The 138719-nt window shown below is 41.3% G+C and overlaps 3 protein-coding genes, 2 non-coding genes and 1 pseudogene across 12 annotated transcripts; 2 read left to right on the plus strand and 4 right to left on the minus strand.

The window, feature by feature from the left end:
* The first annotated feature begins 11275 nt into the window (after positions 1–11275).
* KLRG2 (killer cell lectin like receptor G2) lies at positions 11276–24528 on the plus strand. The gene is made up of 5 exons (XM_054726434.1): positions 11276–12135; positions 14752–14853; positions 15073–15218; positions 20782–20885; positions 21368–24528. Exons 1-5 carry the CDS (start codon positions 11340–11342, stop codon positions 21486–21488), a joined length of 1269 nt encoding a protein of 422 aa, XP_054582409.1. The 5' UTR covers positions 11276–11339; the 3' UTR covers positions 21489–24528.
* Positions 24529–26449: 1921 nt separating this feature from the next.
* On the minus strand, positions 26450–90812 carry LUC7L2 (LUC7 like 2, pre-mRNA splicing factor). 8 transcript variants are annotated; one of them, XM_054726439.1, is made up of 10 exons: positions 75875–75956; positions 74189–74283; positions 55320–55418; positions 52288–52398; positions 46099–46242; positions 42342–42518; positions 40349–40440; positions 37827–37856; positions 32255–32446; positions 26452–28239 (listed from the first exon to the last, which is right to left on the minus strand). In XM_054726439.1, exons 1-10 carry the CDS (start codon positions 75930–75932, stop codon positions 28062–28064), a joined length of 1176 nt encoding a protein of 391 aa, XP_054582414.1. In that variant the 5' UTR covers positions 75933–75956; the 3' UTR covers positions 26452–28061. The 8 variants fall into 8 exon arrangements, with proteins under 8 accessions (XP_054582411.1, XP_054582412.1, XP_054582414.1 ...); XM_008150479.3 differs by lacking the exon at positions 75875–75956 and adding an exon at positions 90396–90808 and having other exon boundaries at positions 26559–28239; XM_054726435.1 differs by lacking the exon at positions 75875–75956 and adding an exon at positions 78445–78496 and having other exon boundaries at positions 26559–28239.
* Positions 53697–53790, plus strand: LOC114234805 (U6 spliceosomal RNA; annotated as a pseudogene).
* A 15146-nt stretch (positions 90813–105958) lies between the features above and the next one.
* FMC1 (formation of mitochondrial complex V assembly factor 1 homolog) lies at positions 105959–110023 on the minus strand. Its single transcript, XM_054726440.1, has 2 exons — positions 109753–110023; positions 105959–106269 (listed from the first exon to the last, which is right to left on the minus strand). Exons 1-2 carry the CDS (start codon positions 109888–109890, stop codon positions 106066–106068), a joined length of 342 nt encoding a protein of 113 aa, XP_054582415.1. The 5' UTR covers positions 109891–110023; the 3' UTR covers positions 105959–106065.
* A 432-nt stretch (positions 110024–110455) lies between these two features.
* Positions 110456–110528, minus strand: TRNAR-CCU (transfer RNA arginine (anticodon CCU)). The gene has a single exon. It is a non-coding gene; the product is annotated as a tRNA-Arg (tRNA).
* A 4113-nt stretch (positions 110529–114641) lies between these two features.
* On the minus strand, positions 114642–114745 carry LOC114234812 (U6 spliceosomal RNA). The gene has a single exon (XR_003620993.2). It is a non-coding gene; the product is annotated as a U6 spliceosomal RNA (small nuclear RNA).
* Positions 114746–138719: the final 23974 nt, after the last annotated feature.

Consider the following 138719-nt stretch of genomic DNA (forward strand, 5'->3'; position numbering starts at 1 on the left):
GTTCTGACCTGAAGGCGTCTAACGGGCAACTTGGGGAAGGCTCTGGTTTGGGGAAACTAGAGAGGGGGAGCCAATTCCAGACCCTGTTGGGGAGGAGGGTTGGTGGCCCCCTCCACAGAGGAAGGGCGTTCTGGTCCAAACATCGCCACGGACCTCCTGTTGGCAATACCCTCGTTCTTTCAAAGCGGGAAGCCTGTGACCCCCCTGACCTTGGTTCCGGGAGCCCCCACTAGGCATAAGACCTGTCTGTAAGGCTGCTGCTTAGGAAACCCCTCTTTTTGTTGGGGGGTCAGTAAGGAGTTCTGGGAGACCGTGCACCTGTTATGGACCCTGGAGACAGGGAGGGGAGGACAGGCTCCTAGGTCTCCCCAAGAGCCACCCCCCATCCCAATTGCTCCAGGCCCGACCCAAGGAGCAGGTATATCCCGCAGCTCAGCAGACATTCAGGCCAGGTGAGACGCCTCTCGCCCTTTAGACACCCCGCATCTTTACTCCCTGAAGCCCCCACAGTGGCCTCACGGAGGGAAAGTCACCCCTTCTAAGGGGATCACGTCTGTCCACAAGCACTGGGCTCCGGGGGAGATGGCCTCCTCCCTCCTGTGTCTGACGGGGTGAGGGGAGAGGGAAAGAAGGTTCTCAGTAGGCACCGTCAATACGCCCTGCGGTGAGCTTGGCCTTCGTGCGGGGGTTCCGTGCACCGAGAATGCGGGGCACTTAGCACCTTACCCACCTCTCTGGGCTTTTGCTGCATTCATGGGCGACTGGACAAATCCCCCACCCATTGGAACAAGAGTGTGGATAGAGGCAGAAGCAGATGCGATCTGAGGAGAGAGCGAGCAATCAGCGCTGCCCTGTATGTTTATGTACGTCACACAGAGCCTGCCCTGGGGCGCCATTGGGGGGGGGGGGGGGAATAAGTGCAACCCTTATCTGATCACAAAGCCGCCACCTGGCAAGGGGCTGTGTGCTGGAGAAAGGGGTGCACTTTTCTTTCTTTTTTTACAGAGAGGAAGGGAGAGGAAGAGAGAGTTAGAAACATCGATCAGAGAGAAACATCAATCAGCTGCCTTCTGCACACCCCCTACTGGGGATGTGCCCGCAACCAAGGTACATGCCCTTGACCGGAATCGAACCTGGGACCCTTGAGTCCGCAGGCCGACACTCTATCCACTGAGCCAAACCGGTTAGGGCAGGGGTGCACTTTTCAAATTCACCTGCTCTCTATGAGCAGGGCCCTGAGTCCTTCAGGCTGTGCCTCGCTGGTGTTGCTAATTTTCACAAAGGCCTGCGGGGAGCTCCCAGACCCTCCTTGGAGAAAAGGCTCCTGCATGGAGCCCCAGCCCAGGTCTCCTCGGCTCCCCCTCGGCTCCCATGGGCCCTGGCTCATTTCTGTATTCATTTGCTGGGGTGGCTGTAACAAAGTACCACAAACTAGGTGGCTTAAACAACAGAGTGTATGGTCTCACAGTTCCGGAGTCTGAAGTCCAAGATCAAGGTCTTGGCAGAATTGGTTCCTTCCAAGGGCTGTGAGGGAGAATCCGTTCCATGCCTCTCCCGGAGCTTCTGCTGGTTTGGGGGCTATTCTTTGGCTTGTAGACACATCACCCCATTCTGCCTTCCTTCACAGGATGCTTCCTGTGTGTGTGTCCAAATTTCCCCTTTTCCTAAGGACCCAGTATATTGGGTTAGAGCCCACCCTAATGACCTCACCTTAACTAATCACATCTGCAGTGATCCTTTCTCCAAATAAGGTCGCATTAGGGGGAGTCAGGGGTTAGGACTCCAACATATGTATGGAGAGAGGGGTACACAAATCAACCTATACAGGAAGATCACCAAAGAAGAGAGCACTACAACCCTCATCTTCTACCCATTGCCATGGTGACAGGAGGAGATGTTGGAGGGACGGGGGAAGTTCAGCTCATAAATGCTATTAGAAAGCTTTTTTTTTTTTTCTGTGCATGTTTGTCTCAAGATTGTGTCTGATCCCGAGGTAACCATTAAAATCTCTAAGAGACAAACAAGCCAGACAGTCTCTAATTTATGTGTCGTCCCAGACCACAAAGGAGGGGGAGGTTTCAAACAGGCCCTGCGATGTCTCAGTGGCCAGAGAAGCACGGGTCTGTGGAAGGCCTGGCCGACCCCGGCAGTGTGACTGTCATAGGCCTCGCAGGAGGTTGCCCCTTCAGGTTTGAACGTATAAGCTCTCTTAATCATCACGATGAAGGTCTCCCTGAAGTTAACAATAGCGTAAATGCCTGTTTTAGTTTACATATTCTGCTTGCAGCACTGTTACAGTTCTGGCTGGAACTCAGTGTTTAATTCTTGAGCAACGCAGCCAAATTGGCTCCCAGGCCATCTGAGCCATGGTTTTCAAGTCTGTTGCATGTAAAAGTCACCCAGAATCCCAGTTTCAAACCCGATGAGACAGGTGAAACTGCTCCCGAATGGCCTATGAAAGCTTCACGGGCAAAAACACAATGCAATCAATGAGCCAGCTGGTTAGAGCTTCACCCTGCAGACCAGGAGTTCTTCCATCGCTGCTCATGGGTGGGCTTCAGGGGATCTGTGACCCCTGAAAATGGAGAACTGCAAAATGTGTATATTTTACCAGGGAGAGGGCTCCCAGCTCTCGTTAGAGTCACAAAGGGATCTATACAAAAACTCCCATTCACTAACAGGTCTTTATGGTAAAACAGTAAATTCAATTTTCTTCCAAGTGTAGAAGTTCATCAAGAAATTTAGAATTGTTAGCAATGGGAGCAAGACCTTTCAACTTGATAACGGTTACTCTCCCAATCTGGACCTGACACTCCTGTCCAGGTTATGTATGGAGATTTATAATGGAGAATGTGCAGGCTAGGTTCTTATGGGCACAAAACGGCATATGATGTGGTCCCTGGCGGCCTGGGGTCTCTGGTGGGCCCCCAGGAATAGAAGTGTCTATTTCTTTATGGAGAAGGGTGGACCTTGATGGAGTCCATGAACTTGGTCCAAGATTGTTAGAGATGTAAGATTCTTCCTCCAGAAGTTTGCCTTTATAGAAGGCTTTTGTTTATGTCAGCCAGAGCTGAATGGCAGACAACTTCTACAATGTGTATAATTAGGAAAAAACTGGTCCAACTCACTTCTCTCAATATCTCTCTCTCTCTCTCTCTCTCTCTCTCTCTCTCTCTCTCTCTCTTTCTCCCATTGGTTTGATCCTCATCCACCAGGGCCCAGCAGAGAGGCTCTTGACCAGGGTATCAGGGTATGCGTTCAAATGCAGGCTGTGAACTCCTAAGCCCAAGGAGTGCCACGCACCTAGCCTCTGAGGGAGCATCCCTGAGTGGAGCACTCACCGTCCCTGCTCCGACAGCAGTAAAGTAACAAAGATGATGTGTAGGATTAGTCTTATTTAAAGTCAGCCATCTTTCTGACAGAGAACCCTAAAGATTGCACCAAAAACTACTAGAACGGATCAATGAGTTCAGTCAAGTACCAGGATACAAAATTAATATTCACAAACTGGTTTCATTTTATACACCAATAATGAACTATCAGAAAGAGGAGTTAAGAAAGCAATCCCATTAAAAATTACATCAAAAAAATGAAATACTTAGGAATAAATTTAACCAAGGAGGTAAAAGACCTATACTCAGAAATTATAAAATGTTGAAAAAAGAAATTGAAGAAGTTACAAATGAACAGAAGCATATACTGTGTTCATGGATAGGAAGAACTGACCTCGTTAAAATGTCCATACTACCCAAAGCAATCCATAGATTCCATGCAATCCCTATCACGATACCAATGTCATTTATCACAGAACTAGAACAAATAATTCTAAAATTAATATGGAACCACAAAAGACCCCAAGTAGCCACTGCAATATTGAGAAAGAAGAACAAAGATGGAGGGATCACAATACATGCTATCACTATAGTACAAGGCTGTAATAGTTAAAACAGCATGATACTGGCATAAAAACTGACATATAGATCAATGAAACAGAAGAGAAAGCCCAGAAATAAACATAAACTTACATGGTCAATTAACCTATGACAAAGGAAGCAAGACTATTCAATCGGGTAAAGACAGTCTATTCAATAAATGGCATTGGGAAAACTGGATACATGCAAAAATAATTAAACTAAACCACCTTCTTACATCATACACAATAAATGTAAATGTATTAAAGACTTAAATGTAGGCCTGAAACCATAAAACTCCTGGAAGAAAACATAGACAGTAAACTCTGACATTCCTTTTAATAAAAATTTTTCTGATATACAGCTAAGTGAAATAAGCCAGTCAATGAAAGAAAAATACCACATGATCTCACTCATTTATGGATAGTAAAGAACATTATAAAGTGATGAACAAAAAGATCGATACAGAGACAGTAAAGCATCAAACAGACTTTCAAATTACAGGGGGAAAGTTAGGGAGAGGTGGGGGAGATATGAAATCAAACGAAGGACTTGTATGCATGCATATAAGCATAAACAATGGATGCAAAACTCTGGGGGGTGAGGGCATGTATGGGTGTGGGGTGTGTTGGGGGGGTAATGGTAAGATATGTACACATATAATACCTCAATAAAAAAATGTAAAAAAAAAAATTTCTGATATACAGGTATATCCACAGGTTAGGAAAACAAAAGGAAAAAAAATGGAACTACATCAAATTAAAAAGTTTTTGCACAGCAAAGGAAACCATCAACAAAATGAAAAGACAGCCTATGGAATGGGAGAAGATATTCACTAATAATAAAGGGTTAATATCCAAAACTTTTAAAGAACTTTTAAAGGAATCAATACCAAAAACTCCCACAACAATCCAATTAAAAAATGAAAAGATGTTCAACATCACTAATCATCAGAGAAATGCGAATTAAAACTCCAATGAGGTACCACCTCACACCTGTCAGAATGGCTATCATCAATAAATCAACAAACAGCAAGTGCTGGAGAGGACGTAGAGAAATGGGAACCCTTGTGCACTGTTGGTGGGGTTGCAAATTGGTGCAACGACTATGGAAAACAGTATGGAGGTTCCTCAAAAAATTAAAGATTAAATTCCCTTATGACTCAGCAATTCCACTTCTGGGTATATATCTTAAAAAATCCAGAACACTAATTGAAAAGTATATATGCACCTCTATGTTCATTGCAGTGATATTTACAATAGCCAAGATATGGAAGCAATCAATTGACCAGACAAGCCATCAATCGACAATTGGATAAAAAAGATGTGGTTCATATATACAATGGAATATTACTCAGCCATAAAAAGAATGAAATCTTACCACTTGTGACAACATGGATAGACTTAAAGGGTATTACGTTAAGTAAAATAAGTCACACAGAGAAAGACAAATACTATATGATTTCACTTATATGTAGAATCTAAAAAACAAAATAAACAAACAAAACAGAAACAGAATCATAGATACAGAGAACAAATTAAGGGAGGGAGGTTAGGGGACTTAGTGAAAAACACAAAGGGATTAAGTACGAATTGGTAGTTAAAAAATAGTATTCAGTGAAGTCTCTGAAATGAATAAAAATATATTTTAAAAAAATAGTACAGCATAGGAAATATAATCAATAATCCTATATAATAAAAGCCTAATATGCTAAGTGTCCAACTGTTAGTTCAACTGTTCAACCAGTCGCTATGATGCACACTGACCACCAGGGGGCAGATGCTCCAACCAGTAGGTTAGCTTGTTGCTGGGGTCTGGCCAATCCGGACTGGGCGAGACAGGCCGGACACGCCCTGGAGCCCACCCGTGGTCCCTCCCCGGTCCCAATCGTGCACTGGTGGGGTCCCTTGGCCTGGCCTGCGCCCTCTTGCAATCCGGGATCCCTTGGGGGATGTTGGAGAGCTGGTTTTGACCCCATCACCACAGGCCAGGCCGAGGGACCCCACCAGTGCACGAATCCATGCACCGGGCCTCTAGTACTATAATAACTATGGTGCCAGCTGGGCACTAGACTTATCAGGGGATCACTTTGTAAATTATATTCAGGTGTACTATCAAGTTGTACTCCTGAAACTAATATAAAATAATATTGAATGTCAACTGTAATTGAAAAAGAAAAAAAACCACAAATAAATATAGAAACAAGTAAAAAAAAAAATAGGTAGCCATCTTTTTTTCCTATAAACTCATTACCAAAAAAAAAAAAAAAATAGTTATTTTCTGCTTCTTCCTCTTTAGAGGACAGTTGGACCTTTCGTCCTGAAAATTGAAGTGTTCCTAGACCCAGGGAAGAGTTTAGTGTTTCGTTTTTAAAAGCCTAGTCTCATAAAATAATCATACACAGGAAGTTGAGGGTCGCCATGCGTTACTGCGTGGGTCAGGCTGTCTGCTCACACACGTTAGTTATACTCACAATCCTAGCGCACTGCAGTTTACAGGAATGAATTCTAGGGGTGGAGCTCCCAGCAAGGGAGGGTCTGCGTTTTGACTTGCAGAGAGAGAGCAAGCAGCTGATGACTTAGGGAGATGTTTTCCTGCCCTGTTAGGGCTCTTCCTTAAGTCTCCTTGGGTGAGCACGCACATATCCAGGTGGAATGCTTTCTCAATCCCTGTTGCAGCGGGGGTGTGGCTGGAGGGACTTGAAAGTGAAGCCCAGTTGGCTAGGTAACGGGGTTGGCACCTCCACCTTGGCCCCAGCCCATGACTTGCATGGACCAGACAAGCCAGAATCTGGAAATGAAACCTCTAGGAAACCAAGATGTAGGGGAGCGAGATGTAGGAAAGAGGGAGAGGAGACATGTTTTGGAGTCAGAGACACATGAAGGCATCTTTACTTTCCCATCTGAGAGTCACGTGATCTGGCAGGTTACTCCACCTCCCTGACTCTCACTTTCCTCACCTGTAAAGTAGGCATTTTCATGCCTTCCTCACAGTTATGAGGAAGAGGAAATAGACATAACAGCCAAATGCAATGTATGAGACTTGATTAGATCCTGGTTTGAAAAAATTGGGGAAATTTAAATATGACTTCTATATATCATCCAGCATGGACTAATTGCTCATTCCTTGGTGTGAGAATGACACTGCACTTAGGTAGATACGTGTATTCATAGAACATACATGCTGAGTATTTAAGGGTGAAATTTCTCCAGGTCTGTAGTCCATGCAAATGTTTCATGGAAATAACCACAAAGTATGTTTGTTTGCATGAAGATAAAGACAAAGCAAATACAGTAAAATGCTAACTGCTGAGTCTAGGTGGAGGGTATTCAAGTGTTTTTGTTCTTTTAATTTTTCTTTCTTCCATTGATTTTTACAGAGAGTGGAAGGGAAGGGGAGAGACAGAGAGAGAGAAACACTGATGTGAGAGAGACACATCGATTGGTTGCCTTCCTCATGCACCCAGACCAGGGACAGGGATCAAGCCTGCAATCGAGGTATGGCCCTTGACTGGAATCAAAGCCAGGACCCTTCAGTCCAAGGGCCAGTGCTCTATCCATTGAGCCAAACTGGCTAGGGCTCCTTTCATTTTTCTTAATGCTTAATATCTGTCAGATAAAAATTGAGGGGGAGAAATAATAAAGACAAGGTATGTCAAGCACCCCCACAGTGCCCTGTTCAGCAGTTTTTATTTCACAAATATTCACTGAGCCACGGGAGTGACCAGCCAAGAACCAGGGATGGGAATGCCAGATACCATTCTGTTCTGGAGCTACGGTAATGATTTCTAGAGGGCCAGAGACAAACATGAAATAACAAGACACATATGTGCACAGGTGGCTGAAAACAGTGCTGAGTGCTATGAAGTCCAGGTGAGGGCCAGAGAGCTGGGGGGTGATAGTGCCATCCTGGCTTGGGTGCCTCTGAGCAGGTGGAATGTGAGGATGGACTGACCATGCCAGGGAGCTGGCCATGCAGAAACCCCCCTCCTCCTCGTTATCTGTGTCCAGGGGCCCTAGAAGGTTCCAAATGCCAGGGGTGGGCATGTTTGTTTCCTCTTTGGAGCAACCAGCCATGGTTTAGTTTATGCTCTTAGAACGCTTTGGTCTGTTTAGACGCCAGATACCATCACCTCCCTGAACCAGTGAACCCTGGTTCCTACTGAACCACTTCCTGGAACCAGCTGGTGACCTGGAGGAGGCCCAGTGGCCCTGCACACAGCCCTGAGACTGGAAAAGACCCTTCTCATAACACAGTTAACAAATGAAAAGAACTTCAACCTCATTTATAATTAAAAAATGCAAGTTGAAATTTCATATTTTCACCCAGCAGATTGGTAAAGACTAAGAGATTGATCATTTCAAGTGCTGGTGAGGCTGTGGGGAGCAGTCCGCTCTCTTGTGAGTAATTGGGTCATTGTGGCATTGTCTGTCGGAGCGCCCTTCGGCTGAGCAGCTCCATTTTAATTAATCTATTCTGAAAATAGCATCAGAGATGTGGTTTCTTTAAAGAAATGTGCAAGGATGGTCACTGAATTATAACTGTGGCATTTGCAGCATTGCAGCAATTACGTCACCAATGGAAACAGCTCGAATGTGCACCAGAGGGAGACAGCTTAGATAAACTAGGTCTAGGTTACATGTCATCATGAGGGAAGTTTTGGAAATAAAAAACATATGCATATCCTAACAATATAGTTCAGGGTATGCATGGAAAAAGGGCCAGGAGAGTGTACACCGAAACATTAGTCAAGGAGAGCTCTTTTTGGCTAGCCAGGGTCTGAAGCCCCTTGACACGTCTGGGCAATTCACCTGCATGAGGGTTCACCACCATGGAAGCTGAAAATGGCCTTGGAAGCTGTGATGCCAGGGAAGGCACGACGGAGACTGCTCCAAAGCCTGGTGCTCATCCTGAGAGAGCCCCAGGGGGCCCAAGGCAGTGGTGGTTGGACTTGGGGTTTTCCCACTGGCAATCAGAGTGGTGAATGTTATGCTAGCTTAAAGCAGAAAAGCCCTGCCCGGGTAGCTCGGGTGGTTAGAGCATCATCCCAATATGCCAAGGCTGCAGGATAGATCTCCCGTCAGAACCCATACAAGAATGAACCAATGAATGCATAAATAAGTGAAAGAAGAAATCAGTGTCTCTGTCTCTCTCTCTTTCTTCCTCTCTCTCTCAACTCAATAAATAAAGAAGCCCTGGCCAGTGTTCTCAATGGTTAGAGCACCAGCCCACACATGGAGGGCTGAAGGCTTGATTCCCGGTCAATGGCTCATATCTGGGCTGCAGGTTTGATCCCCTGCATCATGTCATCATGTGGGAGTCAACCAATCAACGTTTCTCTCTCTCTCTCTCTCTCTCTCTCTCTCTCTCTCTCTCTCTCTCTCTCTCTGTCCCTCCCTTCCTTCCACTCTCTAAAAATCAATGGAAAAAATATCCTCCAGTGAGTATTAACCAGAAACAAACAAATTAAGGTAAAGAGGGTAGGGTCCTAGAAATCCAGAGTTGAACAAGCAATCTTTATTTTTTTTTTTAGACCGGGAGGAGAGGGAGAGAAAACAAAACAAAACATTGATGTGATCGGCTGCCTCCTGCAGGCCTTCTAACTCAGGCATGTGCCCTGACCAGGAATGGAACCCACGACTTCTTGATGCACCAGAGGACGCCCAACCAACCGAGCCACGCCGAAAAGGGCTAAACAAGCCATCTTTAGGAAGGGCTGAAACTAGAGAGACCAGGGACCTGGGGACCGTCTGTGGGCCTCCTCTACAGAGAGCGGTCCTACTGAGACTTGTGACAACTTCCACCTTTGGGTATCTCACTCAGAGCAAGTGCCACATTCTCATGAGGGAGATCTGCATGGCACAGCTGAGCCAGGATGGTGAAGGGTGGGGGTGCAGAGACCACATGAGTCGGGAGAGAAGTCCCCAGGGCAGGCAGCCATCTGGACCGGTGACTTGTATTGGTGTCCTAGGGCTCCCATAACAAATGAATGACTTAAAGGACAGAAATGTACTTTCTCACAGTTCTGGAGGCTGGAAGTCCAAGGTCAAGGTGTCAGCTGGATTGGTTCTTCCTGAGGGCTCCAAGGGGGAATCTGATTCATGCCTCTCCAGAGGTTCCTGGGGTAGGGTTGCCAGAGTTAGCCAATAAGAATATAGGAGGCAGCCCTGACCGGTTTGGCTCAGTGGATAGAGCACCGGCCTGTGGACTTAAGGGTCCCGGGTTCGATTCCGGTCAGGGGCATGTGCCTTGGTTGCAGGCACATCCCCAGTAGGGAGTGTGCAGGAGGCAGCTGGTCGATGTCTCTCTCTCATCAATGTTTCTGACTCTCTATCCCTCTCCCTTCCTCTCTGTAAAAAAAAAAAAAAAAAAGATATATATATATATATATATATATATATATATATATATGGCAGGTTAAATTCTAGATAACAATTTTAAAATATAAGTATATCCCACACAACACTTAGGACATACTTATAAACACAAACACACATACAAAACCTCTTGTTTATCTGAAATTCAGATTTAACAGATTGGCTTGCATTTTATCTGCCAATCCTACCCTGGGGCTCTTGATAAAAATACCACTGACCTCATCCCCTTGTGAGATTCAGTAAGACTGGGTGGAGCCCAGCCAGGAATTTGTTATGATTTTGTTAATGGCGTTCAGCTCAATGGCAGGGCTGGGAAACCTGTATTCCAGCACACCAGGCTGGCGGAGGCCCAGCGCCTGTCACCATGGAAAGACACATTTTCATTCCTCAGTCTAGGCTCGTAGGAGTCAGGCCTCCAGAGTAGCTGTCCCTGGACCTTGTGCGGGAAGGGGTCGGGGGGTCCTCTCAGGTGCGGCGCCCCTTCTCTCACTGCATTGTCGGGACAACCCGCTCGGCTACTTTCCCGCAGGCCGCCCCATTTCTTTCTTTTTCTTTATTCTTGTTCTTTCGCCCCATTTCTTTTGGAGCCCCTGGTTTTTCTGAGGTCTGAGGATCTCTACAAGACTTGACGAACCCCTCCCCGTCCAAGTTGTAACTTTCCAAATCCGCCGAAGGCTGAGGGCTGGGGTGGGAGAGGAAGTGGGTGGGACTCAGGACAAAGAAGAGGGAAGAGTCGGGCGGGGCTCTGGGTTCTCCCTTCAAGTCTGCTCGCAGACCTCTCCCCGGAAAACCTCCCGCCCGGGCCCTCCCGCCCCTCTCCTTCCCCGGTGCCTGGTGCAAGAAGGGCAGGTGGCCTGGGAGGGCGTGGCCAACCCCGAGTGCAGCCAATCCCCGAGGGGAGCTCGGTGGGAGGGCGGCACCACAGGGAGGGGCGTGGCTCGACAACTTGAGCCACTCAGCTGGGCCAATCCCGACCCGAGAGGCGACGCGGACACCCTACCTGCGCCCAGGTGAGCTCCGCCGCGAGTCTCTCGGTGGCTTCGCGCCCGGGATGAAGGGAGCCCAGGCGGCATCCAGAGGAGACCGAGCCGGGGCCGCGTTGCCCATGGAGCCCTTGGAGAACCAGGTGCCCGGGCTGGCGCAGCCGCAGGCCCCCGCGGAGGAGGGACCACTAGGAAGTCCCGAGAGCAGCCCGGCCGCGGCCGTGCAGGAGGCGACCGGCGCGGGCCCGGACCTCTCGGGCGGAAAGAAGCTGCCCTCGCCTCGCCCCGCGCGCCTGCGGGTGCTGCCCGCCAGCCTCGGCTACGGCGCCTTCCGCCGCCAGTTGTCCGCTGCCCCCGAGCCGCCGTCGCCGGGGCCCGCTGCGGCCGAGCAGCCCCGGGACGGCGAGGCGGCCGGAACCGAGCTGGTGCCCAGGGCCGCGCCGGAGGAGCCGGTGCCCGGCAGCTGGGCGCCCATGGAGCTGCAGGTGGACGTGCTCGTGAAGCCCGTGGGCGCGGCCGGCGGCAGCCGCGCGCCCTCGCCTGCGCCCTCCCGGCGCTTCATCACCGTCCCCGTGTCCGAGTCCCCCGCCTCCCCCCGCCACGCCGCCCCCGTGTTCCCGCTCCTGCCGCGGACCGCGTCCTCGGGCAGCACGTGGAGCCGCGGCTCGCCACTGGCTGCCGCCCGGGCGGCGCATGGCCTCGACGCGGAGGGCCAGACCGGCCCCACGGAAGGGGGCGCGGCGTCCCCGGGCTCCCCCACGTGCCGCTGCCGCTGCCAGGAGCTGGGGAGGGAGGACGCCGCGCTGCTGCAGCGCGCCGAGGCGGACGGCGACCTGAAGCTGCACCGGGCTATCAAGCTCATAGGTACGCGCGCCGCCGGGACGGCCACGCAGCCCGAGGTCCCCCGACATCCACCCAGCCCTGGGCTCTGCTCTGCAGGCACTGGGGGACCCAGGCGACCATCCCAGTGTCCGACCTGGCTTGGAACTAATAACATTCTGGTCTAGGCTCTACGTAGTTATAATTCAAATGGTTTTCGATAAAAAGTATAAAACCACTCTTCTTCGCTCTTACGCTCCCTCGACAACTTTCACATTCCCCTCTGTGCGCAGCATCTTGGATCAGCCCAGCGGGAGGGATCCCAGGGGAGGGAAAGCCTTCGGGTCACGTGACGGCGGCGGCAGCCCGGGCGGGAGCGCAGGTCCTCGGCCCCGGGCCGCCCTCCCGCGGGCTCAGGCTCTCTCTCCGCCCACCGTATCCTGAGGAACATTTGTCTCACCCCCTCCCGCGCCCCCACTCTTCCATTCAGCCACTGCTGCGTGAGACTGTTAGGGTGTGTGTGCGTTTCTTTGGGGGGTGGGGCAGGGGGACGATTGGGAGGGAATAAGAAAGAGCCTGGAAAAGATATAAGCAATCCTGGACAGGGAACCAGGAGGCAGTGGCTGATGAATTTGGGGCCTGGGGAAGCTTCTTGGAGCTAAGCTCTGAAAGATAAGTAGGAGGGTTTGTTTGTTTATTTTAAGGGGAAAGGGGTAGTTTCATCTATATTTTCTTTTTAATATATATATAAAAAAATTTAGAGAGAGAGAGGAAGGGAGAAGGATAGAGAGACAGAAACTTCGATGAAAGAGAAACATCATTGATTGGCTGCCTCCTGAACGCCCCCTCCTGGGATCGATCCGGGAAACCCAGGCATGTGCCCTGACTGGAATCAACCAGTGACCCTCTAGTTCACGGGTCAACGCTCAACCTCTGAGCCACACCAGCCAGGCTGTATTTTCATTTTTTTTTACAAGGAGAATGTGTTTGTTACTTGTGTGATTAGTAATTGCTTTCTAGCCCGGCCGGTGTAGCTCAGCGTTTGAGCATCGACCCAGAAACCAAGAGGTCACTGTCCATATTCCGGGTCAGGGCACATGCCTGGAGTGCGGGTTCTATCCCCACCCAGTAGGGGGCGTGCAGGAGGCAGCCGATGGATGATGTTTCTCATAGATGTTTCTATCTATATTCCTCTCTCTCTAAATATCGGTAGAAACATTTGGGGGAAAAAAAAAATAGAATTGCTTCCTAAAGGGAGTGTGTAGGACTTTTTCTTTGCCTGGAAGTTTGGGAGACAAATGGCTGTGGGGGAGGGGGGTGATTCCCAGGTCTGCATTGCAGCCCTGAGTGTTGGAAGGGGTGCCTGAGACTTTTGTAACTTACTGTATTTTTTTACTGCTCTGTTTTCTGAAAGATTGGAGCTGAATTTACTGTTCCGTCACAATGTTTATATTTAGTTCTGCTTTTGTTATTTTAAGACTGTCAATTTATGTATCTTTTACTCCAAGCATTTTCAAATCACTTATTTGGGGAACACCTTCCTGAGCTATGATTTACATAACACAGTTCACCCATTTAAAGCATACAATTCAATGGTTTTTAGTATATGCACAGAGTTGTGTGACCAACACCAGTCAATTTTATAATACTTTCATCACTCCGAAAAGAAGTGCTGTATCTTCTAGCTAACACCCCCAGCCCCAGGTGGCCACTAGTCTACTTCCTGTCTCCATGGGTTTGCCTATAATACATGTCCTTTTGTGTCTGGCTTCTTTCACTTAGCACAGTGTTTTTAAGGTCATCCATGATGTGGCTAGGTCCTGTCCTTCCCCCCTACCCCCCACCCCCACCCCCACCCCCGGTCTCCGGAGTTCCTTTCCTCTCTGCAACCTCATTCCAGCCATCTGGTCCCCCGGGGCCTTGAGCTGCTGACGACTCACACTTGCCTAGTGCTCTGCAGCCTGCGTCGTGCTCTCTGGACCCATGAGGCTTCCTTGGTGGCCTCCAGACCTGGACAGATAAAAGAGGCAGGTGTGATGTCAGTGTTAAAACCGGGAAACACCAAGAACCCTTGAGTCAGCATTTGAACCCAACTCTGTCAAACTCCAAATCTAGCCCTCGTTCCTCTCTCATTTGTAATTTTATCTCCTGGTACCTTTGCCCAGTCTATTAGCTGCTTGAGTGCAGGGGCCTTGCCCTGTTCTTGGTGAATTTATACCCTGTGTCTAGGGCACATTAGCTGCACAGTAAATGCTTGTTAGCCAGTTATTTGTCCTCTTTTTTAAAACGTTTGTTTATTGGTTTTAGAGAGCTAGGAAGGGAGAGAGCAAGAAACATCAGTTTGTTGTTCTACTTATTTATGCATTTATTGGTTGACTCCTGTACGTACCCTGACCAGGGATTGAACTTGGCCTTAGCCTATTAGGACAACGCTCTAACCAACGGAGCCAGCCTCGCCAGGGCTTGTTCTCTTTCTTGAATAGAATCTTATTTAAAAAGTAAACATCTAGCACTTTTCTCCCAGATAGGATGTTCTAACCTAAATCGAGTGGCTTATCCTGGTGTCTGGGCCGAGGGAGTGGGTACTCCTGTGGGTGTGATGCTGGGGAATACGTCGGTGGTTCTAACCTGTCTCTCCTGGTTGTCCCTCCCCCTGCCCAGGGCTGCCCATGTACATGAAGTCCCTGCGCTGGGCCCTGGTGGTCATGGCCATGCTCCTGGCGGTGTCCACGGTCGCCATTGTGGCCCTGGCCTCTAGAACAGGTATGGTGCCTCCTCCCAGCTATGCTTTGACAAGCAATTGGGGGTCAGCCCCTGCCTGGGGGGCTTTGTAACCTGCACAAACTGTACAGCCTTCTGTGGTCCCTGCCCACCCTGCTTGCCCCTCGGTCAAGGCGGTGACCAGGTTTTAATTTTTCTAAGGAGCACGCACTCGGCTCATTACAGTTTACCCTGCAGCTCACCTGTGGTCTCTGCTTTCAGGGGCCGGGTGCCGGCCGTGTCCCCATGGCTGGCTGTGGTCTGGGGAGCACTGTTACTACCTCTCTACCGAGGCTCAAGCCTGGGAGGCCAGCCAGGCTTTCTGCTCCGCCCACCGTGCTACCCTCCCCCTGCTGATCCACACCCAGGTAAGGAGGGAGGGAGGGTGGGCAGTGGTGTGTGCGTATCCTTACAGGGTACAGGTGGCTAGCCCTGGAAGGAATCGCAAGGATCTAGTCCAATTCCGCATTTCAGATAAAGCCACGAGGCTTGGAGAAAGTGACATGCAGGGCACTAGACTTCCGAGGTCTTCAGTGTCCTCTTCGTTCTAAGTGGTGGAGGTGGAGGTGGAGCTGGAGGACCAGAGCAGGGCTGCCCTCGTCCCGCGTGGTGGCCATGTAGCCAACACGGAGCTCAGGAACCAGCCTGCGCTGGCAGGTCTGAGGGGAGACACGTGCATACTCTTGGGAGGCTGTATGAAAAATTAATTACATTTAGTGGGTATGCCATGCAGGTCTTGCTATAACAATGCAGGGTGACACATCACCGCTAAAGTCGGCGACTTTAGACCACAAGCATTTCTTGATCTGAGGGAGGACTGTTGGTGGGCTGATCTTCTTTGTCAGACACCTCAGCTTCAGATGCAGATGGCTGGGCTGGCCTGGAGCCCAGCTGGGTTTACTCTGTGACTCTCTCTGGTCCTTCTACCCGAGGGAAAGTCTTCGTAAGAAAAACGGCAGAAGGACAAGGATCAAACGCCATTTAAGGCTTCTGCTGATGTTATATCGGCTAACATTCCATTAGCCAAAGCAAATAACAAGGCCAAGCCCAACATCAAGGGGACAGACAGCGTAGGATCTCCATCTCCTGGGGCGGGGGGAGAGGAGTGACTATTTGCTGAATAATAATCCAGCTAGTGGGTTTGAGAGTGGCTATAAAAGAGGACCTTGACTTCATTATATCTAATTTAGGTGCCAAGAATCTATGTTAGCTGTTCTGTTATCTGTGAAAATGCAGCATTCCCTCAGACAGTGCTTCAATAAATCTTTATTGAGCACTTTCTCTATATTGTTTTGGGGGGAGGGTGGAATTCAGGGATGAGCCTCAACAGCACAGCCTCCATCTTCGACGGCTCAGCGAGCAATGAGTGAAGCAGACATTAATCAAGAATTTTAGATCTTTGCATGCATAAAATTTTATCTTCTTAGATTGCTCCTGCTCAGTCCTGCAAGAAAGGATTTCTGCCCCATACCACAGGGAGCACAACTTCTGTCTTTTTCTTTTCTCTGGAAGAACTCCTGGAAGTAGACATAAAAATCTGCTGGAGAAAATGTTTTACAGTGGACATAGATTATTATATTAGTAGAAATAACATATTTCAAAAAAACATGAGGAAATGAAGAAGGTGCAGTGTAGACTGAAAAAATTTCCCAATATGGTAAATATAGATGTGAAGAATAAACATGCTAATACTTTAATGGTAGTTGGCATGTAGAGGAGGCAAGATTCCAAGTGATATTTGATTTTTTTCTAGCCCATGGAGGTAAGAGGTGGGTATAGAACAGTTTCTGCCCATGGCCTGGGCTGGACCTTGAGTCCTTTTTTTTTTTTTTTTTTTTTTTTTAATATATTTTGATTTTTTACAGAGAGGAAGGGAGAGGGATAGAGAGTTAGAAACATTGATGAGAGAGAAACATCGATCAGCTGCCTCCTGCACACCTCCTACTGGGGATATGCCCACAACCAAGGTACATGCCCTTGACCGGAATCAAACCTGGGACCTTTCAGTCCGCAGGCCGACGCTCTATCCACTGAGCCAAACCGGTTTCGGCTGGACTTTGAGTTCTTATCATTGTGAGATGAGACCAGGCTGGGCAGAGAAACCTATCCAGGCCCCTGCATCGAAGGACCCCGCCTGATCACACCTGCAAGTTAAAAACCAGTAGGAAAACGGGCAAGTCCCTAAAGAGTACTTGAGCCGAAACCGGTTTGGCTCAGTGGATAGAGCGTTGGTCTGCGGACTGGGGGGTCCCAAGTTCGATTCCAGTCAAGGGCATGTACATTGGTTGCGGGCACATCCCCGGTGGAGGGTGTGCAGGAGGCAGCTGGTCGATGTATCTCTCCCATCGATTTTTCTAGCTCTATATCCCTCTCCCTTTCTCTCTGTGAAAAATCAATAAAATATATTTAAAAAAAAAAAAAAAAGAGTGCTTGAAGCTGGGGAAGGGGCCTAGCAGGGCAGGGACTTGGCAGCCCTGCATAACTTTTCCATTTCCGGAGACAGAGCCACTGGTCACAGCAAGTGTCATCAGAAAGCCAGTGCCCTTCAGGCCTTCATCAGACATGGTCAATCCAGAATTGACCTTGGACCTCAGCTGAGCAATGGCCTCCTGGCTGGTGGGTTCTCAAAAGGGGAGCCGGGTTTAACAATCCAAATTGCAAAGGGAGCTTGAGATAAAGATTTTAAAAAAAAAGCACACAGGATCAGTCGATTGAAACATAAGTAAATATTCAGAAAATATATCACAGGGCCTGGATAAGCTCCTTTCAGAAAAAGAGCTTCTAAAAAGCCCCTTGCAAAAAGACCCACACTAAGATTTGGGTCCCAGGCAGTTAAAATCCGGCGTGTGATGACTGAGCTCTGGAATCCTCCCCAGGTTTGGACGAGGACCAGAAGCTCCGGGAGGTGCCGAGCCGGGGGTGGGGAGCACAGGCTGGCAAAGGCCAAGCTTCCTGAGCTGGGATGCACACGCCCCAGGGACATGCCACGGTACCAGGGCGTGCACACGGCTCATCCCCAGAGCTGGTTTTGCTCCCAGTTAGCAAAAAGGAGAAAGTTTCAGGCCACCTGTGTCATCTCGGAGCCACTCGCCATTGGCTCAATGACAGCTTCGTTTTGCAGGGGGAGGAAAGGAGAAGCTACCTTAAATGTACACATCGGCTGCGTCATTTACCACAATTTTAAAAAGTGTATGAAGATACAGAAAATAATTTGCCTGGCTTTTAAGGTGTAAAACATGAGATTTCAAGTCAATTCTGCCCAGGATCAGAATTTCCCTCCCCGCACTGATGGGAACGTTGGAGACGCACCAGCGGGAGGTGGTGAGGCCCCGGATGGCTGTGCCATCATTACAGAGCAGTCCTTTGAGCTGAAGTTTCTGGAATTTATTTATAATTCTTGACAATGCTTTTCCCACACCATTATTTTTGCTAACAGTGAGAACAGGTTAATGGAGTCTGAGCTGCAGGGGAGAGGCCGAATGGAGCGGGTATTGCTGCATGGGACAGGCCATGGCTCCTGTCACCAGGAGGTCCAGAGGGCTAGGACAGAAAGAAGGACAGGGTCCTCTTGGCATTGCTGTAAGCATCAGATGAGGTTGTGTGGGGGGCAGGGCGCAAAGCTTTGCACACCACCCGGCAGAGACGGGGCTCCCTCCGCAGAGGGGGTGTAATGTGTGTGTACCCTGTGCCCTGGGCTTTATACATGCTAGCTCAGGCCTCATTGCAAATGTCCCCGTTTCACAGAGGACCACGCTGAAGCTCTGAAAGGCTGGCTAACCTGCCTTAGGTCACAGCCCTTACAAGTCGGCAGAACCAGAATCTAATATGGGGCAGCCTGGCTCCAACGCTCTACGCTTCAGTGACAGCTCGCCTGAGCCCCGGTGTGCCTTCCCCCACCAGCAGCTGACCTCCCCCAGGAGGACAGGTCTGTGCAGCCATGCAGCGAGATGCTTGGGCTGCTCTGCCTTCTGACTCACACCTCAGGGCCAGCCTCATCCTCTCCAGAGCTCCCCACCCAGGCCTGCCCGTGGGCCCCAGCTCGGGGCATGGAGCCAGGAGGAGAAGGCCAGCTAAGGCAGGGCTGTGTGTGCCTTGCCTGTTCTCATCACTCTGTTTTCACATGCGGTCTGATCTTTGGGATCTCAGATGGGTAAGCTTAGCAAGGTTACCTGGAAATGGCTTCTGGCTCCTCTCAGCTGCTGAATGGCTGGTGCTCCCTTGGGAATAAGATGTGTTTACACCTCTGGGGCACACAGCTGCCATGATGGCCCCGTGTTCCCTGGGGCCCTTGGTGGTTATTGGCAGGATCACGGGGAGGCAGTTTTGCTGAGCTGGCCGACTGTGCTGGGCTCTGGCGGTCCATGGTAAGACTGAAGGATGAATAGGAGTGGCACGGTCATCACTCCGGTGCTCGCTTGCTAATTCCCAGGGTTAAATACAGAGGTTTTATCTCTGTCAACTTAAACCATTTTCTGGGGAAGACCTGAATATATCGTTAAATCCATTTATGCCATCTGCTTCACGAATGTGAATATATGCTTCCTGGCATTGTGAGCGAGGTGCGCTTGCTGGTGTGCTCTGCCTTTTCCACGGCGTGATTTCATATTTACATTTCCTTGCATAACTACATTTTCTATGTACTTGTCATCTCTAACAGCACTGCAATTTTCCATCTTGTTGATATCCCATAATTGGCCTGGTTATTTCCTGACTGCTGGGCATTGGGTGGCTTTCAATTGTTCTTTTTAAATGGTACTGTGTTACCTTCGGGTAAATTCATTTTCTCCCCTTTATGCTCTTGGGTTTACTCCCCAACGTGGAATCACCCATCCAAGCAACAAGAACCGTGTTCCTGATCTTGTTATGGACGTAGCCCCAAGTTATGTTCTAGAAAGACTGGGCCAGTGTCGATTGGCAGCATCGCACTAGGAATTTCAATACAGAAACACTTTTTTAAAAAATATATTGACTTTTTACAGAGAGGAATAGAGAGTTAGAAACATCGATCAGCTGCCTCCTGCACACTTCCCACTGGGTATGTGCCCGCAACCAAGGTACATGCCCCTGACCAGAATCGAACCTGGGATCCTTGAGTCTGCAGGTGGACGCTCTATCCACTGAGCCGAACCGGTTAGGGCTAGAAACACCTTTTAAGTACAATTGAATTGCAATTGAAAAACAAGTTGAAAGTTTTGAACTGAACATTAATACCATGTTTTGTTAAAAATCTGACAAGGTTAAAAGAAATAATCATCTCTAATAGCTAACACACTTGTTTTCATTCTTGCTGTTCCTGATGTGTGTCCATGTATGTACATACTTTTTCATTATTATAATCAAGCCACAACTATGATTCAGCTTTTTCCCTTTCTGTGACCCTTCACATACTACAGCCCCGTGCTACACCTTTCCCCTGTAGTGCTCCACGGAGTTCATTTTTTTTAATGGCCTTAATTATCTCACACTGAACTGATACAACGTAACTGGTGCTCTTGCTGGCAACTGTGTTGTTGACCATCTGCTCCCAGGAGGCCCCTGCAGCCTGATCCACCCCATCACTCACCTCCTCCCTAGTGAGGCTGCTTGTTACCTGGACGTGCTGTGCAGCCGCCCAGCTTTGCTCATGCCTTTCCCCGCCTCTTCTCGGAGCCTCTTTGTCCCTCTGTCCACTCCTTGTTGCTCAGTAGGGATTGACATTCACATCCCCTCGCCTTGAGGGCTGAGATGGGATCGCCCCCATTTCTGGGTCCCATCCTGAGTGCAGCACCTGGCAACCAGCAAGCAAACCATCCAACTTTCCGATTCCTGGTGTTTGGGCATGTTGGGTTGAGCTGAGTCGCTTCTCTGGCCTGGCAAGCTGGGAACTTACAAAAGCCCAGGTGAGACGAGCCAGCATCCAGAGAAGAGTGACCAGCTGCTTCTCTCCCTCAGGACTTCCTGGGCAGATACCCTGTCACCAAGTACTCCTGGGTGGGGGCCCGGCGAGGCCCCCAGGGCTGGCACTGGATCGACGGGGACCCCCTGCCACCCCAGCTGTGAGTGACTGTGGGCCTGGAGTGGGGGGGGGGGGGGGACTCTGACCCTATTGCACTAGCATGGGCTCCCCAATGTGACCAGAACAACATCACAGCAAGCGCCAAAGCGGGGCTGGAGGCCTTCCCGCCTCTGCAGACACCTCCCCCACTGCCGCTCTGGAGCCACCATCTCCCAACACTCAGTCCCCCTGCTCCACCCCAACCTGAGTGCCTGTCAGTTGACCCCATACCCATGCGCAGGGCCTGGTTTTGTTTAGTCCCCGCCACCCCATCTCTTGTCTGGACCCCCAGCACAGTGTCACCCAAGCAGGATTGTCACCCTGTTCTACAGATAAGGGATGTGCAACTCAGAGAGGTTTACTGCTTCACCCAGTGCCACATAGCTGAGGGAGGGGCATCCTCACAACTCCTGCCACAGGGCTCTTTCCAGACCCCAGGCCTGTGACACCCTGAGTGCCCTCCTTCCTCTCACCCTTCCCCAGACTCCCGGAGGAAGACAAGGACCAGCCGGGTCTGAAGTGCGCTGGCCTGGAGGGAGGCAAGCTCGTGGCTTTGGACTGCGCCTCTTCAAGACCCTGGGTCTGTGCCCAGGGGACCAAGTGACTGGGGTTCTGCCCATTCCGACCCTGTTGGGGGCATACAGTTGCCCCCAGAGGGGCCTATTTCCTGGACCCAGGCTCCTGCCGCTCCCTGCTTGGTGCCTGGGGGCCCCGCCTGAGCGAAGTGGGGAGCTGGGCCTCTGTTGCAGGAAGATCACTCAGGGAAGGCTTTCTGTGGCCCATCTTCCATCTTCGCCTCCAGCTGCTGAAGAGGATTTGTTCAGAGACTTTGAGATTATTTTCTTTTTTTGCATTTCTGAGCCTTGGTCTCTCCCTCATGAAAATGGCCATTACCTATTCTCTCCTTTACCTGCTTAATCACAATGCACCCTTCAGCCTAAGAACGGAAAGGATTAGTGATCACAGGTGAGCCCCACCTGAGTGGACACCGAGCCATGAAATGAGTGTTCCACTGGTTTGTGGCCAGAGGGCTTGTCAGCAGTGACATCCTTGCTATAAATGCCATTTCCAGGCGGAGGGGCACACAGCTGACGACTCGTGTCTGCGGGTGAGAAGTGGTGGCCCCCGGAGGAGGACGAGGGAGGTTGCACACTGATGGCCAAGGCTGGGGCGATGCAGAGGAGAGGCCACCATGGTAGGCGAAGTTCCTGCAAAGCATGGGGTCCAACCGGAGGCTGTACCTGCGTCTAATCTTGGTGCTGAGCATTCCACACAACTGTGATATAAACCAACTTTCCAAATTCTCCTGGGAGGAGCCTGTGCTGTCCATTTAAACCAGTAGCTTGTATAGAATGTATGGGCGCCTGGGAGCAAGAGATGGCGAGTCCTAAACAGCGCACTTGACAAGCAATGAAAGTCTTAGAAGCACTGTGGGCTCTCATTCCAACTGCAAATTAACCCCAGGGCTTGATAACATGTTCGATTTTTACTCACTTCAAAGCCCTTCTCAGCAGACATCCTGTGCCTGGTGCATCAGGCTGGTTCAACATCAGGAGCCCTGGGGTTCCCCCCAGGTTCAGGGCCGAGTACCAGGGCTTGGGAATCCCAGGACACAGGTGCCACTTAGAATCAGCTGCGGAGGTGCCCGGAGTGTGGTGTTGAGGGCTGGAAATCTGAAAGTTACTTAGCTTCACTTGGTGAAGAGGAGGAATAAGAGAATGAGCTTATTAGGACATTACTAGTTTCTGTCCAAAGTTGGCAAACCAAGAAATCAAAAGTTTAAGCTTATTAGAAATATGGAGACAAGCACTAGAAGAAACAGCAAAAATAACTGTAAATCATTGCCTTAAAATTAATTGATGACAGAAGTCAGAATCGTGGCTCATAACTGGGAAGAGGAGCCAGTTAACACCCTGGGTGCGGGCAAGATCTAGATCAGTGATGGGCAACCTTTTGAGCTTGGTGTGTCAAACTTCGCCAAAAAACTGAGCATGACTCAGGTAGTGTGTCACTGAGGAAAAAACATCATTTCGCAAATGTTTCATCCTCGGCATGCGGCCGCCTCAGCAGCCGCGTGTCATCAGAAATGGCTACGCGTGTCATAGGTTCGCCATCACTGGTCTAGATCTTGATCTGGGTGGGTTCACTACACCTGCATAGTAAGTCATCAAGCTGTTATGCTTAAGCTTAAAAAGTAATGTCTGTCTTCAAAGACCAGGAGTAATAGATTTTTTTTTTTAGGAAAATTGGTCACTGGGTACATAATTATTCAGGGGACTAAATAGATACCTAGAGACTGTGTTAGAAATGTAAAATAAATGCTGAAGTAAATGTTACATATTATCATCACCCGATCCATCTTCTTCAAAGATTCCTTGGCTCCCTGGCTGGTGTGGCTCAGTTGGTTGAGTGTCATCCAGTGCACCCAAAGTGCCAGTTCTATTCCTGGTCAGGGCACATGCCTGCGTTTTGGACTCAATCCCCATTCAGGGATGTGTAGGAGGCAGCTGATCAATGTTTTTCTCTCCCTCTCCCTTCCTCTCTAAAAAATCAATAAAAACATTTTTTTTTTTTTTAAAAAAAAAGGTTCCTTAGCATATTTCTCCACATCTTCCCTTATATATTTTGGAACAATTTCATGTCTTTTAGTTAATTTACCAACCCAGCTGAGCTCCAGTTCAGAAGTTTTGTCCTTAACTTCATCGTGTAGAACTGATTTTTTAAAAAACACATCCTAAACTTAGTACTAACTTAAAATCATATTCACATTTAAAAAAATACACAAAACTCATATTCATGTACTACTTTGATAAAGAGAAATTAGATTTTTAAAATATATATTTTATTGATTTTTTACAGAGAGGAAGGGAGAAGGATAGAGTTAGAAACATTGATGAGAGAGAAACATCAATCAGCTGCATCCTGCACACCTCCTACTGGGGATGTGCCCACAACCAAGGTACATGCCCTTGACCGGAATCGAACCTGGGACCTTTCAGTCCGCAGGCCAACGCTCTATCCACTGAGCCAAACCGGTTAGGGCGAGAAATTAGGTTTTTTAAAAAGGTCCACAAGATTCTGATATGCAGCCAGCTTGAGCACTACTAGCTTCAGAAAACAATTCCGCTGCTGCCTTTCCCTCCAGCCTGTAATAACCCATCACGGAGGCACATGCTCACAAGTAAGTTTCCGCATCACCTTCGGAGCAGGTCTTTCCCTTCCTATGAAACAGAAGCTGGAAAAGTCACACAGCAGGTTGGTCCACATGGAATTCCTCTGAGTAATGTTTCTAGTCTCTTTCCCATCAGGCTCTGCCAGGTGCTATTGTTTGACATTCACGTCTAGTAATGCTACCACCAGCACTGGCTCGTTCCACAGAGCTTTGGAGACCAGCCTCTAACACCAGCGGGCGCAGCAGCCCCCAAGGAGCAGCTCTGGACATCTAGTCTGTTGAGCACCTGTGTTAAGGACATGGAACTCACCATCCCCCAAGTACTGAGTTTTTGATTCAGTGGGTCAGGGCCCTCACGTGAGGTTTCTACCCAGCTTTCTTGGTGATTCTCATGCAGAGGGGCCAGAAGCCACATTTTGAGAAACACTGTCTAAAAGAGCCCGTATCTTGATACCAGAAAAAAATAAAGTATATATGTATATTTTTAAAGTAGACTTTGTGGTCTAATTTGTACCAAAGGAAATGCATTCATCTCAGGAGTACCTGTTGACAAATGTAGGCACTTGCATAACCACTGCCAATCAAGATATGGAATAGCACCAATACTCTAGGAAGTTCTCTCATGTCCCTTTGTGGTCAACAACCCTCCCTCCTGAACCTTTAGCCCCAAGCAAATCTGCCTTCAGTCTCTACAGATTAAGTTTAGCTTGTTCCAGAATTTCATATAAAAGAATCGTACTGTACGTACTACTTGGTATCTGCCGTTTCCGCTGAGTGTAAGGTTTTAAAGACTTATTCATGTTACTGCACTTATCAGGTCTTTGCTTTGTAGGAAGGTATCAGGATTTATTCATCTCCTCTCTAGTTGGTGATATCACAGTTACCTCCAGTTTGAGGCTGTTACAAATACAGCTGTGAACATTGGAATACAAGCCTTTGTGTGGACATAGATTTTCATTTCTCTTCGGTACCTGGGGTAAGATTACCTGGGGTTGTATGGTAAGGATATGTTTAATATATAAGAAACTGCCAAACTGTCTTCCAAAGCAGCTGTGCCATTTTACAATCCACCAGAACACAAGAGTTCCAGTTGCTCCACATCCTTGTCAACACTTGGTGTTGCCAGTCTTCTTACACTTAGCGATTCTGGTGTGTGTGTAGTGGAATCTCAATGTGGTTTTCATTTGCATTTTCCTGATGACTGAAAACATTGAGCTTTTTTTCATGAACTCATTGGCCGTTCATATATTTCTTTTGTGATTCGGATATCGATAGTCCAGAGACCGTCTTTAGAGAAACCCTACCTAAAACATCCATGCCCACAGGGCAATATTTTAAGTGATGATTTAAATCTAAAATCTAAAATATCTCCCAACTTTGTGAAATAGGGTGTTTCAATATACCGAATTTAAAGAGTGACATGAACACCCATATGCTCTCTACCTAACTCTAACAATTAACATTTTGCCATTTACCCTACTTATGTATATATAAAATTGAACTATATGAAAATGTTACAGACATCAACACACGTCACCCATAAATACTTCAGTTTGCTTCTCCTCAAAATAAGGATATTCTTCTATGTAACTGCAATTCCACCATTAACTTAATTTGGATCACCGAGATGTGAGAAAATGGTTGCCTGAGGCTTCTGAGGAAAGTCGCCTTGCTCTTTAGACACAAAGAAAAAGTTCCATCTGGATATAAGGCTCAGCATGGGGCTGTCACATGGAACTCAACCATGGGAGCCAAGGAACCCTTCATTGTTCAAGCCCATGTGAGTTGGATCTTCTGTTCCAGGCAGCCAACAGTATCCAGATATAGGAGTGTACTAGTTGGGACTTTGAGGGCCACTCTTTGACTTCTATATGGCTTCATCTCTTTGATGGATCCTTGACTGAGAGCCCAGTTCTGTGCGTTTGAATGCCTTGCTTTCAGCCAAAACCCTATTATGCTGGCCATTAGTTTGGTCTGATCCCAGACGTGCTTGTAGGCCCAGAACCTTCAACATCTTGGTTTCTGCTGGTACCTGGAAAAAATGCATGAAGGACCCGCTCACCTGTGATCCCAGCATCATTCTGCTGGTAAACCCCTACCTAGTCCCCTAATCGGCCTCTGTCATCAAAACCCTGTTCTCTGAGCCCTCCCCAGCATTTCCCAACTTCCCTGAAGCTGGGATTGCTTTTTCTAATTAGAGCAGGCAATGGAAAGAAAAATGAAAACAACTTTTATTGCCTTATTTATACCCTGGGAAAATCTAAATATCAAGTCAGGTTATAATAAAATCAGGATATAAACACCTTTTGTTATTTCAGATAGAAAAAAACAGAAAATACTTTTTTAAATATTTAAGTCAGTTACAGCATATGATGGTGGACTGAGGTTCTGAAGGGCCTCAGCTGTCAGCCAGCAACCTCGAGAGATGTGAGGATGGTCTCAGATTTACACTCTAAATTCAATGAAGCCTGCATTCCTCACACTTAGGGGAACAAATTAAAAATAGTTCTTGAAAGGTGGTCTTAGATAATTATATTCAGACACTAATTTCATTATTTAATGTATTTTTGTTCCTCAGACTTTCTTTTTTTTTAAATATATTTTATTGATTTTTTACAGAGAGGAAGAGAGAGGGATAGAGTTAGAAACATCGATGAGAGAGAAACATCGATCAGCTGCCTCTTGCACACCCCCCCACTGGGGATGTGCCCGCAACCAAGGTACATGCCCTTGACCGGAATCGAACCTGGGACCCTTGAGTCTGCAGGCCGACGCTCTATCTACTGAGCCAAACCGGTTTTGGCTCCTCAGACTTTCTAGAATCACAAGTGATACCTGTTTAAATCATAGTGGGTATATACAGCTTTTCAATGCAGAAATAGCCTCATTATGTTAGTTATTCCATATTTTTATTTCAGTTTGCTGAATGGGAAGAAATACAAAACAAAAACAAATGAAAACTCCAAGTTCTTCTGCAGGTCCAGTCTGTCTTGATAGCAGTTGTTACAGACAGCCCTGAAGCAGCTGGAATATAGTCGGCAAGGACCCAGGTGGAACAGTTCATCTTGAATCTTCGCAAGTATAATTTGATTTCCTTTGGTGCCTTGCACAGTAAGGCACTATTAATGATATAACAGAATAGAAGAAATGCCCACAGCATAGTTCTAGTGACTATTTACTAAGACAAGTTACAGTTTAATGATGATGGTGGTGATTGTTTCTTTCATTTTACTATTATTTGTTACAATAAGGGTGTAGCCTTTATATTCCACACACACAAAATAAAACAAGAAGTGCTTATGAAAAAGTCCCTGCCCCCACCCCCTTTTCAAAACACCCCGAATGTAGCAATTCAATACAACAGAAAAATCAAGACTTGTTTGATTTCAAATTGTCAATAAAAAAAGCAAAGTATGTAATGCAACAGCTGTTCAACTTTCAACTCTAAAACAAACAAACAAAACTCCCAATATTTAAATTTCTCCAGCACACATTCCAGTATAAATGCTTTGAACTGTAATCAGCTAGTAATTAATGGGAACAGAACCTTAGAAGTTATATTACTTCCCTAACCCCCTTTTCTCTTATAATCAGAGGGTCGGAGGTATTAGGGGATACAAAAAGTCAGAGGAAGAAGAATTAAAAAGGAAAATTCCAAAAGCTGCGGTTTGTACTAGAAAGGAAGACAGCATTTTACAAATGCTCAAAAAATCCCAAGGCAAGTTACACAATTCATTCACTATCACTCCTACTTGAAAGAATAAAGACCTCTGCGTCTTTTATAAAACTGTATTTTCAGAACTGTATTACAGGTTCACCAGAAACTCTAGATGTAGTTTAGGCTACATCAGGAAAACAAGTTCAGATCAAGTTAGATACTGTGTATCTAGCCTAGCTGGATAGGTGTCTGGAACTGCTCCCTGTGTCACCCCAAACAGCTGTAAACTAAACAATAGTATGTAACTCCATAGGAAGCTTAAGGATTGAGGATATGTACACAGCTAATTAGATCTCCCCTGCTTCGCGCTCTTCAGAGCTCCTCCTGTCTTCTGATCTGCCATTAGCGCTCTCATAGGACCGCTTCTTATCTTTTCGATCTCTGTCACGAGGTGATCTGTCTCTTGAATTCCTGTCTCTGTCACGTGATGCTAAGTCTTGGTCTCTGAATCTTTCTTTTGAGGATCTGAAAAATATTAATTTAAGGAGCAAAATGTGTTGGGGAACCCAAAATCCAAGAGAAAGAATCGGATAAATATTAAGGTATGACTGCTGAAGACATACAGAATATATCCAAGAAAGACAAGAGTCAGTGTTCTGACAGAAAAGAGCACTACCATATTTGATAAGGGTCTATCTAAAACAAAGACATGGGTGAAAATAGATAAGGGTGAAAAACCATATTCGAAAATAAGAATTTATAGGACATTCTCATTCTGAGAGGCAATCAAAAAACCTTCTCCAATTCATAGCAAATGCATTTAACATAAGAATTGTAGACAATAACTTAAAAAAGCAAACCGTATTATCTTATTTTAAAATATATAATAGAATGTAGATCCCACATAGGATGGAAATCAATGTCTTAAACAGGGGCTCTGCAAACTTTTTTTGCTGTCTGGTCAGAGTAAGTACTTGAGGTTTTGAGGTCACATACAGTCTCTGTGGTATATTCTTCTTCCTTTTCTTTTTATCAACCCTTTAACAATGTAAAAACCATCCATAGGTTACTGCCTATACAAAAACAGGCTAGGGGGCCAGATTTGGCCTTGCAGTCAACTTAGATAAGAAAACTACTCATTTAATGACAAGGTAACCATTGATTATTTTCAAAATCTGCTTTACTCCTCCTGAGTTAGCTCATTCAACCAACAGATAAAAATCAGGATGGAAGACAGAGAAAGACAATCACACTATTATAAATCTTGATTAACCATGACTGTTTCTTTTTTCTTTCTTTTTATAGCAATGGTGGAAATTTATTGAGAAACAAGAACAGACTCCCACATGGGGAGGGGAAAAGAGTCCCACAGCACAGATTCCCAAGTGGGGAGGGGGAAAGAGTCCCCAACCATGACTGTTTCTTAATACCACCTCTCTATTCCCACACCCAACTTCAACAAAGTAAATAATAACAAAACAAGCTCATATCAGAGATTCAGTCAGTAGAAAAACCAAAGGACATTACGGGATCAGAATTAATATGGAATTTTCTATACTTTCAACATCTAGAATGAATCAGTACCACATATTATATTTATTTCATTCTTTATAGGTGACATAATACTTTTACATAATTATTTCACTTAACCCATGTTCAGAATTTGGATCTGAGGCCTGATTAAGTAATACTTTCAACTTCTATGGCAGGAAAAAACTACTACTATACTCAGTTCTAGAAATATAGTTAAAGAGGATTAAACTAAAAAGGTTGAAAGATAAAGTAATGCCAACTTTGAGCATTCTGCTTAATTAAGGTTTTAATGAGCTTAATTTAAAAGTGATGTGTAAAAAAAACACAGTACACATCTGGCTACATTAATCCTATCCATACTTATTCATGAGAATGGAATATGGAGATGACGAGTTAGAGGTCAGTAATAACTGAAAATCAACTATGAGATGAGCATCAACTAATGCTTTGTGAGAGATTACAATGCCTATATACTAGCAGTTTCCATTCACTATTTCACTCAAATTACCAATAATCCTAATAAAGCAGGTCTTACTATCTATCTCTACCTAGTAGATGGGGAAAGAAAGGTAGGATAATTAAATTACTTGGCCCAGGCCACCGAACCCAACTAGTCGGACTCCAGGGTCTGCACTACAGGAAGTAGGAAGCAGGAGAATTGAAAATGGCCCTCATTTACCAAGGGTAACTGTTGCAAGGGAAAGGTCACAAACAGAATATGCTTATATCAGAGACCAGTATTTCAGCTGAGGCAGGGGAACAACAAATCATTAAAGACTCTTAACTTAGACTTTTACCTTGAAAATTAAACTCAAATATATAGCAATAACTTATAACATTTAGGTTTTAATAGCAACTTTCCAATAATTTTTGGTAAAACAAAGACTATTACTTTGAAAGAGAGTAATTTGAATATGAAGATTAGAAGTGCTCTAGAGAAAAGCAAAACTTTTACAAAAATAATCCTCTTTAGGACATGCTGAAAATTTAGTAGAGGTATCAAGTGTATGGTGGGAAAATGTCCTATACAACTTCATGAATGCAGGAAGCATTACGGACTAGAACAACACAATCTCAGAGAGTAGCCCTTCTATCTCAACCACCATAAAAGAGGTGACAGACACCAGAAACAATGAAAGGTGGGCGGGCTCTCCAGCGAAATTGTCTAGACCATCCATCAACCAGCAGAATGATTCCCAAAATTTACAGTGCAGTTAACATTTTTTTAAATGCATTTTTCTGGGCATGGCACCATGCCTACAGTTTTAAGAATTTGAGATAAGTGGCAAATCACACTATCAGAAACTATCCCTTATATAAATTCCCTGCTCATTCTCTACCTTTGCCTGATAATTAGTCATCTTTTCCTACCTGGCTTTACCTATTCAAATGATACCCACTTTATTCAAGTTTTATCTACTACCTGAGCCATTTTTTTATTGCTCTGGAATAAACATCTACACTCCTGTATTACTCTATGACATACAGTTTAGCACTTTGTAATATGCTAGGTTTTGTATCAGTCTGTTGTCCAAGATGTTAGTCCTGTGTTCCAACTCACTTGAATAAAGTTGCTCAACTAAGTTATATTTGGTATTTTTTACTAGACCTACCTATACAGTTCTTCCTGATTAAAGTCACCTTAAGAACTTCTTGGTTTGCTAAGAGAGTAGAACTTAAATGTTCTCACCAAAAACAAGAGAGAGATAAATATGTGAGGTGATGAATGTGCTAATTAACTAATGGTGAAAATGCTTTTGTAATGTACCTCAAATCACCACAGTGCACACTTTAAATATCTTAGAATTTTATTTGCCAATTATACCTCAATAAAGCTGGGGAGGAAAGACTTACTTGGAACAAATCAAGAATATAATAAATATTGATTGACAGCCTATGAACTAACTCAGCTTGTGAGTGGTTTCAGGGAATGGCTGGTTGGGAATAAAAAAAAACAACCAGAAAGTTTAAACAGCGTTATGTGGATTCTATCATGGTTTTTATGTAGCATAATCCATAGACAATTTAAAACCAGTAGAGACCAGGAACTCAAAAAATTATATGCATGTTTAAGAAGAGTTGCCAAGGCCCGGGCCAGTGTTGCTCAGTGTTTGAGCATCGACCTATGAACCAGGAGATCACGCGCGGTTGATCCCCAGTGGGGAGCATGCAGGAGGCAGCAGATTGATGATTCTCTCTCATCACTGATGTTACTCTCTCTCCCCCTTTCTCTCTGAAATAAAAAAAAAAGAGTTATCAAGAAAAAAAACAACAACCTAAAGTGTGGCTTATGCTCCACAGAAATGAACTAGCTTAAGGACCATCGTGTAACCTGAGACACTTTGGGAGTTTGGTCTATATAGACAGAGTACTAAGGCTTCACCACATTGTTATCCTTTGTCCCGATGAAATTTCCAGGTCCTTAAACTTACTTTACCCTGGGTCTGCACTCCTTGTATCTTGTGAATTTTCATGTCAAGGAAGAAGTCTAACTTCTTTAAGATTCTGAATCTGCCCTGTCAAGCTAACTGTATATAACAATGCATACCTATTGTGCAGATTAAACAACAATATACTAGAATGTGTCTGCTCTGCGGAAGTGCACCAGCTCAAAGAAGTATGGAAAACAATGTCAAACAAAGCTGAACAATTCAATGAAAGGACTGCTCAGAGCCCCTAATTCATCAATACATACAGAAAAAAAACCTCTAAGACTATTGGTACCTAAAATTATTTGCCCATGAAGTACGTCGTCGTCCCCACCCCCACCCCCCGCCAAAAACACACCACGCAGAGAAAAGCATAACCTCTGCACATATTTGTTCCAAATGTCTTACTCTGGCTCATAAGAATATTCTTCCTGAACTACCCATACAATCAGGGAAAAAACTGTTAATACACCCACACACAAATGTGTACATATTACCAGATGCAAGTTTCAAACCAATAGTATTCCAATTCTAAACCATAAAGGTAGTTCCATGTCCTCTTATGGACACCTCAGTACCTCCTCCTGGATCGCTCTCTGCTTCTGTCTCTAGAACTGTGCCCACTTCTCTGGTGGCTGCGGCTGCGACTTCGGCTGCTAGAGCGAGATCTGTGGCGATGGCGCTTCTCTCGAGATTTAGACCGAGTTCTCCTCTTCCGTTCTCGTGACATGGAGCGAGATCGATGTCGGCGATGCTCTCTGGACCTGGATCTACAAAAAATATTTGATTTACATTTTAGCTTTGTCAACACTACATTGCTCATTGACTAAAGGCTCTCTTTAAACAGAAACTATCCCTTAGTAGCTTTGCTTAATGCCAATTCTATTCAAGTCAACTAAATCCACTGAAACTGCTGGTATCCCATATAATCCTATAAAATAAAAGGCTAATATGTAAATCGACCGAACACCAGAACGACCAGTTGCTATGACGCACACAAAGGTCAATCCATAGTGTATAAATTTACATCAGGAATATAAAAAAAGGAAACCAATCTATAAAACTACTACACATCAGGGATTGTATTATCTAGATGCTTTATGGAATGAATTTCATTTAAACTTCTAAGACTTTTAGTGTACTTTAGATAAAGCATGTACCTGATGGACATGGATAGAAGGGAGGAGACTTGAAAAAAATATTGTTTAGAATAAGCTTCAGCTCTCTGGATTAGAGAGGTTTTGTATGACCACTCTAATCCAGAGAGCTGAAGTGGCTCAGTGGTTGAGCGTTGACCTATGAACCAGGGGTCATGGTTCAATTCCTGTTCAGTGCACACACTCAGGTTGCAGACTCGATCCCCAGTGGGGAGCATGCAGAAGGCAGCCAATCAATGATTCTCTCTCATCATTGATGTTTCTCTCTCTCCCTCTCCATTCCTCTCTAAAATCAATAAATAAAAATATATTTAAAAAAAAGAAGTTTGAATGTCCACAATATGCCTAGTCACAGTGTAATCCAAACAGAATAAGACAGCCCGTCTAGTGTGGCTCTGTGATTTAGCATCGACCTATGTGAATCAGGGGATCATGGTTGGGTTCCTGGTCAGAGCACATGCCCAGATTGTAGGCTCAATTCCCAGTAGGGGGCATGCAGTAGGCAGCCTATCGATTCTCATCATTGATTTTTTTTTTTTCTCTCTCTCCCCCGCTCTACCTTCTTCTTTCTGAAATCAATAAACACATATTTAAAAAAAAAAAAAGAAGCTAGAAGGAAAAACACTTCTGTAGTCTCTACTTGGTCACAAAACTAACTTGTGTATTGTGTGTGGTGAGGGGATGGCATATGCAGAAGACAGAACTGAGGGAAAACAATGAGAAATAAAGGTATGAAACTTAGAAGAGGCACTTAATATAACAGTACAAAAGCACATTATTCAGGTGTTACATGTGCCAACTGATTTTATTTTCCAATGATTATTTTGTTAAGTGAACTTTAAAAGCATTTAGTGTATGTCAACATTATGGTCAAAGAAAGGCACATACTGTGGACATAACCATAATTGAACAGAATATTTCACACTTGAAAAAAACATTTCTGGCCCTGTCCAGTGTGGCTCAGTCGGTTGGGCATTCTCTCAAGTACCTAGAGGTTGCTGGTTCAATTCCTGGTCAGGGCACATGCCCAGGTTTTGGGCTCGATCCCCAAAGGGGCGTGTACAGCAGCCAATCGCTGTTCCACTTTTACATTATTTTTCTTTCTCTTTCCCCCTTCCCTTCCTCTCTATCTAAAAATCAATAAAAAATATTTGTATTACATTTTTATTGATTTCAAAGAGAGAAAGGGAGAGGGAGCGAGAGATGGAAAAATTAATGATGAGAATCACTGACTGGCTGCTTGCTACACACCCCTTAGTGGTGATTGAGCTCACAACTTGGGCCAGGAATCAAACCATGACTTCCCCATTTGTAGGCCAAGACTCAACCACTGTGCAACACCACCTAGGCAATAAAAAAAGATTTTTAAAAATATTTCTGATATAGCCCTGGCTAGTTTGGCTCAGTGGATAGAGCATTGGCCTGCGGACTGAAGGGTCCCAGATTCGATTCCAGTCAAGGGCACATGCCTGGGTTGCAGGCTCAATCCCCAGTAGGAGTTGTGCAGGAGGCAGCTAATCAATGATTCTACCTCTCCCTTCCTCTCTGAAATCAATAAAATATTAAAAATATATATATATGTATATACATATATATTTCTGATATGAAGCAGGGGGAGCCCTAGGCGATTTGACTCAGTGGATAGAGAGTCAGCCTGCAGACTGAAGGGTCACAGATTTGATTCCGGTAAAGGGCATGCACTCTGGTTGGGGCACCTTTGAGAGGCAACCATTTAATGTCTCTCTCTCACATTGATGTTTTCTTCTCTGTCTCTTCCTCTCTTACTCTCTCTAAAAATCAATGGAAAAATATCCTCAGGTGAGGTTTAACAAAACAAAATTATTTTATTATCCATACTTCTTTGAGCTGGTGCACTTCCGCAGAGCAGACACATTCTAGTATATTGTTGTTTAATCTGCACAATAGGTATGCATTGTTATATACAGTTAGCTTGACAGGGCAGATTCAGAATCTTAAAGAAGTTAGACTTCTTCCTTGACATGAATATTCACAAGATACAATTTTATGCAGGGGGAAAGAGCTTAAAATTCATTCAATACAAGTTTTGCCAAATGTTATTTTGGTTAATCACTCATTTTGAGCTATTACAATAAATCCATTTCTTTCAATGTATTACTTCATTTATCTTTTTTTTTTTCCATTTATCTTTTTAAAGTTATCCATCATTCAAAAAATATTTACTGGATGCCTAATGCACCGTTCTTGGTACTAAGAAGATTGTGCTGCAATTACACGGATGTGCAAGAGTAGGTTTATAGTTGTAAGGGAAACAGAGTTTATTCTTATATTATTACTTATTTATTACTGTATTTTCTACACAAACAATTGTAAACTTACTTTTGACCAACCCATATACATATTCCAGATATGTGGGCAATAAATAAAAATAGGTCAGGTAGTAAAAAAAGAAATGGAGTATCTTTGGAGGACTTAAACAGAGCTGACATAATTTATTTCACTTATACAAATAATTTAAATATTTTTTTCAACAAAGGTAAGCAGCTTGCATTAACCAACCAATAAACAGAATAGTATCATCATTTAATGCTTATACTTCTATTTTAGATTTGAGAAACTCACAACATAAATTAGCTAACCCAACTGGTCCTCTTTATTTACTAATGTCTTAGCTTTTTAGTGTTTTAAGCAGAAAAATAACTGAAAGGTTAAAAACCACTTAGGGGCATCTAAAAAATGTAAGGTTTTGCTTTTTTTTTTTTAAAAAAAAAAAAATATTTTTATTGATTTCAGAGAGCAAGCGAGGGATATATAGAAACCCCAATGATGAGAGAAAATCATTGATCGGCTGCCTCCTGCACGCCCCCTACTAGGGATCGAGCCTGTAACCCATGCATGTGCCCTTGACCAAAACTGAACCCGGGACCATTCAGTCTGCAGGCCGATGCTCTATCCACTAAGCCAAACCAGCTAGGGCAGGTTTTTCTTTTATAAAGACAAATGCTCCCGTTTAGAGGGAAAAGTTCTCGGGAAATAGTTACTCAATACAGTTAAGAGTACTTGGAATGTTTTTTTAAAAAATGTCATCCAAACAAGAGGAATACTAGGATTTCAAAAAGAATGAGAAAGGGGCCGAAACCGGTTTGGCTCAGTGGATAGAGCGTCAGTCTGCGGACTAAAGGGTCCCAGGTTCGATTCCGGTCAAGGGCATGTACATTGGTTGCGGGCACATCCCCGGTGGGGGGTGTGCAGGAGGCAGCTGGTCTATGTTTCTCTCTCATCGGTGTTTCCAGCTCTCTATCCCTCACCCTTCCTCTCTGTAAAAAATCAATAAAATATATTTAAAAAAAAAAAGAATGAGAAAGGGCATTCTAGGTGGGAATAAATTCATGAGAAAGAGTCAAGGATAAGAATGAGAATGGCAAGTGAAGAATTAAGAACGATAAAGCACACCGTTTTCCCACCTTTCTCAGATAGAAAACAATTAACAATAGCTAGTAAAAATTGTAAATAAAGGCTTCAAAAAGCCCCCAAATATGAAATCCGTAAGTCAAAGAAAAGGGTTATCATGTCCTTTTCCTCCTTAAGGCTGAAAGTGCCCCTTTCAAGCTTTTTGTGATCAGTTACCAAGGGTAAGTACTAACTCATATAAAGTCAAGATGGAGGCATAAACTAAACATTTTATTTTTAATATGTTTTTATTGATTTTTGAGAGAGAGAGAGAGAGAGAGAGAGAGAGAAAGGGAGGAGAGAGAAAAACACTGATATGAGGAACAGTGATCAGCTGCTTCCCGTTTGCACTTCGACAGGGCATTTTCCTATGTGCCCTGACCAGCAATCGAAATGGTAACCTTTCAGTGCACAGTACACACTGGCCAGGGCTGAACTAAACATTTTAGTTTCCCTTACTAATCCACCATGAACCTCTCATTCAAAAATGTATCCAATTATTTAACCTACTTACATTTTCAACAGGTACCTCTCTTAGAATGTTTCTTAGATGCATCACCCAAATTTATTTAAAAAAAAAAAAAAAATCCTGTCACATATTTACCCTGAGCTTCTAAATGAGATTTTAGAGAAATACTCTGGCCCTCACTGGGTTAGCTCAGTGAATAGAGCATTAGCCTGCAGACTGAAGCATCCCAGTTTCAATCCTAGTCAAGGGCACATGCCCGGGTTGCAGGCTCGATCCCCAGGAGGCAGCCAATAAATCATTCTCTCTCTCATCATTGGTGTCTCTATCTCTCTCTCCCTTCCTCTCTGAAATCAATAAAATTTTTAAAATAGCCGAAACCGGTTTGGCTCAGTGGATAGAGCGTCGGTCTGCGGACTGGAAGGTCCCGGGTTCGATTCCGGTCGAGGGCATGTACATTGGTTGCGGGCACATCCCCAGTAGGGGGCGTGCAGGAGGCAGCTGGTCGATGTTTCTCTCTCATCAATGTTTCTAGCTCTCTATCCTTCTCCCTTCCTCTCTGTGAAAAACCAATAAAATATATTTAAAAAAAAATTAAAATAATTTTAAAAAGTAAGCTAACTTTGCTTTAAAAAAAAAAAAGTGCACATAAATGCCAATTAAAAAAAAAAAATAAAGACTCTAGCCCAGCCGGTGTGGTTCAATGGTTGAAAGTTGACCTATGAACCTGGTGACTGATCCCCAGTAAGGGGGCATGCAGGAGGCAGCCACCAATTTATGATTCTGATCATTGATGTTTCTATCTCTTCCTCTCTGAAATCAACAAAAATTAAAAAAAAAAAAAAAAAAATTCTGAAATGTTTTAAGTTTTCCCCCTAACTCCAGGGCACTGTTTATATAATTTTACTTTGATAAATCTAAACTATAGTGCATGGATATCTTCTGAACAGTTTCTTCTTAAAAGATATTGCTTGAACTTGAACTATAAAAATATTAAGTGTACTAATCTATTCTCATTCATTTTTAAAAGGCATTTTATCTATAACACCCATATTTGAAAAAAATACAGCTTCACTACTTAACTTGTATTATACCTACCTTTTGGGATTCTTGCTATGTGATCGAGACCTAAAAAAACAAAACAAAACAATCTATTTTTTAGAAAAGTAATTATAAATGAGAATAAGTATGCTGGGCTGTTAAAAATTACATTCTTCCTGATTTGTAATTTTTATATTAACTTTATAAATATAAGGCATGTGTATTCACAGAAACATTTTCAAAATACACTACAAACTCTACAGACTTCCCCACCTTGGCATATGAATTCTCTTAACCTGGCTCTTAACACAGTACATCACAACTCACTAATTCTCCAGAAACCACTTACTTTCCAACCCTGGAAAAATTCTTTGGTATTTCTATCTGTCATTTCTTCCTTCCCTCTGGGAACAGAGTAAAATTTCTATGATCTGAGTTGCATACACTTTGGATCTGCAAACTCATACTATAATCCCTAGAACACCCAAATCAATCTTACATCGTTTCCCCTCCCTCCTTCCCTCCCTCCCTCCCTCCTTTCCGTTCTTCTCACCCAAGGATATGTGTTATTGATTTTTGAGAGAGAGAGGAAGGGGTAGAGAAATAGAGAGAAACATCAATGTGAAAGAAACACTGATCAGCTGCCTCCTGCGTGTAACCCAACTGGGGATTGAACTGGAAACCTTTTGGTATACAAGATGACACGCCAACCAACTGAGCCACCAGGCCAGGGGACACAACATGTTTAACATGACACATGACACTTACATAAAACGCTCTTACATTTCCTAGCACACAATTAACACTCAATAAATAGTAATAGCCAATATTATAGTTTTTTTGTGGAGACTATATAGATGGTTGAAGCATGGCTTTGGAATCAGCCTGATGTTTCAACTCTGGTTCCACCACTCACCATCTGTGTGACCTTGGCAGACATATATATTCCCCTCGGCTTAGTTTGTCATTTGTAAAAGAAGGATAGTAATATCAATTTCAAAGGGGAATTGTAAGGATTAGATGAACTGCTAGAGATAAATTCTTAGCACAGTGCCTGGAAAATGGCACTCGGTAAGTAATAGTAATTTTTACCATTACCTTTTTCAGTACCATAGCTGGAATCCTATCCTGTGTAATTTTGAACTTACTTGCAATTTCCTCATCTTCCATACTTAGCTATAATACTTAAGTTCATATACAGATTAAAAATTTTTAAGAAGCATTACTGAAATACATTGCATTTATAATTATCATTTAAAAGAATTTGTCAAGTGGCAACAGAAAAGATGCAATGTACTTTCTTGTCATCTACAAATGTGAAAATGTAGTTCGGCAAAGAATACTTTTTTCTCATTTGCTTTACCTCAGTTGAATCATTTATATTAGTGGCACTACATTCAGTTGAATTTTAAGTTAAACTGAGATTTCTAATGCCATTTATATTGTTTTAAATATTACAATATTGGGCAATATCACCATCAGAGCACACAAAAGAGAATAGAGCTAAAGCTCTGAGGTGAAATTTATGATAAATGAAGAACATATTCATCAATGGAGGAATGACAGCACTTCCCCAAAGAGGAAGATGGCCCAGCCAGCATGGCTCAGTGGCTTAGTGTCGACCTATGAACCAGGAGGTCACGGTTTGATTCTCAGTCACAGCACATGCCCAGGGTTGCGGGCTCGATCACAAGTAGGGGGTGCAGGAGACAGCCAATCAATGATTCTCTCTCATCATTGATGTTTCTTTTCTATCTCTTTCCCTCCTGAACTAAATAAAAATATTAAAAATAAAAAAAAAGCTAAGAGGAAGTTGGCATGACCTATACATATTATCAAGGGTAAGGCATTTAAATTTCAGAGATGTGTAATACAATTAAGGGAACATTATAAATTAGAACTACAGGTGAACCATTTGTGGCATACCTGCCCATCCTAAAATTGTTGAAGTTATGAACAAGACATACAAAGAATGTTGCCACCAGAGTACCAAGCAATTTGTTGATAATGAATAAAAGTAACCCAGAACATTTAAACATTGTAAATATGAAGTTATATGATTCTATCAACCAATACCAATATAAAAATAACTATTAATACCAATTAAAAATAATTTACCTATTATTGAATTAATAAACATTTTTAAAGTTTATAGCTCCTAGAATTGATTATAGCATGAAAGTAAATTTAATTAATAAAACAAAAAATCCAAACCTTTTATCAAGCATAAAATACATCATAAAAATAGTTCCATGCCAACCTGGTACAAATCTATCCCATCATGAAAATCAGGGGGTTGGAAAGAGCTTTTTTATATAGCTTATAAAACAAAGATGTGACTCTCCCTTTATTACCTCTTCAATACACTTTGAAGGAAAAAAGGACCTTGACTTTAATGGCCATTACGTTAACATACTTGCACAAACATTGTTTTGCATGGTAGCATTTTAAAGAGTAAACAAAAATTTCCCATGTCTACATTTGTTAACATCTAAAATCTTATACCACTCACATCTCAAATTAGAAACAAGGATTTTCAACTTCAAATACTTGGACTATTTCAATTCATTACTCCATACCTCCTCAACTTTTCCCTTTCTTCTCTCTCCCTTTCTTCTCTTCGTTTCAGGCGTTCCTGGTTTCTTTTCTCCTGCTTCTCAGCTACAACTCTCTTAAAAAAAAAACAAAAAACAAAAAAAACAACTAAGTTTAAATAGTAATAAATGAGAAGCATTATTTATTGGGTCCATTCTTAATGAGCATTATCCTAAACTTTAGCCAGATCTGGTTTCCAATATTGTACAAGTAACATCAAAATCTGCTAATAACAATTCAATTTTTTAAAAATATATTTTATTAATTTTTTACAGAGAGAAAGGGAGAGGGATAGAGAGTTAGAAACATCGATGAGAGAGAAACATCGATCAGCTGCCTCCTGCACACTCCCTACTGGGGATGTGCCCGCAACCAAGGTACATGCCCTTGACCAGAATCAAACCTGGGAACCTTGAGTCCGTAGGCGGACGCTCTATCCACTGAGCCAAACTGGTTAGGGCAACAATTCAATTTTGGTAAGTAAAATCATTAGACTTACAAGTCTGGTTTCTAAAATATTTCCTCTTTTTTTTATATATATATATTTTATTGATTTTTTACAGAGAGGAAGAGAGAGGGATAGAGAGTTAGAAACATCGATGAGAAACATCGATCAGCTGCCTATTGCACACCCCCTACTGGGGATGTGCCCACAACCAAGGTACATGCCCTTGACCGGAATCGAACCTGGGACCCTTGAGTCCGCAGGCCGACGCTCTATCCACTGAGCCAAACCGGTTTCGGCAATCTTTCCTCTTTTTGTAAAATTTATAAAATTTCATGGTCCCCCATGACTTCTTCTACTTTTTTTTAAATTTACTTATTGATTTTTAGAAAGAGAGAGGTGGGAGAGGGGGAGAGGGAGAGAGATAGGGAGAGAGGGAAGGAGAAACACTGATTTATTGTTCCACTATTTGTGCATTCTGCTTGCTTATTGTATATACCCTGACCAGGGATCGAACTCGCACCTTGGCGTATCAAGATGACACTCTAACGGAGCTACCAAGCTAGGGCCTTCATGACCTCTTAATATTTGAAAATTAGTTCTATAAATTTTTTCTCCTCTGAATACTTCCTAGCATTATTTTGTATTTTTTAAAAGAAACCAACCATTATAAATCACAAGTTCCCATGCTCTATGATTTCCAATATAGAAATGTTTTCTGTCACTTCCAATACCATCCTGATGCTGCTGTTTTAAAAACAGTAAAATGCTAAACTGTCCTGTTGCAAGGTCTATCTGCAAAGACTCCCAAATAGGTACCATTTGCTATACTGAAACTCATTTTGTCATTTTTTTAAAACTTACCTAAGCGAGATCATCTTAGCTACTCAGAATACAGAGAGCCCACTATTAACTACAATATTCATCAATCTGTTTATGTTTGCCTCCTCAGAAATACCTTTTCTGTTTGCTTATCATCTCAATAGAACTCAGCAGATGAGTAAGAACTTGTTGCCTTTCTCAGAATAGCGTACTTATTTGATAGTGATTGTCCTTTTTTTTAAAATAGGTTTCATTCTAACTCCTTTCAGAAATGGGGGCAGGAGTGTAAAATAAAACTAGAGGTCCTATCAGCTTGCTATATAGTGAAGAACTGCAAAATATTTCAACTAAATATTCGGTTCATTTTCCCCAACTTCCTTTAGAGTAAATATTATATTATTTTATAAAAAAAAAAAAAGAGAAAAACTTAGGGGACTTTGTATAAAAGAATTAGTTTAAAACCAGTTTGCAATATTTCTACTCCATCATATTCAACTACTACCTCCAAGAATAGGGGAATAGTATTTAAAGGTCTGTCTCTCAAACAATATCCATTAAACCAGCTGGTATCTCCATCTGAAATCCTACACTATCCAGTATGAACTGTGAAAGAGACTCACAGTCAAGATTACTATATGAAAAGACAACTAATACAGATCAAAAGAATTAATGGTTAAATTAGATAAAGTGATATTAATTTAACAATATACCTTTAATTCTTCAAGCTTCTCTCTTATTTCAATAAATCCCAGGTGCAGTTTACCCCCAAAATGATCAGCCAGTCGTCTGTCATTATCATGAAGACCTAAATAAGCAGAGCAGACTTCACAGACTCGAAGTTTCTGCTGTTGGAAACTGGAAGCTGGCATAGAATTCCGATACACTTCCTAGACAAAAGTGAAAAACAATGTTCATAAAACTTCAATGAACATCAATCAATTAAACAAAATACACTTTTCTAAAGAACAAAATGTTTTCTAATGAATACACAAAAGCATGGCTATTTTGTCATGAAAATTCTAGATTCCCCATAACCCCCCATCCTCTGTCTCAGGACCTCTTCACTAGGAATAAAAAAAATTGGAGCCCCAAATACTTTTTACCAAGAACTACTGTATCTACCATGATACAGAACACAACTTTCTGAAAGTTTTTCTCAATGTTCTGTTTTCTATAATTTTTGTTAAAAATGAGCTGTAGCAACCCCAAAACTATTTATCAGTGAAGGATCAAGGAAGTAGAAGTCGCCCATGCTTGCAGAGAAGGCATGCACATCTTCTATAACGTTACAGCTTCCTTCCACTGCCTTCTTTCTTACACATCCCTTTGGAAATGAGGATGGGGCATACAAATAATAAACTTCATACTAAAAGTAATAGTTTATAAGACAAGAGATGAAAATGCCTTACTGAAATTTAGATATCTTCTACCCAACCATTTTATTTATATTGTTCAATAATGAAATAATACTAGTAGGTTTGTATATCCACTGTATCCTTTTATCCTTATTGACAGAATTCTGCTCTTTGTTTTGAGCATACACAGTTAAAAACATTTCCAAGCTTCTGTGAAGCTTTGACTAAGGAGATATAGATATAAGTGGACATTACTGGATATAATCTATTGAAAAGTTCTTTAAAAGGGAGTCAATACATTCAGACAAAAGTAACCAATAACTTGTGAATCAAAAAGTGATGGGAAACAAAATACTTAGCGTCTCCAAGTATCAATACCAAACACTAACATAGTAACATCACAGTTATAGGACAAACCATTAACATGTGCCTTCTGACAGGATGTAACATAACTTTAGTGGTATTCCTGACAAAAATCAGACAAACCCAAACTGAAGGACATTTTATAAAACAAATATGTGATCAGCTCATCTCTACAGTACACTGGATAACACAGTAAAAACTATGCTCTTGAGCTTCTTGCATATTTTCCATTTCGTTTAGTGTAATACCATAAACATCCTACCTAATAAAAGGAAAGTATGCAAATAACCATCACTCCGCTACGCCCACAATTGGGCCGGCAGCAGGCTGGGGGTGGGACTTGGGGTGGCCAATTGGGCTGACAGGATGAGGGGCGGGGGGAACAACGGGAGACTCATGAGTCCGCGCCGCCCCCCCCCCCCGTTCCTCCCGCAGGCCCCAACGGCCGGCACTGCAGGAGGACCGATGGAGATGGAGCCGGCGGAAGGCGGCGGTGGCGGAACTCGGGGTGGCCGATTGCGTGGCTGCCAGCACCAGTTTTCCACCAGCAGCAGTTTTCCTCTGGCCAACCGCCGATCGGGAGCGCCTCCCGATCGGAATTCCTCTCAGGGTGGCCGATCGTGCTGGCGGGAGGCTCTCCGATCGGCGGGTGGCCAGAGGAAAACTGCTGCTGGCAGAAAACTGGTGCCGGCAGCCAGGTGAAGGAAGGTCTATTGCACGAAACTTCGTGCAACGGGCTTCTAGTTAATTAATAACACGGCACCCAAATGATTCTCTCTCATCATTGATGTTTCTCTCTCCCTCTCCCTTCCTCTCTCTAAAATCAATTAAAAAGAAATATATATATAATTATGTTTCCAATACTGTATTAGGAATATGACTTGGAATACTGTATGCCATTAAAATTTTATAATTATTCATTAATGTATAGGCTAGGCTACTGTGAAGCAATCTTATTGATTACACTAGGCCAGAGATTTTTCAACCGGTATGCTGCAAAAATTTTTAAACATGCGATACCTGACTATTTAGTCAGGGGCACTGACCTCTTTTCCCTTAGACTGCCAAATAAAAAAATGACAACAGCCCTGGCTAGTGTGACTGGGTTGGTTGAAGTGTGGTCCCATACACCAAAGGGTGACAGGTTTGACTCCTGATCTCAGTACATACCCAGGTTGCAGCTTCGACCCCCCAGTTGGGGCTTATAAGGGGGGCAATCAATTGATGTTTCTCTCTTACATCAATGTCTGTCTCTCCACTCTCCCTTCCTCTCTCTAAAAAAAGCCTTTAATAAAAGACTTAAAAAAAAAAGACAACAGCCAACACAACAATAGCCATCCAGTGTAAATGAATTAAAATTATACCTATTTTTTGATAGATTGGCAAAAAATATATTTTTTGGTGTGCCATGGAATTTCAATTAGTTTATGTGTGCCATCAGATGACTATTACTGCTTCTCCATTATTTTAGCATGAATTATTGTTATATCTGTAAATAAACATAAATTTCTTTTTCACATCTTTTTCATTTTTGTGGTCTAGTGTTAGTTATATGTTAAACATCTATAGTATTTTGTATCATAAGACAGTATTGATGTTGGTACTGAAGATGAAGCAGATGACAAACTTACAGTATCGATAAATACAGTGTAGTACTATATTTTCATTTCACTACCTTTATTGTAAGAATATTGTATATAATACATATAACATACAAAATCTGTGTTAATCAACTGTTTATGCTATCATAAACAGTTGGAGGAGGGGGAGGAGGGAGAGGAGGAGAGAGAGGAGGAGGAGGAAGAGAGAAGAAAAGAAATCACAAGCAATAATAGGTAAATTTTTAAATTAAATTACAATGAAAATCTGTGGGATGCAGCTATAGTTGTGCTTAGAAGAAAACATATAACATTAAATGGTCTAAAATCAATGACCTAAGCTTCTGCCTTAAGGCTATAACAACAAATTAAACCCAGGTATGATGCAGTTACAAGCAATGGAGACTACTGCAAAAGTGGAAAATACAATCTCATATGAAGGCATTCAATTTCTTAAAAAACAAAATAGAATTTTGGGCCAAACATAATAGAACTTCGTGTGCAGGATATCAGATTTTAACTGTGCTGTGGAGGAAGAGCTGAGGCTCACAAGGTGCTAGCGGACTGTACTGAGGTGGGAAGAGAAGGGAGAATGCTAGAGTTGCATGGATGTAAAATGGAGAATAGGGTATCACAGTAACCAGATATATGCAGAGTATGTGTACATGCACACAGACACAAATGACTGCTGTGTATGACTAGCTAGTTCAGTTAATTTTATTTACCAGCTATAAATTTCATATCAATGGCTCCAAATTCCAAAAATCACTAATTTTGATATATAACCCATTAGTATGACATGGACTAATTATATATGTTCTGAGAAGTAGATACTGCCCTGGCCAGTTTTGTTCAGTGGTTAGATTGCTGGTCTGGGGGCCAAAAGGTCTTAGGTTCAATTCCAGGTCAAGGGCACGTTACCTTGGTTGCAGGTTCAATCCCTGGCCCTGGTCAGGGCTCGAGTGGGAGACAAACAACCGATATGTCCCTCTTACATCAATGTTTCTCTTCTCTCTTCTCTCTCTCTCTTCGCGCCGCCCCCTACTCTCTCTAAAAAATAATGGAAAAAATATCCTCACTCCTCCAGTGAGGAATTAAAAATAAATTATAGATAATAAGGCTCTACAGACCAACATTAAGAGTTTAGTTACCTCTGCTTCTCTTTTCTTTGCCCGTGCTTTCTCTACTTCATCCATTACTTTTTGAGATTCTTCCACATTTCCTTCAGCTCCTAGTTGTTCCACCTTAGCCAACAATTTACCAATTTCTTCATTTAACTCATGAACACGTTCTGCCTAAAAGTAACAGAAAAGAAGATCACGAATAAAAAGCAGACAAAGAATCGAAGTTCAAAATGTTTCAGAAATGCTCAGAAAAGTTATTATATGAGGCAATACAATTATAAACAATGCTTTCTGAGCACACCATAAATTCGTGAGACATTAGGATGTTTTGAGCTTGCCTCCTTCACTTCGGTGAGGTCAGGGATACATCTGATCTCTAAACTATCACTTTGCAACCTCGGCTTTGGCAGTGTATTCCAAGTATAAAATACCCTTTCTTCTTGGGATGTCATCCCTTTACCTCACTTGCCTGCCTAGTGAATGTCTATTCACTGAACAAGATCCAATTGGAATCTATTCTATGAAGCATTCTTGATCAATCACTATATTTCACCTCCACTTACACACAAAAGCAGAGAGCCAAATCCTCTTTTGAGTTACCTTTGTGTTTTTTACAATTACTTTTATATATATCATACCACATTAAAGATAGCTATCTGTATTTCCCATCTTTGTATTTCCAATGCCCAACAAACAGCATTAGCTCAAATATGAGTTAAAGATATAAACTGGTGCTGGTGAATTCTCTTTGAAGCAAAGATATTACTTTAGATATCTGGCAAGTCAGTTACTAGGTATACAATTTTGGTCATATTATTTTACCTGAATCTACTTCCTCATCTGAGTAGCAGGGATTTAATATCTCACAAAGCTATGAGAAACAAGAAAATGTGCCTTGCACATACACTGCGCAGCACATTACTGACTTTTAGTATAATAGCATGACAACCCTTCTCCCTTAGTCCATGTCTTTTCACTGGGATTAATGTTTTCCTGGGATTTGATATGTCTCCTCCTCCTCCTCCTCATACTCAGCACCACCATCATCCTAGTTCATTCCTTTTCTTTTAATGGCACTTGATAGGTACACATAGTCTATTTTTTGGCCATAAGTATTTATCCTATGTGGTCAATTATATTAGCAAAGAAGGTTCTAATTTGATATGGATATCTGGTCTTAATAAAATAAGACGTACTTCTCAAATAATCTTTACTTCTCAATTTCCTTCAATCCAGGAAATTTCCAACTCTATTATCATTACCTCTTTAACAAAGTGGTATTTTTCTTTAAATATCTGTCATGGAATAATTGCATTAATGCCCCAAACTCTTCATTCTTCCCTGTACCCATGCCCTTTGCTATTTTACCGAGTATCATCATATTTTGAATCTGATCTTGACCACATAATTAACTGGCTTTGGTTAACAAGGCGGTAGCAAACATGACACAAGGAATGGCTTGAAAAGTGCTTACTCAAGAATGAGCTTGATGCTTTTGTTTTTCAACTCTCACCCTGAGAAATTAGTTCAGTAACCTCCAGCTGACTGGAAGACAAGGAAGAGAGAGAGCCCCGCTAAAACAGGAATAAATACCCAGTCAAGTTCAGCCTAAATCAGTAGTCAATGAGCTAAATAAATACTTACTGTTTCCAGTCCCTGAATTTTGAGGTAGTTTGTTAAACTGCATTTTGGTAGTGATAGATAACCAATACAGCTTGGGATCTAGCCAGCAATTGTAGATCCCTTTCAACCATGAGAGAGTACTTTAGTATGTCCATCTTTATAATCCTCTTCAGAGAACTTTTCAGAAAAAGTTGGTTGAAAGTAACCTTTTCACAAATAAGGGAATCCATTTCCCTTTGTACATACATATCAAAGCACTATAGTATTTAATGCTGGATAACTATCCTACCTGGACAACTATCGCATTCTCCATTTTCATAAAATGTACTACACTACATGGAATGGTACAGAATGTTATAAAGTAGGAAGTCATCAAACCAACAAAATGCAACATATGGACCTTTTCTGAATTCTGATTAGACCACACCAATTATATAGGAAAAAGAAACACACTGTGTGTATTAAGTAATTTTTAACCCTTTGCACTCGCTTGCTTTTTTCTCGAGCTGCTACCAATGCTAACCGTGTCGAGTCACACTCGACATCCGAGTGCAAAAGGTTAAATCTTGTTAACTTCATGGATATGACTCTGTGGTTATATTTTAGAAGTGAAATATGACATCTAGAAGTTGCTTATCTATACTAATAAAAGGGTAACATGCTAATTAGACCAGGAGACCTTCCAGATGTCCTTCCTAACAAAGCCATGGTGGCGGGGCTGAGGCAAAGGCGGTTAGGGGCAATCAGGCCGGCGGGAGGGGAGTTTGGGGCAAGCTGGCCGGCAGGGGGAGGGCAGTTGGGAGCAAGCTGGCTGGCAGGGGTGGCAGTTGGGGGCGAACAGGGGGGTAGGTGGGAGTGATCAGGCTGGCAGGGGGTACAGTTGGGAGCAAGCAGGCCAGCAGAGAGGGGCAGTTGTGGGTGATTAGGCCAGCAGGGTGGGGGCAAGAAGGCTGACAGGGGAGCAGTTGGGGGTAATCAGGCCAGCAGGCATAGTGGTTAGGGGCGATCAGGCAGGCAGGCAGTTGAGCAGTTAGGAGTCAGCGGTCCTGGATTGCGAGAGGGATGTCCAACTGCCAGTTTAGGAATCGTGCCTAAACCAGCAGTTGGACATCCCCAAAGGTGTCCCAGAGGAGAGGGTGCAGGCTGGGCTGAGGAACATCTCCCCTCCCGTGCACAAATTTCGTGCACCGGGCCACTAGTTTATATAAAACCCTAAGTGATCATTATGGCGAAACAACCAGAACGACTGGTCGCTATGATGTGCACTGACCACCAGGGGGCAGATGCTCAATGCAGGAGCTGCCTCCTGGTGGTCAGTGAGCTCCCACAGGGGGAGTGGTGCTCAGCCAGAAGCGAGGCTCACAGCTGGCGAGTACAGCGGCAGTGGCGGGAGCCTCTCCTGCCTCCACAGCAGCACTAAGGAGCAGGTGGGCGGTAAGGAGTGAGGGGTCCCGGAGTGCAAGAGGGATGTCCGACTGCCAGCTTAGTGGGGAGCGGGCCTAATCCAGAAGGCAGACATCCCCCAAGGGGTCCTGGACTGTGAGAGGGTGCAGGCCTGGCTGAGGGACCCCCTAGTGCACACATTTTTGTGCACTGGGCCTCTAGTAAAATAATGAAACAACAGAAAGCTGACAGCTTTGAATCCATTAGGATTCGTTGTGTTTTTCTCTACTTTTGTGTATAAGTTCACAACAAAATATTTTTTAAAAATAGTGAGTTGCCCTGGTAGATGTAGCTCAGTTGGTTGAGGCTTGTTCTGTGCACCAAAGGTTACCAGTTCGATTCCAGGTCAAGGCACATACCCAGGTTTCTGGTTTGATCCCCAGTTGGAGTGCATACGGAAGGCAGCCGACTGATGTTTCTCACATCAATGTTTTTCTCTCCCCCCACCTTCCCCTCTCTTGAAAACCAATAAAAATGTATTAAAAAAAAAAAAAAGTAGTGAGTAGACAAAACTCAACATTTAAAAAGTGAGCATTCTTGCCCTAGCCTATGTGGCTCAGTTGGTTGAGTATTGTCCCATGCACCAAAAGGAGACCGTTTCAATTCCCGGGTAGGGCACATGCCCAGGTTGCGGGTTCAACAGGAGGCAACAGACTGATGTATCTCTCTTACATTGACATTTCTCTCCCTCTCCTTTCCCCTCTTAAAAATCAATAAAAACGAAAGAACATTCCATTTGGAAAATGGGCATAAGACATACAAGACATTCACTGAAGAGAATATACAGATGGCAAATAAGCACATGAAAATAACGTACAAAGTCATTAGTCATTAGGGAAATGCAAACTGAAACCACAATGAGATGTAGTAACACACCTTTCAGAATGGATAAAACAGTGACATCATCAAAATGCTGGCACTTTGTGAAGAAAGTAGATCACTAACACATTGCTGGTAGGAATGTAAAATGGTACAGCCACTCTAGGAAAAAAGTTTGGTACTTGCTTCCAAAACTAAAAATGGCCTTACCACATGACCTAGCAATTGCAGTCTTGGTTATTTATCCCAGAGAAATAAAAACTTATGTCCACACAAAAATCTGTACATGAATGTTTACTGCAGCTTTATTGATATTAGCCAGTAACTGGAAACAACCCAAATGTTCCCTTCAATATTTGAATGGTTAAACTGCAATATATCCATACCATGGGATACTACTCAGAAATAAAAAGGAATGAACTACTGATAAAACAACTTGTATGAATCTCAAGTTGTGTTGAATATAAAAAGCTAATCTTAAGAGGATAGGTACTGCATGACTCCATTTATGTGCTATTAGGTGAAATAATCCTATATAATAAAAGGCTAATATGCAAATAGACCGAACAGTGGAACAACCTAACAACTGGTCGCTATGACATGCACTGACCACCAGGGGACGTGTACGGAACATGCAGGTGTCGGCAACAGGCGTCAGAGAGCGAAATGTGGGCGTAGGCCGTGGCAGGATGATGGAGGTGAGCAGGGGCGCCAGTCACTGTCATAATTGTGAGCTTCTGGGTGGTTACTGAAAATTCTTTGCTCTCACCCAGTGCTCGCTCCTGCTGCCAGCGCCGCACACCCAATGCCAGTGCTAATCGCTCGGAGCCGGCAGCGGGTGTGAGTGATGGCTGCTGGCCCCGATTGCCTCTCAGGGCTTTTCCACCTCCCGATGCTTCTGAGGAGCGATCGGGGCAGCAGCCACCACTCACACCCACTGACGGTGCCGACCCTGCTCACACCCGCTGCTGGCTCCGGCCCCAATTGCTCTGCACCTTCAGCAGGTGAAAGCGGGGCTGGCGCTGTCAGCAGTGGGAGCGGCGGCGGCAGGAGCAGGGCTGCCAGCAGACAGGGGACCGGGGGCCGCAGAGGAAGGGGCCGGGGTGGGCATGGAGGATGGGCCGAGACCCACCCACCCCTGTGCCCACCGCAGCCTCATGGCCCACAGTTCCTTTCAAGGTGCACAAATTCGTGCACAGGGCCCGTGGTATAATTATAAAGACAGAAAATAAGTTAGTGGTTGCCAGGGGGTAGGGGAAAGGGCGGTGCGTGCGGCTATAAAGGATTAACATGAGGAAGCCTTGTGATGATAATGCTACAATTAATGTAATTATTATAATATTTATCCAATTTGCATATATGATAAAACTGCGTAAAGCTACACACACAAAACAAGTAAATGCATGCATAACTGGTGAAATCTGAATAAAATACAAGGACTGGACCAATATTAATTTATTGCCTTTGACACTGTACTGGTTGTGTAAGATATCTTAAGAGAAAGCTAGAGGAAGAGTACATAGAATTTCCCATTTGTCTTTGCAAGCTTCTGTGAATGTAATTTTTCAAAATTAAAAGATAAAACTATATTCTGGCCGAAACCGGTTTGGCTCAGTGGATAGAGCCTCGGTCTGCGGACTGAAAGGTCCCAGGTTCGATTCCGGTCAAGGGCATGTACCTTGGTTGCGGGCACATCCCCAGTAGGGGGTGTGCAGGAGGCAGCTGGTCGATGTTTCTCTCTCATCGATGTTTCTAGCTCTCTATCCCTCTCCCTTCCTCTCTGTAAAAAATCAATAAAATATATTTAAAAAAAAAAACAACAAACTATATTCTGTACTATTGAAAAAATTGATGCCCTAGCCCGTTTGGCTTAGTGCAGTGATGGCGAACCTATGACACGCGTGTCAGCACTGACACGCGTAGCCATTTCTGATGACACATGGCCGCTGAGGCGGCCGCATGCCGAGGATGAAACATTTGCTGCTCCTGAGGATGAAACATTTGCGAAATAATGTTTTTTCCTCAAAGTGACACACTACCCGAGTTATGCTCAGTTTTTTGGCGAAGTTTGACACACCAAGCTCAAAAGGTTGCCCATCACTGGCTTAGTGGATAGAGTGTCGGCCTGTGGACTGAAGGGTCCCAGGTTCGATTCCAGCCAAAGGCACATGCCGGGGTTGCGGGCTCGATCCCCAGTGGGGGGCATGCAGGAGGCAGCCGATCGATGATTCTTTCTTATCATTGATGTTTCTATCTCTCCCTTTCCCTTCCTTTCTGAAATCAATAAAGAAATATATATATTTTTTAATAACATAATATTGAAATTGTTACCTTTGCTGCCACTTCTGCACTAATCTCTTCTTGAGTTTCTGCTAATCTTTTCTTGGCCACTTCTGTTCTTCTATCACAATCGGCAATAAATGACTGCAGATGATCCATAGCCTACATAGTTCAATTAAAAGACAATTATTTCCAGAAAAATCAACTTTCTTCAGAAATATCTTTACTCAAAAATTACACTTTTAAATCAATAAGACATATCCATGGGTGAGCAATTTTAAAGAAAGTGATCAAGAATCTCACTTCCTTTCCAGCTGACAGCTGTGGCTAATATTTCCATTTTATTTACATATATGTATGTCTATGTATAATTTAAAATATAAGTGTTTTATTTAAAAATATAAATTTACTCAGCACATATCAAATTCTAAAAATAGATGGTTAACCCAAAAATTAGCTGAAAGTGAAGAGCAGGAAGGAAACCAGAAGAAAATGATAGAGAACGCATCACCTCAGAATAGGGAAGGAATTTCTAATTAATCCAATAGGGATTTTAAAAAGATTAATTAGATAACTAAAAATATTCTACAAGACCCATAACTACCAAAAGAAAAACAGGGGGGGGGGGGGGGAATGCAAAGTATTATCTGAGGGAAGGACTAATTTTCATAATATGTCAAGTTAGTACAAATCAACTAAAAATAAATGTTGACATCAAAGATTAACCAATAGCAAAAAAAAAAAATGTAAACCGACAGTTCACTATAAAAGTAAATATAAACAGATCTTAAATATATGAAATATGTTCAAACTCACTCATAAGAGAAATGCAGGTTAAAACTACACTTATATTACACATTTCATCTATCAAAGTTGCAAATAAATCTTGAAAACACATTATGTGGCCAGATGGGAAGTAGATAATCTCATATATTATTGGTGGGAGTATAAATTGGTAATTCTAATGAAGAGCAACTTGGCAAAATTACTGACTCAGTTATTCTATTTCTAGAAACTTACTCTCTATACTTGATAAGTAAAAATACATTATCATACTATAATAGGAAAAAGACTGAAAATAACCTAAATTTTCACACCCTTACAGATGATAGAAAATTTCTGCTGTATTTTATGCCGTGTGTATAAATCATAACCCAATTACTATAAGGTGTTTGTTTCCCCCAAATGTTCCAGCCATGTATTAAATTGCATTTACATAGATGGTTTTTATTTCCATTAACAGAAATTCTTGGAAATTCAGAAGTAAATGGGGGGAGGGAGGGGCCTACTTTACTGCTTTATCTCCCAAACCAAATAAAATGCCAATCTCCTCACGAACAAAAGGTAGCATAAGATTTATGCTTATCAGTATTTTTTATGTAATGCTGATTGGTATATTTTATGTAAATATAAAAAAAGTTTCCCTATTTTAATACAATTCTCATGTTTGTTTTAAAAAAGTGCTCACATATACTAAAACTGGAACCATACAGTGATTAGCATGACTCCTGGTTCAAGGATGACACGCAAATTCATTAAGTGTTCCATATTTTTAAAAAAGAAAAAATATTTAAAGAACATACACACACAGTATAGTCAGATTTTGAGCCATTCAGATTTCTAAATGGTATCTCCTGTAATAATCCTTGTTTTACATTAAAAAACAACATTGGCCCTAGCTGGTTTGGCTCAGTGGATAGAGCGTCGGCCTGCAGACTCAAGGGTCCCAGGTTCGATTCTGGTCAAGGGCATTTATCTTGGTTGCAGGTACATCCCCAGTAGGGGGTATGCAGGAGGCAGCTGATCGATGTTTCTCTCTCTTCAATGTTTCTAACTCTCTATCCCTCTCCCTTCCTCTCTGTAAAAAATCAATAAAATATATTAAAAACAAACAAACAAAAAAAACAACATTGTCCTTAATACTCTCCCTCTCTAAGTGTATATTTACAGGTACAAAAATACGAATATTGCTCAGCCAGCATGGCTCAGTGGTTGAGCACTGACCTATGAACAGGAGGTCCTGGTTTGATTCTGGTCAGGGAACATGCCTGGATTGCAGGCTCAATCCCCAGTGTGGGGAATGCAAGAGGCAGCCAATCAATGATTCTCTCTTACCACTGATGTATCTGTCTCCCGCTCCCTCTCCTTTCCTCTCTGAAATCAATAACAATTTTAAAAAATAATAAATATGATGAATATAAAAATCCAGTAGATTATTAAAAAGCCTTACATGCACTAGAAATCGGTTTATATTTGTTTAAATTGATACCTTCCTTAATTATTACTACTTTATTGAGAAAAATATGCTTAATTTTCAGAAGAATATAGGGTGTGCTAAAAAAATGTTTATACACACTTTGAATAATAGTAAAGGCAGGGTTTATTAAAATACACTTAATTTTTGTCCTAGCTGGCTTGGCTCAGTGATTGGAGCATCAACCCATGGACTGAAAGAGTCCCAGGTATGATTCTGATAAAGGCTCAATCCCCAGTAAAAATCAATGGAAAAATTTCCTCGGGTGAGGATTAACAACAACAACAAAATTAATAAACAAACAGCCCGGCCGGTGTGGCTCAGTAGTTGAGAGTCAACCTATGAACCAGGAGGTCACGGTTTGATTCCCGTTCGGGGTGCATGCCTGGGTTACAGGCTTGATCCCCAATGTGGGACCTGCAGGGAGGCAGCCAATCAATGATTCTCTCTCATCATTGATGTTTCTCTCTCCCTCTCCCTTTCTCTCTGAAATCAATAAAAATATATTAACAAAAGCAAAAAAAAAAAACAATAAACATTTCATTTTCAAAACTGAGCTATCAGCTGTGTGCATACACATTTTTTTGAGACATCCTGTATATAAATTATATTACTTTACATATTTTCTTAAAATATCCAGTTTCATCTTATATTTTCTAAAACTGTTAGTCAGGAAGTAGTACATGATCTCACTTCATTTTAGTACTACCCTTCATATAACCACAAAGAAGATAATTTGCTAAGAGCCTTTCCCTATTAAGTGAAAAATCCATATTCAAAATGTTATACTGTGACAGATGATGTAACTCATTAAAATAAAATCACATACATCAAGCTCAAAGAAAAAATCTTGTTCTTTGGATGCAATTTCATAATCCGCTCTTAAAGCCAAGTCATGGACTTTCAGACATTCTCCAAGATCCATTCTCTAAGAAGGAAAAAAAAAGAAACACATTAAACAGAAAAAACATTTTTTCAAAAATTCATTAATAACCATAGTACTCCATAGAATATACGTTAAGTCATACATATGCTTCTTTGTTTATGGACTTTCAAATTACAAAATTTCATAAACAAGTATTAAACTTGGCGCCAACAACAAAAAAAAAAGATATCAATTCTATCTACCAATAAGTGAGAACAGTAATCATTTTTGTACTTAAGAACAGACTGACAAGGAAAAGCCTGTCTGAATCTGAACAACGCTGGGGGGGAAAAGCTCCTAGCAACAACATGGATATGTTTATAACAAAGAATATCAATTTTCTATATTATGTCACGTTAAAAAAGACAGTGAATTCACTGTATTAAGATTCACAAACACTGATTGACCAGATAAAATTTAAAAACAATATGAGCCCTGCCCGGTTTGGCTCGGTGGATAGAGTGTCAGCCTGCAGGCTGAAGGGTCCCAGGTTCGATTCCTGTCAAGGGCATGTACCTTGGTTGCAGGCACCAAGTGGGAAGTGTGCAGGAGGCAGCTGATGGATGTTTCCCTCTCATCGATGTTTCTAACTCTCTCTCCCTCTCCCTTCCTCTCTGTAAAAAATCAATAAAATATATTTTAGCCGAAACCGGTTTGGCTCAGTGGATAGAGCGTCGGCCTGCGGACTCAAGGGTCCCAGGTTCGATTCCGGTCAAGAGCATGTACCTTGGTTGCGGGCACATCCCTAGTTAGGGGGTGTGCAAGAGGCAGCTGATAGATGTTTCTCTCTCATCGATGTTTCTAACTCTCTATCCCTCTCTCTTCCTCTCTGTAAAAAATCAATAAAATATATTAAAAATATATATATATATTTTTAAATATATATATATATTTTTAAATAATAATAAAATAAAAACAATATGAAATCCTATAGCTAGCTATGTTTAAGACACATTTACAAATAACTAGGTATAAGCAGAAAATTAGACAAATTAAAAAACTTCTCAAAAGTAAGGGTTATAGTGTGGCATCGCTGAGATAAATTAACTTATAGGGTATAGTCCAAACAACGTGACAAATCTTACTAAAGGCTGGCTTTAAAAGCAAACCCTCTCTCCTCCAAAAGACACATTTTGTGTGCTAACACATTTCAAAAGAGATATAAATAAACCAACAAAACGTCTCAAAACCAAGCCATTCCAAAAAACAAAAGTAAATAAATAATTAGCTGGCCCTAGCCGGTTTGGCTCAGTGGATAGAGCATCAGCCTTCGACTGAAGGATCCCGGGTTCAATTCTGGCCAAGGGCACATGCTCGGGTTGCGGGCTCGATCCCCAGTAGGGGGCTTGCAGGGGGCGGCGGATCAATGATTCTCTCTCTCTCTCATCATGTTTCTATCTCTCTTCCCCCTTCCTCTCTAAAATCAATGAAGATATATTTAAAAAAGGAAGAATTAGCTGGAGAAGAATCATGATGTTAAGAACTTTTCAGTATGAAATAGAAACGGATTTTATTATCGCCCCAAAGGACTCTACAAAGTCATATTTTAACTCTCTCAATGTAAGAAAACATTTAAGCTTCTCAGGACTTACTGAGCTACCAGATGAGAGATTCAAATACAGTTTAGAAAACCATATTTCTAGGATATTGAGGAAAGAATTCAACCATCAGGTAGCTTATTCTTCCAACTCTTTGAGATTTTTATGACTATATAAAAAAAGTTTCTTTGTAGAACTATATTATCTGTTCTTAATTATTTGAAGGAACAAATGTGAAAAACTAAGTAAACAATGTCCTCAAAGCTATCCTTTGGGAAATTATAAGGAATATTCACCAAATTAAAAAAGTCATTACAATAATGGCTCTAAAGTATCACTGTGTTGCTGAGGATGTGGTGTTTTTCCAGGCCTCATTTCCAGGATCTCATTCATTATTCTATGGGCTATAACAAACCAAGGAGTTTTCCAGTAACAGTAAATAGCAACTGAAACTTTCTGTAGATGTATGGAAATTTAAGGCTGCTTATTAAGCAACATTTATGGAGAAAAGGCTGTTGAAAAAAGTTTAATACTCTTTTTAAAATGCAGGAAAATAAGACAGGAATGAAAGAAGTTAATGGCCAAAGAATGTTGTTACCCTCTTGGCTACAAGGGCCAACTGGTTTCTTAATACCTTAACATTAATCACTCCAACAACTTCCTTTGCATTTGTATGTATTTCCACAGCTATAGTTGCTCAGGGCTATACTTATTTCATAAAATCTTAAGCGGTCACCGTTGGAAATGCTTTTGATCCAGTGCAGTGATTCTTAACCTGGACCCAGGGACCTTTAAAACAATACTGATGAAAGCTTCTGAAGAAAGGCCCAAGCCTGGTATGGAGGAATACTTAATATTTGTTGAATGAACCAATCTGGGAAAAGAGGGCAGAAAAGAACATTTGGCGCAGGGGGCCCTGGGCTTAACAATCAAGAGTGGTCAGGATGCACCCCAGGACAAAACTGATCTGAGCTTTGGAAGGTCCTCTCATCTTGGGTTATCTCCTTTGCTTGTACTACTTTCCTTCTTAAGTGTTTCTAGCTCCTCGGCTTTTCACTTTCCTGGGCCATGAGCACCTGCAACTTTACAGTCTAACCTGGCTCAACATAGTAGATTCTGGAGCCAAAGCCATAGAAGGGCCTAGCTATAATAAAGATTTGGGGGGTTGGGGAGGATTACAATAGCCCGTGCTTATTTTATGGAACTAACAGGACAAAAGAGCAAGGCAGATTTTCAAAATTCTAGATACTAATCGTTTATTTCCCCCTGTCCATACCATCATGACTAAGCATCTACTGTGGCACTGTGCCATGCACATCAGGAGTATCCTATATAATAAAAGCCTAATATGCTAAGTGTCAGGTCAGCCATTCAACCAAAGCATAATATGCTAATGCTATGCTAAGGCCAATCAACCACTCGCTATGATGTGCACTAACCACCAGGGGGCAGTCAGTCAACCAGTTGACTAGTCGCTATAACATACACTGACCATCAGGGGAGCAGATGCTCCCACCAGGTTAGCTTGCTGCTGGGGTCCGGCCAATTGGGACTGAGAAAGATGGGCCGGACACTCCCTGGAGCCCTCCTGCTATCCCTCCCCAGCTGGCCAACCTCCTGCATCCCTCTCCGGCCCCCATTGTGCACTGGTGGGATCCCTTGACCTGGCCTGCACCCTCTCACAATCTGGGACCCCTCAGAGGATGTTGCAGAGCCAATTTCAGCCCGACGGCAGAATGACCAGTCGCTATGACGTGCACTGACCATCAGGGGGCAGAAGCTCAATGCAGGAGCTGCCCCCTGGTGGTCAGTGTGCTCCCACAGGGAAAGCGCCGCTCAGCAGCAGTGGCAGGAGCCTCTCCCGCCTCCACAGCAGTGGGACATCCCCCCCGGGCTCCTGGACTGCCAGAGGACGCAGGCCGGGCTAAGGGACACCCAACACTTCCTCTCCTCACCCCCCCACCCTGAGTGCACAAAATTTCATGCACCGGGCCTCTAGTTTACAATAAAAAACAATCAAGCCAAATAAAATTCAACAATTATCTGCCATCGTGAAAGTGAGTGAAGGGAATGTACGCCTATGTTAATGCTCTCCATGACCCTAATCATCTAATTAAAAAGCCAGCAGGGCCCAACTGGTTGAGCGTCACTTGTGAACCAGGAGGTCATAATTCAATTCCCAGTCAGGGCACATGCCTGGGCTGAGGGCTCCATCCCCAGTAGGGTGCATGCAGAAAACAGCCAATCAATGATTCTCTCTCATCACTGATGTTTCTCTCTCTCCCTCTGCCTTCCTCTCTGAAATACAGATATAATTTTTTTTAAAGGCCACCTGGGAGGGACCCATGATAGAACCACAGCATGACTAACTGGACCTCTCCAATGCCAAATCAATCTTGACTTCATCACTGATGTACAACAGTGCTTTGAATACTAAGTGTACAGATGTTTGCTGCTACTTCTTTTCTGAAATAAGTGAGCTTCAAACTGAACAAAATGCTTATTTTCACTTAAAATGACTTTATTTGTGATAAAAGCCACATGAAGAGTTTTGTATTCTTAAACTTACTTTACTTAATAATTAAGTTCTTTCTATAAGTTTATTCTTGGTATTTTAATTAATCGACAAACTCTTAGACTGTAAATGGGGGGGAAAAAAGCTTTTAATTGGGCAAATCCCTTTGTTTGTAATACTTTCCTTCTTAAGCATTTCCAGCTACTCCTCTCTTATTCCTAAGTGCCCCTCTCCTCCAGGAATTAGACTACTTGGGCTTTTCACTTTCCTGGGCCATGAGCACCTGCAGCTTTACAATCTAGCATGGCTCACCATTGATTTTGGGGCTGAAGCCCTAAAAGGGCCTAGCTATAATAAAGATTTGGGGGTTACGGGTGAGCTACAATAGCCCATGCTATTGTATTTTGTCTTTCTCATCCTAAATCCATTTCCTGAAGTCTTGACCAAATAGCTAGCTATGCCTGGTACTGATAACTCGTAACCTTATGGCATTCATTTTATACTGTTTAACAAAGTTGATTCTGTTAAGTGCTTTTAAAAATATATATATTTATTTTTATTGATTTCAGAAAGGAAGGGAGAGGGAAAGAGACAAAAACATCAATGAGACTGCCTTTTGCACACCCCACACCGGGGATCAAACCTGCAACCAGGGCATGTGCCCTGACCAGGAATCGAACGGTGACCTGATTCATAAGTCGACTCTCAACCACTGAGCCATGTCAGCCAGGCTGTTAAGTGCTTTTTAATTATATTCTTTTAAAATTCCAAAAGTGAATGTTATCTCCCCAAATGGACTCTAAGCTTCCTGAGAACAATGGTTTATGTCTCTTCTTCTTCCATTCTACATAAAAGACCAGATTCTGCACAACCCATGATTATTAAATAAACTTGATGATTTGATAAAGGAATTGTACTTCTAAGAACTCGAGGAAACAATAAAATAAGTACATATAAACACTAAGATTTAACAATAGTGTTTTTGATCCAAAAAGTTAAAAACATTTTAAAATCCCAGCAACAGCGGTTTGACTAACTGAATTAAGGAATAGCCATATGACACATGATATAGCCATTAGAAAAGTGTTATTGATGCTAACTGGAAAAAACATGGCAAAGAAAGACAATAAAATGTCATTTTTGTAAATTTAGACACAGACATTGCTGTAAGGTTGGCTTGTCTAAACCTCTTAATAGTTGTTAAATTAAATGCAATGAGCATATATTATTCTTACAATCAGAAAGCCAATAAAGATACTTTAATTTTGGAAGAAAATATTGAGTTAACAGAAAAATTATACTCAACAACAACAACAAAAAGAGTGTACTGCCAAGTGTAAACTAATGACAGTATATGTCAATGATTATACCGGTGATAGAAACCAGACATAGTAACAGCTCTAAGTATTTGCAAATATTCTTGCTTTGATATGTTAGTACATTTGCTTGGTTCTATAAGCTAAATCCTAAAGGGAATTATAAAATAGTGTGAGACTAATTCCTGTATCAATGAATTTATATTCTCAATGTAAAAATGACATTAAACTAAAGTTGCAACTGTACACAAAAACATACAAAGATTTCATTGCCACTGTACAGCAAAAACAAATGCAAAAAATATTGACATATTAATAGTCATCGGCTCAGTGGTTAAACGTCAAATCTATGAACCCGGAGGTCACAGTTCGATTTCCCAGTCAGGGCACATGCCCGATCCCCAGTGTGGGGCATGCAGGAGGCAGCTGATCGATGTTTCTCTCTCATCAATGTTTCTAGCTCTCTATCCCTCTCCCTTCCTCTCTGTAAAAATTCAATAAAATATATTAAAAAAGAAAAAGAAACCATCAATAAAACAAAAAGGCAACCAACAGAATGGGAAAAGATATTTGTAAGTGATACCTCCCAGAGGAAGCTAATATCCAAAATATATAAAGAACTCAACAAAAAAACAAACAAACAATGCAATTAAAAAATGGTCCAAGAACTTGAACAATTTTCCAAAGAGGAGATAGAGATGGCCAACCGATACATTAAAAGATCTTCAACATAACTAGTTATAAGGAAAATACAAACCAAAACCACACTGAGACCCCACCTAACACCTGTTAGAATGGTTATCCCATACAATAAAAGGCTAATATGCAAATTGGCCCCTCAGGAGCTCAGCTGCTCGCTGTAATGTGTGCTGATCACCAGGGAACGGCACAAAGGTAGCCAGGGGAATGAAGGCCCCAGCCAGCAGCCAGCAGCTGGGGGAAGGAAGACCCCAATCGGCCCTGATCACAGGCCAGGCCTAGGGACCCTTACCTGTGCATGAATTCCATGCACTGGGCCTCTAGATATCAATCAGAAATAACAAGTGATAGGACCTGGGGGAAAAAAGGACCCCTCATAGACTGCTGGTGGGAATGTAAATTTGTACAGCCACCATGGGAAACACAGAGATGCCTCAAAAAATTAAGAAGAGAGCGATCAAATGACCCAGCAATCTCTCTTTGGGTATCTATCTAAATAATTTGGAAACATTTATTTGTAAACATACATGTATCCCTATGTTTACTGCAGCATTATTTACAGTGGCCAAGACATGGAAACAACCTAAGTGTCCTTCAACTGATTATTGAATAAAAAAAAATTGGTACATATATACAATGAAATACTACTCAGCTATGAATACAAAATACTGCCATTTGAGACAACATGGATGGATCTTGAGAGTATTATGCTAAGTGAAATAAGTCAGATGAAAAAGAACCTTTATTTCTTATTATCACTTTAACTCTGAGAAATTCACTTAATCTCCCTGAACACCTCTTTTCTCAAGTAATTCACTTTCTCCCTTCCTCATATTTATAAAATTTATTTTCCATCCAAGTTCAATGCTTGCTTCAAAACCCAGTCCAAGAACAAGAAAAAAAAAAAAAAAAAAAACCTAGTATAATACAGGAAAAGCCTTGAAATAACAGAACCTGGATATGTCTGTTATGCCACTATTGCCTTAAAATAAAACTCTTCTGCTTTTTATTAATATTTTTTAAAACAGCAGGAAAACACACACGCTGTTGGTAGAATGCAGGTCGGTACAGCCACTGTGAAAAACAGTATAAAGTTTCCTCAAATAATTAAAAATGGAACTACTTTATGACCCAGCCATTTCAGTTCTGGGACTATATCCGAAGAAACCCAAAACACTAATTGGAAAGAATACATGCACCCTTATGTTCACTGCAGCATTATTTACAATAGCCAAGATTTAGAAGCAGCCCAAGTACCCATCAGTAGATGAGCGGATAAAAGAACGGTGGTAAGTTTATGGAATGAAGTACTACTCAGCTATAAAAAAGGAAATCTTGCCCTGGCCGGTTTGGCTCAGTGGATAGAATGTCGGCCTGGGGACTGAAGGGTCCCGAGTTCGATTCCGGTCAAGGGCATGTACCTTGGTTGCGGGCACATCCCCAGTAGGGGGTGTGCAAGAGGCAGCTGATCAATGTTTCTCTCTCATCGATGTTTCTGACTTTCTATCCCTGTCCCTTCCTCTCTGTAAAAAATCAATAAAACATATTAAAAAAAAAGGAAATCTTACTTTGCAACAGCATAGATAGACCAACTCAGAGAGTATTATGCTAAGTCATTCATGAGCCGTGGTTTGCCACTCTGTTGACTAATGAGTTTGCCGACCACTGTGCTAAGTGAAATAAGCCAGAGAAAGACAAGTACTATATGATTTCACTTATATGTGGAATCTATTGAACAAAGTAAACTAAGAAACAAAATAGAGGAAAAAAAGAATATAGCAGGAAATACTTTTTGTCATGCATTTCAAACCCTAGATATGCAAAGATCCTATATAATAAAAGACTAATATGCAAATAGACCAAAAGGCGGACCAACCAAACAACCCGTCACTATGTGCACTGACCACCAGGGGGCGCACACAGAACATGGCGGACATCAGCAGCAGGCGACAGAGTGTGAAACATGGCGGGCGTAGGCCGCGGCGGGAGGGTGGAGCAGGTGAGCGAGGGTGCCAGACCAAGGCAGGGCACCAGTCACTGTCATCGGAGCAAGCCTCTAGTGGTTACTGAAAATTCTTTGCTCCCATGTACCACAGTCCCGCCTGGCGCTTGCACCTGCTGCCAGCACAGAAGCCACCACTCGCACCTGCTGCCGGCGCCGGCCCCAATTGCTCAGAGCTGTCAGTAGGTGAATTTCAGGGGCTACACTGCTGTAGGCTCAGGCAATTTTGTGCAGTAAACCATGCAGGTTTTAAATCTGTAGAGGAGAAAAGGTATTCCAGGAAGAGGTAAAGGGGTAGGCAAAATGAGAAACATGCTGGGGAAGAAAAGTACTGAGATAATAAGGAATACACCAGTCTGGTTGAAAGAGAGGACCAAATGATTTATTCATTAAAGGAGAGGTAGACTGGGCTAAGGGTTTTAGATTTTTTATCATATATGTACAATACTAAACCTCAAAAAATTTGTGTGGTAGCAACATATGGTAAGTTCATTCCAACTCAGGAATGACTTCTTTTCTTCACATTTAAATCTCTTTAAATATCATTTTATCAAGTTTTCTCCAACCACCCTGCCAAAGTAGCTACTAGCCCACTATCCCAAACAATCTAAATTACCCAGCTATGCTTTTCTGTTATAACTAAAACCACATTATACTTTCTCACACTTGGTTGTGTATGTCTCATATGAGAATGTAAGCTCCCACCACTAAAGCAGAAACCTGTGTCCATCTTTTTATCCCCAGCATAACACATGGGACAGATTAGGTCCTGGAGAAGTACTTAAGTGAGTGAATAAATTAATGAATGCTGATAGCACCAATCAGCAACACTCCCAGAGATGAAAAAATAAATCACTTCTTGAAGAGCAATTTCTTATTAATTTTTACTGTGAATTCTTTTTACTTTCTCCATCCAACCCTCATTAAACTGACATCTCACACTCACTCTTTTCTATTTCTTCCTCTTCTTAATTCCAGTATTACTTAAATTTCATTATCCTATACACTATTAAAACTAGTATCATAAAAAAGGAAGGACAAAAAAACTATCTAAATTAGGGAAATTTACAAATTACATTAACCAAGTAAATATATATATATCCTACCTGATAAAATAGTAATATGCAAATTGACCGCACCTTTGCTACGCCCAAGCCACGCCCACCAGCCAATCAGGGGCGAGTATGCAAATTAACCCAACCAAGATGGCTACAGCCACAGAGAGCAAGGTTTCCTAGGTAACAGAGGAAGCCAAGCTTTCCGCCTGCCCTTGCCAGGCCTAAGCCTCCACTCAAGCTACAAAGTTTCAATTATAGAAGGTAAACAAATTCAAACAGAAATGGCGGCAGAATGGAGCTTGAGAGAGCAGGCCAGGGTTGCTCCCGGCAACAGGGGAAGCAAAGCTCTCTGCACACCCTGGCCGGGCCCACCTGCTTAAGGCTATAAAGTTTCAATTATAACCCCAACAGAAATGGCTGCCAGCCGCAGAGGGAGCCCCAGGCTTGGCTCCGCTCCAGGCTACAAAGTTTCAATTGTAGAAGGAAAATAAATTCCAGATACCAGGGCATCCGCTTGGGTGGCCAGGGGGCATGGCTGGCCTGCAAACCACCACAGGCCCCTTGCTCAGGCCGCCCCACGCCCCAAGGGAACCCCACCCTGATCAGGGACACCCTTTAGAGCAAACCAGCTGGCCCCCACCCCTGTACCAGGCCTCTATCCTATCTAATAAAAGAGTAATATGCAAATTGATCATCACTGCAACACACAATATAGCTGCCCCCATGTGGACACAAGATGGCCACCACAAGATGGCCAGCAGGAGAGGGCAGTTGGGAGGCACCCGGCCTGCAAGGGAGGACAGTTGAGAAGGACCAGGCCTGCAAGGGAGGGCAGTTGAGAGGGACCAGGCCTGCAAGGGAGGGCAGTTGAGAGGGACCAGGCCTGCAAGGGAGAACAGTTGCAGGTAATCAACCCTGCAGGAGAGGGCAGTTAGGAGTGACCAGGCCGGCAGAGGAGGGAAGTTGGAGGCAAACAGGCTGGCAGCGGAGTGGTTAGGGGGTGATCAGGCTGGCAGGCAGAAGCGGTTAGGGGCAATCAGGAAGGCAGGCAGGCAAGCAGTTGAGAGCCAGCAGTCCTGGATTGTGAGAGGGATCCCAGATTGGAGAGGGTACAGGCTGGGCTGAGGAACAACCCCCTCTGTGCATGAATTTCGTGCATGGGGGGGGGGAGGGTGTGTGTGTGTGTGTGTGTGTCCCTCAGCCCAGCCTGCACCCTCTCCAATCTGGGACCTCTCGAGGGATGTCCAACTGCCCGTTTAGGCCCGAGTCAGACATTCCTCTCAAAATCCAGGACCGCTGGCTCCCAACCGCTCGCCTGCCTGCCTTCCTGATTGCCCCTAACCGCTTCTGCCTGCCAGCCTGATCACCCCTAACCACTCCCATGCCAGCCTGATTGATGTCTAACTGTTCCCCTGCCAGCCTGATCACCCCCTAACCACTCCCATGCCAGCCTGATTGATGTCTAACTGCTCCCCTGCCAGCCTGTTTGCCCCCAACTTCCCTCCTCTGCTGGCTTGGTCACCCCTAACTGCCCTCCCCTGCAGGGCTGATCACCTCCAACTGCCCTCCCTTGCAGGCCTGGTCCCTTCTCAACTGCCCTCCCTTGCAGGCCTGGTGCCTCCCAACTGCCCTCCCCTGCTGGCCATCTTGTGGTAGCCATCTTGTGTCCACATGGGGGCAGGGTCTTTGACCACATGGGGGCAGCCATATTGTGTGTTGGAGTGATGATCAATCTGCATATTACTCTTTTATTAGATAGGATAGAGGCCTGGTACAGGGGTGGGGGCCAGCTGGTTTGCCCTGAAGGGTGTCCCGGATTAGAGTGGGTGTTCCCTTGGGGCGTGGGGCGGCCTGAGCAAGGGGCCTGTGGTGGTTTGCAGGCCCGCCACAAACCCTGGCGACCCAAGAGGAGGCCCTGGTATCTGGAATTTATTTTCCTTCTACAATTGAAACTTTGTAGCCTGGAGCGGAGCCAAGCCTCCTACTCGCTCCGTGGCCGGCAGCCATTTCTTTTGGGACTTATGTATCTTCTATAATTGAAACTTTGTAGCCTTAAGCAGAGGCCTGGGCCGCCCAACGTGTGCAGAAAGCTTTGCTTCTTCCATTGCCGGGGGCAACCCTAGCCTCCCGCTCTTTCTAGCTCCGTGGCTACCACCATTTCTGTTTGGATTTGTTTACCTTCTATAATTGAAACTTTGTAGCCTTGAATGGAGGCTTAGCCCGGCAAGGGCAGACGGAAAGCTTGGCTTCCTCCATTGCCTGGGAAACCCAAGCCTTCCTCCTGCTCTCTGTGGCAGCAGCCATCTTGGTTGGGTTTATTTGCATAGTCGCTCTGATTGGCTTGTGGGCGTGGCTTGTGGGTGTAGCAGAGTGATGGTTAATTTGCATATTACTCTTTTATTAGGTAGGATATTTTTGATGTGACAGACCTAAAAAAGTCTATGGGATGATATAATTCAACGTGCTCTGTTCTGTACAGGTCAAAGTAAAACACCAAATGTTTTTAAAAGATCCCCTAACAAGTAAGAATCATCAAACTAGAGAGATTGTACAAGGACATTTGGTCTTGCCACCTGCACATCAGGGTAGAACTCATCACATTAAAAAATATATATTTCCACCCCTGGATGGCATTGTTCAGTGGTTAGAGCGTAGGCCTGTGCACCAAAGAGCATGTACACCTGGGTTGCAGGTTCAATCTCTTTCTCTCTCCCTCCCTCCCCCTTTCCCTCTCCGTCTCTCTCCCCCTTCCTCCTTCTCCCTTCCTCTGTGAAAATTTTTAAAAAGGAAGAAAAACACACAAATGCTAGCAAGAATGTTCAGAATGATAGAAAAAAGGTTATTTCTCAAGAGCATATGTCCCCCAGGCTGAACAGTTCAGGGCATTAATGTACCAATTTGCCAACAATGCTCCAAACTATATTCAAAACTTGGCTTTTCAAGTTTAACAGTAGTTTTAATTATTCATCACTGGGAAGCTTTTAATATGCCTCTGATTTTCTTGGTATCAAATGTGATTTTTTAAAAGATATGTTTTTTTATTGACTTCAGAGAGGAAGGGAAAGGGAGAGATAGAAACACCAGTGATGAGACAATCACTGATCAGCTGCTTCCTGCATGCCCCCTACTGGGGACAGAGCCCACAACCCGGGCACATGCCCTTGACTAGAATTGAACCTGGAACCCTTTGGTCCGCAGTCCAATGCTCTACCCACTGAGCCAAACCGACTAGGGTCCAGATGTAATTTTGGTTTATGCCGTCTCTAAAAATGCTTGTTAAAGAAATAAATATTTTTGTAATGGACTGAGAAGAATAAAATAAAAATAACAAAATTGCTTAATATAAGAACATAATACACTTCAAAAGCCAAATCTTATAAAACCTGTGTTAACTGGCATTTTGCAAATTGGGAAACTCTAAAAATTGACTATGACATAAATATAAAAACAAACAAACATGTTAGTTATCTGGGCCAATGCTAAAAATACTTGTTAAAAAAATACCAAAGTAGCCCTGGTCAGCGTGGCTCAGCTGGTTGGAGTTTTATCCCATAAACCAAAAGGTTCTGGGTTCAGTTCCCAGTTAGGGTACATACCTAGGTTGCATGTACTAGAGGCAACCTGTCAATGTTTCCCTTGCACAATGATGTTTCTTTCTCTTTCTCTCTGTCTGTCTCTCTCTCTCTCTGTCTCTCTCTGTTCCTTCCTCTCTCTCTAAAATCAATAAACATTTCCTTAGGTGAGGAGGGAGAGAGGGAGGGAGGGAGAAACCAAAGTAGCCCAAAACAAACTATTTCTGAGGAAGAGATAGTTTAAAACAGTGGTCGCCAACCTTTCGGACCTCAAGGACCACCAGTGGTCCACAGACGACTGCTGGTTTAAAACATCTACAGACTAATTTTTTACATCTGCTTATGAAACTACTGCTGTCATATTTTTATAAGCAACTCAATAAAACAAAGCTACTCTCCAGCTCCTTATCTGTTAAAAGGTAACACATTCCCCACTAATAATTTATCAATTGTTGAAACTCAAAGTTATTTTTTGAAACAGATTTGAGCATTCTACTTTTGGGTGGATCAATTATTCAGTCAACACAATTGGGGGACACTTCTAGATGCTGGGAATATAGCACTGAACAAAACAATGTCCCTGCCCTTATAATGAAACTTACATTCTAGTGGCTGGTTGAGAAAATTTTGTGCAGGTTTACTTCTTATCACTTATTCTGCTTCTCCATACTTTCATGGCTCTTTTACATATGTACTACGAAAGAGACTTCAGTAGTTTTAAAGTTCAGGTTTGTATGCACCCAAGTAACTGATTTTAGACCAGGCCTTAAAAGAAAGAGTTAGAGAAGCAATAAAGGAGTTTCAATTAGTAAAAATTGCACTTCAGATAAAACCCATAACCTACTGGGGCACCATAAAATCAACTCAGTCAGAATTTTTTGACAATTAACTCCCATCCAATCACTTCAAAAAGCCTGATAAAATTTTATCCCTGTCCTTGACTATTTCTCAATATCAGTTCTCTAAATTTTAATTCTATTTTTGAGACTTTAGACAAAATTTCATGGAAATTTTCTATATTTAAAATGTGCAAAATTCTAATTGAAATAGGAAAGACTGGCCTATCCCCATGTCCATGTAAAGCCTCCAAAGACATTTCAGAAACATTTAAAAGTCACTGCCCTAAGTTATCAAAAAAAGTAGCAACAAAAAACTTTTTAAAAAGTATTTAGGTCCCGGCTAGCGTGGCTCAGTTGAGGGTCAACCCATGCACCAAGAGATCACAGGTTCCATTCCCGGTCAGGGCACATGAGCGGGTTGTGGGCTCGATCCCCAGTGTGGGGCATACAGAAGGCAGCTGATCAGTGATTCTCATCATTGATGTTTCGCTCTCTCTCTCCCCTCTTCCTTCCTCTCTGAAATCAATAAAAACATTTTTAAAGCTATTTAGATTTAAATTATTCCGAGATTCCTCAGTGGCATAATATATTGTGATTCTTTAATTATGATATATCTGACTAGCATAATTTCTCTGAGCCTTAAATTTTTTCCCATCTATGAAATCATGACCTTATGCAAGAAGACATGAAGACCTGTATATGCTAAAATTATACTATGTTGAAGGCTATAATAAAATTAGTAGTGGCCATTTCTGAACTTAGGACAGGCACACTATGAGAGTATACATTTCCATCTCTGCAGATCTTAATTTCAAGCTTTTGTTACTGTCTCTGCTTTAGATTTAATGCCTTCTGTAAATTATTTTTATCACATACCTTTTCCCCAGATCACTAAGAACCAGATGGATTTTTTTTTTTAAAAGGTCTTTAATATACTTATCTTTCCTCAGGGAAGCTATGTAACAGAAATAATGTATTGGGGGTGAGGAGGACAACTCTGCTTAGGTTTTTTTGTTTTGCCTAAAACTGAAAGGGGATGAACAGAACAGGGAGAAACCAAGTGTGCAAGGGGAGGAAGAAAGAACTAAAACAAGAAAATATTCTAGATGAATAGGGAAACAACCCAAGGCTTTGAAAAACAGTAAATTACTAAGATATGAGATATTCATGCTTCTTTTAAAAATCATAATCCAAAGATATTTATATATACACAATTGTTTTGATTCTTTGCTCTACATTTTCCTCCTCTGAATAATTTATTAGCTAAAGAATTAGTTATAACAGAGTATCAGATTAATAAGAGATAAAGTGTTATAGGGGCATTTTCATCAAAATGAATTCCAAAAATATTCCATACTAATTGTCAGTTGAGTACATTTTTAGAAATCATACTCTCCATCTTCAAGTGCTTGATGTAAACTTCAACCACTTACAATGAATAAAGCCAGATAATACATTTCTATGTATTCTCCTGTTAAATAATACAGAATATTGGTGAATCATATTCTGCTGGAAGTGAGATCTGAGGAACATGGTAATGAAAACTAAAGAGCAAACTTCAGTTATATGGCAAAGAAAAAGCATTATAAAAATCAATAGTTACAATTCAGTTCTTTTCATCCTCTAATACTTAAAAACAAACAAACACCAAAAACACACAGACATCTTCCACATGAAGAGGTATGAACTGTGCCAGAAAAGCATTTGTTCTACAGAGACTGGCTGTTAAAGCTCTGTAATTACAAACCATTTCTACATAGGATAAAGTGTTATAAATATACCCTTTTAGTAATAAGGGTCATGAGAAAGTCACACTACGGATGGTTTTAAGTTCTCAAGGACACTATACTAGGACAATCCTGGAATTTCATAAAGTCCTATAAACCAGTACTTAAAAATGTTTAAATTCTGAGAGGTTCATAACTATTAAAGCCCGTCCTTCCATATAACAATACCTTCTCTATTACACTGACAAAAGGAAGATATTTCTTGTCCAGAGTTTCCCTGGCAACTGCCTTTCTAAGTTTTTCATGTAATCCAAGATGTCAATTTTAAGCCTCATCATTAAATTCTGTACTGAGAAAAATATGTTACCAATTAATATAATATTTTTCTATCAACTTTGAGGTGCATTTTTCAGAGATGTTAAAATTTGAAAAAATGTGTATCTTATAAATCCAACAGCAATAATTTTACAAGGAAAATTTTTATTTAACATACTCCCTACAAAATAGAAAACATGTTGAATAAGACTATACCTCAAAATTTGGGTTTGGTCCAAGTTTTACTTTAAAATAACAGAACATAATGATTTTTAATAAGTCACCATCTCATCAAGGCTAACTATAGATTACATACCTCACAGAATTGTTTCAAGAAATAAATAAGTACAATTACATTATGTGTACCTAAAATGTAAAGTATAACTGTGTCACATTTTTATTAATGCCATACTTGAAAAATGTAATATGCCAGAGTCTTGCTATGGTTGGGCTTTATTAAAAAACAAAGAAAAACAACACCTAAGTTCTGCTACTTTGTTAATTCTGTTCTCAAAATTTAGTTGAAGTGATAATTTAGCCAGTAAATAAAATTATTTTAACTGTTAAACTTAACAGTACATGTGGAGAATCAAAGTACACTACAGATAATTATAGATTTCTTTTATAGCACAGTAGAAAATACTTTAATTATGAAAATTCTGAGGAGTATATATGAGGGTTAATTATCTGTTATAGTACCAACTCAAGTGGCTCAGAAACTGGATTTCCTTCCTTGTATTATACTTTTAAAAAATTTAGTATTATAAACATATTTTTAAATGTAGGCTCTTTTTTTCATCTATACTAATAAAAGGGTAATATGCTAATTAGACCGGACGTCCTTCCGGACAAAGCCACAGCGGCTGCGCCAGAAGTCCTGCCTCTGTGCGTGAGGTGCACAGGAAACACCTTTTCTGACCACTCATTGTCTAAGCTCGCCGTAGGCACTCGCGGTGTTCCTGGTAACTTGGGTAATAAGAATCCAAGAAGGTGATCTAGGGTTTTTCCACCTCTCTGCTGGAGGAAAAATGGAGGTCCGCTGCTGGAGGGGCTAAGAAATGTCATATCCTGCCCTAGCCAGTTTGGCTCAGTAGATAGAGCCTCGGCCTACGGATCGCAGGGTTCTGGTTCGATTCCGGTCAAGGGCACGTACCTAGGTTGCAGGCTTCTCCCTGACCCGGGCCCAGGTCAGGGCTCATGCAGGAGGCAACCAATCGATGTGCCCTCTCACACTGATGTTTCTCTCTGTCTTTCCCTCTCTTTTCCATGCTCTCTAAAAATCAATGGAGAAATATCCTCAGGTGAGGATAAAAAAGAAAGAAAGGCCATATCCTATGAAAGAGACATCTTAAAAATGCCTAAAGAAAACTGTCATATTTTCATGGTGAAGGGACTGGAGTCCATGTTGATGAAAACACCTTGGCAGCTGCGAGTGATGGGGGCACCGAGTTAATTTCTTTGAAATTAACAAAAGAAATTAACAAAAGAAAACACAGTGACAGCAGCAGCAGAGTGATGGGGGCGGCGCCTTCCCAGTCATCTCCCGCAGAGGGAGGCCAGACTTCGGCATACAAGGAGCGGGCCTAAGCCATCAGTAGGACATCCCCTGAGGGCTCCCAGACTGTGAGAGGGGGCAGGCTGGACTGAGGGAACCCCTGCAGTGCACGAATTTTCATGCACTGGGCCTCTAGTTTTAACATAGTATAGTTTCAATAGTCTTTCCTAATGGAAAAAGAAGTGCTTTCAAGATTGTATACCTTGATATCTATCTGTTTGGGACATTTAAATCTTCCTATCACAAAGAAAAAACTCATTTTGGATATCTTTAAGGGAACTCATCACTTCTAAAAAATCCAAGTCAAGAGTCTTTCCTTCATTTCAGTCATTTCTGGCAAATGAGAAATAAAGTCAACTAAATGTTCAGCCCTTACTAGTCGTCCTCCACCATCATCAGATGCAGCTTAATAAAGGAAGCTCTTGCAATGAGTAATCATTTAAAACAAATCCAAACCAAAGGGAATAAAACCCTTTGTTCCATTAAATAGGTCCATCATCATGTGGTTTATCTTCCAAATTAAAATGATGATACTCTAAGTTCATTAGACATAGAATCTAAATTGAGCTTTATATTGAGTCAGCAATATAAAGGAATTTTTTAAGTGACAACACCACTTGCAATTAAGCTGTGTAAATTTAAGTATTTACTAATACATTTTCCCCACAATTATATCCACAATATAAATGCACACAAATTTTAACAAAAATATACAGTGTTTTGTATAAGTGTACTCTGCTCAAAAATAAGAACTATTTTTTAAATCACTTGTATTATTTCTGAACTAAAAGTACAATTGCTATTGAATTACTGTGTCTGTATTCCAAACAAGAAATGCTTTTTTATTTTTTTAATATATTTCAATTAATTTCAGAGATAAAGGGAGAGGGAGAGGGAGATAGAAATATCAATGAAGAGACAGAACTATTGATAAGCTGCCTCCTGCATGCCCCTTTACTGGGAAATGGAGCCTGAAACACGGGCATGTGCCCCGACCAGAAATTAAATCGTGATCTCCTGATTCATAGGTCAATGTTCAACCACTGAGCCACACCAGCTGGGCAAAAATGTTTTTTGAAAAATTGCTGAGGAATAGAAAAAATTATACATCAAACCATAGTAATTAATTTTTGTGAGGAATCCCATTATTGCAGATTAAATCATCAACCTAAATAAATAAGATATACAGATTCTTCACCTAACAGCAGTGGTTTTGTTTTTAAAAAATCATTGCATAGCCCTCATTGGTTTGTCTCAGTAGATAGAGGGTCTGCCTGCAGACCAAAGGGCCCCAAGATTCGATTCCGGTCAAGGGCATGTACCTTGGTTGCAGGCTCCTCCCTGGCCCTGGCCCTGGTCAGGGCTCATGCAGGAGGCAACCAACCAATGTGTTTCTTTCACATCGATGTTTCTCTCTGTCTTTCCCTCTCTCTTCCACTCTCCCTAAAAATCAATGAAAAAATATCCTCAGGTGAGGATTAACAAAACAAACAAAAAAGATTTTTAAAAATTCATTGCATACTAATTTGACTGGGAATTAACTTTATCAAGTAGAGAAAAAAAAAAAGGAAAAATAAGATTAGTAGTTCATTTTTATAGTATAAAATTATCAAATAATAGATTTAATAAATACGTACAGTCCCAGAGAGGACATCATGGGGGCAACAGTTGAGAAGGTGACTCTTGCATACTCTGTCATCACTGAATTTGATTCGTTGACGAGTGGTATCTCCTGTAATATAGGAAAGTTAATAACATTCAAGGTTAGACAACTAGAAAATGTTTATTTTCTGAAAGCCCGATTATTGCTAGCTTTTAATGTGTGGCTACACACACACACACATTTATAAATCAGCTCAAGAGGGATTAGTTCTTTATATAATATCTTATGAAAAAAAAAACAATTTTAGACAACATGCAGTTGCAGTACGTATACTGCATATGTAACTTAAATGGTCAAAGTGGGAAAGCAATGCATTCTGTTAAAGTAATTCAAAAAAGCATAGAATTTAGAGCAGGAATGGACCTTAAGGATTATTGAGTCCAACTCCTACACATTGCAGATGAGGAAACTGTGGCCTGGAGAGGTTAAGCGACTTGCAGTAGACCCACTAGGACAGTTCTACCAGTATACAACGTTCCCTACTTGACACTAAGCATTGATTTCTTTTGTAATTATTTAATTAACTGAAAAACATAAAAAGTAATCTTGCAAATATTGCATACACACTGCGAATCCCCACTGAACCCCAGACGCCATTTCTTCCACTATTTTGTTCCAGTTGAAGTGTCTCCCTTTTGCTGCTGGGAGGAGTTAGAGAGGGTAGAATAACGTGTTTAAGAGCGTACAAACCTGGAAGAAGGACTTACACACCAGTCAAACAAAGGCACATTGCCTAAATGAAAAGTTAACTGTAATGCCTCCAAAGGCCCCACACCTCCAAGTTTTATGTAACCTGTGCTATATATGGCCTAACATTTAAATTAATTTTGTCTTCATATAGCACAATACACCTCCTAAGCTATAGAAGCATCCAACCTGCTAATGATGCCTATCCACTAAAAAATTTACAAATTCTAAGGAACAATAGGTAACTAACTCTAATAACAAAATATAGATGGCAGTTATAATTTTTTTGCTTACAACCTCTTTGGAAAAAGAAAAAAACTCTTAATGACAATTCCTTTATGTAGAGTGATAGCCCTAAAAAAAAAAGTGTTTTATTTTACCCTTCAATTGATATCATTGTTGATGAATGAAAACCTACTGGTGAATTACTGAAGCGAGAACTGTTGGTACCAAAATAGATTGTAAACACTGCTGTACTTCACATGATGCCTGAGGCACTCCAAAAACTTTCACCTAGGAAGTGATTCAATTATTTGAATTAATTTCTGTTATTCACATGTGAATTGCAAAAATGGTTAAAACTTTACCCCTTTTATGTGGTCTTATTTTGAAGAGTCAACTAACTAAAGTCAACTAAATACTGTCATTTTTAGGTGGGGTAAGATTTTGTTCAAATTGTTTTAACGTGGTTAAAAATACTTCATTGTAAGTTTGATTTGTAAGCAGGGAATATTTTTAAGAAGAGTAATTTATAGCTAAAATGATAGCTTCAGAGCAGTTCAACAATAGGTTTTCTAGAGGGTAGTCTCTAGTTAAAGTAGGTTATTTCTGACATCACAATTTGGAATAATTCATTTATTGTTCACGCCTGCTACTATAATAAAGGTAATTTTACTGATCCTTTTTTCCTTTTAAACACAACTGCTTTTGTTCCACATTCATTAACACATCTGAAAAGTTAGCAATAACTCACGGCTCGGCGAATGCGGGGCCTTTCTGACACTCCCTTGCAGATTGAAGTAGTCAGGCATAGATACATTGAACCTTTACAAATAAAACAAGGGGCCAGATTGTTCAGTTTGTATAGAATAGACTCTGCCAGCAATTTCAATACAGCATCTAGATGTACATGTTGATTGTAAAGATTCTTGTATATGAAAACAAAAGTGAACAAAATCAGGGTGTTTTTATTTTTTTAAATATTGGCTTAACAAGTGTGTAATCTTAAGAGAAGAATATAACCAACCATAGGTAAAAGTCCAAGGCTGGAGCTCTCGAAAGTGGTCCTTGGGCCAACAGGGGTTTTAAAAATTGTTTTTTAAAAAGATCTATTTCATTCAGACTTTAGTGAGGGCCTTGCACTCTTGTTAGAATGATACTATGATAAGCTCACAACAGAATGGCAATGCTTACTACAGGCTTTTTGCTTCTTGGCATGTAAAAATAATTTTTTATTTTAAATCTGCACCCAAATTATGCTAGGAAATTTAAGGATGATACTTTAAGCAGAGAGAGAGAAAAAAAACGTTCATAGCTAGAAGTCCCCTTGCTACAAGTATCTAAGCTTTTCAGTAATGCAATAGCAGTGTCGTTTCAGTGCTGTCCAACTAATGGCTAAAAGATTATAAGCCAGGCCTTAGAATAAAATCAAGATTCAGTAAGTTTTACCAATTAAACATTTCATCAAGTAAGGTGACTGTTTTTGCTTCAGAAATCACAACATTAAATCTAATACTAAGACCTGTGCCCTGAAGACACAGCTGTCAGATAAAATATGAAGAATTGCAAGTATCACGTTAGCAAACATCCCTGATAAGCTTTAAAAGAAATCAGTTTCTGTAAACATCAAAAAGTATTTAAAATACCTTCTCATTGCATTTAAGTGATTGCTCTTTATACATTTGATAACTGTAGTAAACACAATATGCACAGCTATCAAAAATCAGCCTATACGTTATAGAAACTTTTAAAACAACAAAACAATAAAATCCCTAGTAATTTGAGATAAAGAAATATCCTGAGAGGGACTAGCAACTAAGTATCTGTTTATTGGTATTTTTAAAGTTTTACTTAAGAGACTTAAAACTTTTTAAAATAATTTGGCTATATTACCATGTCCATTAAGTATTTAATAAATTTGGGCATAAGCCATAAAAGTATAATTTGGCTAAACCAACAAAAAATTTTAAAATAAAAAATACCAGTAATTTTAGTTTCTATCAAGATATCTGGCCCAAACCATATTTTTCAAAACTAGGTAAAACAGTGCCCATTTGGGGGGGAAAAAAGAGGAGAGGGGGAAACTACAATCAATAGGGAACAAATATGAATCAAATCTCCTTATAATGCAAGAAATTGTTTTATGCATTTGATGTACTTTATCTTTGGATGTTCTAGGAATATACTCATATAAAAATAACCTAAATTAAGAAAAAACAATTACCCTGTTACACTATTATTGGATTGGAATCATAGAATCAAACCTATTAGTAAACACATCCTCTGTGGTAGACAATGGGGTTACAAAGAGGCATAGAAGACAAGCTCTGTACCCTCAAGGAGTCCATGATTTTGCTAAGAGAAACAGGACATTCAAATGAAGTATAGCAAGTAATATACAATGTAGCCTAATCCAAGTGCCAAACTGATGTTTCAAGTAGTAGTACTTAGGAATTCTAAGACTAGAATGACCACCAAGGACTGGAGAAGTTAGAAAAGGCTTCATATAAGCAGTAGCCAAATTTTAAAGGAAAGATAGGACTTAGACCAAAGGAAAAAAATTTTTTCCATTGTTCCCTTCAATCCAGATTTTGTGTGTCAACAAAGTAAAAATATTTAAAGTTTAAAAATAATGGGGCAGAGATTAGGCTAAGTTATTTGCGTTAACAACAAAATGTCCTACCCATAAAAACATGGATGTCTCTCTGTTCTGTAAGTTCCAAAATAATTCATTAGACTTTGTATATAACTACAATGTCAAGTTTTTAGAATTTAAATGGAAGCATCAAATTTCCTATTAATATTTACTACCAGCAACTCAACCCCTTCATGAGTTTCATGAATTATAACCTTTATTTGGGAACACCTGAGTCACAGGTGTACAATAAAAACTGAAATGCATATTATTCCTCTCGAGGTCTCTCAGTAATACAACAGAGCCTAAGTGGTACTAAGGCAGTTTCACTCAGGGAATGTGACCACTAAAAAGAAGGGTGCTGCCCAAACTATACTCAAATACTGCTATTCTCCAAATCCCCTTCAATCTGTTCGGAGGGAAAATTTTAAGCACAATGTAAATCTGAAAATTGCCATTTTATGGGCCTGCCTTTTTCTGAAACTGACTTAGACTTAAACTGTAGTAGTTACACTTAAAACCTTAGCCCAGATGGTATCTGATATCACTTTACATGGTGCATGCTATTTTCCCAATACCCACCCCCACCCTCCAGTGCCACCCACCCTCTCCCTCCCATACAAACAATAATTCAAATCAACTTTCACAGATTTAGGTGCTATTTTAAAAACATCAAAATTTTACTTTACCCATTCTCTCCGATGCTCCCTGTATTTTTTTAAGCTGTGAGTGGATGACCATGCTATGTGATCAACAACTGTGAAGGCTAAGCAAAAGTGAACTGAGTTTAGTATTATAATTTCAAAAGAACCTTAAAGTTTGTAATATTTGACATACATAATGGTATGCAGATACCTTATTTTACTGCATATTATCAGGCATTAATCGCAAGCAATTTATAAAAATAACTAATTAGTTGTACAGAATTAGCTTAAAGCTCAACTTAGGGAAAACAGAGAAGAGAAAACCCAACAGCACAGCACACAAAGCAAACAAAAGCAACCCCTCATTTATAAATGGGGGAAAGCCCTCCCATATTCTCCCACAGCTCTCCCCACAGGTACACTCGTTAGGGGCCACATATCACTGTTGGCTTGGGACAGGATAGGCACATTCCCTCTAAAATAAAATCCATACCTCTTCAGTAAAAGGAAAGCCAGAGCTAGAGAGATATATAACTAAAAGCTTAAAGCTTTTTGTTTCCCTGTGCCCTTGAGTCCTCAAATGCAGAGAAATGTTCCACCCTCTTATTACCATTTCTTACAATATAAGCTACTGATCCACAAATTGGCCATGTAAAGACCCAGGGCCAGTTTATAGTCTAGGACAGGGCAGGGCAGAAGACCTCCCCTGTACTAGTAAATCATTATGTCTTCATGTGGAACCAAGGTAAAAGCAGGTGACTACTGCTGCCCAGTGACTATTATACTAAAGAACCAACTTTATTACTTTTACACCCTTCTCAAATTTTCTCACCAACTCTACTAACTTCTCCCACCTACCTTTATTGTTCCTTTAGAATTCTGCCTAAAACTCACCTAGAGGAACTCTTTTGTAATTAACCTAAAAAAGTACCCCATGTTCCCTTCTAAATAAACACAGTTTAATTTACTTCATATCTATACAATTCAAAGTATATAATTCACTTATAAAAGGACTCACTATGCCTTAACTTAAAATCATTGTTTTGAAAACATTTAATATAATCCGATACACATCAAACTTTTCACGAATGTATTTATTACATAAGGAAAGTGTACTCAACCAAAAATGGCAGTGGGAAGAACCAGTTATGTATGGCATTCTCATTCTTCCAAATGTAATAGCAAGTCACTTCTTTCTAACACAACTTACAATCATACGAGGATGAGGAGCAGCTTTTCTTTCCTCCAGAAAATGCAAAAATAAGGGTACTGTACAGTTCAGAAAGGCTATCCCTCTTAATACTTTTATATAGTCCTATAGGTTTATAATTACAAATATTAGTAACACTTCCACCGAAATCCTATGACAAGCCCAACATTTTAAAAATGCAATGCCCTGCCCTAACCGGTTTGGCTCAGTGGATAAAGCGTCGGCCTGCGGACTGAAAGGTCCAGGTTCAATTCCGGTGAAGGGCATGTACCTTGGTTGCAGGCACGTCCCCAGTAGGGGGTGTGCCGGAAGCAGCTGAATCCGTGTCTCACTCACCCATGTTTCTAACTCTCTATCCCTCTCCCTTCCTCTCTGTAAAAAATCAATAAAATATATTTTTTTAAATAAATAAAAAATAAAAATGCAATGCCCATTGCAGAAGAAATTTACAGAAAAAGTTTCTTCTTGCTGAATATGATCATAGATTCATTAAAATAATGTTTTAAACCTACCAGCCTACTTGTCTATGAAAATCCAAATAACAAAATTATAAGGAATGAGACTAAAAAACAGCCTTGGTAGTAGGAGAAAGAGCTTTCTAAGAGCTAACAGAATACTAAAGTGGCTACATCCCAAGGCTCTATTCCACCCCTTGCCACAACCTTTTCTTCTCTCATTATACAAAGCATAGAGTCTTGGCCACTGGCAGGAATTATTGCCATCACATTTCTAGGAGGATACATGCTTTAGGACATCTATCTACATATTTCTCCTCTTAGATTTCAAAAATATATTAGAAAAGGGTGAATAGATTCCTAAAAATTAAGTTCTAAAAGTGGATTATATAGAATTTGTTTTATGGATATATGCCATAAAGTCAGTCATTAAGAAGTTGCAGCCTGCTAAATTTATATGTTGATACTTACTTGCAGAGCTGCAATTCTGATTCAGTAAAACTCATACTCTGGATACCTGGTGTCTTCTATCATCCAGAACTTCCTATACACAAAATTAGAAGTAGCAAAAGCTGTATCTGGCTATGAAGAAATAGCTGAAAAGAACCAAGGAAAAAGCAATTGGCTGATCCAAAAGACAAGTTTTGCCCTGGCTGGTGTGGCTCGGTTGGTTGAGCATTGCCCCATGACCCAAAAGGTCACCAGGTCAATTCCTCATCAGGGCACATGCCCAGGTTGTGGGCTCAAGTATCCAGTAGTGGTGTGTGTGGAAGGCAAACAATCAATGTTTATTTCTCACATCAATGTCTCTCCTCTCTCTCTCTCTCTCTCTCTCTCTCTCTCTCTCTCTCTCTCTCTCTCTTGCTTCGTCTCTCTCTAAAAATCAATTGAAACATTACATTTTTTAAAAAGGACAAGTTCTTATTGGTTGATGATAGCTACAAAAGCTAAGTAGAGCCTTACCAAATCTAAAAACTAATGATGAAAATAAAAAGGGAAAAGAAATGAGAATATCAAAAGACAGAAGTGACAGACAACTCAATGATGAAGTTAAAGTGAAAAACAGAGAATACTATGAAGGAGACTGAGCCTTACAACTACTGAAACATAGAAGAAATAATGTGTAAAATATACACCAAATACGTTCCTCAAATTAAGTATTACAAATGAAGTCCCTCATGTTTCTCTACACAGTCCCCTATACCATGTAGGGGAAAATACACGAAATAACATTTTTTCATTCTAAGTCTCTGTCTTTGTACTTTTTAAACAATTTTTTAAAATTAGACACCTATAATCAGTATCACAGAATTCATCACTTAAAAATAAACATAACTGTTCATGGGTAAAATTCTTCACTCCCCACTAGACTTTCAGTCCTTCTAGGATTAGAGTCCTATGTCACTACTTTACTGCAGAGTCAAAAGACAACAGAAACAAGTATGTCATTCATCTCTATGAAAAGGAAAGGAAGAAATAACTAAGGCAATTCAGCAATCTGGTAATATTCAAGAAAGTTAAGATTCTATCCCTATTAGCAATTGTGATACCCTAAAACGATTCAGATAACAAATATACAGAAGATCATGTCTGGGGAAGTATCCCCTCTAATACTGAGGCGAATTAAGCTGTAACACAGTAACTTCTCAATTTACAAATACATGGTTTCTAGAATCTGAGGTGGATCAACTGTTTCCTAGTAAGTATGCCCTACTTTTTCCAGTCCGTAACACAGAATCACCACCACTTCACCCCTCTACCCCATTTCTAGTCCCCAAGTTATCTTTAATTAAAGCACCTTTCCCTATAACCAGGCACCTTTTCAATGTCCTACTATGGATCAGGTTGGTGAAATCCTCCAGAACTGCTGACCACCACACCAAAACACTAATGGAAAGGTGACAAATCAAGCCACAAAGTAATTTTACCCAAGAAGCCTAGATGGACCTATGAATTCCTACATCTCTCCATCTCACAGGTGTGTGTTTCTGGCCAGTCATTTCTACTTAGGGGCTTCAGTATATACAGTTCAAGCAACTTTCCTTTCACATGAAGAACCAGTATTTTTCAAGTATGGGATTTGTCCAAAGGATGATTTTAGATGTTATTTGATTTCACCAATATGACGTTTTAAACACCACTCAATCACTTGGCAGTGATTATTTATTATAAGTCAAGAAAAAAGCGTCCACTGAAGCTTTAATATGTGTTTAATACATCTAACAAGTTCTAATTTTTAGCATAGAGTATGTGACAAGAGTCTAGTTATCTCTTATAACACCATGTTGTTTTCATTGTATTTATTTTTTCTGGGGCAAAAACTTTAAAATTAACTTGAATTTTTAGAAAGTGAGTTGACATAAAGAGAAAATATTAAACAGGAAACAGGATAAAAATAGTAAAGATGGCCCAGCCAACGTGGCTCAGTGGTTGAGCATCGACCTATGAACCAGGAGATCACAGTTCAATTCCCAGTCAGAGCATATGCCTGGGTTGTGGGCTTGATGCCCAGTTGGGGGCATGCAAGAGGCAGCTGATCAATGGTTTTCTCTGATCACTGATCTCTTTCTCTCCCTTCCTCTGAAATCAATAAAAATATATTTAAATAAATAGTAAAGGTATTGTTTTGTGTGACTAACATTTGGGAAAAATTTATCTAGAATAACGTTTCTCAAACTTTTAATGTGTATCAAAATCATATGAAAGGCTTCTTAAAACAGATTGCTGGCTCCACCCGAGAATTTCTGTAGGCCTGGGGCAGAACTAAGAATTTTGGCTTTTAACAAGTTCCCAGGTGATTCTGGTCTGAGGATCACACATTGAGAATCACTGATCTAGAACAATAATCAACAATGCTTTTTCTTAAAGAGCAAGATAGCAAATTATTTTATGCTTGCAGTATGTCTATTGCAACTACTCAACTCTCCTGTGGTAAGGCAAAGAAGTCACATAATGTACACAATGGGCATGGCTGTATTCCAATAAAACTTTATTTACAAAAGCAGATGGGCCATAATGCCAGCCTTGATATAAAACATACCCTCAAGTAAATGAAAAGAGTATACTGTGTAACCTAATAGTTGGACAGAATACAGAAGCAGCTGAACTAGATATACTATAGATAGCATCCAATAAATATGCAACCTATTTTATCGAAAGGCAAAGCTTTGGAAAGTTTAACTTTAAAAGAGAAGACAGCCCTAACCAGTTTGGCTCAGTGGATAGAGCGTTGACCTGCAGACTCAAGGGTCCCAGGTTCGATTCCGGTCAAGGGCATGTACCTTGGTTGTGGGCACATCCCCAGTAGGGGGTGTGCAGGAGGCAGCTGATTGATGTTTCTCTCTCATTGATGTTTCTAACTCTCTCTTCCTCTCCCTTCCTCTCTGTAAAAAAATCAAAAAAATATATTTAAAAAAAAAGAGAAGACAGGTCTGCAGAAAACTGAGGTCTCAAGAAGATAAAAAACAAAACTTACCATGTTCAGGAGACAAGACAAAAGACTCAGTAAGGGCAGCTAGTTAAATTCTTTTCATGTTAGAATGTATGGATCAGTATCTAGAGAGTGGTTTGGTTTTTTGCTTGCTTTTGTGTGTGTGTGTGTGTGTGTGTTTAATATATTTTTATTGGTTTCAGAGAGGAAGGGAGAGGGAGAGAGAAAAACATCAATGAAGAGAATCATTGATCCGGCTGCCTCTTGCATGCCCCCTACTGGGGATTGAGCTCACAACCTGGCATGTGCCCTGACAGAAAATCGAACTGTGATCTCCTGGTTCATAGGTCAACACTCAACCACTGAGCAACACTGGCTGGGCCAGAGTGATTTTTTTAGGAAAAAAATTTACAGACCCTCTTCTCTAGCCCATGTTAAATAGCAAATTATGACATTCAATTGACTGAGCTACATATTACTTTATGATGGCAGCTCTGACTTTTCAAAGTTGTAAGTTATTCAATTAAAACAAAAACATTGAAGCTGTAGCCAATTTCAGAGTTTTTACAAACTACATTTCTCTACAGCCTGAATAAACTTACAAAATTGATTAACTCATCTATTTTGGCCTTCCCTTCCAATTTCTACACTAGTGCTGCTACTGCACAAGACTTTAAACCAGTTGGGAAATGTCTGGACCATATAGGGCCTGAGAAATCATTTGGTCTGGCCCTGCCCAAGGCATTAGGGGTGAGTTAATTAAATGTTTGACCAAATATAGCAGGCTAATTTTTAAGTTGATTATTTTGTATGGCCCACAAATGATGTTATAAATATCCAAATGGGGGGGGGAAGAAGGGGGCAGGCTAGAAGGGGTCAATGGGGGGAAAAGAGGACATCTGTACTACTTTAAACAATAAACATTAAAAAAATAATGAATAGCCCTAGCTGGTTTGGCTCAATGGATAGAGCATCGACCTATTGACTGAAGGGTCCCAGGTTCGATTCCAGCCAAGGGCACATGCCTGGGTTGCGGGCTCGAGCCCCAGTAGGGGGCGTGCAGGAGGCAGCCAATCAATGATTCTCTCTCATCATTGATGTTTCTCTCTCTCTCCCCCTCTTCCTTCCTCTCTAAAATCAATATATATTTTAAAAAATAATAATGATTTAAAAATATATATATCTCCAACCCATCCAGTGTGGCTCAGTGGTTGAGCTATGAACCCGTCGGGGCCCATGCCTGGGTTGTGGGCTCAATCCCCAGTGTGGCGTGTGCAGGAGGCAGCCAATCAAATGATTCTCTCTCATAATTGATGTTTCTATCTCTCCCTCTCCCCTCCTCTCTGAAATCAATAAAAATATACATATACATTTATATATATCCAAATGGCCGAAAAAAGGTTCCTTACCCCTGCTTTGAACCAAAACGAACAGAATGACTTTTCTACAGGTACTGAATCCACAAGGTGCCTGTCAGAAGTTTACCCTCACTAAACCTAATCCTGATCCATGATACCTACTTGCCCTTGATTTCCTGCCACCCGTCTTGAACATGTAACTCTCACTATCATTTATGCTTATTAGACATTTTACCCAAACGAAACCAAATCAGAGCCTGTATTTGCTGCTTATTGAGATTATGCAGTGACAGACAAAACGATTTTTCTTTGGTTTCAATTTTGTTAACTGAAGTAAAAGAATGTCTCAAAATCATAAGGCTTTCTTGACAAGGAGAGTTAAACAACTGTAAAGAATCCAAGGACAATGCAGGTTTATATGAGGTGATACTATTACTGTTTTCTGGGCTATTCTGTAGATAGAAAAATTATTCAGAGTTCAAAATGCAAATTGAGTTAATAGGTTTTTTTTTAAATAAATTCACTATGTGGGTGTCAACAAAACTTTCAGTATTTTGATATGCCTGGACTTCTGATTAAGTCAAATATTTACTAAAACTCTGTTTAACCTTTTTATGTTTAACTACTGTTCAACCTAATGTCTCCTAAAATTTCTCATGCTATTAAAGAATTTACAAGCTCTAGAGTAAGGAAATACCCCATTATTACTTTTTTAAATACATTAAAGGCTATGCCTCCTTCACTTAAAATAACAATTCAAGTGGAATAGAAGAATGGCTTACAACTGACCAAGAAATAAATATGGTTCATTATGTTAATGAAAAAAATTAAAATTAAATGCTCTCGATGTTGATGATAAGTCAAGGAACACAGATTACAGTAAACATGATTTTATGAAGAAAATCCACTGAAGAAAACACTACTTCAAACCCTGATTAATTTATTTTGCAGAAAGGCATCAATGTCATACTGTCCTATAGGTTTAACTGTTAGGTATCACTACTTTATATTAGGAACAAGTAAATGATTTTCTGAACTGTATTTTCCTGGTTACCTCCTAGGATGAACATCCTTTTAATTTTACATCCCATAAACTACAACTACCATACAATATAATGGATCAACAAAAACATCAAATTCTGCCTGGCTGGAGTGGGTCAATAGTTGAGTGTCGATCTATGAACCAGGAGATCACGGTTCAATTCCCCGTCAGGGCACATGCCCCGGTTGGGGGTTTGATCACTGATGTGGGACACAGAGGAGGCAGCCAATCAATGATTCTCTCTCACCATTGATGTTTCTATCTCTCTCTCCCCCTTCCTCTCTGAAATCAACAAAAATATATTTTTTTAAATTTTTTAATTCTGATTAATGTACTGTATTAACTGAGGAAGTACAGCATCATGTTTAGGAAGATGACCCTCAAAAATAGCTAAAATTGGCAGGCTGATGTGGCTCAGTGGTTCAGAGTCAACCTATGAACCAGAAGGTCACAGCTCAATTCCAGGTCAGGGCACATGCCCAGGTTTCTGGCTCAATCCCCAGTAGGTGGCATGCAGGAGGAGGCCAATCAATGATTCTCTCTAATCACTGATGGTTTTACCTTTCTCTCCCTCTCCCTTCAACTCTCTGAAATCAACAAAAACAAAAAAATACAGTATTTACTAGTAAAAATAAATTTTTAAAAATTGGCTAAAATTATCTGAAAGCTTTCACTTGCTCCTTATACTCCCTAATCATAATGGACAACCAATGATGTTATAAAATTCTATTCTATATGCTACATACTATTAGTCTACTGGTTATTTTTCAGGGCAGATTTTCATTCCTCGGCTATTTTAGCCTTTCAGAGATGATCTCTGATCCCATTTAAAGGTTATAGCAATTAAGAGATATGAAATCCTCGAAACTACCTTTTGTAACTTCCCTAGTTAATAAACTAAGAATGTTATCTAAATTCATACCCTCAAGTTTATTTAATTCCTATCCTTGTGCCCTGCCAGGCCTGTCTGCGGTCAGAACCAGAGACTTAATCATAACCAAAACCTGTTTTTGTTGGCAAAAGGGCTTTAGCTAAGGGACATCCTTGCAATTAACCCAACTCAGCACAAATGACCATAGTCTGTGTGAGGACACTTGGTTCCCCCAAGTGTCACACAGACAAGTCTCTAAGAGCTGCTTGAATTTCCCTAGGCTGCTTTCCTGCTCCCTGTTTTCAAATGGAATATGTTCAGGGAAAATCAATTATCCCTCTCCCTTCTTTTAATGCTAACAACTAAAACAAAGATATTTATAAAATTTAACATATGTTATACTTCATATAAAATGATACATATATACCTACTTATGGTTGCTCCCTTCTAAAAAACTTTAAATATGTTTTTCCAACATTTTTTTAGTGTAACAGGAAATTGCTTGGTTTTCCAATTAACAAATTACAGATTTAACTTGAGGCAAAAAAGGTTAAGTGACTTACCCAAGATTACAATTAGAGGTACAGCTGGGGCTAGAAACCAGGTCTCCTGAGTCTCAGCCCAGTGCTCTTTTCCTTAGCCCATGATGCCTTATCAGAAAAATCCAAATACAGTCAGACCCCCAGTTACATGGGTATGAGTTACACTGATTCACATATACAAACTTTATATAGTGTGACCAATGTTTCAACTCACGCGGTACCCTGCTTCCACTTATGCAGTATGCCAGGCATCGGCACGATTTTCAGTGGCACACAGGCGGTTGCCACCACCAGGGCCCTAGGCAAAATTGCAAAGAAGGCAAAGTTTGTCTTTGGCCCTCCCACCTCCCTTATACATTCCTCTCCCACCTCCTAGTCATCCCCTTGCCCAGCCTCCCAGCACCATCATGCTGCCCTCTGGTTGTCCAAAGCCCCCACTGCCACCACTCACCCAGGACTGTCCTTTCTGGAAGTGCCCAGTGATCAAAAATTACCTCTCCATTTCCCTGCCATTAAAATTCCTAAATGATTCCTAAATGATTTAAATAATTCAAAATAAGGTACATTTAACAGACTTAAATCTCCAAGGAGTTTAAAGAAAAACTAATTAAGAAGATTTTGGGGAGGAGCAAAGGAGTAAGTCTTTTATTGGGGGAGGGGGAGGTGCAAGGTATTCTCAGGACACTCAAGGTTGAGGGAATTACTGCCACCTTGAGTCCCACTATCCTAGAAGACAGTGGTCTCTAGGATTAAAATTTTTAAAAATATATATTTTTTAACAGGGCTGCCTTAAATACCTCCTACCTACCTTTTCCATCTCTCTCCCACCTCTTGGATCCCCAAATCCACCTCTTAGTGCCAAAGACAACCAACAGCAGTCCCTGTAAGCTGTTCCTGTGTCCAATACAAAGCTTCCCATTATATAGTTTCAAATTACATGGTCTTATTGAAGAACATATCCATTTTCTCTATCCCTGAATAACTGAAGTTGACTACATGCTAAAAAAGAACAATCCTAATTATTTAAAGGTCTTAAGTCATAAAATAAAACATGTAAACTCATTAACTATCTGGTTTCTGGTAAGAAGGAAAAGAATGTTCTGATTATTATCTTATACACATAAAAGAGTTTATGTATCTAAAAAACATTCTTTTCCTTGAAAATAGTATGTTTCTTGCTTCTGGCCCAACACAGCAGTGAATATTCAGTCATTTCAACTAAATAATATTGTGGACTCATAAACATGAATTCATTGGTAAATCCTTTTAGTCTGGAGGCAAAAAAAAAAAAAAAATCCAGTAACACACACAAAAAATAAAAATTTATTTGTATACAAAACAGAATGGATTTTAAGAAATCCCTATTTCTGCTAACTACATACAATACACACATTTTTGGTTTAGCTTTGCAATGCTACATTAGCTGCCTAGTTCGGAAATTTATCAGCTGATAGTAGAGTATTTTGATCCAACTACCCGCCTAGTAAAATTAGGAAATTCAATCCATGCAGAAGGTACCAAAAATGGTATCCATCTAGGACTAAAAAGATCATGTAAGTGACTTTTGTAATTTTATTAAAAAGGTTATTGTCAGCTAAAATCCTATATTAAGCCCCTGCACAATCCTGTCTTCATAATAAAAAAGGAGCAATGTTAAGACATGCTGCAGATACAAAATGACCATTCTTATCTAAAGGTGAAAAAATGGTAACAGGTAAGTTTCTCCAGTGGCATTTCAAATCAATGTTAACTTTCAAGGGTTTACTACACAAATAAAATTAATTTCCTTCCCAATCTTCCCCTCCACAAGTATATTTGCCATCTACACCTATTTGTCTATGTGATCTACAAAGAAAAGTTCCCAATATGGGTTTTAATTAAAACTGAAATGTGAATACTGAAAAGCCATTCTTTAAATATGCATTGCCAAAAATATTTGAACTCAATAAATTTTAAAAACCTACTCACATATTTTGCTGCAAAGCACTCAAGAAGAGCGACTCAAAATTTTAAGTGTCTTTTCTCTTACATCAAGCAATAAGAATAACTTATTAAGAAAAAAAGCATTTCTTCAATGGTTAAGAAACTATTTACCAGGACAAGCAACATATGAAAATAAACAAGTGTTTTATTTCATTTTCAGAAATTATTGAACTACACCTTTCCTCCACAGTAGCATGGATTTGAGCTGAGTTTGAAAGAGTACATTACTAATTATCATCAACAAAAAAGCAACAGCATTTCATCTTCTTATTTAGAAATTCTCTTTATGACAAAAAAGATATCCAGCAATTAGTGGTTTTCTATACAAATTCTAACCTAAGTACCTAAAAGAATCGTTTCCTTCAATTCTACTTCACTGGGCACCACATTTTCAAAATGGTTCTAGTTGGGGCACATGCAAGATTTGTCAAATTAACTGAACAAAGCCTCTATTAAATTGTCTAACAAAATGGAGGTCTTTCGGGAAAAAACGGGCCATATTTTTTTCATAAAATGGGGCTAAACACACCCACTCAAGAAACCATGGTTTGGGTCAGATATTTTCATAAGAATGGTTGTTTCTGTCGGGGTTGAGAGTGCATTTCTAGGACTGGGTTTATAGTAAAGGTTTCCTCCGGACTCAGCTAAAGGGGGTGGGTGAGGGGGGGGGCAGTTCTCTCTGGATGCTCTGGAGGACGGCGGCGAGAGATGATACCAAAACTCTGGGTTAGGGATTAGTTCAGGGGGCGGGGGCTCTAGCGGTCCGCAGGTACCTAATTCGACCACAAAATGGGCCGCCCTACTACGCAAGAGAGACGTGGGCTCTCCCGTCCCAGCCAAGTCAACATTGAATGCTCAAACTCTCCCTTCAGCCTCCAGGCCCCGCCTAAGCCCATTGGCAGCAGTTCCCGCCAATCCGCTCGGACACCGCCCCCCAGCCCGGCTGCCCAGCCCTGATTGGATGGGAGCGGAGCCGGGACCTCGTGTTACCAATCTGGGAGCCCCTTACTCAGCCACACACACAAGCCCAGGTGCGCCCGCAGAGCCCCTTCTCCTCGCCTTTCCCGTCCCCTCCCCCACCCCCAGGGCACTGGCAGAGACTTACCGTCCCGGGAGGTGCCCATCAACTGGTCCAGCATCGCGCGCATCTGGGCCTGCGCCGACATGGCGGCGGCGTAGCGGGCGGGTGGACAGGCGGGGGTGGGGCGCAGGCCGGGCCCTCTCGGGAGGGGGGGGACAAGGGGAAGGGCTGAGGGAAGGTGAGACGCTCTCTGGTTGCCGCCGCCGCCGCCGCCACCTCGAGGCGTGCGGGAAAGGAGCCGGAGGATTTACAGCGGAGTCCGGGCTGCGCTCCTGACGACCACGCGTACGCGGAAGACAGAGCCCCACGCAAATGACCCTCGTTCCCTCAATCTCTGTCCAAGTCCTGAGACAGAAGCGATAAGGGCTAAGCAAGCTCTCGCCTTCTACACCGCCACCCGCCAGCAGCCGTCAGCCCCCCCTTCAAGCTCTGACGACGCTCGCCACCGCCGTCGCTGCGACGTGAGCGCGCACGCTGCTCGCGCTTAGTCGTTTTCTGCGGGTCTCCACCAACCGGCGTTCAACTGTATTTGCTCCGTCCGCCCCGCCCAGGAGGGGTTCCACCCTAACGGCTCTCGTGCGCGTGCTCGCGAGTTCTCCCGCCCCTTCCTCCCAGATATCGCGAGACTCTGATGCTTCACCAGACCCTCGAGTTGCAATTCGCCTGAGGCGCCAAACCTCGCGTTCCCGGGTGCAGCGCCGCACCTTGGCTGGCGAGCCAGACCCCAATTAAATAGCAGAGGGTTATCCCGAGTCCCAAGTGAGCGGAGACCTGGCGGGTCGGTTCGACTGAGGTTAGCGGTCTTAATAGCTAATACGGGCGTATTCCTGACGAGTACTTACTGACCGGTTAACTCCTTTTCAGGGGCCCACCTGGAACCGTGTAGACTCCACCTTTTTCTCACTGCTCCCCGACCCCCTACCACAGGCGCCCTGGAGGTTTGACATCTGGATCATTTTCCCTCATAGAGACTTTTAAGGGCCCACCCCACCCCACCCCCGAAATAACACTTGAAATGAATACACTAGAGAAAATAGGAGATGTAACCCATTTCGGCTTGATCATGCCTTAACAGCAGGAAGCTGTTGTCTAAATTAGGAACTATAAAGATGAAGCAGTGTTCTGAGAAGAGGCGATCTTGCAGAGAAATTTTTTCCTGCCTGAGAGAGAAATTTGAAGAATAAGGCCCTTCTTTTTATTGTATCAGCAGCAACGGAAAAGAAAGCCTGTGGGTTCATTGCTTGCCATCACCTTGGATTCAAAACCGTTGGTGGGACGTACAGCAATTTCTTAATCTCATGTTTAATGGAAATATAGGCTGTCCCCTAAAAATATATACACACTTTTAACAGCTGATAGTTCACTTAACTTTCACTCCTTTTCGGATTTAACTGATTTGAAATAATGGGTGAAGCCATCCTAAGCTTTAAACAAAGAAAATTTATCCTAAAGTGCCACTGGACTTTTTTTATGGGGATACATAAAAGATCTGGTACAAAAAAAAACTACAGCCGAAACTGGTTTGGCTCAGTGGATAGAGCGTCGGTCTGCGGACTGAAAGGTCCCAGGTTCGATTCCGGTCAAGGGCATGTACATAGGTTGCGGGCACATCCCCGGTAGGGGGTGTGCAGGAGGCAGCTGGGTGATGTTTCTCTCTCATCGATGTTTCTAACTCTCTATCCCTCTCCCTTCCTCTCTGTAAAAAATCAATAAAATATATTTAAAAAAAAAAAAAAAAAACTACAGGAATTGAGGGCACACAAATACTTGAGGGAATTATTCTTGATGTTTGTGATTCCATTGCTTCCTGTTATTGTCAATGTCTAGACCAGACTGGTCATCAGTTTGAAAACAGGCACTGACAAAATTATTCATTTCTGTCATTCTTTTAAATTTTGAAAACGAACTGTATGTTTATAAACACTTACTTTATAATCATTCAAAGTGTGTATACGTTTTTTGGGACACCCTGCAGATAACCTTAGAGCAAGCACTGTTGTGAGGACTAAATGAGCTAACAGAAAATGACCAGCCCAAAGCCTTGCCCGGATGCTTTAACTTTCTTTTATAAAATAACTAGTGACCCAGTGCAAGAAATTCGTGCACATTAAAAGGGAATTAATTAGAGGAAATATTTTAATATTGCTATTTGCCCTTTCTCTATAGAAGTGTCAGAGATGAAAAAAAATTAGTAAAATGTATATGAAAATCTCCCTCCTGTCAGAGTCTGGGGCGCCACAGGAACCAGAGTCCAGTCCCCACCCACCCACATGCACTTTGAAATTGTGAGAGACCCAGACCCGGCCGTTCCCACCCGCATTGAGCTAGATCCAGACCTGGCCAGGCCCACCCATGTCAAGCCCCACCAGGTGGGGGGTGCGGCCTCAGGTTCCCTGGCCCAGTGCTGGGGCAGGGGGCCCAGCCTGAGGTCTCCTCTCAAACCCCACCAGGTTGGGGGCACAGCCTCAGGTCCCCTGCCCCAGCCCAGTGCCATGCAGCCTCAGGTCCCTGCTGATTGCTCGTTAAGGCTCGTTACAGGAACTCGGCCTCTGCTGTGGGCACAGCCATCTTGTTATGACATGACAGTCATTTTGCATATTCCCTCTTTATTAGATAGGATTCCTTAAGATGAGACATAAGTACTTCTAGATACTTTGAAAGGAAATAATGGTAAAATTTCTTGTTTCATTAAAATTTCAAATGCATCACCTTGGAACTTAAGCTTTATTAGGATGATCAACAAAAAAGTAACATGAAATAGCCCTAGCCAGTTTGGCTCAGTGGATAGGGTCATGGGTTCAATTCCGATCAAGGGCACATACCTCAGTTGCCTGCTTGATCTCCAGTCCAGTTGGGTGCATGTGGGAGGCAACCAGTATCTCTCACATTGATGTTTCTGTTTCTCCCCCTCCCTTCCACTCTCTTAAAAATCAATGGGGAAATGTTCATGGGTGAGGATTAACAACAACAAAAAAAATTAACATGAAATAGCAATCATAGTTCCTGGATCCTTTTAAATGCATATTGGGCCAATAAAAATTTTAGAATTTTAGAATCACATTGCCTTCAGTAACTGACAAAATAGTTTTTCCATTCAGTTATTTAGGTAACTCAAAATTCAAACAACTCCAAGTACTAGGAATGTCATCCTTTGATGACAAAAAAAAACAAAATTTTACTATTTACAATAAAAGAAAAATGTTCAAATTAATATCCTTATACATAATAGGGATGCACTATTATATACATTACTAGAGGCCCGGTGCATGGATTTGTGCACTGGCGGGGAGGGGTATCCCTCAGCCTGGCCTGTGCCCTCTTGCAATCCAGGACCCCTCGGGGGATGTCCGACTGCCAGTTTCAGCCCGATCCCTGAAACCGGCAGTCCAATGCTGCCTGCCACTCCCGCTCATCCCAGCCCAGAGTCCCAATTGATGAGGAGAGGCTTGCGCTGCCACAGCAGCGCTCACCAGCAGTGAGCCCTGTATCTGGCGCCTCTTGGTCAGCTGAGCAGTGCTCCTGCTGTGGGAGTGCACTGACCACCAGGGGGACAGCTCCTGCATTGAGCTTCTGCCCCATGGTGGTCAGTACGCTTCATAGCGACAGGTCAACCAGTTGCTCGGTCGTGTAGGCTTTTATAGATATAGATAAGCTCAGGAGGGAACTAACACTAAAATGTTGAATAATTATGTTAGTGGAGACATTTTAGTCTTTGTCTTTCTACTTTTCTGGTTATTTACATCTATTCTGAACATCATCTAGTTTTGTTCTTTTTAAAAAAAATACATTTTTATTGATTTCAGAGAGGAAGGAAGAGGGAGATAGAAACATCAATGATGAGAGAGAATCATTGATTGGCTGCCTCCTGCATGCCCCCCACTGGGGATCGAGCCCACAACCCAGGCATGTGCCCTTGACTGGAATCAAACCTGGGACCTTTCAGTCTGCAGGCCGATGCTCTATCCACTGAGCCAAACTGGCTAGGGCTAGTTTTGTTCATTTTTTTATTATTATTGACATTTTACAGAGAGGGAGGGAGAGGGACAGAGAGTTAGAAACATCGATGAGAGAGAAACATCGATCAGCTGCCTCTTGCACACCCCCCACTGGGGATGTGCCCGCAGCCAACGTACATGCCCTTGACCGGAATCGAACCTGGGACCTTTCAGTCCAAAGGCTGACGCTCTATCCACTGAGCCAAACCGGTTTTGGCTAGTTTTGTTCATTTTTAATATGATATTCCTGTCTTTTAATTGAAGCATTTAATCATTTATATTCATGTAATTAGTCATATTTTGGGTTTAAAGCTCTTATTTTGTCTAGTTGTCTGAATGTTTTATGTTTAATTTTTCTCTCTTTTCTTGCTTGCCTTTTAATCATTCCATTGTTTCCCCTTCTGGTAGTTTAGACGTTTTATTCTGTTTTTATTTTGGGGTTTTTTTTAATATATTTATATTGATTTCAGAGAGGGGAGAGAGAAAAACATCAATGATGAGGGAGAATCATTGATTGGCTGCCTCCTGCACGCCCCCTACTGGGGATCAAGTCCGAAACCCGGACATGTGCCCTTGATGGGAATCAAACCCTGGACCCTTCAGTCCACAGGCCAACGTTCTATCCACTGAGCCAAACCAGCTAGGGCCATTTTTATTCTTTTAATGGTTACCCTGGAAGTTATGACAGGCATCTTTAATGTATCAAAGACTAATTTCATCATACCTTTACACAGATAGATAACACAAGGAACCTAGAAAACTAGCTACATTTAACTTGTTATATGCTCTTATTATCATGTGTTTTAGTTCTATGTTTCTTTTTTTTTTAACCAAGTTTCATATAATTGATGTTTATTTACCACTTTCTTTGCTCTTCATTCCTTCTGGAATCTCTGCCTTTACATTTGGGATCATTTCCGTTTTGTCTGAAGTTTAAACTTTAGGACAGGAATCAGCAATCTGTAGTCCACAGGCCAAATCTAGCCTACTATCTATTTTTGTGAATACTTTCATTGGAATACTTCCAGACTCATTCATTTGCTATTGTCTGTGGTTTCTTTTGCTCTACAAAGGCAGAGTTGAGTGGTTGTAACAAATACCATGGTCTGCAAGACTAAAATATTTACTATCTGGCTCTTTACAGAAGTTTGCCTACCTTGCTTGTTTGCTTTTGTGCTTGCATGTAAGAAACTTTGCCTTTCTTAATTCCAGGTGAATATTTTTATTGGGTATAGGATTCTGGGTTGGAAGTTACTTTCTTTTGGTACATAGATTCTATGTTTCCTGCTGCCTTTTATCTTCCATTCACCCTAAGAAATCAGCTATCAGTCTGTCACTCTTTGGAAGTTAGTTTGCTGCTTTCCAATTTTGTTCTTTTTGACTTTGGTTTTCTGCAATTTACTGTGATGTATCTGGGTGTGAATTTATTTTTATTTATTGGGCTTGAAATTCATTGAACTTTTAGAGTCTGTAAACTAATATCCTTTCAGCTATGTCTGGACTGCTATTAAATCCATCAATTGAATTCTTTGTTTTAATTCTAGAATTTGTATTGGTTTTTAAAATATATTTATTGATTTCAGAGAGGAAGGGAGAGGGAGAGAAATAAAACATCAATGATGAGAATCATTGATCGGTTGCCTCCTGCACACCCCCTACTGGTGATCGAGCCCTGACTGGGAATCGAATTGTGACCTCCTGGTTAATAAGGTGATGCTCAACCACTGAGCAATACTGGCTAGGTGTTTATTGGGTTCTTTTCAAATCTACTATGTTATTTTTTTTATAGTTTCTTGTCTCTTGATGAAATTCCTAAACTTGGCTGTTTTTTGACCCCAGTAAACATAATTGTTTTATAATCTGAGTTGCCCATTATAATATCTAAAGTTTTTTGTGTTTCTATTGTCTGTTGTTTCTCCTGGTTTTTACTTATGAGATCTTGTTCTCTTGAGTGCCTGATTATCTTTGTGTGCTGAATATGTATTTGAAAAGATATGTATAGGAATTATTCTGATATATGTATATAATTTATACATGCTAGAACTAGGTAATTAAAAATTAGAATAGGTAGCCCTGGTTGGTTTTGCTCAGTAGTTAGAACGTTGGCCCATGGACCAAAGAGTAACAGGTTTGATTCACAGTCAAGGGCATGTACCTCAGTAGGGGCAGAGGCAACCAATCAATGTGTGTCTCTAATGTTGATGTTTCTCTCTCTCCCCCTCCTCCCTCTCTTCCACTCTCTCTCTAGAAATCAATTTGAAAAATATCCTCAGGTGAGGATTTAAAAAAAATTAGAATAGGTACAATTAATATTTATTTTGCTAGGCATCTAGAGCAGACAATTGCCTGGGTTCTTGTTCAGCAATCTGGAGAAAGGCCGTGTGTAACTGAAGTAAGAGTCCAGAGGTGAAAGATAATTTTGAAAGGCATTGGGGGTCAGAGGAGCCTAGCTGAAGGAGCTAAGTCCTCCTTGTCTCAGGACCTCTTGCTTTTTATTAACACAAATTGTCCTAAAGCAAGGTGGAGATATACACTTCAAAGGGTAGGGTTTCCTCTACAAAAACATTGTCAGATTAGGGAATAGCCTACGGCTGTTCAGGTGTTTGGCCAGTAGGAGGCAATAACATGTAGATTAAGATAACATGAGCTTGCCCTGACTGGTTTGGCTCAGTAGATAGAGCGTCGGCCTATGGACTGAAGGACTGAAGGGTCCCAGGTTCGGTTCCAGTCAAGGGCATGTACCTTGGTTTCAGGCATATCCCCAGTGAGGGGGTGTGCAGGAGGCAGCTGATTGATGTTTCTAACTCTCTCTCCCTCTCCCTTCCTCTCTGTAAAAAATCAAAAAAATGTATTTAAAAAAAAAAAAAAAAAAGATGCCCTGAGCTGTCTGGCAGCAAACAATCAAACTTTTTCAGGTTTGGGGGAAGTGCCTTTCAGCTTTCCAACAGGTGATTACATATGTGACTCAGCCCTTGTTGAGCACCCAAGTTTCATCCACCTTTCGATGAAACTCTTGCAATTATGACATGCTGGAACTGGCTTCTGGCAGACAATTCTTCATTTTATTGTAATTTATAAACAAAATATAGTATATCATTAATGGCTATGTAGTAATTTAATATTGTAGTTCTTCTGTGCGGTCCGTGTGGCTCAGTGGTTGAACATCAACCCATAACCAAGAGGTCGCTGGATGAAGTCCCAGTCAGGGTGCATGCCAGGTTGTGGGCTCGATCTCCAGTGAAGGGTGGCCGATATGTTTCTATCTCTACCCCTCTCCCTTCCTCTCTCTCTAAAATCAATAAAAACATTTAAAGAAATACATTATAGTTCTTCTGGGGCACCAGTACATACCTACTATCAAATTTTATAAACATTCTTCCTGTTAATTTAAATGTAGATTTAAACATTCAAATTCTGTGTAAATAAAGTATCTTTTAGTTGGGTGAATTAAAAACTTAGAGATTGGCTCACCTTTAGTTCAAAACTACAGATTCTCTCTCTCCCTGCCCCCCCATAATCCTAGTATGGGAACCTTTTATTCTTATCATCAGGTTTGTATTTTTATCCATAACACTTACCCAGACAAAGGACAAGCAAAGTACCAATAACTTTATACCACATAGCCAGGGACTGGTCTAGTCAAAATGCATAAACATCTGAAGTATATGGAAAGGACAAATAGCAAGAGCCAAACCTGAACTGAGAGCTAGTCTATTAAAGACAGAGGAATTATGGGAGAGATCAACCAAAGGACTTGTATGCATGCATATAAGCCTAACCAATGGACACAGACAACAGGGGGGTGAGGGCATGAGTGGGGGAGGATAGGGAGGTAATGGGGGAATAAGGACACATACCTAACACCTTAATCAATAAAGAAGTTAAAAAAAAATAAAGACAGAGGAATTAAAAGCAATAAGCATATACAAACCTGTTGCTTGAAAAAGGGCACTTTGATTTTTTAAGAGTGAGAAGGATACCTAACCCAGTGTCAAACACATAGCATTCAAAAGTACTTGTTGAAGGAAGAAAAAGAGAAAGCAAAATTTAAGGTGAGATCTGAAGAATGAATAGGAATTAGCTAGAGAAAGAGGGGTATGATTAGGGGAAAGAGCTTTCCATGAATAAGGAGCAGCAAAATGTTGAAAGACCACGACTCCTAAAACTGAATTTCAATATGGCTATACTGTCAAATATAAGGAGAGTAGAAATGAGGCTGAAGAGATTTGACAATGGCCAGATCCTGGAGGCCCTTAATAAAGTTTAACTTTGAAGGGTTGTAAGCCAAAGTGGTAATATTAGATCTGTGTATAATGGAATATGGGATTGATTGAGGAGAGCAAGTTGGAGTTAAAGCATTGGTCAGAGAAGAGATAAAAGAAATAAAATGTCTGGCCGAAACCGGTTTGGCTCAATGGATAGAGCGTCGGTCTGCGGACTGAAAGGTCCCAGGTTCGATTCCGGTCAAGGGCATGTACATTGGCTGCGGGCACATCCCTGGTAGGGGGTGTGCAGGAGGCAGCTGGTCGATGATTCTCTCTCATCGATGTTTCTAGCTCTCTATCCCTCTCCCTTCCTCTCTGTAAAAAATCAATAAAATATATTTAAAAAAAAAGAAATAAAATGTCTGGACTAGTGTAGTAATAGAGATTCAAGAACTCTTGGGAGGTAGAATCTAATTAATGATTCCTTAACTGAGGATGTGAAAGAAAGACAGCAGTCTAGAGGAACTTAAATTTCTGACCTGTGTGACTGAGTGTAAGTGTCCATGAACTGATAAGGAATAGCAGAGAGACTTAGAGGGGAAGACGATATGGTTCCAATTAGAATGCATTGAATTTGAAATGCCTTTGAGGCATCTATGGTGTTGTCTCCTGGACAGCGGGACATACAGGTCTACAGCTTAGCAGGGGAGCCTGGACTGGAGTTAGCCTGTTGATGATTAAAGCCTTGGAATAGAGGTGTTCACCCAGGGAAAGCACAGAGTGTAAGGTAAGAACCTAGGTCGGAACCAAGGAACACCAACATTTTTTAAAATTGATTTCAGAGAGGAAGGAAGAGGGAGAGATAGAAACATCAATGATGAGAGAGAATAATTGATCAGCTGCCTCCTGCAAGCCCACAACCCGGGCATGTGCACTTGATCGGAATTGAACGCGGGATCTTTCAGTTTGCAGGCCAACGCTCTATCCACTGAGCCAAACTGGCTAGGGCAGGAACACCAACATTTAAGGGATTCGCTGAAGAGGAAAATGAAGACAAATGGCCAGAGTGGTAGAATAAAACATAGGAATATGGTGTCGTGAAAGTCAAGGGAAAAAGAAGAAATGGTCACTAGTGTCAAATGCCCTCTAGAGATCAAGCAAGATAAGGAATGATCTACTGGGTTTAGTGGCGTGAAAGTCATTTGTAACCTTGTAAGACAATTCTGTTAGAGCAGAGGGGTAGAAACCAGACTTGCATGAGTTGTGGATAAATAGGCAATGAAAAATGCAGAAAATGAATATATGCAACAACATGGATTATTAATCCCAAAATCAGTATGGTGAGCAAAAGAAGCCAACTCAAACGAGTACATTCTATATGATTGCATTTGGATGAAATACTTGAAGAGGCCAAACTAATTTATGGTAACAGCAAGCCAGTCAGTGGTTGCCTGGGACCAAGTGTGGAGAAGGGGGACTGACTGCAAAGGGATACGAGAACTTTTGAGGGCAGTGCAAACGTTCCATAGCTCTATTGGGGTAGTTATTACACAGGTGCACTCATTGACCTGTACACTTAAAATGAGTATAATTATATCTAAGTTCATACCTCAACATAAGTTTAAAAAGTGTGAAAATGGAAATAATTCATTCAATTCACTGAGTACATTCATTCATTTGTGAAAAACAAAAAGATAGCTGAAAGGCATTTGAGTTAGAGGCCAAGTTGTTTTTAAATGAAAGCACCTTTAGTTGTGCTAACTATATGCTAAATGCTAACAATTCAGTGAGAGGAAACAGTTGAAGATAAAGAAGAAAAGGTAAGAGACAGCAAAGTCAAAGAATGAGATAAAATAGGTACCACATCAAAAACGAGAGTAGTAAGCTAACACTGTGGCAAAACTACAGGATTCCCTAGTTCTGGAACCTTCCCAGTATTATTGCTAAAACAGTTCATGTTCCAGAATCAATTTCTTCCATTTCTAAGAATGAGTTCAGCTAATTCTTTTTTTAAAAATATATTTTATTGATTTTTTTTATAGAGAGGAAGGGAGAGGGATAGAAAGAAACATCGATGAGAGAGAAACATCGACCAGCTGCCTCCTGCACACCCCCTACTGGGGATGTGCCCACAACCAAGGTACATGCCCTTGACCGGTATCAAACCTGGGACCCTTCAGTCCGCAGGCCGACGCTCTATCCACTGAGCCAAACCGGTTTCGGCAAGGGCCAGCTAATTTTTGATAAGAGGTACAGATTGATTACTTAGGACAGAATAGCCTAAGTGAATTTTTTAAACCATCCTACATAATAAAATCCTAGTTGGCGTCACACCATCACGTGACACCATCACAAGATGGCCACCACAAGATGGCCACCCTTATGTACAAGATGACCATCACAAGATGGCCACGTGCACAGCGGAGGTGGGGCCTGGCGGCTGCTCCATGCAATAAGGCCTGGGGGTTCCACAGCTCCGCGCAGTGTGGAGGCCGCGGGTCGCAGTGGAGGAGGTGGGTCACAGCAAGGGAGGGCAGTTGTGGGCAATCAGGCTGGCAGGGGAGGGCAGTTGTGGGCGATCAGGCTGGCAGGGGAGCAGTTAGGGGGCCATCAGGCTGGAAGGCAGAGGCGGTTAGAGGCAATCAGGCAGGCAGGTGAGTGGTTAGGAGCCAGCAGTCTCGGATTGGGAGAGGGATGTCCGACTGCCAGTTTAGGCCCAATCCCTGTTGGTTTAGGCCCCGACTGCTGGTTTAGGCCTGAACTGGCAGTCAGACATCCCCCGAGGGGTCCCAGATTGGAGAGGGTGCAGGCTGGGCTGAGGGACCCTCCCCCAAGTGCACGAATTTCATGCACTGGACCTCTAGTTTAAATAATAATATACCCATGTCATGAAACAAATCAGGGAGAAGAAAAGCATTAAATATTTCTAGGTTTTGATCTGTTCAATTGAATAAATGCAGTTTGACCTTTTAATACTATTATTTTAATATTAATTTAGAAGAGACAATGCAATGCTTTATAAATAGTTCTGTTCAGATTGTATGCCTTCTTTTGAGCAGAACTAATTGAGCCATGCATTCGAAACACTGACTGAATAATGCTATGTGTTAAGTCACCATGCTTTTGAGACAACAAAAATTAATGATTCATGATCCTTACTCGTTGAATCAATTCAATCCACAGACCTTACAATCCACAGATAAAGAGGTTATAAGACACACCTATAATTATATCAGAAGAAACTGACATAAACCACAAAGTGCACAGATAAAGAACTGTTGGTAGTTCACAGAAAGAATAATATATTTTTTTAAATATATTTTTATTGATTTCAGAGAGGAAGGGAGAGGGAGAAACATCAATGATGAGAATCATTGATTGGCTGCCTCCTGCACGTCCCCTACTGGGGATTGAGCCCACAACCCAGGCATGTGCCCTTGACTGGAATCAAACCCGGGACCTTTCAGTCTGCAGGCCGATGCTCTATCCACTGAACCAAACCAGCTAGGGCGAGAAAGAATAATTTTTATTTGAGGAGTGCAGCATGTTAGAAATAAGGGGATGATTTAGGAGACTAGTTTAATAGTTCAACCAAAAGATTATCAGTGATTGAACTAGGACAGAGGCAGTGCAGATTGAGGGGGAGAAGGACGTTAGAGCTATTAAAGCAGCAGAAATTGCTGACTGATTGGATGAAGAGAGAGAAGGAATACAGAATGAAGGCCAAGATTTTTAGTTGGTCGGTCGAGTGCATGGTGGAGCCCTTCACCCTGATAGAGAATTCAAGAGGAAGAGTAATTTGACATGAAGATTAGAAGGCAGGAGAAGGCAGTTAAGTGTATTCCTTCTCCCTTTCCTTGGTTTTCTTCTTTGAGGCCTATAGTTGAGTGGTGGCCATGTTCTTATACCTAAGAGTTACCTCTGTCAGGCCTAGGAGGTAATGCAGAAGTAGGCAAAGTAGGTTTATAGTTGTGAGTACATAAAACAGAGATTATTTTTATGTTACTTATTATTCACCCACTTTTGCCAACCCCATAATAGTGCCACATTGTTGTTAGCCCATCCTGTTGACCTTAATTCAGGCCATGTCTTTATAAATTTCTTCATTAACTCTCCTCAGTAACCCTATTTGGGTGTGCCATCTGTTTCCTACCTGGATATTAACATTATATATATATATATATATATATATATATATATATATATATACATATATATATATATATATATATTTTTTTTAAATATATATTTATTGATTTTTTACAGAGAGGAAGGGAGAGGGAGAGAGAGTTAGAAACATCAATGAGAGAGACACATCGATCAGCTGCCTCCCGCACACTCTCTACTGGGGATGTGCCCGCAACCAAGGTACATGCCCTTGACCGGAATCGAACCTGGGACCCTTGAGTCTGCAGGCCGACGCTCTACCCACTGAGCCAAACCGGTTAGGGCAATACTTATATATTTTTAATAACTGTACATATAATTGTATGCTTGTATATGCATAAGAAATATCTGAAAAGATGCACACCAAACTGCTAGTAATAGTTACCACCTGGGAATGGGAAAAGGAAAGAACAAAGGAATAGGGTTTTTATGTTAATATCATATGAATTCCTTAGTAATAGGCTTTTATTACTTAAATATACTAATAAAGAGTTTTAAAAGTAAATTCAGAACATCAATCAGCCTAATGTAAGAAGTTCAGTAAAGATGAAATCTCCCTAAGAAACACTTGGACGGGGATTAAAAATGGCGGCAGAGTAGGACGATGCTGCAGTGACATGCTCCCAGGAACAAGCTGGAATTACAACTGAAATATGGAAAGGCTTCCTGAATAACCAATGGAAAACTCACAGGAGAGAACCCTGATAAACAAGGACTGAAGGTGGAGTCCGAAAAAAGACTGGTAGGAGGGGCGGAGGCGTGAAAGGGCTGGCCAGGCTCCCACAGATGGCAACTGAAGTCCCAGAGAGATATCTCAGAGGGAGAAGGGGTGGAGGTGCCACTGAGAACTCTGGGATCTAATCTAATCCCCAGCAGAGAGCACCAAACTGAGGAGGGCACCCACATAACATCTAGCTGTGAAAAGCAGTGGGGTGCTGTTTGCCAGGGAATGGCAGCCGAAAGTTCGGGCATCCTCTTAAAGGGCCAATGCACAAAATTCCCTGTGGAGCCACCCACCTCGTGTTCTGGCAGAGGGAGGGTGAAGTGAACTGGAGCTGTGAGAGCAGAACCCAGGACTGGGGACTCAGGGGATAGAGCTCAGAAGGCAGACACCCCAAGTTTCCTGGGCTGAGTCATTTCCTCACACAGTGGAGGACATCTTTCCCTCATAGACATCTGCCTTGCCTGGGGGGAAACAGTTGATACACCCTATTGGAAAACACTTTGACCTGAGACCACTTAAAAGATTAAAAGTAACAATTAGCCAAAACCGATTTGGCTCAGTGGATAGAGCGTCGGCCTGCAGACTGAAAGGTCCCAGGTTCGATTCCGGTCAAGGGCATGTACCTTGGTTGCGGGCACATCCCCAGTGGGGGGTGTGCAGGAGGCAGCTGGTCGATGTATCTCTCTCATCAATGTTTCTAGCTCTCTATCCTTCTCCCTTTCTCTCTGTGAAAAATCAATAAAAAAATATATTAAAAAAAAAAAAGAAATTTATCTGAAAGAGTTCAGAGCAATGATGTTAAAAATGCTCCACAGTATGAAAAAAGATATAGTAACTATGAAAAAAGAACAGTCTGAGATAAAGAATGACATAACACAAATAAAAAACACACTGGAAGGAATACACAGCAGATTAGGGGAAGCTGAGGATTGAATCAGTGAATTAGAAGACAGAGTTGAAAATATCACTCCGAGAACCAAAAAGAAAAATAATTAAAAAACAGGCGGACAGCTTAAGGGAGCTGTGGGACAATGTAAAATGTAACAATTCCTTTAGCAGAAGAGGCAGAAAGAAAGGAGTAGAGGTGTTTGAAGAAATAATGGTAGAAAACTTCCCTAACCTGGTAAAGGAAAAAGTCACACAAGTGCAGGAGGCACAGAGAACCCCAAACAAGAACCCAAACAGACCCACGCCCAGACACATCATAATTAAAATGCCAAAAATTAAAGACAGAGAATCTTAAAGGCAGCAAGAGAAAAAAAAAAAAGTGACATACAAAGGAGTTCCGATAAGGCTGACACCTGATTTCTCATCAGAAACTCTACAGGCCAAAAGGGAATGGCATGAAGTACTCAAGTTAATGGAAGGCAAGGATTTGAGACCGAGATGACTATATCCAGCAAGACTATCATTCAAAATAGATGGTCAAATAAAGAGCTTCCCAGACAGAAAAAGTCTAAAGGAGTTCATCACTACCAAGCCAGCATTACAAGAAATGCTAAAGGGATTGCTGTAAGAGATTGCTGAGAAGAAACAGAGAGAAACCTAGCCATACAGAATTAAAATGGATATAAATAAGTACCTCTCAATAATAGCTCTAAATGTAAATGGATTAAATGCTCCAATCAAAAGGTATAGGGTAGCTGAATGGATAAAAAAACATGATCCAACTATATGCTGTCTACAAGAGACCCACCTCAAAACAAAAGACAAACACAAGATGAAAAGATGGAAAACAATTTTCTATGCAAATGAAAAAGAAAAAAAAGCTGGAGTAGCAATACACATATCTGACAAAATAGACTTTAAAAGAATCATGCTAAGCGAAATAAGCAAGTTGGAGAAAGATAAATATCATACAATTTTACTCATTTGTGGAATATAATGAACATAAAATGATGAACAAAAATAGAACCCGAGTCATAGAAGCATCGAACAGACTTTACATCCTATGAGGGAAGGTGGTGGTGGTGGGGGGTGGGGGTAAGAGATCAACAAAAGGACTTGTATGCATGCATATGAGCAAAACCAATCAACACAGACAATGCAGGGGGGAGGGGGGAAGGACTTGAGGGCTTGTGCTTGGGGGAGGTGGTGGTGGGGAGAGGTCAATGGGGGAAAAAGGAGACTCATGTAATACTTTAAACAATAAAGAATTTTAAAAAAGAGTGGGGGCGGGGATAGTCTAGAATAGAATTAATCCTGTTATTTGCAGATTTTTAATATTTCCTACAACTTTTGTGATACTATACTATGTTAGTACAGTGTTGGTAATATTATTAAACTTAAAATCCTTTTATTCTTGAAATATTAATGTTTATTGCATGTAATATTATATGTAAGATAATTTTTCTTGAATAATTGGTGTTTATTGCATGTAACATTATTATAAGATCGTCTTCTTGAAATATTAAGATTTATTGCATGTAACATTATATTTAAAATCGTTTTTCTTAAAATAAAAGACTGAAAAAAAGAAACACTTGGACAACAAAATTACAGAGAAAAACCCTAAACTTTAAACAAAATTTAATGATAAATACATATCGATATAAATAATTACATTCTTGTATGAAGGCAGCATCCAAGGAATCTCTCCATTTTCATGGCTCCCAGCCCTTCCCTCCGGGCTGATGGGGCAACTTGAGACCCACCAAGCCAGCTGCCTCCTCCACTGAGCGCTCACCCCTGCCATGAAATTCCTGATGAAGGGCCACATGTTCACGGACGCTACGAAGGAGGCAGAGATAGGTGGCAGCTTGGAAATGGAGCTCATGTTGGGCTCTGCACAGCTTCTCACTGGTGACCTAGAGAAGTAGCAAAGTCAGATACTTTATCAACAGCCCAGCTAAAGGCCAAAGAGTAAGATATAATAAACATTCTCTAGAATGAAGGAAAATTGCAGAGAGGAAATAGAAACATGTATTTGTGTATACTTAATAGTTATATAGAGGAACTCTATAATTGCTGATGATTAGGATAGCTGACCTCCAGTTCACTGACATATTTTACACCAGGTGGCTTAGTTGGTTAGAGCATTGTCCCAGGTGTCAGGTTCCATACCATCAGGGCATATACAAGAAGCAATGACTGCATGAATAAGTGGAAAAACACATTGATTTCTCTCTCTCTCTTTCTAAAATCAACAAACTTTTTTTTTAAAAATATATTTTATTGATTTTTTACAGAGAGGAAGAGAGAGGGATAGAGAGAAACATCGATGAGAAACATCGATCAGCTGCCTCCTGCAAACCCCCCACTGGGGATGTGCCCGCAACCAAAGTACATGCCCTTGACTGGAATCAAACCTGGGACCCTTCAGTCCGCAGGCCGACGCTCTATCCACTGAGCCAAACCGGTTTCGGCAAATAAAACTTTTTTTAAAGGTGGCAAGGAAAAAAAGTTTTACAAAGTTTCACTGGGATGTTTCATTGAGTGACTGCACATTTTAGAAGAAAGTCATCTAGTTTCAATTCTCTCATTTTACAAATAAGGAAACTAAAGCCCAGAGAGACTGGGTGGTTGGTTAATGGCAGAGGTGGGTAATTATAATCAGGTCACTGATCATTAATATCACTTCAGAAATATAATGTATAACTTTTTCCCTTCAAACCAGTGAAGGGCTGCTTCTCATGACTGTGGACTTTGAATAATGTGGAATATGCCTTTCATTTCAATGAAAACTTAAAACTTATTTTGTCTGCAAAATAGCTTTGTCCTCAATAGTAACAAAATGGTTTTACATATAAAACATGTACATTTTCATATTACTTGTACTCACTCTCACAATTTACTTATCCATCTGAAAAATCTGGATTTTGATGACCTTAAGGAGCTGGAGACTTCATAGCCATTCTGAGGTTCTCTAAACCCTGTTTCTTCTTCATCATAATTTCCAGATGAAGGAAATTATTCCACTGTCCTTTACTTGACTAGTCTGAGGTTGTGAGAAAGGGGCAGGAAGGCAGAGATGGAGATGTGTGCATAGCCTCAAATGACCTAAGGAGCCCTGTCCAGTGTCCTTTAATCTCTGACACCACCGCCTACAGAATTCCCTTTTTTTGACCTTTATTTAAATATCTAGGGTTGGAATCTGAAAACTAGAATGTGGCTTAAGGTCTGCAGATCACATATAGGAAAATGCCACTCATAAGCTGCTCAAAAAGGCAAAATTCATCTCGTTTAATAAACTTAATTTTTTTTTTTTTTAATTTTAGAGTGGGAGAAACAACAATGTGAAAGAGATAGATTGATCAGTTGCCTCCCTTATCTGCCCTGACTTGGGATTGAACCCTCAACCTAGGTATGTGTCCTGACTGGGAATCAAACCTGAGACCTTCCAGTGCACGGGCTGACACTCCAACCAACTGAGCCACACTGGCCAGGGCAATCAATTAAAAAAAATTTTTTTATAATTAAAATTTGAGATTAACCCAATGTCAAACATCAACAAAGGATAATACCCATGTGTATAAACCTAAATTGATAGGATTTGAAACAAGAATTCTATGTTAGTATAGGACCGTGGTCGGCAAACTGCGGCTTGCAAGCCACATGCGGCTCTTTGGCCCCTTGAGTGTGGCTCTTCCACAAAATACCATGGCCTGGGCGAGTCTATTTTGAAGAAGTGGTGTTAGAAGAAGTTTAAGTTTAAAAAATTTGGCTCTCAAAAGAAATTTCAATCGTTGTACTGTTGATATTTGGCTCTGTTGACTGATGAGTTTGCCGACCACTGGTATAGGACAAGAGAATACTGACCTTGATTTAGGCCTTAATCATAAGGAGTCTGGAGAGAAGGGTCAATCAAAATATAACAGTATGCCTTGCCAGTGTGTTTCAGTGGATAGTGTTGGCCCTCGTATTGAAGGTTTCCGAGTTCGATTCCCAGGGCATGTACCTGGGTTGCAGGTTCAATCCCCGGCATCATCAGGAGGCAACTAGTTAATGTATCTCTCTCACATCGATCATTCTCTCTCTCTCCAATCCCCCTCGCTCCCACCCTTCGACTCTTTTTAAAAAATCAATCCTCGGGTTCAGGTTAAAAAAAGAAAAGAATATAACAGTAAATGAATCATAAGAAAGACCAAAGAGCCTGGCCGGCGTGGGTCAGTGGTTGAGCGTGGACCTATGAACTAGGAGGTCACGGTTGGATTCTGTGGTCAGGGCACATGCCTGAGTTAAGGGTTGCAGATTTGATCACAGGTGTGTGTGTGTGTGTGTGTGTGTGTGTGTGTGTGTGTGTAGTAGGAGGCAGCAGATCAATGATTCTCTTGTCAGTTCCTAATAGTCAGACTTTTGAACAATCAGCTAAATTTTAGTTCTGACATTTTGCATTCTAACTTCCATGGCTCAGAAATTCAATATTTAGGTTAGTGATCTCCAGTTTCCCACATTGTTCAAAAGACGGTAAGTTTCCTTCCATAGAGCCAAACTGACTCTCCAATTTATTATTTCTGAGATAGGCTGCAATCTCTCGCCAAGCCAGACCCCTAACTTCAAAGGCGTTAATTAATGGACTCTTATTTGGGAGCTACCGTAGGTAACCTACATCTTAGTTGTTCTTATACGTGTCCTTGAAAGGTCTCCGTTGCCCCATTTGAAAATGAAGCTATCTTTCATCGCTCTTGCCTAAGAGTGATATGGAGTGTGGATTTAACAAAGGAATTTCTCAAGTACGTTTTCCCATATGTTCAGATTTATCAGCTACAGGACAAAATGTATCTGGACACACATCACGCTCATGTCATAACTGACAGTGCAACGTCATTACACGTTTCTAGTTCCGTCCTACAAGGCACCATCTGTTTGGTGTAGGGGATTCCTGGTCTTCAGGAAGCTCCCAGTATTTCGTGTCTTATTACAGCTTCTCTTTCTGCCTCAAAAATTGCTTCTGAGAATAGCTTTTCTAGGGAAAGGGCAGCGAAATGAGTAGATGCGGCGGCTAGTGACCCTACACGCTCCAGGATGTACACCTTTTCTTTTCCCCCACGTTTTCTCATTTCACTTTCCTCCGACTTTCTCCTTCATTCATGAAAAGACAGCCAATGAAATCCTCGGGGACGGCTCCACCCCGGTGCCTTTGCTCTCCCGCGGTCCGGAGTCAGTCTCTGGGCTTAGGCCATGGACCAGAGCCTAGAGTGGTTGAGCTGGGCTTTTTTGGCCGGAACCGGGGCTGGGTGGAGGGTGGGCCTCAGACAAGCAGGCGCTCAGGCCCGGCGCGCTCTGCGCCCGCCCAAACCCAGCTCTCCCTCCCATCCCGGGGAAGGGACGCTGCATACGGGCTTCCATACCCGATGTGCTCGGAAAGCCTGCACGAGGTACCGATAAGCTGCGGTGTCGCGATAGGGTCGGCCGGTGCCTGCGTTCATGTAGCGCAACTCCCGTAGAAGACCTCGCAGGGTGCGCGCCGGCGGCCCGAGCGCCGCCATTTTCCCGTCCTTGGAGCCTGGTGTCCCTACGACGCCCAACGCCCCTATAACTCCTTCACCCCCAAGCCCAATCGCTTAATGGTACGGCCGAACCCACCCCGCTCCTCTCCTCGATTGCAAAACAGCGGCAAGGTTCACTTCCCTTCTCTGCGGAGCCTTATTAGTCGAACGCCGAGCGGCGCCCTAAGGAGTTAAGGGAAAAGCAAAGGAAAGCCGAGTAACTGACGAGCTGGGCAAGGGAAAAGGAAGCCCTTTCCTGACTGTGCCCTTTGAGATGCCGTTAGCTTAACCGACCTTTTCAGCCTCGAGAAAGAGAGAGCCTGGCGCGAATGGGTGTTGATTTGAAACAGAACACGCTGAGCAGACATTATTTCTAGAGGGGACAACAAAATTCAACGTATTGACTTCCCAAAATCAGAGAAAGAAAATGGAGTATGCTGACTCTCGTAAACTGTAACCCAACACCTAGGAAAACCACACATACATTTCTTATTTATAAAAAGTAAAATTAAGTTAGCCTATTTCGCTACAATTGCTTAAGGACTGAAAAACAAAAAAGCCTCAACACCCCAGATGGGACTCGAACCCACAATCCCTGGCTTAGGAGGCCAATGCCTTATCCATTAGGCCACTGGGGCTTCTGTGAACGATGGCCTGAAACGACGTATTCAATTTTTTTTCCTTTGGTACGTCATTGTCGCTTACGTTCCTTTTTAACCTATCCTGGTAGACCGCATCAGTATCAATATGAGGGACGAGGCATGCTGGGAGTTGTAGTTAAGAGAACAAAAGGCTGCGTTACAGCTCCAAAGGCTTTACCCTCCAGACGGCACCGTCGCGCCCAACGGAGACCGGGCGCGCGCACGGTTGGGCGTACGCGTTTCCCGCGTGGTAGTCCCCGCGCCTGCGCAGAAGCAGACTTGCGACGTTGCGGAGCCGAGCACGCAGGACACACTGGCCGAATCTCCGTGAATCGCCCTTTTAGCCTCTGCTCCTTGGGGTCCTTACCGGAAACAGCCGGCCCCTTCCGGTGCCAAGGCTTTCCAGACGGACTTTGCCTCTAGTCGACCGTTAGGTGGCGTAAGCAGCGGTCACTTTTTGCTTCCGGTTGAAGGGCTGAGGCCATTTCCGCAGAGCCAGTGGCGACTTGGGATGTGTACCTTGTCTTCTGATTTGGCGGTTCAGTGATAAACATGGGACTGCGGGGAGTTACTACTTTAGTGCATTAGGAATTTGTTAACTGGAAATAATTAGTTCATTTTTCGGGTTCTGTTCCTAATTGTGTAACTTGGACGAGTCCCTTCTCTGAGACACAGCGGTATTTAACACTTGTTTACAATCTCAGTGGCTCCCCATTGCCTCCAAATGTTCAGACTACTGGACCCTGCCTTGACCCTTATTTCAACCTTCATCTCTCACCGTTATGTTCCCTCTCACCCTCTGCTCCAGTTATCTGAACGGATTGTTTTCTTCTCCACCCGTGTTATTCTTTCTGCCTGAAACTTAAACTGTTTGTATTAATATTAATATTTACCTTGCGGGCTTCAAGTTTCTTTGGGAAGTTTAGGTCAGACACTTCTCTAGGCCCTCGCAGTCAATATGGCAAGGTTAAAATTACTTCACCTCTGCTGGGCTCCTCTAGATTACCTATGTAACTTTTCTTTTTTACATCTAGGTTACCTATGTCTCAGCTCCATCATCTTCCACATGAAACAAGATGCATACCACTCTTCAGGCCCAGAAATTCCCACTCTACCAGGTCTCTCCTAGATCCCTGTCAGGATCCACCAGCTCTAGCTGTGGCCAACTTTATGTAACCTTTCGTATTTTGGCTGGAATCCTGATGCTTCCAGAATTAATAGAAGAGGAAACTGGTGTGACAATATGAATGAATGACTCTCTGTTAAATACATAAAATATTTTATCAACCTGTAATTCACAAGCATCTGATTTTAAAAGGCAAATATGCTTGCAGGAGAGGTTAGGGAGAATGCTATCATTTATCCTCTTAATATAAATTTATTGAGGCAATCACTAATTTTTAAATATAGATTTTATTGTTTTCTTTTTTGTTGTTGTGTGTTGTTTTTTTTACAGAGAGGAAGGGAGAGGGATAGAGAGTTAGAAACATCACTGGGAAACATCGATCAGCTGCCTCCTGCACACCTCCTACTGGGGATGTGCCCGCAACCAAGGTACATGCCCTTGACCGGAATCGAACCTGGGACCTTTCAGTCCGCAGGCCAACGCTCTATCCACAGAGCCAAACCGGTTAGTGCCAATCAGTAATTTTTTAAAATATATTTTTATTGATTTCAGAGAGGAAAGGAGAGGGAGAGATAGAAAGTGATAAGAGAGAATCATCGATCGGCTGCCTCCTGCACACCCCTTACTGGGGATCGAGCCCACAACCCAGGCATGTACCCTTGACTGGAATCGAACCCAGGACCCTTCAGCCTGCAGACCAACTCTCCATCTACTGAGCCAAACCAGCTAAGGCTTTTTGTTTGTTTTACAAATGTTTGTTTTAATTGATTTCAGAAAGGAAAGGAAAGGGAGAGAGGGATAGAAACATCAATGATGAGAGAGAATCATTGATTGGCTGCCTCCTGCAAGCACCACACTGGGGATCAAGCCCACAACCCAGGTATGTGCCCTGACCGAGAATCAAACCATGACCTCCTGGTTCATAGGATGACACTCAACCACTGAGCCACACTGGCTGGGCAATAAATAATTTTGAATTCCTTTTTACTGTGCTGCCAAGAGACACTTCTTCCACCCTAAGTCATTCTCACACTTAAGAGTAAGTAGAGCCAAAAAAAAAAAAAAAAGAGTAAGTAGAGCCGAAACCGGTTTGGCTAGAGCGTCAGCCTGAAGACTCAGGGGTCCCAGGTTCGATTCTGGTCAAGGGCATGTACCTTGGTTGAGGGCACATCCCTGGTGGGGGGTGTGCAGGAGGCGGCTGATCGATGTTTCTCTCTCATCGATGTTTCTAGCTCTCTGTCCCTCTCTCTTCCTCTCCATAAAAAATCAATAAAATATATATTAAAAAAAAAAAAGAGAGAGTAAGTAGAACCCTAACCGGTTTGGCTCAGTGGATAGAGCGTCGGCCTTCGGACTGAAGGGTCTTGGGTTCGATTCTGGTCAAGGGCATGTACCTTGGTTGCAGGCACATCCCCCGTGGGGGATGTGCAGGAGGCAGCTGATCAATGTTTCTCTCTCATCTATGTTTCTAACTCTCTATCCCTCTCGCTTCCTCTCTGTAAAAAATCAATGAAATATATATTTTTTAAAAAAGAGTAAGTAGATAATCATAAAATGTTAGCTCTAAAAATATTTTTTAAAAGTTACCTCTAGCCCGGCCAGTGTGGCTCACTAGTTGAGCATCCACCTATGAACCAGGAGGTGGCACATGCCTGGGTTTTGGGCTTGATCCCCAGTAGGGGGCATGCAGGAGGCAGTCAATCAATGGATTCTCTCTTATCATTGATGTTTCTATCTCTTCCTCTCCCTTCCTCTCTGATATCAATACAAATCTATACTAATAAAAGGGTAATATGCTAATTAGACCTGATAGACCAGACATCTTCCGGAGGTCCTTCTGGACAAAGCCACAATGGTGGGGGCCAAGGCAGAGGCGGTTAAGGGAGAGCTGTTAGGGGAGATCAGGCTGGCAGGCAGAGGGGATTAGGGGTGATCAGGCTGCCAGGGGAGAGCAGTTAGGGGTGATCAGGCTGGCAGGCAGAGGGGTTAGGGGCATCAGGCAGGCAGGCAGGTGAGCGGTTATGAGCCAGCAGTCCCAGATTGTGGGGTCAGGCCTAAACCAGCAGTTGGACGTCCCCCAAGGGGTTCCGGATTGGAGAGGGTGCAGACCGGGCTAAGGGACCTCCTGCCCCCATGCATGAATTTCGTGCAGTTGGCCTCTAGTATTTAATAATTTAAAAAATTAGCTCTTATGTAGCCACTAGCCTCCATAGATGCCGCCCTCCCAAAAATCATGTGTGTGTGTGTGTGTGTGTATTGCTCCTTATATAAAGAGGAAATGCTTATTTCCCATCCATGCATCCCTTCCCCTTTTGAATCTCAGATAAGCCTTGTGACTAGCTTTGACCAATAGAATGTAGCAGAAGTGACATTCTGGGACTTCTATGGAATCCCAGGCCTTGAAACTGGCAACTTTAACTTCCCGATTCTTATCTAGTTACCATGCTGGGAAAGCCTCAAGGCACACGAAGAAGTGCTAAGACAGGCCCAGCTTAGCCTCAGCTGACAGCACTAATTACCCACTATGTGATTGAGCCATCTTAAATGTCCCAATCTAGAGGCATCCCCAGATGACTACTGTCTAAATCAACATCATATGGAGCAGAGAATTGCCCACCTAAACCCAGTCAATCCAAAGAAACATCAAAGATAACAAAAGGTCAGTTGTTTAGGAATAATTCCACTATGTTTTGATTACTGTGCAGCAATCAAAAACCCAATCACTCTGAAAAGTTTCTTAGAGACAATTTAGCTGAACTTTTAAATTTTGCAGCTTTAGAAAATCTTTAAATTCCTAGTACAGGGCTACACATTCAAACCCTACAGCTGGGACCAGGCAGGTAAGAGATGGAATCAGGCGGTGAATTCCCACCTCCTCCAAAGGAGCTAGACAATTCAACACAATCTCATTGTTGCAAAGTAGGAGTGTCATGCCAGTGTTGCCAGAGCTTCTGTTTTTTTTTTTTTTATTGTTTTTTTTTCTTTAAAATACGGAACTTTTCTCGAATTTTCGTGTCATCTTTGCGCATCTATGCTAATCTTCTCTGTACCGTTCCAATTTTAGTATATGTGCTGCCAAAGCGAGCACAGAGCTTCTGATTTTTTTTTAAGAGAAGTTATAAATCCAGAATTTTTATGAAATGCCATAACTTAAATGTTAGCAGCCAGTTAAACACAGCACTATTTGTCAAAACACTTCTGTCGGCCTTATATAAGCTGGGGTTGCAAGTGTGGGAACTACGTCCCAGGGCATTTTACAGGTAATGTTTCATTTTATCTCACCACAATTCTATGAGGTAGTACTCTGATTTTACCAACTTAAAAATGTGGGAAAAATCTCAGAACAGTTTCATGATTTAGCCAACTGGGCATTGGCGAAGCTGCTATTTGACCCCACACAATCTAACTCAAACCCTTTTATTCTTTTGAAATTATAAGAGAAAGTTTATTTAGAAAGTCACAGAGGTTAAAAAAAAAAAAAGTGAGCCAGGTGGGCCTGTGTGGACTCAGGAAATCAGTTACAGAGGCAAAAGAAAGCTTGGAGCTTAGGAAAAAGAGATAGACCGTACCTGGGGAAAGAAGAGAGGGAAAGGCATGAGCATGCTCCAGAAAGAGAAAAAGCTTGCTCAAAGCTCAAAGCCTTTTTTTTTTTTTTTAAATACATTTATTTATTGATTTCAGAGAGGAAGGGAGAAGGAGAGAGAGATAGAAACATCAATGATGAGAGAGAATCATTGATTGGCCCCCACTGGGGACTGAGCCCGCAACCCAGGCATGTGCCCTTGGCCGGAATCGAACCTGGGACCCTTGACTTGGCAGGCTGACGTTCTGTCCACTGAGCCAAGCCGGCTAGGGCTTTTTTTTTTTTTTTTTTTTTAAGTTAAACTTTTATAGCAGAAAAGGAATTTTCATTAAAAAGATGCTGGGTGATTCTCAGAATTTCCTGGTAAGGCTAGGTATCAGGCTTGGAAGCTACACAGCCAAGAACCTCACCCAAAATTCTGCCCCAGATCTAGTTCAGTGAAACCACCACCAAGCACAGTCACTACAGTGACATGGGCTAGATCTGGGGCAAGCAGAGTAGGTAAAATTTCCCATACTCATGACGCTTCCATTCTAGAAAGGTGGACAGACAAAAAATAAAACATAAAATTTGTCAAATGTTGCTGATTGCTATGGAGAACAATAAAGCTAGGGGCAGGGAATTGGGACCTACTGCTTTATCTTGTCTTCAGGGAGATCCTGATAAGGTGGCATTTGAGCAGACACCCAAATAATGTGCAGGCATCTTCAGCTTACATGTGTGCAAGTGTTGGGGTGGGGTAATACCCATACTTTTGAGTAGAGACAGCCTACTCCCATTCCCCAGCCACTGTGAGGCCACCATTATTTGTCCTTCAAGCTCTCTGAGGGTAATGAGTTGTTTTGGGACAAGTTTTCTATGCCTCGTGAAACTGTGTGAACAGACCCCTAGAGTCCAGTCTTAACTCTGCAACTACAGCAGTGACTGGCTACCTGGCCATGCAAATGAATATTTGGGGAAAATTTTGGTGGGAAAAAGCCAGGACTAATCAAAGAGGGTGTATTTGAGAGTATACACTTGTAGGCACTCACTTCCATCAACTCTGATACTATAGATGTAAGTGCTGATTTCTTCTTCTTTCACACGACCCACATTCATTCTCATTCTGACCAGTGGGCCATAGTAAAAGTTAAGCCATGGATTAACTGTAGCTCAGAGCCAATGTTCAGTAATCCTCAAAAGTGTTGTCCTTTCTTTATAGTGCACAGCCATCCTAGGAAAATGGTAGCGGATCCCATCAGAGAAGGCCAGAAGATTGATAATTACTTACATGTGATGGCATCTTAGGGCCTTTTTTCAAGGGTTTTCTGGGTTCCCTCCTTCACTGATGGGCTTTTGGGTCTGTGAACTGACTCTGGTCTGGGCACTGGTTATTATTGTTTTTTGTTTTTTACTCTATTATGGCAGCTCATTTTATGCCTTTGTTCTTTCTTTATTTTTGTTAATCCTCACCTGAGGACATTTTCCCACTGATTTTTAGAAAGAGTGGGAGAGAGAGGGGGAGAGAGAGAGAGAGAGAGAGAGAGAGAGAGAGAGAGAGAGAGAGAGAGACATCAATTGGTTGCCTTCATACACACCCCAACCAGGGACAGGAATTGAGCCTGCAATGGAGGAATCAAACATGGGACCCTTCATTCCCCAGGCTGATGCTCTTTCCACAGTCAAACCGGCAAGGGCTATGCCTTTGTTCTTTAGAAATAAGGGCTTTTGTTGTTTTGTTCTTATTTTTGTTTATATTTATTTATTTATTGTTAATCCTTGCCCAAGGATATTTTTCCATTGATTTTTAGAAAGAGTGGAAGAGAGAGGGAAAGACAGAAACATCAATGTGAGAGAAACACATGGGTTGGCTGCCTCCTGCAGGAGCCCTGACCAGGGCCTGGGTTGGGGAGTAGCCTGCAACCTTGGGTCTGCAGGCCAATGCTCTGTCCACTGAGCCAAATCAGCTACGGCTGTTTTGTTTTTATATCAAAAGCAATCTTAGTGGGTTACTCTATATTTTTGTAATGGGCATCCCAGGATCCCAAGATCACTGTGTTCTGAATCATGATAATTGTACTGGCCCAATTACCTATTACCATAACCATGTCTAGCATGTCTTTTAAAAAACATTTTCCTTTTTATGGAATTTATTTGGGTGACATTAACAAAATTATACACGTTTCAGGTGCACAATTCTATAACTGATCATCTATACACTGTATTGTGTGTTCACCACCCCAAGTCAAGTCTCTGTACATCATCATTCATCTAAAGCACTGATTTCTAAACTTTTTTGGTGGTATTTATAGCAGTAAACATCTTGTGCCTCTGCCATAGTCTTTGTATCTTTTTTAAAATCACATACATATACTACTGAACCGATGTAGTATATGCATTTAAAACATACACAAAATAGAAATAAAAGTGATGTTTTAAAAAATGAAACAATATTTTGAAAATATTTTCATTTTATTTATTAACAGTAAAAAAAAGTCCTAATTTTTCTCAGTAAAGAACGACTATTACTGTTTATTTTATTGAAAACAATGTATAATTCAGTGTGTTTCATTATTTTGAAAATCTCGGTTTAACACATTACTTTGGGCAACAAAATCACATGGTGATAAACATTTCTAAACATCCATTTTCAAATTTCTCTCTCCATTACATGAGTTTCTTTTAAAAAGGCAGTTAATACCTCACTTACAGATTTAGAAAATTACTTCTAACTTAAAGGGACCCATTAAGTATGTCCACTTATTTCAAAATATCAGCAGGCAGCTTAGTCAGAAATAGAAACCATTATAGGCCTTTCAAGCTGAAAAAATTGAGTGCAGGGCACTGAGGTGCTCATGGCACTCTTAGAAGGACCGCAGGAGTTAGGGGATGTTGCCATTAACGTTCAGAAGTTCAGAGTACTAGGAGGTTTCTGCTGCCACCCAGATCAGAAAAATGCAGGGGCCCCCACTGCTGATCAGAGGTGCCCCCAAGTACTGAAATGGGGGCTGAAAGGAGGTTCCTTGGCGAGTACAGCAGAATTTTAAGTCTACCATGGCCTACATTTTGCTAGGTGCGGCCACAGAAAAAGTCATGCTACTTTTTTCTCCCACCTACGAAATCTCACATGAACACACTGGCAGAAGTGAAATCACATCCAGAACCTTGAAGGCAAAGGTGTTTGGGAAATGTAGTTTCCGTAATTCTATTCTGTATGACACAGAGAGTAGCACAGAAGGATGTGGGAATGAATGCTGGCTGCCAAAAAGCAGTCTTCAGATCACACAGCAGCATACTCCTGATAGCCCCTTGTCATCACAGAGGAAGGCAGCAAATGAGAAACACGTGCCTGCTTCGTAGAATTAATTCTGAAGTTTGACAATTCTTGTAAATACTTTTCAGCAAGATAATCACTCAATCTCTATGGTTTACAGGATTTCCATGGGTACTTCCCATTACATAGTAGTTTCTGCTATTTAAAGGTCTTTTAATCACATTAACCTTATTGATATCAACAAAGAAATAAAAAAAAACCTTATTGATAACATCCTGTAGCATATAAAATGAAGTACATTATAATACTCAGAAGTAAATGTGACTATTGACAAACAACTGGATTGCTAGATGCTGACAGAGAGCAATTTACTCTTCTTGCCCCGGCTGCTTGCAAAACTTTTTTCTCTCCAGCATGAAATCGTGGGTGGTTCATGCAGCTTTTCCAGGAAATAACAGGACAATTAGCCTTTTTTTCTTTGGTTTTAAAAAATTCCAGTCTGTATTAACAGTGAAACTCCAAACCTCACCCATAAAATGTCTCCCCATTGTTAGCTGAGGCTGGCTGCCAGGGGATGAAAACTGGGCAGGAGGACGGAGGACATGGCCAACCTCTCCATCTTCCTGATCTGCTCTTCTCCTCTTCACATGCAACCTGCTTGTGGAACAAGCTAGACGTGTGAGGTATAAACAGAAAGCAACTTAATTTTCTCACGAGTGTCCCATGAACCTTCTGTAATAATTTGTTCTTGTGTCTCGATGAAATGGATAGCTTTCCCAGTCTATTTTCAGTAACAAAGAGGTTGAAGAGTTATCATCAATATCTTTAAAATCATCTCATTTCTAGGTATTGACAAGCTTCATCTAGTGTCATATTAAAACTTCAAATATCAGTTAATTTAAAATGTCTCCCCTCCTCTGGCCTGAAAATCTGAAGGAGAAGAGAGTTCACAGTCATTGTCAGTTCTAGTCTCATACACCACCTTCTCCTCACTTGCTAGCTGCTGTCCTTTCATAGCAAGGCAAGAAAGAGGGAAGGTCTCACTGATGGTAGAGCTGTAAAGTGGTGTCAGTGTCCTCTGGGAGTAGTATTCCCAATGCTGATGCTTTCCTCATAGGTGCTTACTCCTGGCTCTCCAGTTTCTCCATCACTGGGGGTCTCTCACCTGCTGTTCCCTTGTAGGCCATGCCTTCTCTAGTTACTTAGGATTCCTGCCCCAGCCCCTTAGTTTCCGGCAGCTTCCCCTCCAAGATCATTTCACCCCTCCAAGATGTTTCCTTGGCTGGATTCCTCCTTAAACTGACCAAATCTGCTCCCTTTCTTGAGAACCACATCAGGCCACAGGAACTCGTGAGCACTGAGAGTGCAAGCTGTTCTGAATGCAGCCTTCTCTCTTCTTCCGTCTTCTCAAGGAGCTAGTCACCTACAATTTGTCTTTAGGCTGTTGGGAATCAGACACCAGTTCCTGATCCCTCAAACTCCACAGGATGTGTCAAGTTCTCCAAATGGTCCTCTTGAAATGCCCCCCTCATTTGGCATGAGGTGCAGAGGGAGCACCCCACCCTCCCCAGCTTGGGGAGAAGGGAAATGTCCAGCATACTCTTACAGAGCCTGGAGGTGGCGGCCGAGCTAATCCTTCCCCGTGTGGAACTAGTGCTTCCCAGTTTCACAACTGCTTAGCATGTGGTATGTAGGTGATCTAGCTCCTCCCTTTAGAGTGTGGACGGACTTGGCACCTACTGTTTTGTTCTCAGCCTTTGGGGTTTCTGGTGAAACTGACACAGAAAAAGTCCCATTTTAGTAAATGAAATGATCATGGTCAATCACTCCTCCCTATGGAACACCTGTTCTTCATCAGGACACCTGATGCCCTGGAGGTGACATATGGAACAGTCTGACTTCTGAACTGGATATAGTGAATATACAGCTAATATAGCACTATTAAATATTTATATATTAAAGATCAATTCGTTTTATATTAATTACATTCATGCTTACATATTACCTGTTTACAGATATAATTATTTTTATACAAAAAACATATAGGACTTCTGTTTTTGACATTATGGAAGATTAGATGTACAGAGAAATCTCAATATATAAAACATCATATACTTTAAACAATAAAGAATTTAAATTAAAAACAAAAAAACCCTCACAAAACAAAACAAAAAAAATCATAGAGTGCTGGGCAAATTTTAGCAAATACACAAAAATACTTTTTAAAGCAGGACTGAGCTGACAATAAAGTAAAGGAAGCCAGAGTAATGGGAGGTCAGAGAGGAGGAATGGGTAAGAGAGCACTAAAAGCATTTGCTTTGAGGTATCTGCAGATTCCCAGTGGCCTTAAGTCTGAATTTTCATTTGCAGTCAGAAGGAAAGAAAGTCTCATATTAGCACAGTGGGAGGTAAGATCATAAACTCTTGCAAAATGATAGACCTTGTTACTGGGAATGAAAAAAACAATATCCCTTACCTCACCAAGAAGAGACTTTTCTGAATCAACCTCAGCTCATGGGGGGTGGCGGCTGGGGAACCTTCTACAGTTTTTTGTGTGTTTTTTAAAATGTATTTTTATTTATTTCAGAGAGGAAGGGAGAGGGAGAAATAGAAACATCAATGATGAGAGAGAATCATTGATTGCCTCCTGCATGCCTCCTACTGGGGATCGAGCTGCAACCCAGGCATGTTCCCTTGACCAGAATCGTACCCGTGACCCTTCAGTCCACAGGCCGATCCTCTATCCACTGAGCCAAACCGGCTAGGGCTACAGGAATTCTAAACCACCAGGCAATAACCACTCACATGCATTTGTGGTGAAATTCATCCTATGGCTGTGGCCCCGAAATCTTTAGCTAAACATTTAGTTTGAAGTGGTCCTGGGTTGATAATGTTCCTAGGAGCCTGGAAAAAGCAAATTCAAATAGTCTTCAGAGGAAAACACTTTAAATCCAGATACTGAAGAATGTCCATAGCTAAAGTTCCAAAGTGCATGGATATATAATACAAAATCACCAAACACATAAAGATAAGCTACTGTGAGCAAGTTTGAAGAAAACAATACACTGCAGGATTGAACACAGTTGGGTTCAAGGTTTGACTCTGATGCCTGGGGTCTCACTGTGGGAAATGCTCCCTTTTGCTAGAGACCATGGCCTCTCCCCTTAGTGTACATCATCAGCTAAGAAACCTGATAACCCCAGGAAAACACAAGCTCACAGGTGAAAATAATCAGTCACAATAAGTGACAGTCACAATAAGAGACAGTACAGTCACAATAAGAGACAGTAATGGAACAAACTGTATTAGACAAACCAGAATGGAACAAGACAGATCAAGAACTTAAGCATAATAAAGATCCTCACAGAGATAAGAGGATAATAATAGGGAACAAGGAGTTATACAGAACCAAATGGAAATACTGGGTAGGAAATATGTACTAGCTGAACAAAACCAATAGATTGGATAAACACAAGAATGGCTACACAGCTGAGAGATGAGTAATGATCTAGATCTGTGCAAGGAACTTTCCCAGAAGGCACTGGAAAGAGATGGAAAATATGAACATATAACAAATAATAATAATGATGTCAGTAGCTATAAATATGAGTCCCAGGAAGAGAGAAAATGGGCTTAGGGAAGAGAATGCTTAAAGCAATCATAAGTAAAGAACTTTCAAAAATTTAAGATAAAAGGACTCCAATTCAAAGGTCTCATGGAGCACCACACAGAATACGTATGATAAAGGCAAAACTTTGACACATTATAATGAAATTTAGAAAAATTAAAGACATAACAAAACTGAAAAAGCTTCTAGAGAGAAGAGACAGGCAGTCCACAGAAGAATAAGAAACAGATTGGCATTAGTTTTCCTCACACAAACACTGGACACAACAACAACAACAACAATGAAGTTTATTTTCTAAGTGATGAAGAAAAATATAGACTATCATATCTAGATAAATTATTATTTAAATGTGAGGAATCAAAGACAATACGTTTAGATATACAAGGTCTTAGAAAGTTTACTGCACAAACAGTCTCCTTGAAAATTCTCCTGAAAGAAGTACTTTTATACTTATACTAATAAAAGTAAATTACACTTAATATACTAAATATTTAATAAGCACATGTAAAGATGGTTCAGTACCATTAATCATTAAGGAAATACAAATCAAAAGGAATGTGCTATCACTTTATACCTACCAGCTGTAATAATAAAAAAAGGAAAATAGTACATTGGTGGGAATGTAAAAATGGTTTAGTTACTGTGGGAAACAGTTTGATGGCTCCTCAAAAAATTATACATAAAGTTACCATAGAGATCCAGCAATTCCACTCCTAGGTATATACCCAAGAAAACTGGAAACATACATTGACATAAAAACTTGTACACAAATGTTCATAGCAGCATTACCTATAATACAGGGGTAGGTTTACAGTTGTAATACAAATAAATAATACAAGAATAAATAATAATATAAGAATAAACTGTTTTGTGTAACTTAAACTGTAAACCTACTTTTGCCCACCACTGTATTCAAATAGTGGTAAGAGCCCAAATGCCTATCAGCTGATGGATGGGTAAATAAAAATGTGATATATTCATATAATGGAATTTTATTCACGATATACACAGCTGATATATCAAATTTAATATTAGGGCAAAACACATCATAAAAAAATGAGGGATATTATATAATGGTTAAAAAATATGTCAAAATATATAGCCACAATAAACATATATGCACCCAGAAAAATTAATGGTTCCTTGAAAAGTTAGTAAGAATAAACATCTGGCAAGACTGATTAAGAAAAAGATGCATGTAAATAAATCAATATGAAAACAGGAAAACAAATACAGATACCACAGAGATGATAAGAATAAAAAATGTATTATGAATACATTTCTAAGAAATTTTCTGCAAGTGTTGATCATATCTGGGTGTTATGGGAAATCACCTGATATAATTCAATTCATACTTATAATTAACATTCCCATAAGATTAGGAATAGAAAATGATCTTAACTTCATAAAATTATATAACAAAAATCTAGAATAAACACTACACTTAATGAAGAAAATTTATATATTTTTCCATTAACATAAGAAACAAAGATGCCACTTTTACCACTACTGTCTAACATAGTATCAAGGGACCAAGATAAGACATAAAAAGTGAAAGAATTGGGAGAGGAAATTCAACTGTCATTATTTTAAGTTATATGACTATTTCCATTGAAAAGTTAATAAAATAATCAGACTAGTTACAGAATAAGAGAGTTTAGCAAAGTTGCTGGATACAGCCAGGCTGGTGTGGCTCAGTGTTTGAGAATGGACCCATGAACCAAGAGGTCACAGTTTGATTCCCCGTCAGGGCACATGCCTGGTTTGCACCTCAATCCCCAGTAGGGGGCGAGCAGGAGGCAGCCTATTGAGGATTCTCTCTCATCACTGATGCTTCTATCTCTCTCTTCCTCTCTCTGAAATCAATAAAAACATATACATTTAAAAAAGTTACTGGATACAAACTCAACTTCCAAAAACAGCAGCATTCCTTGATATCAGCAAAAACCATGAGAAAATATACTACTCATAAAAGCTGTATTGAAAGACATTAAAAAGGATTTGAATATTCACAAACGAGTATAGATTATACTTATCTTCCTAAACTACCCTAAAAATGAGATATAATATATATTTCAGCTTGGTTTTTAATAAAATTTGGAGATTTTATTCTAAAATATAAAAAGGGATAAAAATCCAAAATTAGCAGTCAACATAGAAGAGCAAAGAGGGAGACTCTCCTTACTAGATATAGTCCCCCCTGTATCCCAAAAGGGTAAGTGTTCCAAGACCCTCAGTAGATGTCTGAAACAGCCGACAGTACTTCACCCTATATATACTATGTCTTTTCCTATAGATATATGAATTTTCACTCAACGGAAGTACTTTAAAGCTTCTCCTCGGCATATCTGAATTGCCAGCATCACTACTCTTGAGCTTTGGGGCCACTATTAAGTAAAACAAGGGTGACGTAACACAAGCACTGTGATGCCTTGATAGTCAATCTGATAACTGAGACAGCTAAGTGACTAATGGGCAGGTAATGCACACAGGTAGCATGGAGATGCTGGACAAAAGGATGGTTCACATCCCTGGGTGGGACAGAGTGGACAGTGAGAGATTTCATGTTACTCAGAATGGTTCGCAATTTAAAAGGTATGAACTGTTTATTTCTGGATCTTTTCCATCTAATATTTTCAGATTAGCGGTTGCCCATGGGTAACTAAAAATGCAGAAAGCCAGATCACAGATAAAGGGGAACTTCTATATTAAGGCATACTATAAACCTATAGTATTGAAAAACATTGATACTAGCACAGAAAAAATAAGAACAAAAACTAATGGGAGAAGTACTTACTAGATAGGGCTGGGAAAATTGCCTCACTAAATGAAGAAAAGTAAAGCTGGATCCCTATCTACTATGCAACATACAAAGGTGGTTAAGAGCTGTATCATAAGTGAAAAACTGAAAGGCAAAACTATAAAGCCAATAGAAGAAAATGTAGGGGTATATCTTTGCGACCTAGGGCTAGGCAAATATTTCATAACAAATCCTTCAAAACATAAATGTAGACAAAAAGTAGATTGATTAAACCCGTGGTTGGCAAACTGCGGCTTGCAAGCCACATGCGGCTCTTTGGCCCCTTGAGTGTGGCTCTTCCACAAAATACCACGGCCTGGGCGAGTCTATTTTGAAGAAGTGGCGTTAGAAGAAGTTTAAGTTTAAAAAATTTGGCTCTTAAAAGAAGTTTCAATCGTTGTACTGTTGATATTTGGCTCTGTTGACTAATGAGTTTGTCGACCACTGGATTAAACCATTAAAAAGTAAGGCTTTCTGTTCAGTAAAGGATGCCATTGACAAAGTTAAAAGACAGGTAACAGTCTAAAGTCTAAAATATCTGTCACATCTAAAACTGATAGGAGGTTATTATCTGTAACAAAAAAAATGGAAATGTAAAAAAAAAATAAGGAAATGTCATTGAAGGATGAGCAGAGATGAACAGGCAGTTCACAGTAGACTACAGCCTTTCTAGCGGCAATAAGGAATTGGAGGCAACCTAGATGTCCACCTCTAGGGGGCAGATATGTAAAATGAGGTGGATGTACAGTGTGGAATACTAAGCAGAGATAAGAAGCAACACATAGAATGTACATATAGCATCATGGATAAATTTAAGAAAAGTGAGAAAGGCAGGAAGCAGCAAAACTTATCACACGGGATCATTTGTATACATTTAAATTGCATATTCATAAAATAACATTACTTACTTTAGAAGGGTGCAGGCATAACAAGGGCACCTGTCATAAAAGTAAGAGTGGGTGCCTATGGGACTGAGGAGAGTGGAGACTAAGGAAGGAGAAACTTAACTGATAATAAAAAGGAAATGAGTTCTTGTACTGAGTGATGATGACCATGTCCTATGCATTGAGGAACATGACTCACGCACTGCTTTGCATTTGGGGCAATATAGCAAAAATAAAGTTGATACAACACATACTCCCTTCTGGCTAAAAAAAGAGAGCAGGAAGTTGTTGGAGGCGACCTGTGAAACCTGACATGAATGCCAGAGCAGACAGGGCAGGGTCTTGGTGACATTAAGTCACTGAATAAAGCTTCACCTAAACTAGGTTTATTTCTACTCAGTTATATGAACTAAAAGATTCCCTTTACTGTTTTAACAGACTATTTTTTAGGGCAGTTTCCTTTTACTTACTAAGCCAATAATACCCGCAATGAAAGAATCTTCACTGATATTTATCGATGCCTGTACTTTACATATATATATGTAAAGATTTTTAAAAACACTGTGAAAAGAAGAAAAAAATAAATAAAATAAAAAGCAAAAAATAAAATAAAAACACTGTGGTTTCTCTTAGGTATTTGGGGAAATTAGGAGAGCAAAAAGGAAGCATGAATTTAAGAAGGAAAAAGGCAGAAAATAGAAGAATAGTAGCCACCGTTTATGATCTCTATGTGCTAGGCACTATGCTAGGTGCTTTCCATACATGTCACTAATTCAACAAGGAACCCGCCATTGGGTGTTACCACTGTAGAAATGAGAAAACAGGCTGACATCTTGTCTGAAGTGCCACAGCATCATGTGAACTCCAGTCTTTAATGTCAGCCTGTTCCCTTCACGCTATGCCACCCTACTAGAAAAGACAGGGGCAAGTGGTGGAGGGACAGACACAGGGACACAGAAGAGGTAAATATACAGACAGTAAAAGCAGGCCATGTTGAGGCACATATTGGTGAGGAAGAGCGATTGTTTTTGAGCTAAGGACACTCATGACAGTCCAGAGTATATCTGCATCGGAGGGATTTGTCCCTTTTAAAGCTCATGATCTCACTAAAGCAATGGAACTCAACCCTTAGTGCACCCAGAATCAGCTCTTGTGCTTTCATCTCCCATTTTCAAAACTCTTAAGTAAAATATTTATGTTCTCATATATTTCTCAAAGCTTACAGGGATATGAAAAAATCACAGATTCTAGACAAGACTTTCAAATCTATGTTAGGCCATTATTATCTACTAGAGGCCCGGTGCACAAAATTCGTGCACAGGGTGTGTCCCTCAGCCCAGCCTGCACCCTCTCCAATTTGGGACCCCTCAAGGGATGTCCGACTGCCTGTTTAGGCCCGATCCAGGTAGGATAGGGCCTAAACGGGCAGTCAGACATCCCTCTCACAACCCAGGACTGCTGGCTCCCAACTGCTTGCCTGCCTGCCTTCCTGATTGCCCCTAACCGCTTCTGCCTGCCAGCCTGATCACCCCCTAACCACTACCCTGCCAGCCTGATTGATGCCTAACTGCTCCCCTGATGGCCTGATTGCCCCTAACTGCTCTCCCCTGCAGGCCTGGTCCCCCCCCAACTGCCCTCCTCTGCAGGCTTGGGTCCTCCCCAACTGCTCTTCCCTGCAGGCCCGGTCGCCCCCAACTTCCCTCCTCTGCCGGCCTGGTCACCCCTAACTGCCCTCCCCTACAGGCTTGATCATCCCCAACTGCCCTCCCTTGCAGGCTTGGTTCCTCCCAACTACCCACCCCTGCTGGCCATCTTGTGTCCACATGGGGGCAGCCATCTTGTGTGTTGAAGTGATAGTCAATTTGCATATTACTTTTATTAGATAGGATGCCAAAACGAACTTTTGACTGTCCGTTTGATATGCATTCACAGACTATAAATATAGAAAGGATATTACAGTTTGACTTGTGATGGTAATCTAAATGCACATCAATAAAGAATGAATACAATAAATTGTCATGATACCTCAACTATGGAATACCATGAGCTATAAAAAAAGAACAGAGAGACTTCTAGGTACTGAGTTGGAATAATCTCTAAGAAAATTGGAAGAGACTGGCCTGTGTGGCTCAGTGGTTGAATGTTGATCCATGAACCAAGAGGTCATGGGTTCGATTCCCAGTCGGGGCACATGCCCGGGTTGCGGGCTTAATCCTTGATGGGAAGCATGCAGGAGGCAGCCGATTTATGAAGTTTCTATCTTTCTCCCTTCCTTTGTTTCTAAAAAAAAAAAATCAATAAAAACATATTCTAAAAATTTTTTTTTGGAAGAAATGCTAGGTATAGTATGAGAGGTATGTATGTTAAATTTATGTCTAAAAGTCACATACATATTTATAATTAGAACTGGAGAAATTGGTAACAGTGGTTGCTCTGGGGAAGGAAAATTGGGACCATGGGTAGGAAATAAATGCTTTGTATGGACTTGGTATTTTTTTAAAACTAAGTGCAAGAATAATCTTTTCCCAAAATTCATGATTTTAAATCAGGCAGTTCATTGTGTTTTGACCTCCAAGCCAGATCCAATTTTGGGATCCAGTAGGGTCTGAGTGGAATAAGTTCTTTTCCCTACTCCCAGTGATGAGATGTTTTCTTCCCATTTTTTTCTCCCTCTCTTCAAGTCCACCTGTTTCTTAAAAAATAAAAAATAAAAAAAAATAAAAAACACAAACACTCAAAGAACTGCTCTAGCCAGTTTGGTTCAGTGAATAGAGCGTCAGCCTATGGACCAAAGGGTCCCGGGTTCGATTCCAGTCAAGGGCATGTACCTGGGTTGCAGGCTCCTCCCCAGCTCAGGCCCTGATCAGGGCGCCTACAGGAGGCAACCAATCGATGTATTTCTCTCTGCCTTTCCTTCTCTCTTCCACTCTCTAAAAATCAATGGAAAAATATCCTCGGGTGAGGATTAAAAAAACAACCAAAAAAACCCCCAAAACAAACCCAGAGAACTTACTCATGTTGCTCACGTTCATTGAAAACACAATTAAATAGAACGCAACTCCATTGTTCTGGAGTGTATGCCCTAAATGTTTTCCTGTGCCTAGGTGCACCTTCATTTCTAACTGCTCCTTCATTTAATACATGCACATCTTGGTCTTATCTTAAAAATTTTTATTTAATATTTTTATTTACTGAACCAATCCCTTCTAACACACCATTAGACTGTTTCAAACTTTTACTGTTATGAGCAACATTGAGATGAATATTCTTAAACAGAAACCTTTGTACAAGTCCATGTTCCCCTTATAAAAATTTTGTAAAAGCAGTTATTTCCCTGTGCCAAAACTCAGGTCTGACACATTTCCTGCCTACGTGGTCAAGTGTAAAACATACTTCCCATTGCATATATTTTTCTATACTCCCTTGAACAACCCCACATTTTGGATACCTGATCCTCATTCAACTCTATAGAACTGGCTGCACTTCTCTACCTGCTTACTTCTTGAAATCCTTACCTCCTTGGGCCATAGTTTTTCTCTTAAAAACGTCTTTTAAAATAAATATGATAAAACAGAACTAGTATGAGTGATAATAAAAAGGCGTCCCAGGGTCAAATAAGGGGAAATTATGGGTTAAAAAAAATCTTGTTTAACAATGGCCCTTTAAAAATGTTAATGTAGCACTGGCCAGTTTATCTCAGTGGTTACAGTGTCGGCCTGCAGATTCCTGGTCCGGCCCCAGTTCGGGGAATGTGGGAGGCAACTAACAGATGTGTGTCCTTCTCTCCCTTCCACTCTCTAAAAAAAAAAATCAATGAAAAAAATAACCTCAAGTGAGGATAAAAAAAAAAGAAAAAGGAAATACATTTATAAGATGGCGACAACATAGTTAAGTGTAGTCAAATTATTTAAGCATACTTTTCTTAAGGGACTACTACTCCCAAGAACACACTTTCGCAAAACTGTCCTTAAACATTATTTTTTCTAATAAAGGCATTTGCAGCCTATTCTTTCCCCCATGCATGAGGACCCATGGCTTTTCAAAATTCTTCATTTTGAGGACAACACAACTTAAGTGAAAGGAAAAACAAAAACCACTCAATCTACCACTCCTTTTCTATATACACTTGTAAATGACAAACTTTTCAATTCCTGACAAGTTGCTTTCTAGCTCTTCACCCATTTTCCCATTCCCTAGTTAGGTTTCTGAGGCTGAATTTTTTTTTCTACTCTTTTCTCTTAGTAATACCGTTCCTAGAAGTCTGTAAGTAAGGCTTTAAAAGATGATCACTTTTGCAGATAATTCCCTTGTCTACATTTCAAGCCTTGACCCTGGTAGCATCCTGGAACACACACACACATACCCTATAACCCCAAGTCCTGCATTCCAGGACTCCCTCAATCTGGCTGCTACTAATCCCTATGTATACCTCACACCAGTCTGGTCTACTTTCTGCTTCATCCTGTCTACTCAGGACACTCTCTTTTCCTTCTTCCTAGCCAAATCCCTCCTATCTTCAGAGGCCCAGCTCAACTACCATTCACTTGAAAGTCTTCCCAAATCTCTCTAGTCTAATTTCTCCCTTGCTCTGAACTAAATGTCAGGTGGCAATGGACCACAACTTTGTGACAAAGTTTGAACTGGCTTCTTTTAACCTGTCATGTGATCGTAAACTGTCAATATACTGAGGGTGGGGAATGTGTACTTTACTTCTGTATCCCATAGTGCCTAGTGCAGTGAGATACAGACAACAGACACTCAACAACTGAAAGAACGAGATGTTAAAATCCATGTTAGCCCAATAATACAACAGACACAAGAATAATATGCACATTCCTCTTTATTTAATACAATAAACACGTAACACATACAAAAAGAAAAAACCACTCATGTAAAAGGCCCTGTCACAAAGGATTGACAGGAAACATCTACACTAAATCAAATAAGGCTCCTGCTTTAAAACGGGGGTTCGCTAGCTACATCTGGAATATGAGCAAGGCTGTTGCAAAAAAATAAAAAATTCCCCTGCACTGAAGGAATATATCCATGGGGTTAATTTACCAAATTCAAAGATCCATATTCAGGAATGTTTAAGCCCTCTCACATATCCATAACTCCTCAGGGTTTTATGAAATGTGTGATTTTGGTTAAAAAATTTATCTGTCCTTCTTTCTACTTAGAAAATAGTGACAAGAGTTCTCTAAAAACTAGAGACCAGTGAACCCCCCAAAGATTGGAAAGCTTTACCATTAAACTTCAAAGGGTATGCAGAACTCAGAATACAGAGCAAGATGGCAGTGGGAAGAATTTAAGTTCTTAGTCATTTCCTGGTAGCTCGTTTTTAATCAACCACGGGGAGAGATAAAATGGAAATACCTAGGCTCAGTGCAGAGTGCAGTAGCAGCAGGTGTCCATATTCCTGCTCTGATTAGAGCCGGAAATTAAACAAGCACCAGTTCATCTCAAAAGAGCCTCATACAAACACACGTACATACATACCACACCCATTCACATGTCATCACCATCCCCTTTTATTTAAATTTATTATTATTTTTTACTAAAATAATACAAAAAAGGGAGACAGGTATATTTACAAAAATCCATGGCTGGTACAGTACATAATTTTTAAGACACACTAAATGCTACAATCTTTCAGGTCCTGAGATTATTACAAATATCAACTCAAAGCTTTGTTCAGGTCCAGTTTTAAAGGAAGAAAAATAATCCCAAAATATTAAGTCACACACTTATTTAAAATACAGTATATCCCTTCAAGTTAGTATAAATGCACCTCCCTGTAAATACACGTGATACGATAAGCAGTGCCTTTCCCTCAAAGGAGCAACTATTCAGGCTCCTTCCTTCAAGATGGTTGTGAAACATGCTGGCATCTGTAACAGGTGTGGAGGTGGCTACAGTAAGAGGAAGATGTTGTGACTGGAGGGAAATTCCTCTACGGAGTGAACATTCACTGTATAAGTAAGTCCTGTTTTTCCTTCTGTTAACAAACAAAAGTCTTTCCCTTATCAAAATTTATAGCGTAAAAGTTGGAAATATGTGCTTAGTCAGACTAAAATTCAGAATCCTTATTTCCAATCAGCAAATAGATCTGCAGTCCCACAATAATTTTTACAACTACAAATAAACTTTCTTGCTTATAAAAAAGGGAGAAAACGCCCATCACTTCGTTACCTTGGTAGACTTTAACACATTATTTGGGGCACAAAATTTTCGCCAGCCAGAGATTTCTTTTCCTCTTCTTTTAAGCTTGACAATGTTTAGCAAGCAAAACACAATGGCAAGCCTCAGATCTGCCTACTCTCCTTAAGAACAATTTATACTTTTGATACTTTCTATAATACAATTTTTCCGTGACAGCCAACCAAGGACAGTACCAAGCTTGAGTCTGTTCTCTGGAGGCTGGCCATGGACCCCACCTCTACTGGTGGCAGGGCCCCTGGTGTATCTGAAGGTCTCAGAAGGTGTATGTAATTAATTATGTAGGCAGAGCCAGGACTTTAAAAGTTGGCTGAAGGTAACCAACTTTCTAACTAACTATATAAAACAGTAATACCTTTGTTAATTGAGAAAAACTCTTTTAATGCCTCTAGCCCAAATTGGGGTAATCCTTGGTAATTTTGCAGGTATGGGAAAGAAAACCCCATGTGCTGGCAGAGCACAATACCCTTGCAAGCAGCAGAGATAAGCAAGAAAACAAAACAAACAATAAACATGAGGTTATGGCTGCAAGGACAGAAAATACAAGACAGCTGAGGCCTGACAACTTAAGGGCAGGTTGTCAAATAGAAAAACATACCAACAGCTGGTCTTGGTTACTGCTAACTCCTAAATGTGCTTAGAGGCTGAATGGAGCTGTTGACTTCAAAAATTGAAGTATTTCCGAGTTATCTTGAGTAATAGTCATCTTGTTTGAATTTAATTAGGTTTCCATTAATGCTCCATTATAAAATATTTTAACTCTAGATATAAGATAAAACCCTACATAATAAAAGCCTAATATGCTAAGTGTCTGGTTGTCTGTTCAACCAATCAAAGCATAATATGCTAATGACATGCTAAGGCCACTCAACTGCTCGCTATGACGTGCACTGACCACCAGGAGGCAGACGCTTTGACTGGTAGGTTAGCTTGCTGCTGAGCGGGATTGAGCGAGATGGGCTAGACATGCCCTGGAGCCCTTCCACTGTCCCTCCCCAGCTGGCCAACCTCTGGCATCCCTCCCCGACCCCAACCATGGACCAGTTGGGTCCCTTGGCCTGGCTGTGCCCTCTTGCAATCTGGGACCCCTCGGGGGATGTTGGAGAGCTGGTTTCGGCCCGATCCTGCAGGCCAGGCTGAGGGACCCCACTGGTGCATGAATCTGTGCACTGGGCCTCTAGTAGAATTGTATTATTATTAGCAAAATGGGAGCAAATAGTGTAGGAAGAGTTTTCTGAAAAACATAAAATCTGTACTAAAGGATTCATATGACCTGTTTGACTTAACTCTTTGCAAAGTAGGTTTTTTCCCCAGGGAAGTATGAAAAAAAGCTAGGCAGAGAATTATGAGAACTAAGCCCCTAACAAAGGCCTGTGCCTCTCCTGAACAACCTCGAAAGCATCAAGAGGAAGCCATAAATTGTAGCTACTACATTATGTAGTAGAGAAATTATTTTTAAATACAAAGGAGAAGAGAAAAAAAATTCTGGTTACCAGTGATAATTCTAATTCCTGGAAATATAGACCCCAATAATTACACTACTAAGACTTCTGAAAGTATTCTTGACCTGTTTGGTTAACAGTTCGGAAAAGTGTCAGAAACTTAAGTATTAATCTGTTATAAACTGAAAATATGTGAGAAAGATTGAGAAGTGAAGTAGAAGTATTACAGTATGAGGAAATTAAAGACCACAAATAGTTACTTTCAAGCAAATGGTACTTTGGGAGTGTCTAAGAAAAAGGCAACTTAATGTCAAGTTATTCAAAGGCAGTATGATTAGAACCCTAGTCTCTCTCTGAGTCTGTGTTGGGATGTGAACAGTCTCCTGGAACAGGACTATAGTCCTTACTTCTGAATTCAATGGGACACAGGATAGATAGCCAAGTGAGTGAGAAAAGGAGGTGAAAGACAGGTTAACCTTTCCTCCCCAGACTCTTCGCAATACGCAATATTCCAGTGTAGCAACTGGTTGACGAAATGGTTAACTTAAGAGCTCAAATTAAAGGAAAGAAGAATGAAGACTAAAGGAAATAAAGAAGAATTCAACATTAATATTCAAAGCTATTTTTAATTCGAGTCGGACAATCTGTTCAGTTCTACAAACCTGAACACTGTGCTGCAGAACCTAAATCTTTCTCAGAATTGAATGCTGGGGTGATGATGTATCTTAACAACCCAATGGTAATCCATGAGTCTAAGTTTTGCACCAGTGAAAGGATGTGCACTTAATTTTTTAATATAACATTCACATTTTAGGAAAGAAGAACAAATAAAATATCTCTATTTTATGCTTCCGTTAATTTTCTCTAGCGGAACAGATACACATTCAACAAAACCTTAATGCCTTATTTCTTTGGATAGAAGTCTTAACATCTGTTATTTAAAGAATGGATAAGAAGAAAAAATGTGTAAAATAAAGAGTATATTTATCTGCATAGTTGATACTCAGAGGCTACTAAGGCCTTATCTGGAAAAAGTAATAAAAACGTCCTATCACTAGAGGTTAAATGAGCCTTGGCCAATTCTGGGCATCAGCCCAGTGCTTTGTCTACTTGGGCCTGCTGCTTTCTCCTGACTCACTTGAGCTAGATAATTTGTTCCTCATCTCCCTACATGTTCTTTGCTAATCCTGAACATGTGCTACAATTTAAATCAGCACTCAACCCCCAGCAATTGTTGCTCAGCATTTATTCCTAACTAGAAATGCAGCATCCATTTTTCCTGTTGTTTTAAATGATAAAAGGAAAATTCTATGTATTACTACCTAATACGCTGGGATAGAAGGTAGGATAAAAAGATCTTCCTTTCCTCTTCAGAGATGGGCAAACCATGTTTCCTTCTACCCCCAGCCTCCCAACCCTGTCCCAGCTAGGAAGTGAATCCTGCCTCCCCACTCCCATTTTCCTACAACTTGAGCAGTTGATAGCTCCAACTCTTCCATGGGTGGAAGAAGCATAAATTACAAAGGTAAACTGGCGAGAAGTGTACCCCGCTGACTGTGTGTAGTGCTTGCCCCTTCGGTGCAAAGATGGATAAACCTATAGTTACAGGAATAGTACACTATCTCCACTTTACAAGAATGAGGAGACTCCCATTCTTTCTTAGATAGTTAAACGCTTTGCTATGCATCACCAAACAACTAATACAAGAAAATTAGATGGAGAAGATGGAAAAGTGAGGCAGATAAAACTTTCGGGATCATTTATCAACTCTAATGACAAACCATCTAAATTTTACCTAGCTTCAGCTCCGAAATCTTGACAAAAATCACACCTGTAATAAATAATACCATAAAAGGCTAAAAAAAATCTACATATGACTAAGAAACAAAGTGTTACTTCCCCCTCCCCCCTTACTAATCTGAAAGTAACCATTTTACCCCACCACAAATATAATATACTTAAATAACAAATATGTATCTTAATTAGAATTCCAGTGATTTATTTTTAAACTTAAAAAAATTAAATGGTGCGTTTTATACCCATTCTTTAGCCTCTGCAGGACGATTATAATACTTTTTTAATAATATAGGACATTTTAGAAAAACTCAAAGTATTTTTGAAATAGTAAAGTCTCTGATATCCCTGGGAGGTAGGTGAATATTATTATACCCAATATTCTAATGGGTAATCTGAGGCACGAAGGTTAAATGATATTCCCCCTAACATAGTAATCCAAGAGTAACATGACTAAACAGAGGATGCCTAATAACAGTGTTGCTATCAGGTAACACTACCAGGAGCCTCTGCTTTCCCCTTTTAGCCACTAGTCTTCTCTTCCCAATTAAAATGTATTTAAAAGGGAGCACTATTAGATATTGGAACTGGGTTTTGAGGATTGGTTCAACTTAGTCTCCCTTAACATGTCAAATACGTTTTCAACAAAAAAGAATGAATCTTAGATGCTGAAAATTATGTTATTTTACTCAAGGGAGGGATTTAAATAACTATAAAAGCAGATTAAACCAAAGGTTATATGAGTGTTTTCCCCAGCATCTGAAGTCTTTCTACTTCTAAATTTATTAACCTTTGACAGATATGCAAAATAGCTATATGAATTCTCCAAAAAGAATTTTCCCAAAGACAGTATGATGCAGTTTCAATGCTGACAAATTTGCTAACTTCCTTGAAAACTTATTCAGATACAATAGCATGATTCTAACTGTAGCTCCCCCATGGCTGTTTGCCTGCCATAGTGCACTTTATTGACTTGACCCACAAAAGACTTGTTACTCCAATGCTTTCTCCAGTATTACTCATGCCAAGTTTGAAGGGCATAGAGCAGTGGGTTAAACCCAGGAATAGTCAATGAGTTGGCTAAATTTATTTTATTTGTAATAACTACTTATTTTATATATATAGGTATGTATATATATGTATATATATATATACACACATACATACACACACACACACACACACACACACACACACACACACACAGATATTCAAAGGGGGAAAGACAATTTCCCAGTCCATCCATTTGAATTGACTAAAAGCAGTGGAATAAACAGGCAGAAGTCTTGCAAACACTGACAGGGAAGTGTTCAGAAAGGATGCAATGGTACAGCAGCTACTAGTTTTATATATATATTACATATGTATACATATATATACACATATATATGTATGTATGTATCTTATACATATATCCATATACATATAAAGAAAAGGAAGAACGGTACAGCATGACATGAAGTTGGCAAGTTTGAGATTCTTCCTCCTGAATCCCCTGACTTATTAGCCTGTACTTCAGGGTATATGAGAACAGTTTGAAAGGGGGGGAGAGGGGAGAGAAAAAAAGGCACTTAAAAAAGAGAAAGGCCTGAATTGAGCATGTTTTAGAGGAGCAATATAAGCATTTTTACCAGAGCTAAGAAATGATTTACAGAGAGTTAAACTCTTCCCCTTAGATTTTATAAAATAAAATTGCATGTTTGTAACCAGTCATTCACCTACTACTGCATTTTTCTTCTGCTTCATTATTACAAAAACAAAAGCCCCCAAAAGTAAAAACCAACAAAACAAAATAAACACAATCATACATGCACAACATAAAGTAAAAGTGCTCCATCTGAGAATGGAAGGTCAGCAGAAACTACAATGCTGAAGCACAGGAAGTTTTTGAATTTGGCCTGATTATAGGTTTTATCACTCTTCTATTTCTAATTTAAAACAAAACAAAACAAGCAAACTCAAATTCAAAGCCTAAGTGAAGATAAAAAGAATATAGGAACCAGTATTCTTTTATGGTATACTCCTAAAATAAAGTATCCTAATTCTATACATGGGTCAAATGATAAGACGAAACCTTCTAGAAATAAAGAGCTGTAAATTAGGTTAAAGTCAATCATTACAGGCAAAGTTCATTCTACAAACATAGCAGCAAACATGATAGAGAACTGGAGTTCTAAGAGATGATCCCTGGGACATAGAGTTCTCACAATCAATTGGCAGTTTGAAAAACAGCAGAATTTTGATTTCAGAAAATGTCTTGAACCAAGTAGAGGTGGAAAGGGGTGTGGTAGAGGGCAACCAGAGGAGCAAAACTAGAAGTGTCTGCCCTTTCCAACCCTGGGCAGTAAACAACTTAGATCTGCTTTGGGAGAAAATAAAATTCTGGGTTAAAACTCTTGTTCAATAAGTTGTTTTCAAACAGGTGTCAAACCCACAGTATTTAAACATGCATGTGCCCGGATCTTCCTCCTACCTTGGCAATATAATAACTCTATTCAACTTCTATGATATAAAATGTTATTTGGGCTAACAACATCCATCAAAGCGGAACAACATCCATCAAAGCGGGGGCGGGGGGGGAGGTGGTAGGCATGAAAGAATGTACTAATACATCATCAGGACTTTGTGACTTCAGATTAACCTCACTTCTTTTCCCAAAACCTTTTCTTCAGGCTGTTTTAAAACCATGATTTCTCTTACCCTTCAATTTCAGAAGCACAGGAGAAAGAATTTTAATAGACTTGTAATGGGATTATTGCTTGCAATGACTTTGGAGGCTCTGAATGAGCTTAACACTTGGCTCCCAGTCTCCAACGGGGGTTCAGCACTGCTATCTCTGAAGACAACTCTGCCGACCATTATTGCTTGTGAATACTGAGGATTAACTTGTATGTACAGTAATAGCTTATACATCAGTGAAGGCAATTTAAAATATAAGAGAATTGAAAACAAACAGCTTAATTTTCCTGACTCAAGAATCCCGCTGAATGGGATATAATTAAGTGTGCTGATTATTTTTGCATTGGGATGTTATTAATGCTCTTCAGAAATACACATTGCTCTATATCCTTTTTAATAACTCACCATTTTAAAAAATAAATGCAAAAATATACTATGAGTCACAAGTCTCTGTCCTAAAAATAACCAATTTATATGTTTGTTTTTAAGTAAGAAAAGTGTAAAGATAGCTGACCATAAATATGGACATCATTTTCAATGTTATGATCTAGAAAAGAAAGTTTTGTATTTACATGTAGAAATTCGCTGATCATACTTATTAAGAAATATAAGGATGTTTGTTTCACTTGTTTAACATAAAAAAAAAAGGGTAGTCTTGACTGAAATGGACATATGTTAGTGAAAATGGGGGCGGGGGGGAGGGGAGGGTAAGGTGGGGTCTGGCAGCAGTTCCCAAGGTACCAAGACTGAAGAGAACAGAACATAATCTCCATATATGCA

Source organism: Eptesicus fuscus, chromosome 14, assembly GCF_027574615.1.
Source record: "Eptesicus fuscus isolate TK198812 chromosome 14, DD_ASM_mEF_20220401, whole genome shotgun sequence".
NCBI lineage: Eukaryota > Metazoa > Chordata > Mammalia > Chiroptera > Vespertilionidae > Eptesicus > Eptesicus fuscus.

Bases quoted from the DNA above. Each gene is read 5' to 3' on its own strand.
- KLRG2 (XM_054726434.1), top strand. From the start codon at position 11,340: ATGAAGGGAGCCCAGGCGGCATCCAGAGGAGACCGAGCCGGGGCCGCG. The intron at 14,854-15,072 runs GTATGGTGCCTC...CTCTGCTTTCAG, and splicing joins GGCCCTGGCCTCTAGAACAG to GGGCCGGGTGCCGGCCGTGT. The intron at 20,886-21,367 runs GTGAGTGACTGT...ACCCTTCCCCAG, and splicing joins GACCCCCTGCCACCCCAGCT to ACTCCCGGAGGAAGACAAGG.
- LUC7L2 (XM_008150479.3), bottom strand. From the start codon at position 90,456: ATGTCGGCGCAGGCCCAGATGCGCGCGATGCTGGACCAGTTGATGGGC. The intron at 55,419-74,188 runs GTACGTATTTAT...TTTCCTTCTTAG, and splicing joins ATGATGTCCTCTCTGGGACT to AGAATGGATCTTGGAGAATG. The intron at 42,519-46,098 runs GTAACTAAACTC...ACTTTTGTCTAG, and splicing joins CAAAGAAAAGAGAAGCAGAG to GAAGTGTATCGGAATTCTAT.
- FMC1 (XM_054726440.1), bottom strand. From the start codon at position 109,890: ATGGCGGCGCTCGGGCCGCCGGCGCGCACCCTGCGAGGTCTTCTACGG. The intron at 106,270-109,752 runs GTATGGAAGCCC...CTACTTCTCTAG, and splicing joins AGGCTTTCCGAGCACATCGG to GTCACCAGTGAGAAGCTGTG.